Consider the following 138,442-nt stretch of genomic DNA (forward strand, 5'->3'; position numbering starts at 1 on the left):
ATTTTTGAACAATCCTATTCCTGTAACTAGCCAGACCGGGGCGGGGGGAACCAGTCAGGCCAGTAGTGAGCTGGCCAACTGGTAACCCTGCTTCCTCTCCATCCCAGAAAAATATACTTTCTATCCCCTCCACTCCTCCATGCTTGGGCTTTGCTTTCGTCTTGGACCTCCTCCGTAGGAAGCTTTTCTATTTTTACCTTCATTCCATCTGCTGTTCCTAGAAATGGAACTCTGGGTGGAAGTCATTAATTAGTTCAGCTAGCAACTAATGAAAGGGGGCCTGGGTTACAGAGCAAAGACTGCAGGGCCCTCTGACTGGAGAAAGAGGAGAGGGTCTATTCGGTTTAGGCTGGAGGAGCGGGCAAAACTCCAGACTTGTGGAGTAAAGAACCCTCTTTCACTCACCCAAACGCTTGTGCATTCTGCAACATCTTCCCTTTGCACCGAAAGGAATCAGCAAAATATTTATACTGACATCTCTTTCCTAATGAGCAATTTATACCTCTCGGTCTCAGGAAAGTCAGGAACCTGCTGACTTGGCTTCACCTGGGGAGTGCCGCTTAACCCTTAATGTGCTGTGACTGTCTGGTTTGTTATTTGTTTGGTTTACTTTGTTTAGACCCCTTTCCCCCCCCCCCCAACGGAGCTCCACAGTGGATAACATCACTCTCTCCTCCTCCATTTTATCAGTATTCAGTACTATACTATTGGAATTGAACTTTTATTTTGTACAATCCATAAGGGTCTTTATTGTGCTCGTCCTCACAACAACCCTGTGAGGTAGGCTGCTTTTATTGCCATTTCACAAATGGGAAACTGAGGCATAGGAACGTCAAGGCTATACAGCGTGATTTGAACTGACCCCTTTGAAATCCGATCTTCAACCCGCATTTCCAGGATCCAAATTCAACTTTGAAGCCACTGGGCCACAAAAGCTCCCCAAGAACTCAGTTCTATTTGTCCTCCTCCTTGATTTTAATACTAACAACATAGTACTAACAACATAGTACTAACAGCCCGTTTCTAAACAGGTGTTCTCAGATGTGAGTCCTGCCAAGGTCAATGGAACTTACTTCATTAACACAGCATAGCGAAGGACTTAGTGGGCTTGCTTGTAACTAAACCAGGACAGGTTACTAGTCTATCTAGCACTTTTCTCCACATAAGCAAAGTTTAGGGTTGCCCTCTTTATCACTGACCTGCTCCTGTGCCTTAAACAGCGGCCTGACACAAGCAGAAGAAGCCTTTCCTATCACTCATCTTGATGCAGAAAATGCAGCAGTGCAGTTAAGTGGTTTTAGACTCTGGGTAGGAGAAGAATACATACTTGGGGGGACCCCCTGCTGAGCCTTTGAACTGGGGCCTCAGACTCCTGTCTGGTGGCATAGAGCACCTGCACTTAGTAAGGAAATTGCTGAGGGCTGCAGGCCAGCGGATGGTCAGCTACTGACCAGAGACACTTGGCCCATCCTCAGGAAGTAGGAGATCCTTTCTGGGGCTCTTGTGACATCCCAGGGGCTTCTTGGACGATCTCCCATTTCCTGAGGAGAAGGGGAGCTTGGGGGAGGCAGTAAGACAGTCCTGCAACTCTGCAGACGCCTCTGGAGCGCTTTTTTATTTCCTGGTTGGAGAGTTGTGGGAGCAAGTGCCACAGTGACTCTGGAGGGCAACATAGAGGCCTCTGTGGAACAGCCAAGGTCTTGCCCAGGGACCACCCAAACTTGTTGCTGGCCCTGGAGTTGCCAAGAGCCGGAATAGACAAGATAGCGAGATGTATCAAGGATCTAGCAGTTCCACACGTGGTGGCCACTGAAGTCTGGTAGATAGATCTGCAGCTTTGAGGCAATGGTCTTCCCAGCTCTTCCTTCAGAAGAGACTACACCGGAATGAAGTGGCAGAGGATTTGCCATGGGTGGCTTCGGATCCATCCTCATCTTCCTTCCTCAAACACAAGTACCAGGGCAGGAGGTTTTGCAAAGCAGAACCCCCGTCAGTCCCCTGGGATCTTGCTGGTCCAGGATCCCCTCACTTGGCTCATGGTCCTGCTGCCGCCTCTCATTCCAACATGCATCAGCGACGAAAAGTAGAGCCGCTAGAAGGACGCCAGCCCCAAGTCCAAGCCGCAACATGTTGGCTTGGGTGAAATCAGTGCTCCGGGAATGGGAATCTTTCAAGAAACAGAGAGGGGAGAGGGAAATACTTTACAACAAAGCAAAAAGAACACAAAAGTTTTCAGAATACAAAGTAGTTTTTTAAAAATTATTTCACGTATAACTACACCCAACCCTTGCACAGGCAGCTCCAAAATAGAGCAAATAACATCCCCCAAGGTTCTGAGCTCTTTACAAAACTCAGAGAAGTGGGTTCTAGGGGTGTGTACCAAAACATTTTTCAGTATTTTTCGGATTCAGGTCTAAAACAGGGCAAATAACATCCCCCAAGGACCTGAGCTCTTTACAAAGCTCAGGGAAGTGGATTTTAGGGGTGTGCACCAAAACATTTTCCGGTATTTTTGGGATTCAGGTTTAATAGACCTGAAATTTTTTGGACAATCCAAAAAAAGCCAAATCCCCATACTGACACGGGTCCCCCACCCCCGGCTATTTTCAAATATCCGATAATTTTCGGGTCTATTAAATCCTGTGGGAAATCTTTTTGGGGCTCCGGGGAGGGCGGTTTTTTAAGATAGAGCCACCAAATTTGCAGCGTAGCTTCAGGTGACTCTCCTTAGAATAACCCCCAAGTTTGGGAACTATTGGGTCAGGGGTCCAATTTTACGGGCCCCCAAAGAGGGTGCCCTCATCCATTCTCCATTGTTTCCAATTGAGAAAAATGGGGCCCCATGAAACTGGACCCCCTGACTCAATCTTCACCAAACTTGGGGGTTCTTGTAAGGAGAGTCACCAGCAACTACACTGCACATTTTGTGCCTCTACCTCAAAAAACAAAAAAAAAAAAAAACCAACACCCCCCAAATTTTCCAATAGTTTCCTTATGCTGGGAAAAAATTCTCTCTGTGAGTCTCAGTTCTGCCACAGCTCAATGTAATGTCAATGGGGACCTTTGAGGGGCACCGGGGAACTGTTTTTCAAGATAGAGGTCCCAAATTTGCAGCCTTGCTGTTGCTGACTCTCCTTACACAAACCCCCAAGTTTGGTGAAGATTCGGTCAGGGGGTCCAATTTTATGGGCCCCCAAATGGAGAAAAAAATGCAGCCCCCTGACCCAATCTTTACCAAACCTGGGAAGGGAAGGTGGCATGGTATAGCCCGATCTAATCAGATCTTAAATGCTAAGCAGGGTGGGTTCTTGGAAGAGAGACCACCAAGGAAGGCTTTGCAGAAGAAGACAATGGCAAACCACCTCCGTTTTTCACTTGCCTCGTAAGCCCCTTGCTGGGGTCGCCATAAGTCAATTGTGACTGAATCATGTGACCGCATAATTATTGGAGAGGTCTATTTTGTGCCCGAGAAACTGTCTGTTTGATTATGGCTGCATATCATCCATTCCACTCGTTCATCCTGCAGTCCTCGCCTCCATCTCACCACCTCCATCTTTCCATACACATCATCCCACCAGTTTGTCCATCCACACAACTCTCTGCTTCCTTGCACCTTCTCAGTGTCTCCCTGGGCTCACCTTGTGTCCACATATCGGTGTCATTGAGCTGATATAAACCGTATCGACAGCTCAGCTCTCCCGTGATAGCACCGAGGACCTCTTCAGTGAGGCCGAAGCTTGCTGTCCTGCCATCTTGCCAAGCTCTGGTCTCGGCGAACAGCTGCCCATCCTGGTAAAGATAGAACCAGCCTCCACTCTCGGAAGCCGCTGAGCAATTCACGCGATATCTCCCTGCAGAGTCCACCCATACCTCCTGGTAAACAGGGGCCTCAGCTGCATCTGGAAGAGTAGACCTGAGAGGTGATAATACTGGCAGTGGAAATCTCAAGAGAACCTTAGTGATGCCGCAGGGTTGTTTTCCCCCCCTAGAAGCAAGTTTCTAGTCCTCATAATCATATAGCTGTACTGGTCAGGAAGAAATTTTCCTCTGGGCTAGGGATCCTGGAGGTTTTTTTCTTTCCTCTGGGCATAGAGCAGGGATCATTGAGGGAGTAGGGGGAAGGTAGCGGTGGATTTCCTGCATTGTGCAGGGGGTTGGACTAGATGACCCTGTGCCTTGATGGGCCACATCAAGAACCACTCTCCCCTGGTCCAATCTACTTTCCCCCTCCTCTCCACATCTTCTGATGCCTCCTGTATGAGCCAATCCCAGCCTACAGCCACCACCATCCCTAAGAATGTTAGTATTCCCCCCCTCCCCGGCAGGGATACTAAGCCTTCATCAGCAGCAGGCTGACAATGGCTATAATTAAGCGGTAGAGCATCTGCTTTGCATGCAAAAGATACCAGGTTCAATCCCCAACAGTAGGCAGGGTGAAAGCCCCAAGACCCTAGAGAGCTCCCGAAATAGGGATGGTCCTCCCCACCAGGTAGGGTTGTCAACCTCCAGGTACTAGAAGGAGCTCTCCTGCTATTACAACTGATCTCCAGCCGATAGAGATCAGTTCACCTGGAGAAAATAGGCACTTCGGCAATTGGACTTTATGGCATTGAAGTCCCTCCCCTCATCAAACCCCGCCCTCCGCAGGCTCCGTCCCAAAAACCTCCAATGGCAAAGAAGAACCTGGCACCCTATCCCCCCCACCCCCATGGCCACACAAGCCTCCCAGGTAGGGTTGTTGAGTTCCTCTTCACCACCGGCAGGAGGTTTTTGGGGCAGAGCTTGAGCAGGGGGGGGGGACTTCAATGCCATAGAGTCCAATTGCCAAAGCGGCCATTTTCTCCAGGTGAACTGATCTCTGTTGGCTGGAGATCAGTTGTAATTGCAGGAGATCTCCTGCTAGTACCTGGCGGTGGGCAACCCTACTCCCAGGCAATTCCTCACCTGTTACTCTTAGCTGTACTGGGTTGCTGGCGTTGGACCAGATGAAAGGTTCCGCGATGCTGTGGTAATAGCAGGTGTATCTGCCCGTGTCGGCCACGGTGACATTCTTCAAGAAGAATTCAGCAATGTAAGAGTCTCCCCGGGGGGTGGCCTCCATCCGGAAGTCCCTGCCTTGGTAGAGGACAAAGGCCACCCCTGGTATGGGAGCCCAGCAGCGGATTGTCCAGTCCTGCCCCACAGAGACCTCAGTGCCAGGACTCACTGCAATTGATGGCTTGGGGTAATGATCTGCAGGAGGCGGCGGGGGGTGAGGGAATAAAAATACTCAGCATCACGCCTTGTTCTCTCCTGGCATTCCTCTACACTCCTCCAGAGCTCCTTCTTTAGTAAAACCTTCCTGAAGAGGCCCAATCTTAATTTACATCGCAAAAAACAATAGTAGGAGCATACCTGCTCACCTTCGAATAGCCAAAGGAGGTCAAACTTAAGTCCCTCCTCTAGGGTTGCCAACCTCCAGTTGGTGGGTGGAGATATCCTGCTATTACAACTGATCTCCGGGCAACAGAGACCAGTTCCCCTGGAGAAAATGGCCTCTTTGGAAGGTGGACTCTCTGGCATTATACCTAGGGTTGCCATCCTCCAGGTACTACCGTAGCTGGAGATCTGCTATTACAACTGATCTCCAGCCGATAGAGATCAGTTCACCTGGAGAAAATGGCTGCATTGAAAATTGGACTCTATGGCATTGAAGTCCCTCCCCTCCCCAAACCTCGTCCTCTTCAGGCTCCACCCCCATAATGTTAGCCTAGCCTGAAATAAAATGACTCTTGGCCTGTCAGCATATTTGTCCCAATCCTTTCCTAATCATGAAAACGCCCAGGAGACCTACTGTGGTCCCATCAGCTGACACATCAAGCACCCTTCACTGTGTAACCTCTGGTCCTTTAACCTGGCAAGTGGCTCCTGGCTGAATGCTCACCTTCAGTGATATTTGCAGGGTCGCTGAACGGGGAATGAAATAACTTCCCGGCCTCCCAGACCTGATAGCTGCAGTGCAATTGCTCGCTAGAGCCGAAGCTGTGAACTATGAAAGTCACGTCGGACTGTGTTGGTAAGGCTTTCTTTTCAGCCACTGGTTCTTGGCTGCCTCCCTGGTACAGGGAGAACCAGCCGCCTGCATATTCCTCGGGAGATATGCATCGGAAGTGGTGCTTTCCTTCTGGAGCCCGGTGCCAGAAGATGGATGGTTTTGGAAGAGCTAGAAGAGAGAAAGTGAGATTGGCAAACCCCAGAAATCCTGGATTCAAGATCCCCAGCCTCTTGGTTCCTTCCAGGAGGGGACTGAGAAATTAAAACGGCCTTGGAGCGAGTCATAAGCACATAAGAAAAGCCCTGCTGGATCAACCAAAGGCCCATCAAGTCTAGCAGTCTGTTCACACAGTGGCCAACCAGGTGCCTCTAGGAAGCCCACAAACAAGACAAACTGAGGAGTCAAACTGTAAGTTAAATGGCCATTCCGCCCCTGGTTCCTGCCACCTCCTGGCACCAGAGGTTGACCTACACATTTGAGCCAGTCAGAAGGTTTGCCTCAAACATTTAACAATCACCATCTAAATGCCTAGGGTTGCCAGGTGGGTGGTTTCGGTAGGCAATTGCCTGCCAATCCATTCGGCAGCTCTGGAGTGGGGAATGCACGCCGCTTCCCCCAAAACCTCCCGCCAATGGAGAGGGTGGGGGGACCTGGCAACCCTGTAGATGCCCCTGGAAAGCTCACAGCCAGGACACAATACCCAAGCTCTGACATTCTCCTAACCCTCCCCCTCCAACACACACCACTTCTGATCCTGAAGGCTGTGGGTGAGTCTTATCCTCTGCAAGAACTGCCCTGAGAATTCGGCTTTTTTTTTCTTCTTTTGTCAGTTTTGTAACATTTGGCCTGATGGCCGATTCTGGTGACCTTGAAAGCTTGCGCACTCTTACATGGCGGCGGTGGCGGGGGTTCCACCAAGTCACAGGGCTTAGGTGTCATTAGATTGGTCCCAATACAATGGATTACGTTCTTAGATTTTGGGATTTTTCTTTTGGGCCAACACGGTTGAAACAATATCCTGCTGAGAGACCTGTCTCCCTTTTTTTTTTTTATCATCTTTTCAAATAATCTAAGCCGTCGTCTCCATATGTTGTGATAATGAATTCTGCAAGTTAATTATGCGGTGTGAAGACGAACTTCCTTTTCCTTTCTATCCTGAATCCACCCTAAATTGCTCAACAAAACTCTGAAGAAGCCTTTAGACTCCCCCCCTTTGTTCAGACTAAAAAGCCTGGAAAATGTGGATGTCTTTGCTCCCTAGCTCTAAAATCACTACCTTTCCTGTCTGTCATGAATCCCCCCAAGACTCCAAACTCCATACTGTTACCTAATTAACACATTCTTCTACAGAGACATTATTTCTGCATGTTTACAGAATATGCTCCGGCTTAAGATTTATCACCAAAGTTCCATGTCCCTCTAGCTTTCCTCAATGCCCAAGGACTATCCCCAGGGGAATCCAAAAAACCCCAAGAGACATCTTCCTAACTTCTGATGGATCTAGAGAGACAAATTGTACTCACAGATAGTCAGAAGTAATAGCGGGAGAGTAACAGGCATCTTCAGAACACACAAGGCGATTTCAAATGAGAACGGAGGCATCTGGAACTCCTGAAGCACAATGTTCAGGAAATGACCCATCAGTGACCACAGTGGAAAAAGAAAAAGGGGAAAAAGAGCACTTCTCTTATTGACAAAGGCAGGTATAAATAAGTGCTGATATAAGATCTTTCCCCCTCTAGTCTATCTGATCTTGGAAACAGAGATGCTCAGCATGAGTTCTGAAACTGGACACCAAAAAATTGATGGAGGATATTTCACAGTTAACTTTTATGCCTGTAATGTACTTTTGGAAGCTAGGAAGTACCCCCCCCCCCCGCAAATTTTGGCTTTTCTTCCCTCTCTTCTTTCGAGGAATCATGGGGGGTGCACAAACACAGGTGGGCTTGCCCCATTTTACAGATGATCAGAAAAAGCCTCATGGGGATCCTCTATGTTCAGAGGCAGTATACCTATGCATACAAGAAGCCGGGGATAAGAGCATGGCTATTACCATCATTCCTACTTACATGTTTCCACAAGTTGGTTACTACTACCAGCTGCTCATTATTGAAGATGAAACAGGCCTGGCTGGATCTCTGGGTGATCAAAAAAAGCAATTATTGTGTTCTTAGACATGTTTATATATTATGGGACTTTTGAGGAGCTGCTACATTTTTCAATGGTCTCCATATGGGAGCTATAACATTTTATATATCTGGAAACTGAGATGAGAGGCAGGGGTAGGTGACGAAGGAGAGTGATTTCCAAGAAGCTGAGATTTTCTCCATGGTTTAGAATCAAAATTTGATTCAGGGAGGTAGCCTCTTTGGCCATTTATGCAGGGCTGTTTCCCCGCAGTCACCCCCGCCGAATGCTTCGGGCCTTCCTTTTGATTATGCATGCCTTTCCCAACCATCAGAGGTGGCCTCGCTCTCCCTGCATGTTTCCATGCATTTTGCCCATGTTTTCCAGATGCTGTTTTTGCCAGAATCCGGAAAATGCGAGCAAAATGTGCGGGGAGCGCGAGGTGACCTCTGAGGGTCGGGAAACGAATGCATAACCGAAAGGAAGCCCCGAAGCAGTCGGCGGGGGTGGCTGCGGGGAAACTGCCCTGCATAAATGGCCTTTAAATCTTACCCCTTGTTCTGAACTCACAGCTGTCAAATCACAGCTGACTTATGGAGACCCCATAAGGTTTTAAAGGCAAGAGATGAACAGGGGTGTCTTGCCATTGGCTGCCTCCGCATAGCGACCGTGGACTTCCTTGGAGGTGTCCGATCCAAGAACTAACCAGGACCAGCCCTACTTAGCTTCCAAGATGTGATGAGATTGGGCCAGCCTGGACATTAGAACATTAAACTGGCAGTGGCAGCTAAAGACTTTTTTGGAGGTCTCCCATTCAAGCCAGCGTGGTGCAGTGGTTAAGAGCAGTGGTTTGGAGCGGTGGACTCTGATCTGTAGAACCGGGTTGGATTCCCCACTCCTCCACAGGAGCGGCAGACACAAATCTGGTGAACCGGGTTGGTTTCCCCACTCCTACGTATGAAGCCAGCTGGGTGACCTTGGGCTAGTCACAGCTCTCTCAGCCCCACCTACCTCACAGGGTGTCTGTTGTGGGGAGGGGAAGGTGATTGTAAGCCGGGTTGAGTCTCCCTTACGTGGTAGAGAAAGTCAGCATATAAAAACCAACTCTTCTTCTTCTCCTCCTCCCAGGGCTGACCCTGCTTCGCTCCCATGATCTGACAAGATTTGGCTAGCCTGGCTTCATTAGGTGGGCTTAAACAAGCTGCATCCTGTCAGCTTCAGCATTCAATCGACAAGATAACAATACTGGCCTTTCTAACAGGACTGTTGTGAGATTGCTGTGATAATATGTGTGAAGCCCTTTCAACACTAAAAGTGTTGTATGCATGCTAATTCATATTATTATTGTTGTTCTGAAGGCTGGGTTCAATCTGGAAATAGTAATATCCAAGGTGGGGTCCCTCGAGGTAACCTGGGCCATCCTTTACATGCCTGGCAACGGTGATGGGGCTCTTGAGGTGTTAGGGTTGCCAGGTCCCTCTTTGCCACCGATGGGAGGTTTTTGGGGCAAAGCCTGAGGAGGGCAGGGTTTGGGGAGGGGAGGGACTTCAATGCCATAGAGTCCAATTGCCAAAGTGGCCGTTTTCTCCAGGCAAACTGATCTCTATCGGCTGGAGATCAGTTGTAATAGCAGGAGGTCTCCAGCTAGTACCTGGAGGCTGGCAACCCTATGAGGTGGTCCGGGGAAGCGTGCAACTTCTGAGCAGGGACCCCAGTCCTTTCAGACATTAACCATCTCCAGATAGTGCTAAATTCTGAGCTTCATTCTACAGGGATATTCCAGAGCCAAATAGAATGGAATATTTTTATCCTACGGTCTGCTTGTTTTGAAGGGGATCTGAACATGATCTGTCCTCTTTATATCAAGACTGGACGACAGAAGCAGCTTCCTTCCCTTAAGAGCCAGAAAAAGTCCCTGGTGACTCAAAGGAAGCTGCTGCTAGACTGTGTGTCTGGGTGTGTGTGAGGGGATGAGTGTGTCCCCTTCAGGTGGGGGGGGGGGTACAGAAACGTGGTTCTTTGGAAAGACAATGGATCCTAAGAGGTAAAGTGCAGAAGAATTCAGTGGTTAATTCTTAAAAGTGGGGTTTTAAAAAAAAAAAACCTTCCGGAAAAAGACACAGCTCTGCTTTTCTGATCTCCCCAAAAATGTGAAAGGATTACTCAACGGGAAAAGAAGTGCATTCTGCACATGCTCTGGGGGTTACTTTTTCCCATTCCTATTTCCCAGTTTTTTCAAAGTGACTAAGACAACCACCAATCAAACATGCATTATTTCTTAGCTGGGGTCAGCTTTGTTTTGGGATAACAGACAATAAAGGGCTCATCGGCCATAGGGGAATTGGAAAGGAGGAAAGCCGTAATTTTTCTGCTGCTAATCGCTTCCTATCTGAAACGCGTCATTTATTTATGACACAACCTACTGATGTTAATTAGATAGCTAACATCTGGACTTGCTAGAGAGCTTAAAACCCCTCTCTTTCCCTTCCCCCGTAGAAAACTATTTCAGTCTGGAAATATTTTTAAAAAGCACTGCAAGGCAGAGAAGAAGGCACCTAGTAGTCCTTTAAAGCAATGGTTGGTTCTCAACTTTTTTCCGACCGTGGCCCCCTTCCAACCTTGTTTCCTTCTTGTGGCCCCCCTGTCCTACCGGTAGAAAGGTCACTATTGAAATGTTTTGTTTGCAAATAGCCGAGAAACAAAGAAGCATAAACAGCCACACAAAATGCACACACACAGTTCTTATTGGAAAACTGAAATTTGCAAAAAGAAGATACCCCACAAAAAGGGAATACAACACGCTAACAAACAACAATGTTCCCATACAAGGGAGAACAAAGCCTCTACCACCGTTGCACAAGATTAAAAAGGTAAAGGTCCCCTGTGCAAGCACCGGGTCATTCCTGACCCATGGGGTGACGTCATATCCCAACGTTTCCTAGGCAGACTTTGTTTACGGGGTGGTTTGCCAGTGGACCTCGGAAGGATGGAAGGCTGAGTCAACCTTGAGCCGGCTGCCTGAAACCAACTTCCGTCAGGATTGAACTCAGGTCGTGAGCAGAGCTTGGACTGCAGTACTGCCACTTACCACTCTGTGCCACGGGGCTCCTTTGCACAAGATTATGTGTGTAAAGTGGCATCAAATGGCAGCCAATTTATGGCAACCCCTTTTGGGGTTTTCATGGCAAGAGACAGAGGTGGTTTGCCAGTTGCACAACATTACAGCGATACAAAAATCCACAGTTGCAAATGACGCATAGAAGTGCAATGAAGAAAGCCATGTGTTAGGTTTTCATGTGTTTCTGTTTTCTTCACTTCTCACTTCCCTCTGTGGCCCCCTGGTCTCTCCCGTGGCCCCCCCATTTACGCAATTTTCACCTGTGGCCCCCTTGGAATATACTGGGGGGGCATATGGCCCCAGGTTGAGAACCACCGCTTTAAAGACTGTGTGTGTGTGTTAAGTGCCGTCAAGTCGCTTCCGAATCATGGCGACCCCATGAATGAAAGTCCTCCAAAATGTCCTATCTTTGACAGCCTTGCTCAGATCTTGCAAACTGAAGGCTGTGGCTTCCTTGATGGAGTCAATCCATCTCTTGTTGGGTCTTCCTCTTTTCCTGCTGCCCTCAACTTTTCCTAGCATGACTGTCTTTTCCAGTGACTCTTGTCGTCTCATGACGTGACCAAAATACGATAGCCTCAGTTTAGTCATTTTAGCTTCTAGGGTCAGTTCAGGCTTGATTTGATCTATAACCCACTGATTTGTTTTTGTTTTTTTTGGCAGTCCAGGGTATCAGTAACACTCTCCTCCGACACCACATTTCAAAGGAATCGATTCTCTTCCTATCAGCTTTCTTCACTGTCCAGCTTTCACAACCATGGCATGAATTAATCTAGTCTTGGTGGCCAGTGACACATCCTTACACTTCAAAATCTTTTCTAGCTCCTTCATGGCTTTAAAGACTACCAGCATTGACAGTGGGTAGCCATGTTAGTCTGTCTGCAGTAGTAGAAAAGGGCAAGAATCCAGTAGCACCTTAAAGACTAACAAAAATATTTTCTGGTAGGGTATTACAAAGGAATTTCAAAGGGATATTGTCAAAGGCTTTCATGGTCAGAGTTCATTGGTTCTTGTAGGTTATCCGGGCTGTGTGACCGTGGTCTTGGTATTTTCTTTCCTGACGTTTCACCAGCAGCTATGGCAGGCATCTTCAGAGGAGTAACACTGAAGGACAGTGTCTCTCTGTCCTTCAGTGTTACTCCTCTGAAGATGCCTGCCACAGCTGCTGGTGAAACGTCAGGAAAGAAAATACCAAGACCACAGTCACACAGCCCAGATAACCTATAAAAACCAATTTCAAAGGGAGATTGGAAAGAGAAACTGCTGAATTACAGTTGATATTCAAACTAAAGTCAATGCATTTACCTGGGCTGAATAAAGAGCTTGCATTCATGGCTCATTACCAATGCTGACTTCTCCACACCCATCTCTCCCCTGGACATCACAGACTCTTCTGCATACCACACCTCATCCCATCACGCCTGCTATTCACATTGACATACTGTTAACATTTACATACTAATGCTTGTCTGAATTCACTCTCCTCTACTTAAAGACAGATGGATTCACATTCTAGCTGTATCTGAAGAAGTGAGCTGTGGCTCACGAAAGCTCATACCCTACCGGAAAATATTTGTGTTAGTCTTGAAGGTGCTACTGGACTCTTGCCCTTTTCTACATTTAGATACATTTAGATACATTTAGATACATTCAGATACCTGAAGAAGTAAGCTGTGGCTCACGAAAGCTCACACCCTGCCAGAAAATATTTGTGTTAGTCTTTAAGGTGCTACTGGACTCTTGCCCTTTTCTACATTTAGATACATTCAGATACATTCAGATACCTGAAGAAGTGAGCTGTGGCTCACGAAAGCTCATACCCTGCCAGAAAATATTTGTGTTAGTCTAGAAGGTGCTACTGGACTCTTGCCCTTTTCTACATTTAGATACATTTAAATACATTTAGATACATTTAGATACATTCAGATACCTGAAGAAGTGAGCTGTGGCTCACGAAAGCTCACACCCTGCCAGAAAATATTTGTGTTAGTCTGGAAGGTGCTACTGGACTCTCGCCCTTTTCTGCTACCAGCATCTCATTCCAGCACGAGGCTTCGCTAGCCAGAGAGAGCCGCTGGAAAACTACAACTCCCAGAATGCCGCGCGCCTTCCCGGGTTAACGGCAAGATGGCAGCCTTCAGCAGTAAGTGGAGTGATCAGTTTCTGTGCGTGTTTGCTTGGGGAGAGGGACGTCAGTGGCTTTTGCTTGCAACAGGGCACGTAGTGGGATTTCCCCCCCCCCTCCTTTGCAAAAGGCATCAGGGGCGTAATGGCGACGCGTTTCTAGCAGGGGGTGGAAGAACCTCAAGGACGTCAAAAACGTTAGAGGATGACCTTTTGGTCGGTGGAGAAGGGATGTTGGATTGTGACTGTGTGAGAGCGGAGACACGTGTACGACTGTGGGGTTTTGCATGCAGGGAGCTTCCAGTCCCGATCGTCCAGCCCTCTAGATTCCTCCTCCTTGGCCCAAGAACGTCGGCCTTGTTTTTACTAGATCCCACGACACGTGGGTTTTGACCCTTGTGGTTTAGAAAGCCCTCCTGAGCAGGGTTGCCAGCCTCCAGGTATTTAGCACGGGAGAACAGGTACACAAAAGCACATAGACAGGATACAAGACAGCAATGGTATAATGAGTATAAAATGGATTTATACTTGCCATTGGAATCCTAAAGAAACTGGTTATTATTGAAATCCAGAAGAGGACTTTTGCCTCCTGCTTTGCACCATAAGAATTGTTCTACACTTACCTTGTATTTTTGTATATATTTAGCCACTTAGTGGTTAAGATTTGATGTTGTACACCTGTTTTTGTCTTTTTCATCATTGTCACTCATACCATTTCTATCTTGTATCCTGTCTATGTGCTTTTGTGAACCTATTCTCCCGTGCTAATTTCCAAACCTTGTGGTATAGGCATGGAGGTGCCCTTATTTTTTGACTTGCTAACCTCCAGATATTAGCTGGAGATCTCCTAGCTATTACAACTGATCTCCAGCCGATAGAGATCAGTTCCCCTGGAAAACGGCTGCTTTGGCCATTGGACACTATGGCATTGAAGACCCTCCCCAAACCCCACCCTTCTCAGGCTCCGCCCAAAAAAACCCTCCCGCTGGCAGCACAGAGGGACCTGGCAACCCTACTCCTGAGATGTGGATTGACTCTCCTGTTTTGTTCCTCCATCACCTCTCAGTGAGATTTCTGTCGCTCATACTATTGTGCCCATTTTGCAGGTATGAAAAGTGAGAGTGTGGGCAAACATTGATTTTGACTGAGGCGGTGTGTCTTGTGCATCTAGGGCAGGGGTGTCAAACATATGGTCCCGGGGGCTGGATCTGGCCCCTTGAGAGCTCTTATCCAGCCCGCGAGACAGCCACCCCCCCTCCAGTCCTAATATGGGCTGGAGAGGCATGGCCCGGCACCACCAAATGCCATTTATGTCATATCCGGCCCTAGTAACAAATGAGTTTGACAACCCTGACCTAGGGACTCTGGTTCCCAGCACCCCCTGTCAAGGCACACTAACCATAAAATGTGGTGACCCCCAATGGCCATCTAGTCAAACCTCTACAGATTGTCCTTCATAAAGCAACACTACAGTGTCTCACTGGAAGAGTGAAGGTACTTTCTGAGTAAGTTGGCCCAAATGATTCTGTGCCGTTTCTTATAAGGGAAGATCAAAGTGAAACCCACCTAACTATAGGGGCTGTGGCTCAGTGGTAGAGCATCTGCTTGACATGCAGAAGGTCCCAGGTTCAATCACCAGCATCTCCAGTTAAAGGGACTAGGCAAGGAGGTGATGTGAAAGACCTCTGCCTGAGACCCTGGAGAGCCGCCGGTCTGAGTAGACAATACTGACTTTGATGGACCAAGGGTCTGGTTCAGTATAAGGCAGCTTCATGTGTTCCCTTTCCTGGGTTTCTGCAGCTCCCCAGACCCCTGCTGCTCTTCCAATGTATAGACTCCAGTCCTTTGAAACAGAACCAGCTATTTAAAACCATTCTGTTAATTATGCATGTTTCTGGGTGCTTCTACAGAAGTTGGTGCGTATCTGAAAAATGCCTGGGCCAAGGAACCTGTTATTGTGGCCTCTTTTGCCATTGGCATCCTAGGTGAGTGTGTGTATGGCTTTTCCATTCATCACAGGAACCCTTACTGAACCCACCCCCTTAAGAACACTTTTTTTTTTTGCCATCAAGTTGCAAATGACTTATGGTGACCCCGTACTCCATGGTTACTAGACATGACTGCTAAACAAAACCTCCAAGTTGAGTGGCAGTGTGTCTTAGAATGTTAGTTGCTGGGGGACAGCTATTATTACAACAAAGTAACTTATGCTGAATAAACAATGTTTTCAACCAAAACAACAGCACTTAGGCTCAACTTAATCCAACAATTTTATTAGATTATTCTAAATTATCAAAGATGTCATGTACAATATTACTATTAGTGCCTGTGTGTGTGTGTAAAGTGCCATCAAGTCGCAGCCGACTTATGGCAACCCTTTTGGGGGGTTTTCATGGCAAGAGACTAACAGAGGTGGTTTGCCAGTGCCTTCCTCTATTATGCCTATACCTATCTTTATCGAAGGACGGTACACTCCGTCTATCTGGGATGGTCGTCCTCTTCCATCAAGCACACAGCTTCGGGAGGGACGCACATGGAGCAGTGAGGGAGGTAGGGGACACCCGCCTAGCCAGCCAGATCAGCCGAATCAACCCTGGCGATCAATGGGGTGACAGATGTCGCAGCCAGATCGCCCTCACATCCTACCTATCTGTATCTCCTAAATCCTAAATAAGTCTCCACTGTGCCTGTGCAGTACAAATTTATACATCGATAACACACTGATAAATGAAAGAAGAGTCTCTCAATATATTCACCACCAATTGTCAGCAAAAGTGGCGTTTTGGAGACTGGAAAGTTTGCTGGTAGTTAAGGTGAGTCAAGTCAAGGCTTGTATGGAGCTCATCACGTCTCCCGATGAGAGAAGTTGTTGTGACAAAAGCTGAGCCCAACCCGGACGTCACCTCTATTGCCTGGCCATGGGTTTTCTGGGAGGCATCTGATTGGCCATAGGAAGCTGATCTGGGTGGATCTTTGTTCTGATGCAGTGGGGCTCCTTTTATGTTCTGCTTAGTATGTGATGTGTTCTTTGTGTCTTGTTGATGCACATCCTATTCTCCTTTTCCTATTTCAGCTGTACTCGCACCTCTCGTTAGCCCCTACACTAAGTACACCACCATGATGAACAGAGCTGTGCCGTACACATATCCAGGTACAACTACCAATCTAAAATCCCCACTCTTTTCTGGGGCAGTTTCTAATTTGGGGGGGGGGGGAGAAAAGCTACGGGAGATGTTGACATTGGTCTTTGCTGTGGGAGAACTAGACCCATGCCTGAACCAGTTTTTGGGTGAGTAGGGCATTTGAAGAACAAAGTCAAATAGAGTTGACAAGATGAAGAAGAGTTGGTTTTTATAAGCTGACTTCCTCTACCCCTTAAGGGAGAATCAAACCAATTTACAATCACCTTCCCCACAACAGATACCCTGTGAAATAGGTGGGACTGAGAGAGCTGTGACTAGCCCAAGGTCACCCAGCTAGCCTTATGTGTAGAAGTGGGGAAACCAACCCAGTTCACCAGGTTAGCATCTGCTGCTCATGTGGATGAGTGGGGAATCAAACCCGGTTCTCCAGATTAGAGTCCACCACTCCAAACCACCACTCTTAACCACTACACCACGCTGGCTCCCCAGTGTGGTTCTAGGCTGAGAGATCAGTCACCCCAACAGTGATAACAACTTGGGTCAAAGGCTGTTGGCTTTGTGCCTTCCCATAGGCTTCCAGGAAGCATCTGGCTGGCCAGTCTAGGAAAAGGATGCAGAACTAGGTAGATTCTTGGTGTGATTATTTTATGTCACAATATATCACCACAGAGATGGTTCAAGGAATCTCCAAGAATTCTGTGGAATTACTGGATTAGATGCCCAGGTTTATTATTTTGCTAGGTTTAAAAAAAACCCAATGTGCTCTCTTGAAAACCCCTGCATATTTTGTAGATGGACTATAAATATTTTAAGCCGTTTACTTGTTTTGCCATCAATGAGGCAAACAGCTTTGAAGACAGGTGCCTGTGTTGAGTTTCCCAGCTGCCTGAGAAGGGGTGCACTTACGTCTTCATATTCCGTGAATGATTGCAGAGGATCACAGGAATGGTGAACCCACTGAGTATGCCACAAAAATATACCTTGCAGCTATTTTATTTATTGACTTAATTCCTCCCCACCAAGAACTCAGAGCTACTCAGTGTCTTACTAAAACCTGGTTTCAGAGACCTTAAAGAAAATAAGATGAAACAAGCTGAAGAGACAAAACCAAAACACTGTCAGTCTACCTGTTGTCTTGAAATATCCCCTCAAAACTATTCCACTTTACGTAGTTTCTAGAAAACTGCCAGAGCATGTGGGGGGATGGGACAGGATTTTCCTAACAATTTCCAGAAAGCCAGTCCATTTATTTATTTTATTACATTTCTACCCCGTTCTCCCCAACCCGAAAGTCGGGCTCAGAGCGGCTTACACAATCTAAAACATAATAAAAACAATAACACATTTCAAAATATAATTTAAAATACAATTTAAAATAGCCCAATAATGCCCCTCAGTGGCACTAAAACCCCCAAAATAGCAATCTGCAGGCAGCAGATGAATCTAACCACCCCCCAGGGTGGTATAGAAGGGGTGGTGCTCAGCAGCAGGGAATGGGGGGAAGGACTAGGGAGGCCGGTAATTATAATGAGAACCATCGCTGGCCTCGACCATAAGCCCGGTGGAATAATTCCGTCTTGCAGGCCCTGCCAAATTCCTGAAGGTCCCGCAGGACCCTGATCTCACTAGGGAGGCTATTCCACCAGGCAGGGGCCGGGCAGAAAAAGCCCTGTCCCTGGTCGAGGCCAACTGGATACTTCTTGGGCCGGGGATTACCAGCAAGTTGGTATTACATGAACATAGGTTTCTCTGGGGAACATACCAGGAGAGGTGGTCCTGTAGATACTACGGTCCCAGACTGTGTAAGGCTTTAAAGGTCATAACCAGCACCTCCCCATAGCGTGGGAGCCACCACAATGAAACCCGGGGCTGTGACCGATTTTACCTGCTTACATGAGGGGATTCTGACTGTTGTTACAAGCTGCCCCGTGGCGCAGAGTGGTAAACTGCAGTCCAAGCTCTGCTCACGACCTGAGTTTGATCCCGACGGAAGTTGGTTTCAGGTAGCCGGCTCAAGGTTGACTCAGCCTTCCGTCCTTCCGAGGTCGGTGAAATGAGCTTGCTGGGGGTAAAGGGAAGATGGCTGGGGAAGGCACTGGCAAACCACCCCGCAAACAAAGTCTGCCTAGTAAACTTCGGGATGTGATGTCACCCCATGGGTCAGGAATGACCCAGTGCTTCGCACAGGGGATTACCTTTACCAGCTGCGCACATTTAAGAACAAAGGCTGGGAAAGTGACTATGGGAAGCTGTTCATAGATGACCCCTGAGGCCTGTGGTCAAGTCTTTGCATGGGCTTTCTTACTGGAAATAGTTAGCAAAGTCCAAGGTGAAGCTTGGAGATCCATATGTACACATGTGCTTGATTCCCAACCCCCCCCTTTCTCCACAGTGCCAGTTCGGGATGATGGCAATATGCCCGACATTCCCTGCCACCCTTGTGACAAGGAAGGCCCAAGCCTCGAGTGGCTGAAGAACTTCTGAGAACTTCAGAAAGCTTCCTGAACTACGACTGAAGGGTCCACCAACCCAACTAACAACACATCGCTACCTGTCTTCTTGTAGAAGCGTAAAATTTCCAGATTGTAATAAAAATGCTGTTAACTTAAAGGACGGGGTTTTGTGGGGTTTGTCTTAGGAAGCTTCTCCAGGATGGGCGAAACAGACTCTTTGAACTCCCCAAAGCTTGACTGAAAGTTTGTTAATGTGGTTCAGGTTCCATGGTTTCCTCCCTCAAGAGATGCGTGGGAATTTTTGCTGAGAAGGAGTTCTGTGAGGACGGTAGGTATTACAGAACTGCGCTAGCTGAACTTCTTTGGGCAAATCAGTAGCAGTATGAAGAAGAGAAAGAGGAGTTGGTTTTTATACACTGTTTTTCTCTACCTTTTAAGGGAGTCTCAAAGCAGCTTACAATCCCCTTCCCTTCCACTCCTCACAACAGACACCTTGTGAGGCAGGTGGGGCTGAGAGAGTTTGGAGAGAACTGTGACTGGCCCAAGGTCACCCAGCAGGCTTCATTTGGAAGAGTGGGGAATCAAGCCCGGTTAATCAGATTGAAGTACACCCCTCTTAACCACTACGCCATGCTGTCTCTCTTTGAGGTAGCATGCAAGTCAAGGGAGCTTAGTAGGGATAAACTGGAAGAGGGAATGTTGTAGCATCTTGCAAAATGAGAAATATTTTCTATTCATTCTTGATGAAAAGAGCAACCAAAATGATTAGGGTACTAGAGCAACTGTCCTATGGGGAGCGGTTAAGACGTATAGAGCTGTTTAGCTTGGAAAGAAGGCGGCTAAGGGGTGACATGATAGAGGTCTATAAAATTATGCATAGTTTGGAGAGTGGACAGGGAGACGTTTTTCTCCCTCTCCCATAATACTAGAACGTGAGGCCATCTGTTGAAGCTGGAGGGTGACAGATTCAAAACAGATAAAAGGAAGTATTTTTTCACACAACGCATAGTTAAATTGTGGAACTCCCTGCCCCAGGAAGTGGTGATGGCTGCCAACTTGGAAGCCTTTAAGAGGGGAGTGAACATATTCATGGAGGAAAGGGGTATTCATGGCTATTAGTAAAAATGGATACTAGTCATGCTGCATACCTATTCTCTCCAGTATCAGAGGAGCATGCCTATTATATTAGGTGCCGTGGAACACAAGCAGGACGGTGGTGCTGCAGTCGTCTTGTTTGTGGGCTTCCTAGAGGCACCTGGTTGGCCACTGTGTGAACAGACTGCTGGACTTGATGGGCCTTGGTCTGATCCAGTAGGCCCTTTCTTATGTTCTTATGATGCTCGCAAGCGTCCCTCATTCAGGACTGCATTTTGCAGACTCTCTTTCAAAGAACAAATTTTTAAAAGCAAGTTTCTGGTCCTTAGGGTTACAACAGTAAGCTGGAAAATACACAGGCACTGCCAGGGTAGGGCTTTTAAGCGCCTTGCACAGCTGTAATAAATTCAGTATGTCTCTCAGATCCTAGAAAAGTAACAGTGTGAAGTTTAACACTTATTTCCCCACCAAGTTAAGACTCAAAAATGTTAACTCCTAACTAATCCATTCTCTCCGCATGCCCAATATTAAGCTGTACACCAGAAGCAGAATCCATTCACATTTTAATACGTACTGGTTTAAATAATTCATTATACATCGACTGTTGAGTTTTATCGTTTCATAAATGTAATGCAGTTCATTGTCTTCATCCAGACTTCCTCTAAGCAACTCTGTCTGTTCCGATAGGATAAAAGCTTCATGGCCCATTTGTTTCTTTCCCTTAAAAACGAACAGGTGCACCCTTAGACAATGTTCACTGGACAACCGAGTGGTCAGGAAAAGGCAACTGACGTGCAGGTATACAAAATCTCCCCTAGAGGTTTCATGAGTGGCCACTGAAAGGTCCAGCTTCAGTCAAAATCCGAACAGGCTCCAGGGCTAGAAAACTTGGGATAATGAAGTAACTTGTCCCGGGGACTAGACTGCTGCCAGGTAGATGCTAGCACATCTTCTTGCTCACAGTGGAAATCTTCTTCAGTTTTTATCTGCAGTTACAAAACCCAAAACATGGTTGTCTGAAACATTCTCTGGCTCTGTGCATCACCTAGCCTTATATTCTACAGCTAGATCACACACTTGTATGTGTTTCTTAGTTTATTGGAAAAAAATTGGAAACAGGCTTTTCCAGCCAGAAGACAGATGATGAAGAGCCATAAGGGTGTATCCATACTTTAAAAAAAAAATCAATCAGAAAGGCTACACCAAGGTTCTTCAACCTTCTTGAGCCTATGGGCACTTTTGGATTTTGATACATGTAGTGGTTATCACCGTAAAATCCACAAAACGGCTACCACAGTGGCTGATCACAAGAAGCCTCCAGGCCTCTCCCTTTCTCATGGGGACTCAAGGTGGATTATAAGTACAATGATAAAACATTTCAATCAGTAAGGAGATTGCAAGATAGAACATTTGAAACTATCAGAAAAGATTCCTGGCAGCACAAAAAACGCAGTTAGAGCTCCAAGAGAGCTGTGACTAGCCCAAGGTCACCCAGCTGGCTTCATGCATAGGAGTGGGGAAACAAATCCGGTTCACCAGATTAGTGTCCACCTCATGTTCAGGAGTGGGGAATAAAACCCAGTTCTCCAGATCAGAGTCCACCGCTCCAAACCACCACTCTTAACCACTACACCACGCTGGCTCTCAAGAGCCGTGGGTATTATGCTAAGAGCCATGTGGCCTCCAAGCCACTATCACAGGGCTAGACATTTGCTTTAAAGATTAAACCCAGGATCTGCCAGACAGCACGCTGTGTGTTGCTGATCTCTACGCTGCAGACAACCCAGACCCTGTGACTGGCTGCCATGGCCTCAGGAGACATTCCTGAAGCAACACCTGGGAAGCTAGGGTCATACGGCTATCTATCAAGACCATGAAAGTGGACATGTTCTCCAATACCTGAACTGGGAACTCTTCCATGGGAAGCAAGGCGGGTGCTGCTCGCCGCAACCTTGCTTCCTTTTCCTCTCTCACATGGCGCCGGCGCTTCTTATTGGTTGGCCCCTCAGTAGGCGAGGGGCTCTCAGCGTCTTGGGCAGTCAAAGGCCCTGGAAGGCGCCGGGGGGTCTCTTTCTCAGGAGGTTCATTTTCTGCGTTGCCCAGTGTTGGGACATCCATGCTGTGACTTCCTTCATCCTAAAAAGAGAACACTATTGAGCAGGAACTGTCCATTCTAACACAGTTTCACCTATAATAAGCCACAGTGAAAAGCTTGGGGTGGGAAGCAGTTATGGGGCATTACAGGGGATGCCATCTTAAGACCTGACCTCTTGCATCTCGAAGCAAATATTTCTTACCTCCAAGATTATATCAAGGTGACCCTGTCTATAGTCATCACCATAGGAGTCCAGCACCCTCATGAGAGACCTGAATGGAAGAAAAAGCATGTAACCAAGACATGCTCAGGAAATTACATCACCACCCATTTTCTTACTAGCAAAGAGGTCTACAAACAGCAAGTCCTGACCTATTTCCTCACCTCCGTTCTTGTTTCAGCCTCAATGTTATTCTCTGGACCTGATGCAGCCGATTTAGCATCCTCTCATTCACCTGCAATCATCAGTAGAGTTCACAGGGAAACATTAGAATTGTATTTATTTAAAACATCTATGAGACCCTTTTACTCCGAGATAACTGGGAGCTAAGGTGAGGAACAACAATAAAATCAGCACAATATAGCATAATTCTAAGAGTAATCAAATTAGAACTGCTGGTAGCAAATCTTAAAATGCAACCAGCAACTGCAGTCTTTCAAGGCACCCATGAAGCAATCACCTTAACAAAGTAAAGGCTCTTCTAAAAAACTCTGTTTTACAAGCCTATTCCAAGCCTATTCCACAGCACATGTGCGGCCTCAGATAAAGCCCACTCTGTTTCACTCTCTATTACCTTTTCTCTCTATCCACTTGATGGCCCCCATTCCCAGTCTCCACTTAATAAGCTCTACCATTTGGCTTTTCATTCAGCATAATTCGTCGCTTCTCTATTCATGTCCTGTAATCCTCCTCCTACTGAACATCATTCCCAGCAATGCAGTTTGTTCTAGCTTTCCTTTCTCCAAATTCTGATAAAAAACATTTAAAAAAAAAATCAATTTTAAAACCCCAACATTATACAACCAAAGTAAACACAGTAAATAAAGTAATTACATATAAGAACATATAGAGTAACGAAGAAAGCAAACCATCTAGCGCAGTATTGTCTACTCTGTTGGACGGTGGCTCTCCAAGATTTCAGGCAAGGAAAGATCTTTCTCCTCAGAACATCTACCAGAGGTGCTTCAAATGGAGATGCCAAGGATTGAAAATGTAAATAAGTACCTGCTCTAATTCCTTGCAGCGCCGAGCAAGAGCCTGGCATTTGCGTCGTGTCATTTCCTGCTGCCGCAACACTCCTTCCTCTTCCTCCTCCTCCTGCAGCCCCCCATCGGCAAACTCCACTTCTGTCTCTAGTTCACTCTCAAGAATATTGCCACCGAAAAGAGGAGGGAGGGCCAGCTCTGAGCCAGGAGGCACTGAAAATTCTTCAAACCCCACACCTGCCATACTCCTGAGCAAGAAAAGTAAGAAAGAAAGCGACATCCATTTATTCCACTGCCTTCCCCCCTCCTACATTGAATGGCTAATAGTGAGACAACAGCTTATTCAAAGAGGAACACAGTTCCCAATATCTCCCCAACATTGGACAATGCAAAAAAAAATAAAGGATTTGTAGTGCAGCAATCAATAAATAGGGCGGCCAGTGTAGCGTTTTGGCACTAGGGATTTTTTTTTAAAAAACCACCGCTACTGAAATATATGTCTACCTATATCCCTTCATGCTCTGACCTAGATAGCCCAGGCTAGCCTGATGTCATCAGATCTCAGAAGCTAAGCAGGGTCAACCCTGGTAAGTATTTGGATGGGAGACCTCCAAGGAATACCAGAGTCTTGACGTGGAGGCAATCAATGGCAAACCATCTCTGAACGTCTCTTGCCTTGAAAACCCCACCAGGGGTTGCCGTAAGTCAGATGTGACTTGACGGCAAAAAATAAAATCCCCCCACATATGTACATACTCATGTTTTACACATTTGTACAAGCAATGTCAAATACTCAAATCTTCCAAATTTTTGTGTACACTAGGAGAGTTTATTTCTTACCAAAAAATTTTTTTAACCTGGTAAAATTTTGAAATCCAGTTTCTAATTAAGAGGAAGTGAGTGATCTAACCCAAAGAAGTGCCATGGGGGGGGGAGATGTTACCTGAGGAGGAAGATATGTAATCTATCAGCAATCTGAACATAAAATGAGAACGTATACACTGCTGAAGCCTTGAGCTAATTCCTAATTTATTTGTTCTTTCAAACTTTTCGCTATCTCGATGAATACAATTATCATACAATACAATTTCGGAAGAAGAAGGAACTGAGCTGAGTGTCTCAGACCTGGTTAAATACTCAACGTTTGTGAAATATGAGCAGGTTCTTGTTCTGGCGAGTCACCAAGGGAAGAGCTGAACAAGCAACAAGGTCGCCTCTAAGCGGCCTTCAAGCATCAAACCCTCTTTTAATAGCACCCTTACCAATAGTAGAAAAGGGCAAGAGTCCAGTAGCACCTTAAAGACTAACAAAAATATTTTCTGGTAGGGTATGAGCTTTCGTGAGCCACAGATCAGTTGTAATAGAGGGAGATCTCCAGCTAGTACCTGGAGGATGGCAACCCTACCCCCTTCAACAAATCCCGCCCTCCCCAGGCTCCATCCCCAAATCTCCAGGAATTCCCCAACCCAGAGGGAACAGGGCTATCACTAGCACACAGTTTATTTGTAGAAAAGGGCAAGAGTCCAGTAGCACCTTAAAGACTAACAAAAATATTTTCTGGCAGGGGATGAGCTTTCGTGAGCCACAGCTCACTTCTTCAGATACAGCTGGAATGTGAATCCATCTGTCTTTAAGTAGAGGAGAGTGAATTCAGACAAGCATTAGTATGTAAATGTTAACAGTATGTACATGTGAATAGCAGGCGTGATGGGATTAGGTGTGGTATGCAGAAGAGTCTGTGATGTCCACCAATGCTGATTTCTCCACACCCATCTCTCCCCTGGACATCACAGACTCTTCTGCATACCACACCTAATCCCATCACGCCTGCTATTCACATTTACATACTGTTAACATTTACATACTAATGCTTGTCTGAATTCACTCTCCTCTATTTAAAGACAGATGGATTCACATTCTAGCTGTATCTGAAGAAGTGAGCTGTGGCTCACGAAAGCTCATCCCCTGCCAGAAAATATTTTTGTTAGACTTTAAGGTGCTACTGGACTCTTGCCCTTTTCTACTACTGCAGACCGACTAACACGGCTACCCACTGTGAATTACCCTTACCAATGTCCACGATTCCTCCAAGGATGCAAAAACAGACAGATCGTCCTGTGCTGATGACGTACGCACATCCACCGCAATGGCGCTAAACCCATCGAACACAGCCTAATGAGGGGAGAGGCCACGAAGAGGAAAATGTCGCGCTCCAGTGACGTAGGCGTCCAGCCTGGACATTCTACCGAGCTCTCCAATGACCCAAACACGGGGCGGGGGGGCTAGAGCAGAGGTGAGAGAAAGTTGGCGCATGCGCAGTAAAGCAACGCTGCGTCGCCTCAAGTTCTCCTTGTCTGTAAAAAAGAGGATTTTTTAATTTTATTTTTACTGCTTGAACTTCTGGTAAAAATTGAAATCCTATCTGGGCCACGGCTCCCTATGGGCGCATACTGGTGCCGCTCCAGGCCTCGGTTTTCTCTACGGTGAAACCCCTCTATACTTTCCGTTGAAAGAAGCCATTTCCGTTTCTAGACCGGATGCGTTGATTTAAGTCGGCTGTGGGGACTCGCTCGGGTCCGGGCCGCGGCTGGTTGTGAGGGAGCGAGCTGGTCGTCGAATAAAATCAAGCTGAAATGCAAACTTCCGTGAGGCGGAGCTGTGTGACTCTATGGGCGGGGCGAAGCCTGTGTATCTGCGGTTGAATATATAATAATAAAATTATTAAAAAGTAATATAAATCATGTCTCCAGGGGGAGGGAGTCGCCAGTCCAACGAATCTAACCTCAACGCTTCCTGTTCCTCATTGAACTTGCCTGCGCGCGGGGGCCACATCCAGTTCAAAAGATACCATTACGATACGTAAGGCTAGAGCGGTCTTCTCGATTCACGTGACGTGCAAACGAAAAACCGGAAGTGGTTCTGCGTTCCAATCTGTTTTGTTCCCCGCTGTCGCCTTGGCGGTACGGGAGGCGCTTTCTGATGACGACCTTGAGAGCGACGGAGCCGGGCGGTGTGTGGCGCATTTATTGAGAGGAGGAAAGAGAGGAAATTGGTTTGTCGGGAGAGCGGAGGGACCGCCGGCGGCTGCTTGCTGAAGGGGAGCCAAGTCAAGTTTATTAATAGTCAAGGCCCGGAAGGGGAGCAGCAGCCGAAGCAGGAATAGAAGCAGCTGGTAAGAAGGAGATTCTGACGTGCTGGAAGGCGGCGGTTCGTGTTTGGGTGGGGGGGTCCTTAAAATGCTTTTTGAAAAAAGGCGGTGAATGATGTGATAGGTTAGTAGATAGGGTTGCTAACCTCCAGGTACTAGCTGGAGATCTCCCTCTATTACAACTAATTTCCAGCCGATAGAAATCAGTTCTATTGGAGAAAATGGCCTCTTTGGCAATTGGTCTCTATGGCATTGAAGTCCCTCCCCTACCCAAACTCCACCCTCCTCAGGCTCCACCACAAAACTCTCCAGGTATTTCCCAACCCGGAGCTGGCAGCCCTGTTGGTAGATACAGAGTGCTCTTTTGGTGGAGGTGGAAACAGAAGTAATAATGGACGTTGGTTGGGCAAATGAGCTAGGTTGGGAAGGTAACTGACATGGATATTAAGGTTGGTGGATATCAGTAGAAGGAGATAGCACTGAGGGAAAGGGAGAGGTTCCTTCAGAGTTGAGTGCTGAGGGAGAGAAAGGGAAACTCTTCAAGAACTGCAGAAGAGCCAGGTGGGATCTAACAATTTGAGGGGTCCACTGAATCGGTGTCTAGTGTTAATAAATGTCTTACTTTCTGGGGATTTCTTGGATATTGCTGCTGTCTGCTAGAACATGCAACAGTTGGAAGTACCAGATCAACAAGATTGTGGATACCCAAGGAAGTTTTTCTGCTTTGTCATTCTTTCTCCTTTGCAGGTTGATCCACCATGTCTTTGGCAGATGAGCTTTTGGCTGACCTTGAGGAGGCAGCTGAGGAAGAGGATGGAAGCTTTGTGGATGAGGAGGATGAGCCTACCATTGAGGATGTCCAAGAAGAGATGCAAATGGATCTGGCGACGGATTCGGTCAAGAGTATTGCCAAGCTTTGGGACAGCAAGATGGTGAGAGAAACAAGCTTGAGTACAGGATGCCTTGTGGTGTAGCTCAGCACTGGCCAACTAGATAAATTTATTGGTGGGGGTGAATTTCTGTAGCTGAACTGCTAAATGTGGACATGGTGGTCTTGATCTGTACTATAGAACAATCCTCAACTTATCACTGAGGGTTACGTTGTTAAAAAAGAACCTGTAAAATCTATGTCTTCTCCGTGTAACTTCAAGGATTACAATAAGCCAAAAGCCTTTCAGACAGAGCCTACTTTACACATCTTCAGAGCAAAAATTCAGTGTCTTTATTATTTTTTGCTCTTACATTCTGCCCACCCCGGCAAAGCTGGGCTCAGAGCGGCTAACAGCACATCAACATCATAAATACAATAAAATATAATGAAAAATAATAAAATGACGTTCAAATTAATCACAATCAGTTGAAAACAAGCCTGGTAGAACAATTATGTTACAGAAATAATAATTCATAATTCAGATGGCGACAATTGCAGAAATATGCGCTACAGCAGGGCCTGCGAGCAGACAGGACCCCGCATACAGTAGTCCCACTTCTCAGTGCACAGAGGATAGTGTGCATGTAGCTTCGTGTGATTAGTGGGGGTGATCTGAAATAAGGAACTCTTCTAAAGATCTGCTTTGGTCAACTATTCCTGTAGTAGATGTTTTGAGGGGGACAAAGGAGGGCCTGACATCAGGTTAACGTTGCAGGTGGTCTCAGGGTGCGATAACCATCTTTTTGCATGTCTCCTGTGCAGTTTGCTGAAATCTTGGTAAAGATTGAGGAATACGTCAGCAAACAACCCAAAGCATCCGAAGGTAACTAACCACTCTGGTTCATCTCTTGAAAGAGATCTTTGCGCAGCCCCTCCTCCCTCCCCGTTTCCTCCGCGTGGCACCTGCTGCAGGTTCTGCTTTGCATTGCACTGCAGAGCATACATACACCTAACTTTACATCCCCTATATAGTTTTTGACTTTGTTTCTCTTCCCCCCCCTTTCTAGTTCTAGGCCCTGTTGAGGCTGCTCCTGAATACAGAGTCATTGTGGATGCCAATAATCTCACAGTGGAAATCGAGAATGAGCTGAGTGAGTGCAAGGTCAAATTGCCTGTTTTTTGTGTGGAGTGGGGGAGAACAGTGTAGTATTTGGAGGCATTATACCCGCCGCTGCTCAGTGATACAAGGTTAGCAGATTAAGAGAGAGGCTGGGTTCACTAGTGAGGGAGTGTAGTTGAGTAAGCAGGAGGATTTAAGATGGGGAAGGGTTTATTATTACTTATACCTCTGTTTTATCCCCAGCGGGTACTCAAAGAAGCTTACAAGATCATTCTCTCCGTTTTGTTCTTCCAATAACGATTCGCTGAGGAAGAGAAACTGACGTGCCAGTGAGATCACCTGTTCATGACAGAATAGGTGTTAAAGCCTCATTCTCCCAGATATCCTAGTCTGACATTCTAACCACTACATCACGAACACACATGAAGCTGCCTTATACTGAATCAGACCCTTGGTCCATCAAAGTCAGTACTTTCTACTCTGACCAGCAGTGGCTCTCCAGGGTCTCAGGCAGAGGTCTTTCACATTACCTTCTTGCCTAGCCCCTTTAACTGGAGATGCCGGGGATTGAACCTGGGACCTTCTGCATGCCAAGCAGAGGCTCTACCACTGAGCCACAGCTCTTCCCCTTCATGCTGTGTCATGTGCCGAGTGCATCAGGTCATTGGCTGTTTTGATGGAAGCTCTTGCTGTGCCAGAAAAAGTTGTCTATGCTGGCTGTTTACTTTCAATCAGTAGTTCCTGAAGAAGTTTACTTTCAATCAGTAGTAGAGAATGTATGGGCTGGGATTTTCCTTGTGGCTTGCTTTTGTTCTCTGGAATGTAAAGATACCCTGGGTTGCTTTCTGCCTTCATGGGTCTCTTTTTTGCTATTTCTCCCCAGACATTATTCACAAGTTTATCCGGGATAAATACTCCAAGCGATTCCCGGAACTGGAATCCCTTGTCCCTAATGCTTTGGACTACATCCGAACAGTCAAGGTATTGGCTGTTTTGAAGTATTTTAAGTCTGTCTAAACTACCTTGAAATACTTGAAGTCTTTTCAAAGCTTGCATACCTATCTGCTTCATTACAAAGGCACTAAGAGAGGTTAGAATGTTCCCCTCAGTGTCTTCTGCATTTTTGTCATTATTATTTAGTAAGAAGTGATAGATCTCAGTGCAATAGCTAAAGTGCTGGGTTTGGATATGGGTGCTAGGGGTTGAAGCTTGGACTTCATGCAGGCAAAGACGGTACCCCACTGCTGAGCTAATGCTCCTTCCTTCATGTTTCTCTACAAAGGCTCAGTCTGAATTTTTGGAACCAGAATTCTTCAGGGGGAGGCCCTAGAGCAGTGATTCCCAAACTTTTCGAGCTACTGCCCCCTGGGTTCCACAAATTCAACCCCAGCACCCCCTACCCTATCCTATAAAAAGCATTATTCAAAACAGGGGTTTTCAAGACACACTAAAGAAGATAAGAACAATTAAATTTCAAAACAGTAACAATTAATTGCACATCTATTAAAAATCAAATTAAAACTTTTTAGTTGAAATTTATTCAACAAAACTGATGAACTTGATCCAGTGATACCAGCTCTTCAAAGTCTGGAAAAAAAATTCTGATCGTTTCCACCAAATTTGCCAGCATGCTGTCATAGCTCGATCCATTGTAAATTAGTGAACAACACAGTTGAAGGGGCCCACCTCTAGCACCCCCCTGCTGCCCCCTTGCCTCTTAGTGCCCCCCTAGGTAATCCCACTGCCCCCCAGGGGGTGGTACTGCCCACTTTGGGAACCACTGCCCTTGAGTGAAGTTTCGGTTGCACAGGTTTGCAGTACTTCCTAACCTAATATGTTCACAGAGGGTGTTTTTTTTAAAAAAAAACAACCTCTTGTTTCAAGAAATCCCCTTATTTCTGTTTAAGATGTTTGTCACTTGCAGGAGCTGGGCAACAGCTTAGATAAATGCAAGAACAACGAAAACCTTCAACAGATCCTCACCAACGCCACTATTATGGTGGTCAGCGTCACAGCATCCACTACCCAGGGGTAAGATGGGAACTTGGGGGAATGAAATAAGTGGAGAATGACAGAATTGTATGGTGGGAGGAGTTCAGTGTTTGGGGCAGGAGGGCCCAAATGGTGGCCTTTTTCCAAAGTTAATTTGCGTAGTTTGTTAGTCTGTGCAAGGGAAGGAAAAGGAGTCTAAAATTATCAGATTGGTCTTCTATAGCATATTTTGGGGCAACTAATAATGTGAGCTACCTGTTATTTGGAAGTCTACGAATATTGCTGCTACTCCCCACGGGCACGGAGGTGTGTTCCTTTTCAAAAGGAAGACTTACAAGCCTTCAGGGGTATTTCAAATACAGACATCTCATTCTCCAAGTCCCTTTTTGATAACCTCCCCAGATGGGCTCCCCTGCTCCTCTGCTCATTCTCCTCCTGTTATGCGTTGACATTCTGATGACAGTTGCTCCCAATAATAGTTGTTGCTGATGTTTATGGCTTTTGGAGTTAGATGCTTATTCTTGACAAAGCACATACAAGATTTTGGGTGAGGCACAGCACGGGTGGAAGGTGAGAGATGGTTACGTGAGAGAAAAGCACAACTGAAAAAACCCAGAAGCTTACAGCTCTGCAGACCTTAAGAGGCAAAATCACAGTGTGCTTCAAGGGTATAGAACATATTGGTTGGATGCCAACTGGAGGGTGTTAGCCTGGAGTCCAGTTGGAGGTGAAGTGGGTGCATATTGGGCTAAGGCTGACTTCTGCTTCTCTAGAGGCTTCCAGTGTTAATGTTATAAACCCTGTGAGAAGCAGCTGCCAGGTTCTGTGACAGATGTATTGTGGGTTAGCCTGAAGGAGTGTCTTTGGGCAGGGGGGCTGTTCTTAAAGGTTGATAGGGCAAGAGACTGAAAAAATCACAGTGCATTGAATTCCACCGAGGGCTTTTAAAAAATCTCTCTGGTCTTCTACATGTGGACATGGTGAGCTGAAGCTCGAGGGCTGAATAGCTGGCCTTGAGTGTTGCCTTTCTTTCTCTGCAGGCAACAGTTAACAGAGGAAGAACTGGAGCGCATTGAGGAGGCCTGCGACATGGCGCTGGAGCTGAATCAGTCCAAGCACCGCATCTACGAGTACGTGGAGTCCCGCATGTCCTTCATTGCTCCCAACTTGTCCATCATTGTGGGAGCCTCCACTGCTGCAAAGATCATGGGTGAGACTCCAAAGGAGTTGGCTTTCATCAGATATGTGTGAATTTAGCATGGGTGGTGGTGGCAACACGGGCCTGGCGTCTTGTGTGAAACCATGGGTGCGTTCACACATGCTGATCAATGCACTTTTCAGTCCATTTTCAATGCACTTTAGTGATCATTTGCAAGTGGATTTTGCTATTTCATGCAGTAAAATCCAGTTGCAAAGTGCATTATTCAATGTATGCGAAAGCAACTTGACTGTTTTAGAAAAAGGCATTTGCGGTAGGGTTTTGTCTCTGCTGGAAGGAAATGCCAGGAGTGGTCTAAAAACTGGAAGCAACTTGGCCTCTTTGTCTTGACTTGTTCATCCTTTTTTTTCTTTGCTTCCTAAGGTATTGCCGGCGGCCTCACAAACCTCTCCAAGATGCCTGCCTGTAACATCATGCTTCTGGGAGCCCAGAGGAAGACCCTGTCTGGATTTTCCAGCACTTCTGTCCTGCCTCATACTGGCTACATCTACCACAGTGACATTGTACAGTCGTTGCCTCCGGTACGTGCCGTCCTGAAGTTCCCTTCCCTGCCCAGTTGGTTTGTTGGCTCGTAACCACCTTCACAGTGATTAACAAGCTGGTGTTCGATTTAATTTTCCCCTCGCAGGATCTGCGGAGGAAGGCTGCTCGCTTGGTGTCTGCAAAATGCACACTGGCGGCGCGTGTGGACAGTTTTCACGAAAGCCCGGAGGGGAAGGTAAGTGGTATTGTTTATTGTTATAGCCAATGGCCAGCATAAGGTAAGCGGTACAGCGTGAGGAAGTTGGTACATTGTGGGCAGGAGCAGAAGCCAGAGGGCAGCTGGGAAGTTGAAAAGTGTACAGGTATGGCTGGGGTGGGACTGTGTTTAACAGTGGGGAGGCTAGAAGGAAAATCCTAGGAACTAAAATTCACCCATTTTATAGGAAAGGTGAGCTAGGTTGGAATTGTCAGGGCCATGGGGAGAAGAATTTTTTTGGGGGGTGGAGGGTGTCTCCGGCAGGGGTGGGGATTGACTTGTTAAAGCTGGGTGGGGCCAAGGTGCTGCAGTTCCTGATCCCTTCAGAGGTGGAAGACTATGGGATGGGACAGACAAAGGAGAGAGGTGAGGCTTATTCCTGTAACCAAAACACACACCCCATTCCATTACTATCCAGGTTGGTTATGATCTCAAGGAAGAGATTGAAAGGAAATTTGACAAATGGCAGGAGCCTCCTCCCGTTAAGCAAGTGAAGCCTTTGCCAGCACCTTTGGATGGACAGAGAAAGAAACGTGGAGGCCGAAGGTATGGGGGATGCACAGGAAATGCCTTGAAGGGAAGAGCTGACTGATCTGGGACAGTTAAGGAAACGAGGCAGGACTGAGTGTTGGGCGTAAGAGCTTGGATAACCCCAGCACATGTGTGAGGAAGGGAGATGTACAGTTTTATTTGGCTCTCATAAATTCTAGCATTTGTTGCATTGGCTTTTATTTGTTCCTGGACCCTTTACCATTCATCATGCTGTTCTTCAGCACTTTGTTTTCTTCTTCAAAACTGAAATAATTACAGGGACTAATATCTAAATTAATATTCAAGCATCAAAATAGGAAGCCTTATTTCTCTCTTCATAGAACACTAGGGTCCCTGAGGGCCAGTATGGTATAGTGCTTAAAGTTTACAAACCAAAGAGGTTGAGCTGAAAAATCGTAAATTACAAATATATAAATGTTAATAAGGTGCACTTATAGATTAAAAGCATAAAACTCCTAGTACAAACAAAAACTTACATTCAATAAATACAAACATGAACAACTGCAATGTACATTCTTTCATTGACCAATATGAGATCCAAAAAGGTGCTTAAAGTGTCAGAGTAGGATCTAGGATACCCAGGTTCAAATCCCCACTCTGCCAGGTGACCTGGGGCCAGTCACACATACTCAGACTAACCTATCTCAAAGGGGTGTTGTGAGGATTGTGGAGGAGAGGAGAAAGTTGTAAACTACTTTGGGTCCTCATTGGGGGGTGGCGGAAAGGTGAAGCGTAAAAAAGCAAATTGTGGGTTCAAGCTGGTGGAAGACTCAGCTGTCTTCCACCGGCTTGAACTTGCATCCATTCCAAAGGTTACCTTGTTCGTCTCTGTTTTCTCTTAATAAAATGCCTGCTTTTATACCTTCAGGTATCGTAAGATGAAGGAGCGTCTCGGCTTGACAGAGATACGGAAGCAGGCAAACCGGATGAGTTTTGGAGAAGTAAGATATGTTGTGTATTGTATTTTTGTGGAGGACTTCTCTACTATCTTTGGGGAATGGATGGTGGCCTAACCTTTGGCAGAATAAGAAGTAGGAAGCAGGACTTCTGGGCTCCATTCCTGCATCCAGGACACATGCAGGAAGGCTGCCTCACATGTGGGAGGAAAGCTCTTCTGTCCTTCAAGTTGTAGGCGCATTTTGCTGTGTGCATGTCCATTGTGCCTCTGGCCAGTGCACATCTTTGTCCCGTTGGTGCACATAGCTGTACACAAGTAGGCTTTCCACTTCTCCGACGTGGAGGCCTGTATGGGAGAAGGAATATGTAAATGGTGTTTAGAGGGATGGTGCAATGAACAGGCAACTTGATTTTATTTGCAATATTAAGGTTGCCACTTCCTGTAGTTTTGTTTTGCTTGCACATCACCCAAACCAGGTGTAAGTAAGAGGGCCTTTTTAACTCATGATGTTTTCTGCAGTCCTTTCACTCAGGCCAGATTGCATTTTTAGTGATGGAATGTCTTATCGAACCGTAAAGTTGAATCCACAAGGAAATCTCCAAAAAATCTGTCCCCACTCAAGTTCTAATATACTTTGATATTGAGTTATACTGTCTCCCAAAGCCCTTAGTTAGAGCCTGTCACAATATATGAGTGTGTAGGGAGAGGTGTCTCCAGAAGAGGAGAAAAGATACTGGTTTGGCTTGTTTCCCCCCCCCCTTCTGAATTGCTATTTCTATCATTTGTCTGGCTAGTCCAATTCCTTAAAGGTAAAGGTCCCCTGTGCAAGCACTGGGTCATTCCTGAGCCTTGGGGTGACGTCACATCCCGACGTTTCCTAGGCAGACTTTGTTTATGGGGTGTTTTGCCAGTGCCTTCCCCAGTCATCTTCCCTTTACCCCCAGCAAGCTGGGTACTTATTTTACTGACCTTGGAAGGATGGAAGGCTGAGTCAACCTTGAGCCGGCTACCTGAAATCAACTTCTGTTGGGATCGAACTCAGGTTGTGAGCAGAGCTTGGACTGCAGTACTGCAGCTTACCACTCTGCACCACGGGGCTCCTTGTAGTCCAATTCCTTACATGCGTTTTTAAGACAAAGCTCTTGTCTTGTTGGTTTTTCTACCGTGTGCCAAAACATTTCAGTGTATACCCAACTCCTTTCTCTCCTGTCTCACCTTCTCCTCTTCCTCTGTTTTCCAGATTGAAGAGGATGCTTACCAGGAAGACCTTGGGTTTAGCCTGGGCCACCTGGGCAAATCAGGCAGCGGCCGTGTCCGCCAGACTCAAGTCAACGAGGCCACGAAGGCGCGCATCTCCAAGACTTTGCAGGTTAGCAAGCGGGGATTGGATGAAGGAGAGTGCCCGGCACTGCCAGTCCTATGTTCTGTGACATAGTAGTAGCACCAAGGCCTTGGTGAAGGTTGGCTATGCTTGCATGGGCATTGTTGATACTCGAGACAGCGTCACTCTTGCGCACACAGGGCTAGATTAACTTCCTGTACTAACTGCAGTATTGAGTAGGGCCCCAGTCTAACTGTGGCGTAACTATGTGGAGTATCTCTACCCTGCCTTTGCTTTAAGCTCCTCAGGGTCTCCCAGTGCCCGATACTCCACAGGAGGCCGACCTTGAACATTGCTCAGAAGCTTCAGTTGACATCATCTTAGACAACAGTCTCTACTTAGTTTGACAGTGGGTACGCAAATATGAATGTAACTAGACTGTTTGTGCAGAGTACAAGAAAAGTTCCTCTTAATGTTAAGATGAAAACGGCAACCCTAAGCCTGCCTGTGACCAGAGACTGAATATTCTGGAGTGACTAGGAACCCAAGGCAGAAGAGAGATGCTTGATGTCGGGAGTGGGTCAGAAATGGGGCTGTGAATCAGCCTCTAGTACTAGGGAAGGCAAGAAATCCTCCTAGAGCTATTTGAATTGCTTGTTCACCCTGGAATTGGCTTCACTTTTCTCTGTCTCTTCACTGCACCAGTTGCAAAGTCCCTGATGGCTCTCTTTTTTGTCCTCCCCCCCCCCAGCGCACACTCCAAAAGCAGAGCATGGTGTATGGAGGGAAGTCGACCATCCGGGACCGCTCCTCGGGTACTGCCTCCAGTGTGGCCTTCACTCCGCTGCAGGTAAGTGCTGTGGTTGGGTTCATGTGTGTCACTTTTTAAGGATCGGTAACAGAGACTGAGGTCTTCCAGGGGATAGCAAGCTCTAGCATGATGGGGGAGGGGGTTGTGGGTTGCAGCATGTTCCGCACTCATTAGCACAGGAGAAAAAATACTTTACAGAAGGCATTGGGAGGGGTGAGTCAGAAGGGTGGAACCCCCACAGTCTTACACCTCTGAATCACTATGATCTGCTTTGCACTTTTTGATGTCTGTAGAGGGGTTGGGCTGTGGCTCAGAGGTAAGAGCATCTGCTTAGCATGCAGAAGTTTCCAGGTTCGAACCCCGGCATTTCCATTTAGATGGATATGGCGCTAAGTGAAAAAATTCTCAGACTCTGGAGAGCCGCTGCCAGTCTGAGTAGACAATACTGACTGATAGACTAAGGGTTTGATTGAGAACACATGAAGCTGCCTTATACTGAATCAGACCCTCGGTCCATCAAAGTCAGTCTTGTCTACTCAAGACCAGCAGCGGCTCTCCAGGATCTCAGGCAGGGGTCTTTCATGTCACCTACCTACCTAGTCCCTTTAACTGGAGATGCCGGGGATTGAACCTGGGACCTTCTGCATATCAAGCAGATGCTCTGCCACTGAGCCATGGCCCCTCCCATAAGGTAGCTTCTTGTGTATGATGCAGGTCACTCTCAAAGAGATGACATCTGTGTGTTTGGTGTTTTGTCTTTACCCTCCTGCATTGCCAGGCAACATGGTGCAAGCAGTTGACTCCTGTCCAAGATATGCAAGCTATGGGCTACCTTAACTTGCCCTTGGATACTGATTTTCTCTTTCTGTCTGCCTCCCCCCACCCCAAGGGTTTGGAGATCGTGAATCCACAAGCGGCTGAGAAGAAAGTCGCCGAAGCCAACCAGAAGTATTTCTCCAGTATGGCTGAGTTCTTAAAAGTGAAGAGCGAGAAGAGCGGAATCATGTCCACATCCTAAAGTTCTCTTCCTCCTGGCATGGATGCTGCTTCTGTTCACTTGCAGTCGGAAATCATAAAACAGATGCAGGAGGAGGGGTCTGTATGCAGGGGGCGGGCCCTTCTTGTTGGACTGGCAAAGACTGGAGAGTTCCAAAGAAATGGTTGCCGTTTCAGGATATCTTGGGCAAAGTCCTCTTTTTCCTGTCCTTTTTTCAACCGAAAGGATCTCTGTGGAGAGCCTCCTGCTTTTTTTGCAGCTGTCTGTTGCATAATACAGAACATGCCCCTTTTCCCAGGTCTCATTCCCAATCAAGTTGCTACAGTGTGAGCTTTTTTTTAATGGCTTGGAAGGGCTAACTAAAGGTAGCAGCTGAGAAATAATTACATCTTCTGTCACTAGTGGGGCAACTTCTATAGAGAGAACTGAATGGCACGGAATTGTTCGAGATGTCTCGCACGCATGCACGCATATAAAAAAAAAGCAATAATGAAAAAAAAGCAGTAGTTCTCAGTGGTTTACCTTCAGGTAATTGGGATTGGGGACAGAAATTATATTTCTCAAGTGTGGTAGGTTCTGTGGATGACACTGTGCTGTATGGTATGTATTGTATGATATACATGGTGCAAACTGCAGTTACTTGGTTATCTACAAGTAGGATGTTCATCTTAGAAAAATTGCGCTGTATAGATTTTTAGTCTAAGTTCAGGAACTCCTGAGCGTTGGGCTGAAAGCAGCACCTGAGTTTGTAGGGGATGTATTTACATAGCTGTAACATCAAATGTTATTTGTCTCAATGTGAATATTTTGGAAGAAATAGATCTCCATTGGAACCTGTGTGTAATCCAGTTTATTTTTTTACTATGGGGTGGGCAAATTGATCCTGTGGCTTGGGTATACACCCAAGTTTTGTGACAAAAGCTTATTTGACACTATTCTCTAAACATACCCCACCTTTTGCCCAGAGCATTACCTTCCAGAATAGGATGTGTGTGTGTGTGTAAAGTGCCGTCAAGTCGCAGCTGACTTATGGCGACCCCTTTTGGGATTTTCGTGGCAAGAGACTAACAGAGGTGGTTTACCAGTGCCTTCCTCTGCACAGCAACCCTGGTATTCCTTGGTGGTCTCCCATCCAAATACTAACCAGGGCTGGCCCTGCTTAGCTTCTGAGATCTGACAAGATCAGGCTAGCCTTGGGCCATCCAGGTCAGGGCCCAGAATAGGATACAGAAATTGAAATTCTGAAAAGTTTAGCTTTGAATTCTAACCAATAGACCACAGTACTCATAATACATTTGCGTGACTGTGGCTCACTGCCATTGTAGCACAGTTCCATAATTAGTTCCTGGGTGTCTTGGTCATCTTTCTTTCTGTGCTTTTCCCCCTTCTCCCCAGTCATTTCCAAGTATTATTCCCTCCTGAAGCTGTGACAGCCGCTCCTTAGAGCCCAGTCTTACTACGATAAAATCGGCCATCGTGCTTACAGATGTAGAGTTTCCACAGGGTGGTGCAGTGGGCGAAGCCAGGGGCATGGGGAAGGGGGACGCTTACGTTCATTTTGCCATTTAGGTGACTAGAAGACATTAAACAAGGTGACCTTTAACTGCTAGCCCATTTACTGTAGCATAAGCTTTCATAGAATTGACGACTTATCTCTGACCTTTGTCTGCGGCCTCAACCTACCGGTTTGGGGGTGGGAGGGCAGGAGTAAGGCTGGTCTCAACAGAAGTTCTGAGTTCTGTGCACTTGTGGGGGGAGGGGAGAAGGGCATACAATGTTATTAAGCTACGGGGGGGAAGTGTGGCTGAACAGGGATCTTTTGTGATCCTTCCTTTATTTCTTTGCTCAAATGTGGACGTCAGGAGATGAATGTGCATTTGGTCACAGGACCACGTTTCCTGCATTTCTGTCACCTGTGGACAGTTGTTCCCGCAAGAGAAATTTCCCGTAGTACAAACACGAAGACCTCTAGAAACCTCACCTGCCTGCTACCTGTGTGTGCTGGAAGCTTATGCTTCTTGTTTCCTTCTTGGGGAAGGTGCTGTGGCCTGCAAATTATGGATGGGGATTGTAAGCCGGTTTGATTCTTCCTTAAGTGGTAGAGAAAGTTGGCATATAAAAACAACAACTCGACTCTTCTTGCACGGCAAAGCCGGTTCATGTTAAATGAATGTGAACTATTTCGATGGCGACCAACAATACAAAGTTATAATGATAAGGCTTGATAGGGATGAGCAGCAACCTAGACTGAGTGTATTGATGTTGGAGGCAGGTCGTTTCTTCCCCTTTCATTGGCTGTTGTCAACCTAAGTAGCAGTCTCCACGGGCCAATTAGATGCCTTAGCTGCCACCTCCTGTTTTCTCTTTTCCCCGCCCCCTTCTTCCATTGCACCTCGCCCCGAAGAATCCCAGCCAATAGAAGAGATGGATGTGTTTTTGAGGGGACAGCATGGTCATCCAATGGGAGCGAAACATGTGAAGGCTCGCTTTCTTACTCACAAAGGGGAGGCCGCAGCCGTTTCCGGAGCTGCCTCCACGCCCATTTCGCAGTAGCAGCCAATTATTTAAGCTATTCGGTTGAGTGATGGCATTGCAATCCAGTAACCCTTATCTTGCCCAGGAGGGCTCACGCAGGAGAAAAACAAGAGCCAATTATCGATGGGAATTATTTGACGGGCACTCCCGATGTCCATTCGCTGATCCTCTCTGCCACAAAGCCCGCCCTGTCAGCTTGTTTTTCGCGGACTGGTAGGCGTGGTTTATCCGAAATACATCCGCACCTCTCCAGCCAATCGATACACGGCGACGCTTTGACGGACATCTCCTTTTGACAAATAGGCCTCATCCATACCTATAAGTGACAACTGCGGCCGCGCAGCGTCGGCCCGCCCCTGTTTCCCTCCGCCGTCCCCCCCCTTCGCCAACATCCAATCGCAACCGAAGGTGTGTTGAGCGGCGGGTGACTAAACCTATCATTTCCGGGGAGAGGCGGGACTATCGGAAGGAGAGGGGGGGAGGCGGCCGCCATCTTGGATGCCGCGGAGCCCGAAAGAGGGGGGAGAGGGGGAAAGAGAGAGAGAGAGAGAGGGAAAGAGAGAGAGAGACCCGGAGACCCGGAGCCGCCGGTGAGAGAGCGAGAAGGGGCGGGGCCTAGCCTAGGGGGCGGGGTGTTAGGAGTACCTGCGGGGGCTCCGTAGGGGGTGTGGCCAAAGGGGGCTCCATAGGGGGTCCTATGGGGTGGGGGGCTCCATAGGGGAGGAGGTCTCCATAGGCGCCAGCGGGGGATCTATAGGCCCAAAGGGGCTGTACGAGGATCTGGGTGTCTTGTGGTGCAATGATACGAGTTTGGAATAAAAGGAGCCGTGTAAGCGATGCGACCCCCATAGGAGGAAGCTGGATCTATAGGGTGGAGGGCACCGCATGTATAGGGAGGACGGCGGGATCTGGGGGGTGATGGGAGGGTAGTGGCGTGTGTGGTAGAAGGGAAAGGGATTCGCGCGACGTTATATAGGGCCATGAGTTTTGGGGTGGGGGGGCTGTGAATGCTGAGATCCTGTAGGAAATGGGGCCACATACCTTGCTCTTCGTATGGCTTAGGGCCCATCGGGGGTCTGTGTGCTAATCAATTATACGGAAGTTACAGAGTGTGCAAGGAACTTCTCGTGTGAATGCCACCTGTGGGGTGTGCAGGACTTGGAGGTGGGTGCATGCTGGGAGTCCCTGTGCCAAGAGGGTTTTCAGTGGCTGGCAAGTATCGAGAGGCTGTTGGAAAAGGGGGGGGGGGCATCCTGTCTAACTAGGGTCCACACGGCAACTTCAGGGTGACACCGGTCTGTATAACTGGAAGCCTCTGTGGCTTATCTCTGCAACTTATCCTAACGCACAGTGAAACACAACTTATTGTTTACTTCCCCCTACTTGATTCTGCTTTTGCTAGTCAGGGCTACAGACAGAGAGACATGGCAGTGGAGACCCACTCTCCCTGTTTGCAAGAAATCTTCCTGGCTGTTGCGATTTCAGCAGACGGTTGCTCTCCCACCCCCAACACACACACTTTACAACCTGTGTTTGCAGTCATAACAGATAGAGGCTTGCTCTTTTTTCCTTTTCAAAACGAAAAGCTGAGATTGTCAGTATACTGAATTTTGCAACCGCTACCAATTTCTGCATTGAACACACACACACAATAACACAATGTTCTTTATTATCTTCATTTCGTTCATCTCAGCAATGCGGTAGAGTTAGGACTGGAAAAGTCTCAGCAGTCTGGTAATCCAGCTGCTGAAAAAACAATGTCTGAGTGTCTTTTCCGGAGTGGGGTCTAAAAACGGAGGCTTTATCCTAGGGATCTGCAATAAATTGCCGTCCTTGTAAGGTAGGTCATTTGGGTTGTGTCAGTAATGCCTAGGTCATGGTAGGCAGGGTCAATCCCAGCTTGATGCCTTTAGGTCACGGCCTTGCAGCAGGTTTAAGTCTTGTAGTGTGGAGTGCATGTTTCACATTTTTGGTCCCGGGTTCCTTCCCTACCACCTCAGTGGATTTCAGGCAGGAGGGCTATGGAAGACCTCTGTGTGAGTCATTGGAGAGCTGCAGAGGTTAGAATAGGCTGGGCTAGATGAGCAGGGGGTTAGGCTAGATGGCCTGTATGTCCCCTTCTAACTCTATGATTCTGTGGATGACAAGAAATTGGCTCTGTAGAAGGCAGTTTAGTAAGTCCTGTTATTTCCATTTTACAGAAAGGGGACGGAGGTTAAGAGAGAGATTCCCTGTGATCGTGCATTGAGGCAGCAACTAACATGCAATTTGAATTCCCAGGTTTCCCAGACCAGCATTACAATATTCTAATGCTGAGACAGTCTCTCAAGCGCATGACTCTTGAAAGTTGAACATTGCCAAAAGATAAAATCTTTTCAAGACATATGTTAATCCTCAAAGGTGTGGTGACCCCATTCCCTTTTATGTTGTGGTTTTTTTAAAAGCACAAAATCAAAATATCTTCAGTCAAAGCAGCGCTGCTGCTGCTGCAAAATTGCATTTTCCCAGCACTTGGAACTGTAGTGGGAAGTTGCTGGGGAAATGCAATTTTCCTGTAATAAGTACCAAGTCTATTGCTATTATGACCGCGGTGTGGAAGCTAGTTGTTTATACGCCAGGGGCCTACCTATGAGACAATATCTATGCCGTCATTTGAGATGAACAATGTAAATTCCTCCCTTCCGTGCTATCTTGTTAGAGGCCTGTTTAGCTGTAGATTATTATTTTTTAACCCAAATCTTTAAAGGCTGCGCAGTTCCTTGGTGTATCATTCATATATAGCAGCTCTCATTAAAAACACAAATACAAGACATTTAGAGGCAGTCAGCCTCCAACTCCCAGTGCTCGGAGGCAGCATCAGGGGAAGGCCTTGGCCTCCGTGCCCTGTTGTTGGCCCTCCAGGATAACTGGCCTGATCCAGCAGGGTGCTTCTTATGTTGGAGAGCAATTAATGTCTCCCATTTTATACCACCCGAATCCTAGGGGAGATTGGTAAACTGAAGTTCAACTCTGTGACTTACTATCCTGTTCTTCCGTGTATCCTAACCGTGTAGTAGAGGAACTCATTGTGAATTTCCTAGTTTCATAGTTGTGAATTACCTAATTTCATAGTTGTGAATTTCCTGCATTGTGCAGGGGGTTGGGCTAGATGACCCTGGGAGTCCCTTCCAACTCTATGATTCTAAGAGAGGCTAATAAAGGCAAGGCTATTCCTCTCCGTACAGGAAAGCATCCTGTCCCCCCCCCCTCCCTATAGACTTCTTCCTAGCTTGCCTTACTTTTACTATGGTTTTTTTAAGGCTGCTTGTTCTGCTGTTGTGCAGTGACCCTGCCTGCAATACTGAAAGCAGGAACCCTGCTAATTTCATCCCACTGATATTATTTGTATGATATTATTTATCAGACGTGGCCCCCGGTTGACAGAAGATGCCTTGAGAGTCTGTTGCCTCGAGCCAAGCTGTCTCCTCCAAAGGGTCACACGTCAATGGGGCTCCAGCGCGATAGCCTGGTCACACGCGGAAAGCTGTCAAGGGTAACCAGTGCGGCTGTAGCAAATAGGCTTGAGCTGCATTACCTAACCTGTGGGTCCTGAAACTGAAGTGGGTCATGAAGCCTGTGAAAGCGGATCCTGGGCTTTTGCAGGTTCACTTCGGGGTCTGGAGACCAAGTCCTATGAGGAAAAGTTGAAGGAGCTGGGTATGTTTAGCCTGGAGAGGAGAAGACTGAGAGGGGATATGATAACCATGTTCAAGTCCTTGAAGGGCTGTCATATAGAGGAGGGTGCTGAGTTGTTTTCTGTTGCCCCAGAAGGTCGGACCAGAACCAACAGGTTGAAATTAAATCAAAAGAGTTTCCGTCTAGACATTAGGAAGAACTTTCTAACAGTTTGAGCGGCTCCTCAGTGGAACAGGCTTCCTTGGGAGGTGGTGAGTTCTCCTTCTCTGGAGGTTTTTAAGAAGAGGCTAGATGGCCATCTGTCAGCAATGCTGATTCTATGACCGTAGGCAGATCATGAGAGGGAGGGCATCTTGGCCATCTTCTGGGCATGGAGTAGGGGTTAGGAGAGGCTGTGGCTCAGTGGTAGAGCCTCTGCTTTGCATGCAGGAGGTCCTAGGTTCAATCTCTGGCATCTCCACTTAAAGAAACTAGGCAAGTAGGTGATATGAAAGACCCCTGCCTGAGATCCTGGAGAGCTGCTGCCGGTCTGAGTAGAAAATATTGGCTTTGATGGACCAAGAGTCTGATTCAGTACAAGGCAGCTTCATGTGTTCTTGTGTCACTGGGGATGTGGGGGGAAGATAGTTGTGAATTTCCTGCATTGTGCAGGGGGTTGGACTAGATGACCCTGGTGGTCCCTTCCAACTTGATGATTCTATGATTTGTGCATGCGTATTTGGTTGTTTTTTAATGTGGGTCACCATGCCAAAAAAGCTGGGGCACCACTGGGATAGCGCACTATAGAAATGTGGGGCAGGTAAGACGGGCAAGAGCTGTTTTCCCCGCTCCTGTTGTTGTTTAGCCCTAACGTGGGTTGCCCAGACAAGTGCAATCTTATCAGATCTGTTAGCCCTGGTTAGTATTTGGATGGGAGACCACCGAGGAAGTACAGGGTTGCTACGCAGAGGCAGGCGATGGCAAACCACCTCTGCTCGCCTCTTGCCTTGAAAGCCCCACAAGGGGTCGTCGTAAGTTGGCTGCGACTGGACGGCAAACACGAAACAAAAAAAAATTGTTTCTTGAGTTTGCATGTGGCAGCTTTCAGCTGAGTACCCTAAGATCAGGACGGCTTGCCCTCATGGGCTTCTTGTAGCTTGTCTACAGCAAGTCCCATTCCATGCATATCCTATGTTTTGGGGATGGCCCGGTGCTACAAGGGAGGATTGTACAAAAGAATCGCCCAGAGTTTGCTTTGCCAGGATAAAATAGATGAGCTCTGGGATGACTGGTTGGGGCCGTAGATCATCTCATAATTGTGGGTCTGTGAATTGTCAGCAAAAATGGTATTGAAGGCATCATTACCTATGAAGCTACTGGGCTGTGTTTTCAGGGCAATGCAATAGCCCCAATTGTGCCGGACCAGAAGCCAGCCCCATTGAACAAAGCTGGGCATGCTTTTGAGTGAACAAGCATTGGATTTTCTGCCCTGCGTATGCCTCTCTTCCCCTAGCTGTCTGGTGACCTCCCCCCTCTAGCAAACCCCAGATATTTCCAAACACCCGTTTTAGAGCAAGACTCGCGGCCAGGATTCTCTTGTTCTGGTTTTGGTAGGCTTAGCTGGAGAGCGAGAATAGAGAGTGGGTATTATTCCTTCTCAAAGCTTGGCTGCTCCTATGAAACCCAGTGGCTCAAGACAGACAAAACAAAATGTTTCTAGTTAACAGCACATTATTAGCTTGTAGGGTTTTATTATCACAAAATGCGGGGATGGCAACTAGGTGAGAAGATTTTTTTTAAAAAAAAAATCAGACTAACAGGGCAATCCTATGTAGAATTATTCCAGTCTAAGCCCATTGAAATAAATGGACTTAGAATGGAGCAACTCTTTTTAGGATTGTACTGTAAGTTGTGGAAGGTAATTGTATCATACCCATCTAATACTTCTTCATTGCAGCCATTTGTTTCAATATTTGAACCTGAGGATTCTTAGCATTTCTTTCTCTTTCTTTCTTTCTTTCTTTCTTTCTTTCTTTCTTTCTTTCTTTCTTTCTTTCTTTCTTTCTTTCTTTCTTTCTTTCTTTCTTTCTTTCTTTGAATTTATCTAAGATGTGGCTTCTACTTGGAGTATTACTTTCCCTTTCAATTCCTTTTTACAAGTTCTCTGTGTTGGATCAGGCCCTGATGTCCAGACATTCTTGCACACACACCCCTTCAATCAGTGGTTGGATGCTATGCGTTTACAGGCCACTTCCCACCACTCTGCCTTGATTCCTCTCTGTGATTGTAGACAGTCACGCTTCTCAAGGTGTTTTTTCCACTGTTTACTAAGAAATGCCATAATCCAGGCTGCTCATACTAAGTCCTCTCCCTCCCCTTCCAAAATAATGCAGTAAAATACGAAATTCTGCATCAGAATGTCAGGAACCGGGCTCTAAAGAAGGTGGATAAAAATAAATGATACATTTAAAATCCAGTTTTTAATTCATGGGGTTGGATCTCCTAGAGCAGGGCTGTCAAACATAAGGCCGGGGGCCGGATCCGGCCCTCGTAACAATTGAGTTCGACACCCCTGTCCTAGAGAGTTTCCACAGATGGGGGCAGTTTTCACTGCTTCTCCCCTCTTACTGCCCTCTGACTCTCCCTCTGACCCCCCCAATGCTGTTCCTGATGGTCCCCAGTCCTCCAGGAGCAGTATTGGTGGGGTATTTTGCGTTGCAGCGGAGAGGGGAGACACTGAAGTTGTGCTCTTCTGCTGGAAAACTGGTTACACTGATTGAATGCCATACAAACCTTTGTACACCTATACTTCCAACCTCTCAAAATGGAGCCAGTGGCCCATGCTGACGTTGGGCCAATTCCGTTTCCTTGGTTCTCCGTTTAAGAATTTGGTTTTGGCATCCGTTCCAGAGCCACGGCTGGATGGTTCAGATAATTGACAAAGCCTGTCTTATGCACCTGTGTAGTACAAAGAGATGTTTTAATTGCTATAGCAACCCATTAGTACGCCAGCTCCTTCCAGCAGCGGAAAGGTGGAGACCAGATTTAAATCAGCCCTTTTGGTTAGGTGGTTTTAATCGTGGCCACTCATAAGGCAGGCCCAGTTAGCAAAGACGCCGTGTTCCTATCGGTGGCTTCCAGTCTGTGTTCAGAGGAATCCCATGACTTCCCAAAAGCGTATCAGACAGTTCCTTAAGGAGAAGCAGCGCACACGCATCTCTGAAAAGCAGGAGTGTGCTGGGTTTGTTCTTGGTCACGCTCTCCAGACAGTGCAGGGCAACAGCAGCGTCTTCCTGGGCCCGGCCAGAGCAACATGTGAACTGACTGGGCGCCCAAAAAAATCCTCTGGGATTCCCAACAAGCATAGCATTGAACTAATCTAGAAAAGGTTCCTGGAAGGTAGAAACTCTGAAATCCAGTGAGCCAGATTGTCAGCATTTTGAACTGATGCTTGTAAACAGTAGTTCGGCTAGAGCCGGAGAAGCAGAACTAAAGACCCCCAACAAACCCCTTGGAAGGAATCCTGTGGTTTACAGTAGTCTCGTAAAAACCCCAATTCAGCATGGAATTCAATAATTCCTCTAGCCAAGCTATAGACATCGGTGGGGGTGGGGAGCAATTCACACTCTCGTTTGCTTAGCAACGAGGAAAAGGCCTTACTAAGAGATGGTGGTGATAGTTTTGGGTGCTCTGGTCTAGTCTAGAGTTGGGACCAGAAGAAAGCGGACAAGGCCAGCTCCCGTGCCGTTAACAAGCAGCTTGATGGGCAGAAATCAGTAGTGTCGCCTTCTTAGTGTCTACAGAGAAAGCCACTGTTAAAGATACTGAAACAGAGGCTGCTTTTGAAAAGAGAGAGCGGGCACTGAAGTCTTGTCCTCTTTCTCCAGGCAGGTAACTTTTCCTGTCCACCTTCCTCTCTAGCTTCCTGCAGCGAACAGGGTTTTAATCTTGCTCCATAGCAGATGGAGGAAAAACGGTATACCTAAAAGGTTTGAGTGGGACATTTTCAGGTGAGACAATGATGTGCTTGCTTGCTTACTTTAGAGGAAGTCCCTCTGATCTCAGTGGAACTTATTTGCGACTAAACAAGCATCAGATCGGGCTGCTTGTGTTCAAAGGCAGCTCTTAGACCCAAGTCTTTTGCTTGTTAAAACGGGCCTTAGGAGCTCATATTCCAGTCTGGAGTTGTCTTTTTGGGTCCTTCCTTAAGAGAGGGTTGTTTGTACAGCTCAGGGCAAGCTCGGAGGCCCCGACTACCTTGGGAGGGACAAACGGCTGCGTAGGGCCTGCCTGTGGGTAGCAGAGACGTTGGAACGCCAGGCTGCCCAAGGCTTCTCCCGAAGGAGAGCGGAGATCAGGCAGCTGGCAAAGGATCGGGTGCAGAGCAGGAGATGGGATCTTTGGGAAGGGAACAGAGTCCTAGCAGTTTGGTTTGCGCTCACAACAGAATGGGCTGGTGGAGTCCCAAAGCAGGAGACAGTACTGGGATACTTCAGACAAGGAATCCACTAAATGTATGTTAATGTAAAACAACCCCCTGTACCCCGAAGGTAGAAAACTAGCAAAGCAAAGAACAGGCTGAAGTGGGACTTTTCTCCATGGAGATGTATTTTCTGTTTTTTACAGCAGCAGACTGGTTTGCAGGTTTTGTTTGGTTTTTTTAAACTTGGAGGAGCAGCCATAAATGATGAATGATCATAACGGAATTATGTGTGTGTTCCCTGCCCCCAATGATAGGGAGTCCCTCAAGAGGAGGGGTTATAAACCCAGTGGTATAGTAGTTGCTGTTTAGGCAGAGGTGCCAGCTTTAAAAATGTACCTCTCCCACGGATCTCTCTGAGACAGCGAGGTCAATTGAGATCTGCTGCACCAGCAATAGCTGGGTTAGATAGACCAGTTATCTTCATGCATTGTAAGGCAACTTGAGGTGTTCACTGTATGGTCCCATCTTCCACCTCATTCTGCTTCCTGGTTAAAAACAACACCACACCAAAGACTAGCTCTGTTTTTCCAGAAATCCCCGAGACTCCTGGGTTTTCTTAGAAGGAAACAGAAACTGCAGAGATAGCCAAAACTCTGGGCCGCTAGACTGAGCTGGTGAAAGTACTTACTCGCTCATCTGCCCAGGAACACCAGTGTAAATAGTTTGTGGCATCTCCCCAGCCTAAGCAAGCAAACTTCTTTTTTTCTCCCATCCAGTTTACAAACATGCTCACCTGGAGATTTATTTATTTTTATCTCCCAGAAGTGAGACTGGCCAGATTGCCACCTTGTTTATGGCAAGCCCCCTGTACCTTTAAGCAGCTGCAGGACATTCAGTGAGACACACTCTTGACATGAATGTAGCAGTGAGGAAAGCTTTACCCGTTGGATATCTGCTTCGTAGGAATCCGTTATGGGGGGATGATATGACTAAAACGGGCAATCAGACTGGGAAACAGGCGGCTGTTTTGCCTGGACAAGCACCCTTTGGTGTCGGGCATGATTCTCTTAGGTTTGTAGCGTTAGGCACCGGGGTACCTTTCTGGATGTCTCTCTGGCTTCCCAGCATGCCTTCTGCTAGGGCTGGCAGCTGGGTGTGGGAGGGGGAAGGTGGGGCTCTTTCCCCTACTAGTCATGTGCTTTCTTCACCTACACAGGAACCTGGCTGGAGAGAAGCAGAGAGCAAGCACCCAGGGGCCGCTAGGTAAGTGTGAGCCTCATGCTGCCTTCCCAGGAAGGCTTTCAGCTCCACCTATTAAAGCGACACAGCTAAATAACATAGTCAGGAAGGACAGGTGCCTCCTTCCCCCGCCCTGAAGTTTGTCCTCCTCCCTCTCCAGGTTGTAAATGGTACCTGGGAGATGCTTCCCAATAAAGGTCCATGGAGGACTCCTTTCATTCCAGTCTTGGCAACTAGTTTTCACTCCCCACCACATGAACACATGAAGCTGCCTTCTACTGAATCAGACCCTTGGTCCATCAAAGTCAGTATTGTCTACTCAGACTGGCAGTGGCTCTCCAGGGTCTCAGGCAGGGGTCTTCCACATCACCTCCTTGCCTGGTCCCTTTAACTGGAGATGCCGGGGGTTGAACCTGGGACCTTCTGCCTGCCAAGCAGATGCTCTACCACTGAGCCACAGCCCCACCCCCAAGTCAGCAGCAAAACAAATCAATAATAACCTACACCCCAAGCTGTTTGAGCTGTGAGCAGTCTGACCTTGGCCCATGCAAGCAGATCACAAGACAGGCAGGTCAAATTTAAATGAGATGCAGGCTTGCGAGGACCCTTCGGAAGGAGCCATTTCTTGGGGGCACCAGCCCCAGATTAAGTCCACTCCCTGAAACATTGAAAAAGGGAGCTAAGATTGGGCAGAGTCAGCAAATCAGATTCACTCATTGTTTGGGGTATTAAAATGGAAGCCCCTTGCAAGTCTTGGGCCAAGTGAAGTTGTAACGGAACAAAAGTCCTCTGTAGCTGCATGACAAAAAAATTCAGTGGCTGCAATTGCCTATCTTGGCATATTCAATAAAGGGTTGCTTTACCTCCTGTCTCACGACTGAGCGAAGTGATACCAGGAACAAACATCGCCATCTGTTAATTGTGCCTGTCCCGACTCCTGTCTCTGTGTAGCTGAGACCCAGTGTGTCATAGCAGTTAGAGTTCTGGGCTAGGAAGTCCTGGGTTCGAATCCCCACTTGGGCATTTGGAGCTCATGGGGCTGGCGTGACACTCCCAGCTTCACCAGTTTCACAAGGCGGCTAGGGGAAAGCGGGAGGGAGAACCGTTTGTGCTTCCTTGAGGAAGGGTGGGATAGAAACGGAGATAGGTTGGAATATCGACTCAAAACTTCCCCATTTCAATCCCCTCCTCCTCCAATCCTGAATCTCTTCCATAACTCAGGGATGCCACCTCTACCTTTACATGAACAGAAGGTCAGTGTGTATGTAATAGGGAGAATTTCGCCAGGAATGTTTTTCCCCTCGATGCACGAGTGTGGTGGTAGAAGAAGCTAACAGCAGTGAGCCTCAGTCTGCCTGTTTGCTTTTTAAAAAAACGCCCCTCCTTCTGCCCTCAGCCCAACGTCCATTTCTTCCCTCCCACTGGGGGGCGCCGTCTCACCTGACCTCACTTCCTAACCTGTATCTCTTGCTTGCTCTCCTTGAAAGCATCAACGCTCTATAAAGTATGAAGAGAGCCCCTCTATAGTGAAGGAAACATGGCAGACAAGAGGAAGCTACAAGGTAAGAGCATCTCTGGGGGGTGGGGCCCTTCGGCGTTCCCGCCTTATCTGGGTGCTCGGGCTCTCCCTGGCTGAGAGGGTGGGGCCGTTGCCTAGAGAGGCAGGCCCTTCAGGTTCTCTTAGGGGGTGAGCTTCACTGGCTAGAGTGGGATGGAAGCAGGGGAGCTGAACGAAAGAGGAACCAGGTCTCGTACCTATTCTGGGAAATTGCTCAGAAGGGTGGAAAGATGAATCTGTGTGAAATGATGGAAGGGGAAGTGGGAGGAGCTTTGGATTCTCTGAATGCAGGGTGTGTGTTTTAGTGGACCAAAAGGTCGAGGGAGGGGAGAAGAAAAGATCCAGGGCTTCAAGATCAGTGTGTAGCTGGGGGTGGGGGAGGGAGGAAGAGGACAGGCATTAAGCTGAGCTTAATGAGCTGGGGGTGGTAAGTAGTTGCTGTGATTGCTCTGAGCAAGCCCTCCTCTCCTTCCACTCCCAGGTGAGATTGATCGATGTTTGAAAAAGGTGTCAGAAGGAGTGGAGCAGTTTGAAGACATCTGGCAGAAGGTGAGAAGGGTTGACTCTCTCTCCTCTAGTCCTTTCCTGCTCTGATTTTTGCCCCATGCCAGCCACCCCAATCAATGTGTATCATCCTATTTTTTTTTCTTTTTCATTTTGTTGTCCTGGCAAATGTTTCTGTTCCTCTTTTGCCTTTTGAACAATTATCGCTTTGGCTTTCCCCCCTTTACTGCTCCAGTGTAATCTTCGCCCCTCCCCTGAGACCTGGGTCCCTGAACCTTTATGGTGTGCTCTTTTTCCCCCTTTCTCATTCTCTTTACATTGCAGCTCCACAATGCAGCTAACGCCAACCAGAAGGAGAAATATGAAGCCGATCTGAAAAAGGAGATTAAAAAACTCCAGGTAAGCTTCTTCTAATGCTGGAGACTCTTTGATGCCATACTCCGGCAGAGAAGAATGAATTACCCTGCTTTGTTGGGGAGGGAGACATCTTGAGAGCCAGAACTCCAGGGGTCTCCGGGAGAGTTGGCAGAGCCAAGGAGGATGGGGACTTCTGTTCCCTTAGAGTGGGTAAAACAGTGGGGCTACAGGCCAAGTCTCCTTGTTTCTGCTGCTGGTTCTTTGGTGCAGTTGATGATTAACTCTTTCTTGCCTTTTGGCTTTTACTCTGACCATTAGTCTCCATCACCGAAATCTGAGTGTGGGTATGTCAGGGGGAGAGAGTCTCTTCTGTCCCACAAACCTCTCCCCCATTTGACTTCTCTTCTTCTGCAGAGATTGAGGGACCAGATCAAGACGTGGGTTGCGTCCAACGAGATTAAGGACAAAAGGCAGCTAATAGAAAACCGGAAACTCATTGAGACGGTAAGAGGAGAGAAAGCTTCTGTTTTCTTAACTCTGAGTTTTCTGAATTCAGAGTTCATAGAATCATAGAGCTGGAAGAGACCACCAGGGTCATCTAGCCCAACCCCCTGCACAATGCAGGAAATTCCAAACTCCCCCCCTCACTCCCCCAGTGACTCCTACTCCATGCCCAGAAGATGGCCAAGATGCCCTCCCTCCCATGATCTGCCTAAGGTCATAGAATCAGCATTGCTGACAGATGGCCATCTAGCCTCTGCTTAAAAACCTCCAGGGAAGGATAGCTTACCACCTCCCGAGGAAGCCTGTTCCACTGAAGAACCACTCTCAGTGTTAGAAAGTTCTTCCTAATGTCTCGACGGAAACTCTTTTGATTTAATTTCCACCCGTTGGTTCTGGTCTGACCTTCTGGAGCAACAGAAAACAACTCGGCACCCTCCTCTGTATGACAGCCCTTCAAGTACTTGAAGATGGTTATCATATCACCTCTCAGTTGCTGTTTTCTGAATTTAGAGTTTTGACACGAACTTACATGGTCCCTTGGAGGCATGTGACACACACAATCAGCCATTTTCCCCCCGTGTCATGCTGCTTTCCTGTTCTTACAGTCTGAGCTGGACTTGGTTCTTCACACCTGTCAGTGTGTGGGTTTAATGTTAGCTCCTCCCCCACATGTTTGCAATTGGCCAGCTGGCTCGCCTTTGTGAGGTCACACTGCCTGCTAAGCTGTCACAGTCCAGATGTAGGCTGGGTGAGCTGCTGTGGGGTTCTGTGGGGAGCCCAGGATCCCCTTGGGCGCAGGGCTTCTGCATGCAGCAGCATGGGATAGAGGGTAAGGAGAAGGGCAACCGGATGCCTTAAGTCTGGAAGATGGCTTTGAAGGGCACCCATGGGAACTAGGCCCTTGTGTTGTGAGCCAAGTCTCTCCTGGGTTTTCTGGGGGCAGGAGTGTGGTTCAACATCTGCTTTTACCTAGGGCAGGTTGGCTTTGTCTTTCCTATACTTGTGTGAGGTCCTGCCCTGACTGGCACAACGCAGATGCATGTTTTGCATCCATGCTTTCTAGTGCTGGGCTAGAGAGGCCAAGTACTGTGTCTTCCTCTTGACAGAAAAAAATAAAAATTGGTGGTCGCTGACCAGTACTGTGCATCTTTAATGACTGTTGGCAAGCAGAAGTGTGCAAGTCAGATCATTCAAATTAGGGGCTGTTCTGTGCATTAAATGGCAGCAGGAACATTTACCAGCATGCGTACGTGTGGCTACTGCACACCCCAGCTCCTTGACATGTGCCACATATGCTTATAAATTCTTTTTGCTTTACTGTCTTTTCCAGTGATTCTTGTCGTCTCATGACGTGACCAAAATACGACAGCCTCAGTTTAGTCATTTTAGCTTCTTGGGTCAGCTCAGGCTTGATTTGATCTATAACCCACTGATTTGTTTTTTTGGCAGTCCACGGAATCCGTAACACTCTCCTCCAACACCACATTTCAAAGGAATCTATTTTCTTCCGATCAGCTTTCTTCACTGTCGTTTTCACACCCATACATAGTAATAGGGAATACTATTACCCCCCCATACATTTTAATTGTATTGTATAACCAGTTATATTTGTTTTATTTAAAAATCCTTGCTCCACGGGTATGCATTGAATGGAAAACCGAGGGCTTTTACGGCTCTCCTGTCACTACAGGTGAGGACGCAAATGTGTGTGTGTGAGAGAGAGGAATCGGCATCAGTCAGCCGCTAGCACAGGGGTCGCCAACCTTTTCAAGCCTGTGGGCACCTTTAGAATTCTGACGCAGGACGGAAGGCGCAACCATGAAATGGCTGCTACAGGAAGTGGAGCCATCTACAGAACGTCATGGAGTGAGATTAGGCATAGCTCTAAGTAATGTTTGAACATTTCAGGTGGAAACTCTATTTAGCGTGATGCCTCTTTTAAAATGAACCTACTTTTAAAAACTATTTGGTTGCCACACACAACAGAGTGAAGATCCTTGTGCTGTCGCAACAGCGGTTGCTGAAGCTTTTAAAGTTGCTCCACCAAACAGCCAGCTCCGCACGGCCAATCAGATCTCCAGCGGCCCTGTTGGGCAAAAGCCCCACCCATTTTGTAAAAACACTTAATGGGTGTCATGGGGCGCACGGGCATCACATTGGGAATCCCCCAGCTCTGGTGTGCTGTTGTTTACCTCCCTGTCCTTCCCCTTCCCAAAGGTTCACAGAGATATATGTGTAGAATGGTTTGGTTGCTCCGTCCTTTGAAGTGTTCCTTCCCCCCCGCCCACCCGCAAAGCTTCCTGAGCCTCCCGTTTCTGTCCTTTCCAGCAAATGGAGCGGTTCAAGGTAGTGGAACGCGAGACCAAGACGAAAGCCTACTCCAAGGAGGGGCTGGGCCTGGCACAGAAAGTGGACCCAGCCCAGAAGGAGAAGGAAGAAGTCGGGCAGTGGCTGACGGTGAGGCCAGGCGGGCGTGGGGTGGGTGGAGCGGTGGTGGAGAACTAGAAGGAGGGCTGGAGAGGGCGCATCAAGTAGATGCCAGCATGGTGTAGTGAGCCATCGTGGTGTAGTGGTTAAGAGCAGCCGTTTGGAGCGGTGGACTCTGATCTGGAGAACCGGGGCTTGATCCCCCGCTCCTCCACGTGAGCGGCAGAGGAGGCTAATCTGGTGAACCGGGTTGGTTTCCCCTCTCCTCCACACGAAGCCAGCCGGGTGACCTTGGGCTAGTCACAGCTCTCTTAGAGCTCTCTCAGCCCCACCTATCTCACAAAGTGTCTGTTGTGAGGAGGGGAAAGGGAAGGTGATTGTAAGCCAATTTGATTCTGCCTTAAGTGGTAGAGAAAGTCGGCATGTAAAAACCAACTCATCTTCTTCTAGAAGATGCTGAGGCAGAAGGAAGGGGTGGAGAACTCTGTTTTTTATTTATTTTGTCGAGAGGCCCAGACTGAACTTGACACTTTTTATGCGAGTGGGAATTTGGCCGTGGGGAGTGACGCTGGGCCAAGTCAGGCTCAGTGGCACTTGTAGCATAGTAGTATCGAAGTGTGGCTGAGGGAGGCTTTCTAAGGTCTTGGGGAGAGAAAAGTCTCTTCCCGATCCTGCCAGCTGAAAAGCGTGGGGCTCAGCCTGGGCACCTCAACTTGCCGAGCATTGGCGCTCTGTCACAGAACTGTGGGGAGGTTTTGTTTTGGTTGCCTCTTTGGCTCCTGTCTGCCGAGGGCTGTAGGACTTGGGGCGAAGGGGAGCTCATGTTTTGAAGGGCAATCGGAATAGGGGGAGGGGGCGTGGCTCAGTGGCAGAGCCTCTGCTTGGCATGCAGTAGGTCCCAGGTTCAGCCCCCAGCAGTTAAGGAGGCCAGGCAAGTTGGTGATGTGAAAGAGCCCTGCCTGAGACCCTGGAGAGCCGCTGCCGGTCTGAGTAGCCGCATGAGTGAGAGAGCTCGAGTTAAAAGATCACCTAGTCCTTTCACCTGCTACGAGGCAGGGACATCTCCATTCCAACTGTTCAGCCTGCCTTATTATGTTGGCAAGCACCATGAGCAGAGAGCAGGTACGATGTGGAAAAGTGGCTGCAGAGCAAATGGTTTCAGATGGCTTGGGTTGAGGTGGAGGGAAGTCTTGAAGCTCTGAACTGTTGGGCTGTGGAATTTTCTTAATTAATTACGGAGGCGTAGCTAGGAAAACATGGTAACTATGTTGGACGGAGTGGAGACTCCACTGTTCATTGAGAATGCAGAATCAGAATGCTGGACCCAGAATGCTGGCTCATGCCTGGGACCATCTTGCCTGGTATTCTTTTCCCAAGAGAACCTAGCCAGAGCAGGAAGGTCTGTCCCTAGCAGGTTTGTCTTTAGCATCTGGTATGCTGCCTTTGCACATGGAGGTTCATTTGGCTGACGATTAGCGTCATGGCTTGTTTGTGGTTGGTGGTTGAATTGGATGTGATCTGTGTGCCTCCTATCTCTCTCTTCCTTCCCCAGAATACCATAGACACCTTGAACATGCAGGTGGATCAGTTTGAGAGTGAAGTGGAGTCACTCTCGGTCCAGACGCGTAAGAAGAAAGGAGACAAGGATGTGAGTTGATGAGCGTCCTCCTGAGAGGCTGTGTGCCTGGAGCATGTGGGCCCATGTACGGGAGGTAGCATGACTTGCCAATTAAAATCAGAGGGGAAGCTGGAACCTCTGGGTTCTTATGGACAGGATTGGGAAACTAATAGCCCAGATGGGGTGGAAGGAGGTCACGGAAGCCAAGTAACAAGTTATACATGTATGCAAATTGGCAGCCATTGATATATTTGGGAGTGGGGGGCAGACAGTGCTGGGTTCTGTTCAGTGCAAAAGACATAAAATGATTTCCCTTCTGGGTTGGAGTTGGAAGGAGAGCGCGAGTTCTGGAAAAAGACTGGAAGTTGTTATTGATTTTCTTAACCCTGTCTCAAAGGCCTGGGGTGGATAATAACATTAGGGAATCACATTTGGCTCAAGGCAAGTCTCCAAGAGATGGAGGGAGGAGGGTCAGTGCAGGGGGTGAGACTGTCTGGTCATGCTTGTCCAAGCACAGCACTTCTCCTGCGATGGCTTTTGGTCCATCTAGGATACAGACATCTGGAAGCCCTAAGTGTCCAAGGTTTCAGAGGCTTAAATCCACCCCTTGAATTACTTCTAGACCAGGTACGGCCAGGGAGGAGCTTAGGAGCCAGGGTCCTTTGTTCCTCAACTTTGTCCCCATGCTCCTGCTTCTTCTCTCCCCTCATCTGCAGAAGCAAGACCGGATTGAGGGCTTGAAGCGGCACATTGAGAAGCATCGGTACCACATCCGGATGCTGGAGACCATCCTGCGTATGCTGGACAATGACTCCATCATGGTGGACTCCATCCGCAAGATCAAGGACGACGTGGAGTACTATGTGGATTCCTCGCAGGACCCTGATTTTGAGGAGAACGAGTTCCTCTACGATGACCTCGACTTAGAAGACATTCGTAAGTGCCTCTCTTGGGCAGACTGCTTTGGGTTTTAGGGCCTCTGCGTGTCTTTATTGGGGAGAGGCCATGGCTCAGTGCTAGAGCTTCTGCTTGGCAGGCAGAAGGTCCCAGGCTCAATCCCCGGCATCTCCTGTTGATGTGAAAGACCTCCGCCTGAGACCCTGGAGAGCCACTGCCAGTCTGAGTAGACGATACTGACTTCGATCAACCAAGGGTCTGAGTCAGTAGAAGGCAGCTTTGCATATTCATGGGATTAAACTAGATTTGGGTCCCAACAGGCCCATCACTTGATGTATCACAGTGCTTGATATGGCAGCTGTAAGGGGCATAAACCCAAACCATGTAGGTCAACTAGGTCTCTGCCTCCCCTCTTACAATCCATGCCTCCAGGGGCTACTGTCAGTTTGAGGACATTTTCTCCACCACCACCCCACACACAACAATTGCTGCCTTCCCTTTGCAGCCACTGATGCTGCAATTGTTGAGGGTCTGCTGTAGTTCTTTCAACGTATTATTGCTAAAGATGTATGCTAACTCATCTGCTGATTGAACCAGTGCTGATCAGCTGGCTGCTTGGCATGAATTCTTGCTTCCATGGTCAGAGGAGGCGGGGATGATAAAGATTGTGTGTGCCAAAATATTTCACATTGTGCAAGCTTCTGTGATTTTCCCCCCTCTGAGGTACAGAAGCAAGAGCAGTTGTGGCATTTGGTAAAAAGAATAGTTTTCTTCTTTTAAAAAATGTTTGCAGTATCCCACTGCTGCCACCATGTAAAGGTAATTTTATGCCCCAGCCTTCTGGCAGTGCTGCCATTCATCAAGAGGAGCTCGCTTGGGGGTGGGGAGAAAACCTTCTTGCTAGCCGTCAAGCTCAGCCTGCTACTGGCAAGCTCGCACTGTGCTGGTTATAGATTATTCCCGGCCTTGTTTGGTTCAGTGAGCTTCTCCTTGGCCCTGCAGCACAGGCCCTGGTAGCCACTTCCCCACCCAGCCACAGCCACATGGAGGACGAGATGTTCAACCAGTCCAGCAGCACGCCCACGTCCACCACGTCCAGCTCCCCGATCCCTCCCAGCCCCGCAAACTGCACAACGGTAAGCAGGCGCTGTTTATATCCCGCTTCTCTCCCCATCAACTGGACCGAAAGCGACTCTCCTGGTACAAATGATTGGGCAAATGATAATTGGGGGCGGGGGGCGGACACTTAGTCCTTGAGGAAGGCAGATGGTAGCCCTGCTTGCTTGGGTTCTGGCTAACCATTCCTCTTAGAGCAACAATGAATTTAACCTCTCCTTCCCTCCCCTTAGGAAAACTCTGAAGATGACAAGAAACGGGGACGGTCAACAGACAGTGAAGTGAGTCAAGTGAGTGTGGGGGCCTCAGGGTCCATCTCCTTGTGGGTTGGAGGGCAAGGCCAGGAGGTGTCGTAGTTTGGCTAAGTGGGCAAAGGGAGGGAGGGGGTGGGGACCCAGCTGTATTGCCTTGAACATGGTATGGTCCTCTTGCAGAGACTGGGCCACCTCCCAGAATGCACATAGTGTTTGCAAACGCTCCTTGCTTATGGAAGCTTTGCCTGTCAGGGGCAAGGTTTCTGCTTCTGCTTTTATAGCTTTTATACAACAAGGAGATGCTTGCTGTGGTGGGGAATGTTTGCAACTGAGCTATCACCCAGATGTATTCTGAGGTGGTACGATCTCAGCAGAGAACTGTACCAGATCAGAAAAGGTGGTGTTTATCCTCAAAGACTTAATGACAGTCCTCAAAGACTTAAAGGGGAGGGGCTGTAGCTCAGTGGTAGAGCATCTACTTGGCATGCAGAAGGTCCCAGGTTCAGTCCCCTGCATCTGCAGTTAAAGGGACTAGGCGAGGTGATATGAAAGACCTCTGCCTGAGACCCTGAAGAGCCGCTGCCGGTCTGAGTAGACAATACTGACTTTGATGGACCTTGATGGTCTGATTCAGTATAAGGCAGCTTCATGTGTTTGTGTGTTCCAATCACAAGTCTTCAGAAGACAGGGCAGTGATTGCCACTGGACCCCCTACCAGTCACAGAATTGGAGGGGGGGGGGGAGGCTGAGTTAACTGCAGCAGAGGAGGGAAGTGGAAAGTTCAACTCCACAAAGTCCACAGGTAATTAGATACCCGCCAGTTGTGTTTGGAGGGCCAAGTAAACTAGGACTGCATAGTTCCTGCAGTTTTTGACAGAGAGTGGTGGATAACAGTCAGCAATGCTAATTCTATGACCTTAGGCAGATCATGAGAGGGAGGGCATCTTGGCCATCTTCTGGGTATGGAGTAGGGGTCACTGGGAGTGTGGGAGGGAGGTAGTTGTGAATTTCCTGCATTGTGCAGGGGGTTGGACTAGATGACCCTGGTCGTCCCTTCCAACTCTATGATTCTATTCTATGGTTATGAGCCCTAAATCTCCTCTGTATCTTCTCTCTCTTCCCAACCCCCAGTCGCCAGCAAAGAACGGTTCAAAAAGCCTCCACAACAACCACCATCAGCCGCCACCTGCCATCCCCCCCAGCTACCCGATGGGTGGCAGCTCCAGCACTTCATCCTCGTTGGGGAACGGACCCGGCTCCAATAGCAACGGGACTGTGGCCGGCAGCGGGAATGCAAGTGGCAAAGCAAACCCGCCGGCGGGGCATGCGCCCACCACCCCGACTCCTTACGCCCAGGCCGTGGCACCTCCACCCACCAGCACCAATGCCTCTCAGCCCAGGCCACCCAGCACCCAGCAGAATGCCAGCAAGCAGAACGGGGCAACCAGTGAGTCTATGCAAGGGTCGGGACTGGGGCCGGGGGGGTCGGCTCCTGCTCCAGGTTCTCCGTCAGTGCAGAAGTCGCCACTTTTTTGCTGGTCGCAACTTCTCAAAGAGGAGACTTGTAGTTGTTGAGATTAATAACCTTCAGCCCCTTCCAACCTGGGATCCCTTGTCAATTCCATCCTACAACTAGAGCCTTAGTTCTAGATCAGGGGTGATCTAGAACTTTTTTCCGCCAAGGGCCATTTTGGATATTTATAACATCATTCATGGGCCATACAAAATTATCAACTTAAAAATTAGTCGACCAAGCCCCAAGCAGGCAGCTGCCCCAGATGACCGCCTGGTGTGGGCGAGCAGGCAGGCATCCAACTGGTGGTGCACTCACCCACCTGGTGGCACAAGATGGTCTGTTGCACCAGCCAGGCATAGCTGTCCAGCCACACACCAGAGTTGTTCCTGCTCCGCATGGTTGGGGCAGGATTCTACAGCCAACTGATGCTACCTCTGCCTGCAGGAGTGAAATGAGGACAAACTGGCTAAGAACTCCCCCCCACACACACACACTGCACATTCTGGCCCTGTCCCCTTTAACCACTCCATTGTCGCCACTTCCGTCCCCAGCCCTCTTGTAGTACAGAGGGAATACGTTTCTCCATGGCCCGGCTGGGAAAGGGTTAACACAGTTTGTTGGGAGGGCCTAGCAGCTCCATAGCTAATGACTCTTCTTCAAGGGGAGAAAAAAGGTTCCGTTTCTCAGCAAGACAAACTCACATCCGCCTTGAATAGAGGCTATTCCTCTCCGTGGGAGAGGGCGGATCGCCAGTCTTAGATCCCTCTGAGTTAGAGATCTGCCAGGACCCATGAAGGGCCAGACCAAATGATTTCGTGGGCCTTAAATGGCCCCTGGGCCTGACGTTCCCCACCCCTGTTCCAGATTCTAAAAAGCATATATGTACCTCTCTTTCTTGGGGATTATTCAAACTCCATTGTTACGAGGACAGGCCTCACCAGCCCAGATAAAGAGTGTGCGGGGGGGGGGGGGGGCTCGCAGGCTGGATAAGAGCTCTCAAGGGGCTGGATCCAGCTCCACAGGCCTTATGTTTGGCACCCCTGACTGCAGATAGTCATGTGTAGGGAGCCCTGGGAACCGGGGGCTCAAACTTTCTTCCAGCGTGGGTTGGGTGGACAGGTTCTCTCTTAACGGAAATCTTAGCAGCAGCTGCACTACACAGCAGTTCCCAGGAGAAGAAACCGTGACAGTTCAGCTTGTCCAGAACCGGGATAAACAGCTGTCGTTTAGACATACCCTCCTCCCCCCGCCAACTTGCGATGCTGGCACAATCCGTTCGGTGGGACCTGCCCCACTGGTTGGAGACCAGCAATGGAGGGAGGCCTGTGTTTCTTCTTCTTCGTCTGTACAGTGCCATACTATGAATGTATTGCATCATGGCGTAAATGAAAAGACTAGCAGGACCTGGTCCCTGAAGTCTTTGTAGTTGTACAGGTAATTTTTTTCGGCAGGGAAAGTCGTGTGGTACACAAAGCAACAGATGTGCGAAAGCAAAAACATTTGTGCATATGTGCAGCTAAGGTTGCCAACCTCCAGGCTGGGGCTGGAGATCTCCAGACTATGTAAATAACATTTATTCATTGTTTAAAACATTTATTCCACTTCTGGATAAAATGGCTGCTTTGGAAGGTGGAGTGTGTGTTGTTATACCCTATCAAGGTCCCTCCCCTCCCTAAATCTCTCACAGGCTCGGCCCCCAAATCTCCCGTTTTTTCTGAGCCCAGAATTGCCAAGCCTACTTGCAGTGTAACCCTAGGCACATCTACTCCGAAATAATTTCCACTGTGCAGGGAGGCTTACTCCCAGGTAAACGTACACAAAAGATTTGTAGCCTTAGGGTTTGTTGCCCTTGAGGATTAAGGTTGACAGGTGTAATGGTCGCTGACCTGACCTGGAGGAAGAAACTGTCCTGTCCGTTTAATAGAATGTGGATGTGTGGAAATGGGCAGGTTGAAGCTTTTCCCTGCAGGGAGGTAAAAGAACATCCCATTCAGCCCCTACTAAAAGGGGCAGGCCAGTTGACAGCCCAAGGATTTTGGACATAAGTTGGGGGGGGAGAGAGAGAGGTGCGGTGGAGGATTTTCCAGGCCTGAAGAGCAGTTCGGGAGAAGTTGATCCGTCTGTGAAAAAGTTAACTTTGCAACTACATTTTTTAAACAGCTGTGAAGGAAAGTGAAAACGGAAGCTGGGTACCCAAGGTTGGGTGGGATAAACAAAATGTACAGATAATGAAAATATAATTTATGTAAGGCGCTATGTCAAGATAAAAATTAAGAAATTGTTAAAACAGCACAATGGCATTTCCTAAGGTTGCTATACTATAACCACACGCCGGGTGTAAGTTTCAGATGTAAGTTGAGGGTGGGGAGGGAGGTGTGGTGGAGGATTTTTTAGGCCTGAGGAGCAGTTTGGGAGAAGTTGAGCCATTTGTGAAAAAGTTAGCTTTGCGACTACATTTTTCTTTTAAACAACTGTGAAGGAAAGTGAAACACGCAGGATGCTTTTGTTTGTTTTTGGGATTGGTTTTCCAAAATGCTTAACGGCTTGGGTCTGACAAGACTCTCAGGGGGTTTCAAGGCAGCCCTGGCCTGCCTGCCTTCCGAGAGCCCCAAGTGGGGATTTCCACAGGTGTGGCCGCAAAGAGGCACCTGCTGGCTGCCGGGCGGAACCGATTTGCCCTTGGTGACAGCGGCTCTCGCCGGGGCCAATCCCCGAGTCTGCCAGCCCGATTCAGCATTTAACCTCCGTAGACTTATTTGCCCAGCCCTCTCTGCCTCGGTCCACTTTTGATCTTTCTACACGGCTGCTGGAAAGCAGGTTCGAGGCCTCTGTTGTCGTACAGTTTCCATCTTGACTGCTGGCAACACCGCCAAGCGGCGCCGGCTTTGGAAGCTGTCGTCGTTACCGCTGAGGGGGTACAGAGCAGGCAGAAGTGCTGCGACACTCTCCGCCTGCGGCCTTCTGCACATCGCAGTGCTGCTAGAGGCTGAAGGGCAGGTTTAACCGGGCCTTTTCCTGGTCAGTTGGTGACCCGAGCGGCAAGGCCGTGAGGGAGACTGCTCCAGAGTGGGAGTGGGCCAAGGCAAGCGGAGCCTGTTGTGTGTGTCTCTCTCACACACACACACACTTCTCAGCCAGCGTGGTGTAGTGGTTAAGAGCGGTGGTTTGGAGCGGTTGACTCTAATCTGGAGAACCAGGGTTGGTTCCCCGCTCCTCCACACGAGCGGCGGACTCAATAATAATAATTTATTAATATGGTCACTGACCAGCCAAAACAACCAACCAAACAACAACAGCAGCCACAATAGATAATAAGAAAACCACCACAACAGCGACTACAAATAATCTGAGCCTAAAAATTACATATTACGTGGATGAATAAAATTTATATAAACATCGTATAACTTGGCGTGACCCCCCCCTTAATACTTTGAGTAATAAAGTATTTCTGTTACTCTTACCCTGTCAGGGTAAGAGTGGCAGACTCTAATCCGGTGAACCAGGTTGGTTCCTTCACTCCTCCCCGTGAAGCTAGCTGGGTGATCTTGGGCTAGTCACAGCTCTCTTAGAGCTCTCCCAGCCCCACCTACCTCACAGGGGGTCTGTTGTGGGGAAGGGAAGGTGATTGTAAGCTGGTTTGAGTCTCCCTTAAGTGGTAAAGAAAGGTGGGCATATAAAAACCCACTCTTCTTCATGGCTGAGCAAAGAATTTAACCTTGGTTATGAAGGTGTTCTTTCCTCTGTTCAGTGTCAGCTTTATAGGTGGCTTAGCCCCAAATGGAAGCCATGGGCTTATCCTTTGTGTCTCCTGACCCAGGTTACAGCTCTGTGGTAGCCGACAGCAACTCAGATTCGACATTAAGCAGCGGAAGCCAATCCTTGCCTAACCAGACGGCATCGCACAACCCGCCCAGTGCTTCCACGTGAGTTTCCCCTTTCAACATGTGTGTCTGCAATCTTTCTCTTCCTCCCTTCCCTACCTTGGGAGCCATTTTGGGAGCTTGGTAAGTATAATAGTTACCTATCAGCCTATGAAAAAAACAAACTTATCCGACTCTTCACTGTTCTTTGGATTTGCTTCAGATGTCCCTTTCTGTAAAAAACCTCTGTGACAGTTCTGGTTGTGACAAATAACTGTTTAGATCATTCCTATTCCATTGTTCCGTTCCTCAAGGCACCCAGGGACCGCATGCCATCACAGGGTAAAATATAAAGCCGCATAATCAAGTGCCACATTTTAGCCTGTGAATTTTACAGTTTCAGTAAAACTGGCATCACCTTAAATACGAAGGGCACTTTCACACAGCCCAAATAATACACTTTCAATCCACTTTCAATGCACTTGGAGGGTGGATTTTACTGTGTGAACTGGCAAAATCCACTTGCAAACGATGGTTAAGGTGTACTGAAAGTGGATTTAAAGTGCATTATTTGGGCTGTGTGAAAGTGCCCAAACAGTTTCTTCCAGCATAAGCTTCTGTGAGAGGCACCTGAGGAAATGAGCCCTGGCTCTCAAACCTCCCCTGTGGGGAGGGGCCGTGGCTCAGAGGTAGAGCATCCAGATGCTTGGCATGCAGAAGGTCCCAGGTTCAATCCCCGGCATCTCCAGTTGAATGGACCAGGAAGTAGGTGACATGAAGGACGTCTGCCTGAGACCCTGGAGAACTGCTGCCTGTCAGAGTAGACAATACCGACCCTGATGGACCGAGGGTCTGATTCAGTATAAGGCACCTTCATGTGTTCAATAAATGTTAGTCTTTAAGGTGCCACTGGACTCGTGTTTAATTTTTAGCTGCTACAAACGTAACACTATGACCCATCTGGAATTAAAAGTGGGCCAGAAGCTGTAAAGATAAATAAGGAGATTACTTTCTGGAGTAAATCTCAACCAGCACCAGTCTGGCCAGTTTAAATAGCAAGCCTCCCAGTGCCAAAAGCCTTCTGGAACAAAACTGGAGGCCAGGAGAGAGGGGGCCAAGCAAACCTCAGTGGCCAGAGGGGTTCTGCGTTATAGAGGCATTGGCTGAGAGGTTGCAGTCTTGATTGCCTGCAGACCTAAAATAGAGGATGCTTGTAACAGGTGTCGCCCTTAGGCAATCCTAAAATCTGTGTCCGGAGAAGAGATCTGTGTGGCATTTTGTTTTGGGTCGTGCTAGTCAAAAGTCAAATTTATTGTATAAGGCCATAGGCCATTACAATCTAAAACAATATGACAGCAGATCTAAAACAATTTAACAGCAAATTAACGTATACAATATCATTAAAAGGAACACAAAATTTAAAAAATTGAAGTACGCCCATTCAGATGTATCCAGTTTTCCCACTTTTTGAGATTTGCTTCGCTCTGATTTTCTTGGCTGCCCGGCCATACAGTGCCATTTTTTGAGATATAAGGCTCTATATCTGATAACAAATAAATTAGTCTGTCAGCATCAGATGGTAATTGAAAGACAGAAAGAATATTTGCCAAAAACTTGTATAAAGGACAGGCCAGAACATAACGCGGGAGGTCTTCTACTGAACCACCACATAAGCAAATGCGTTGAGCCAGGGGTGGTTGTTTTTTAAACGGCCTGCTAGTCTGTAGAAGCCCTGACCTGGATGGCTCAGGCTAGCCCAATCTTGTGACATCTCAAAAGCTAGGCTGGGTTGGCCCTGGACAGGATTTGGATAGGAGATCACCAAGGAAGTCCAGGGTTACTACACAGAGTCAGGCAATGGCAAACTATCTCTTGCCTTGAAAACCCCTACAGGGTTGCCATAAAGTCAGCTGTGACTCGAGCGGCACTTTCCACTACCACCAGTTCGCAGAAAGTCACAGAATTATGGAGGCGACTGGAGCTTGCTCCCACCCTGCAAAGCTCACTCTTCCTCATCATGAGGGCTATAAACTTGGGTCTTAAGTAAAAGAGACTACAGTCTGTGGTTTTATTTCCCCCATGCTCAAACTTACTCAGTGTAAGCAAACTTGTAGAGTTTGGGTTATGTTGGTCCAGAATTCTCATTCTGACCCTGTTTATAGTACTGTGCTCCCTGAAATTATAGAGTTGGAAAGGACCACCAGGGTCATCTAGTCCAAACCCCTGTACAATGCAGGAATTTCACCACTACCTCCTCCACACACACCCAGTGACCCCTACTCCATGCCCAGACGATGGCCAAGATGATCTCCCAAGTTCATAGAATCAGCATTGCTGACAGATGGCCCTCTAGCCTCTGCTTAAAAAGCTCCAGGGAAGGAGCACTTACCACCTCCCAAGGAAGCCTGTTCCACTGAGGAACTGCTTGAACTGTTAGATCACAAGGCCTGAACTTGCCACACCGGTGTCACCCCCTTCCTGAGAGGGCAGGAGGGTGTTGTTTTGATTTGATGTCCAATTTGTCTCGACCTTGACATTTCCTTGCCCCTTTCTCCAGGAAAGAGCCGAGTGCCGCCCCCCAGCCGCCCAGTGGGGGCAACAGCACTGGATCCAGCCTCTTGGTGCCTCTGACCGCCAACCCCCCTGCCTCGCCCACCCCCAGCTTCTCCGACAGCAAGCCTGCCCAGACACTGCTCAACGGGCCGCCCCAGTTCAGCTCCACGCCTGAGATCAAGGTGAGGGGCCTGCTCTGCTCCCCACTAGATAGTGAACAGTAATCTGATAGTTGCCCATGGGGGACCTATGCCCTTATCGTCCTTATCGCCAGGGTGGTGTAGTGGTTAAAAGCGGTGGTTTGAAGTGGTGGAGTCTGATCTGGAGAACTGGGTTCGATTCCCCACTCCTCCACGTGAGCGGCGGAGGCTAATATGGTGAACCGGGTTGGTTTCCCCACCTCCTACACATGAAGCCAGCTGGGTGACCTTGGGCTAGTCACAGCTCTCTTAGAGCTCTCTCAGCCTCACCTACCTCACAGGGGGACTGTTGTGGGGAGGGGAAGGGAAGGTGATTGTAAGCCTGTTTGATTCCTCCTTAAGCGGTAGAGAAAGTTGGCATATAAAAACCAACTCCTTCTTCATCAACCTAGGTTTAGGTTGAGAATTGGATCAAGGTAACCCAAAGATCTTTGGGGTGATAGTGATTTGGATTCCAGTCCCCAACACTGTAGGTGCGACGCTGTGACCGCCCTCCATGGTGTTCTGAAAAAAAAAAACAGGCTGCCTTCTCTTTCCACCAGCCTGCTTTTGAATTTCTGCCCTCTGCTTTGCAGGCACCCGAGCCTCTAAGTACGCTGAAGTCGATGGCCGAGAGGGCAGCTATTGGCTCTAGCATAGAGGACCCTGTGCCGTCTCTCCATCTCGCCGAAAGGGGTAAGTGAGGAGGTGCTTTTGCTCAGTGGTAGAGCATCTGCTTGGCATGCAGAAGGTCCCATCCCCGGCATCTCTGGTTGAAGGGACCAGGCAAGTAGGTGATGTGAAAGACCTCAGCCTGAGATTCTGGAGAGCCATGAAAGAGGGGCCATGGCTCAGTGGTAGAGCATTTGTTTGGCTTGCAGAAGGTCCCAGGTTCAATCCCTGGCATCTCCAGTTAAAAGGACCAGGCAAGTAGGTGATGTGAAAGACCTCTGCCTGAGACAGTATAAGGCAGGTTCATGTGTTCAAGAGGGCACCTCCTGTGTGGACATTTGAGGCGAGGAGGGTTATATGTGTAAAGCTGTTCCTTCATCAATGTAGTCCAGATGCACATTGGAGTCATTCAAATATCAGTGTTACGAAGCAAGATCCTTTGTCAGAAGCTGATATTCCTGGAGGTCCACTTTAAGGGATGGTGGACTTAATACGACAGGAATGAGGCTCAGTGGGAGAATGTCTGCTTGGCCTTCAGAAGGCCATGAGCTCAGCCCCCAGTGAAAAAGGGATCCTGCAGTAGGTGAAAGACCCCCGCCTGAGACCCTGGAGAGCCAGCATCTGGCAGAGTGGGCAGCACACAGACCTTGAGAGACTGGTGGGCTGCCTCAGTTTGAGGCGGCTTTGTGAGCTGCTGTGGTATGAGGCCTGCAGCCTCCCTCTTCTTCTCTTGCCCGTCCCAAACTTGGCAAGTCCTCTTGGAGCAAACTACACTCTCCCTGTTGTATCTTAAAGAACTGGAGCAGCCAGGTGCCCCTTTCCCTCAAGGGTGGATTCAGCCCAGGTGTTTCCAGTTGCTTAGCTTAGATTCTAAGGAACAAAAGGTAGAGAGAGGGCCAAACACCTCAGACTGGGGGAGGTCAGCCTTCCTGTGAACAGTAAGATGAAGCTGGCCTGGTAGAAGACAGCTGAGGGATCTGGGACCAAGGAAGAGGTTGTCTGGGGTCCAGGAACTCATCAGGAGAGTGGGGAAAACTTCTTTAAAAGGGGAACAATGGAGGAATAGCTTTCAAAAGAAAGTTATGTCTGGAGAGCGCGAGAATGCAAAGATGGTGAGGGATTTGGAGACCAAGTCCTTTGAGGAAAGGTTGAAGGAGTTGGGTGTGTTTAGCCTGAAGAGGAGAAGACTGAGAGGGGATATGATAACCATCTTCAAGTACTTGAAGGGCTGTCCTATAGAGGAGGGTGCCGAGTTGTTTTCTGTTGCCCCAGAAGGTCGGACCAGAACCAGCGGGTTGAAATTAAATCAAAAGAGTTTCCGTCTGGACATTAGGAAGAATTTTCCAACAGTTAGAGCAGTTCATCAGTTCCTCAGGAGGTGGTAAGCTCTCCTTCCCTGGAGGTTTTTAAGCAGAGGTTAGATGGCCATCTGTCAGCAATGCTGATTCTATGACTTTAGTCAGATGATGAGAGGGAGGGCATCTTGGCCATCTTCTGGGCACGTAGGGGTCACTGGGGGTGTGTGGGGGGGAGGTAGTTGTGAAATTCCTGCATTGTGCAGGTGGTTGGACTAGATGACCCTGGTGGTCCCTTCCAACTCTGATTCTACGAATGGTTCTACTGAGGCATGTCTGTTTATCTCCCTTCTGAGTGGCTTGTTCTCTCCCTTCTCTCCATTTCCCCCCTCAGCTGACATCTTAATTACTAGCACGACCTCCCAGCCAGCCTCCAACCAGCCCCCCATCCAGCTATCTGAGGTGAACATCCCCCTTTCGCTGGGGGTGTGCCCCTTGGGGCCCGTGCCTCTCACCAAGGAGCAGCGTTACCAACAGGCCATGGAGGAGGCGGCCTGGCACCACATGCCTCACCCCTCTGATTCAGAAAGGATCCGGTAAGGAGCTCGGTGTCCCGCCCTGCCCTCCTCTGCCATTGCCTTCCCACGTGTGGGCCGAGAGAGTTCTGAGAGAACTGTGACTTGCCCAGGGTCACCCAGCAGGCTTCATGTGGAGGAGTGGGGAATCAAACCCGGATCTCCATATTGGAGTCCCATCGCTATTCACTGCCACACCGTGCTGGTTCTTATAAGCCCCAAATTTTATTTTATTCCATTTATACCCTGCCCTTTCCCAACCAAGTCAAGCTCAGGGTGGCTTCCAGCAGTTAGTATATATAATACAACACAATATATTTAAAACATAAGTTAAAATAATTACAAAAATGCTAAGTCTTGTTGGTCTGTAAGATGCTACTGAATGCGAATCTTGCTCCTCTGTCTTTCCCCTTGCATGGATCTGGAAGCCAAGGGCCTTTTTCCTGCTCATTCTTACTTACTTCTCTCCCTGTTTTGTCCCCCCCCTTTAGGCAATACCTGCCTAGGAACCCCTGCCCAACCCCTCCATACCACCACCAGATGCCTCCCCCACACTCCGACACGGTGGAGTTCTACCAGCGCCTCTCCACAGAGACCCTTTTCTTCATCTTCTATTATCTGGAGGTGAGTAGCTGACTCCCCCTATGGTAGAAACAAGGCACCTCTTTTTCTCTTTGGGGTTATTCTGTTTATGGGAGGGGCTGTGGCTCAGTGGTAGAGCATCTGCTCTGCATGCAGAAGGTCCCAGGTTCAATCTCCGGCATCTCCAGTTACACGGACTAGGCAGGTAGGTGATGTGAAAGACCCCTGCCTGAGACCCTGGAGAGCCGCTGCCGGTCTGAGTAGACAATACTGACTTTGATGGACCAAGGGTCTGAGTCAGTAGAAGGTAGCTTCATATGTTCATGTGAGGCACAACTCCCAGCGTCTTGGATTGTCCCTGATGGATCTCACAGCCCCGCTTCCTCTTTCTCTCCCGCCCCCTCCACTTTGAAGGGTACAAAGGCACAATATCTGGCAGCGAAGGCACTGAAGAAACAGTCGTGGCGCTTCCACACCAAGTACATGATGTGGTTCCAGCGGCATGAAGAACCCAAGACCATCACTGACGAGTTTGAGCAGGTGAGGCAGGGGAGAAGGCGGCTACAGAACAGCAAGTGCGTGGGCGTAGTGCATCACCCGTCCCATGCTGGAGTCGACAGATTCCACATCACCTCTTCCGTCTCCCTGCACCTCCCTTCCCCATTAATAGGACATAAGCTACAGAGAGGGGTGTGTATGTTGGGGAGGACATCATAGGGGTAAGTCGAACAAAAGACACAATCACTGTCCCTGCGAAATCCAAAGCGTTCTGCAGGTAACAGCCTGCAAACTTACCGCTGTAGCCCCCCGGGGCCAGGAAATCTCCCTCCCCAATCAGAACGCCTTCAAAGTGAAATGAGAACTTTGTGACCTTCCACCATGACCCTCTGGCGACTTTCTGAATGTTCCCTTGATTCTTGTTTGCTCGTTGCTAATGCAGGGCAGGGGCTAGTTGGGCTTGTGTCAGACTTCGAACACACTGTAACACCCCCCATCTTTCCCCCTATGAACCCCCTCCCGATTCAGAGGGAGACATTAGAAGGGGAAAACCTGAATCCTATCCAAGTTGGAAATCTGAAAGGGTGTGTGCTCTTCCCTCACCCACCAGTGTCTGTGTTCACCTGCGAGGGAGATGGGTGTGGGCAGCCAAGCTGAGTTATTGGTGGCAGAACGGCAGGATATCAATTTTGTAAAATAAAAGTATATCTAATTCCCATTTACTTAAGAGCTTTCTGCACCTAGTAAACTCCAAAGCTAAAGTTTGGGGTGGGGTGGGGAATGGTTATGCCACTTCATACTAGAAAGCCCAGAAATCTGATCAATAAACAAAAGGGTGGGGGAGAAGACCCAACCGGAAAAACCAAAAACCAAGCACAATAGCAATTATTAAGGTTGATAAACTTCAACCACACAATTTTCAAATTTGAAAGCTCACTCAGGTGGAATACCTGCAAGTTGTTCTACTCTGGGCTGTATTAGTGGGCTTTCAAATTTTAAAATTGATATATATATCCCTACACACATACCTGGGCTTTTATAATTGTTTGTATATTGTGATACATTTGTATATTGTTTGTGTGTGCATTATATGGGATTGTATCTGACCACTGATGAAGGCCAGTTGGCCGAAACGCGTATGGTGTGTGGTTTAAGTTTGTCAACCTTAACAGTTGCTATTGGCTTTGTTTTATCAATTTTGATGTTTTTAACCCTGATATAGGTGCCCTCAAATTGATATATTTCTATATAACATTATTTTACTTTTTTCCACTAACCTTTGGGTACCAAGTCCAGAAATCTGACCAGAGCTCCCCAACAGTGAAGAGAGGTTTGATTTGTGTGTGTGTGCAAATGCTTCTGTTCTGCTCCTCTCTAGGGCACTTACATCTACTTTGACTATGAGAAATGGGGCCAGCGCAAAAAGGAGGGTTTCACCTTTGAATACCGCTACCTGGAAGACCGGGACCTGCAGTGATGCCCTGGGGCCAGCAGGGGGTGCCAAGCCTTCCTTCCAGAAACAACTGCAGCGCGCCATGAGCAGCGGCTGAGGGAGAGAGACCGACCAGTCCCCCCCATCTCACCCCACTTCCCCCCACCCCATCCCAAATCACAACCCGGGGGGGGCATGGGGGCGAGCCGCACGTTTAAAAAAAATGCATGCAAGTTTTAAAGTGACCGCAGGACGGAGGAGGAGGGGCGGCGGCAGTGGCAGGATTCTCTTCTGCCTTTCCCTTATCCTCTTCAGCCCACAACACATACAAAGAGGTCAGAATAATTGGGGGGGGGGGTTGCCCTGTACACACCAGCTGGGGTGGAGAGAATGGAGATTAAAAAACAAAAATTCCCCCCATCTCCAATATTTTTTTTCCTGGGGTGCGTGTCCCAAATTAGACCATCTGTGCCCCTCTCCATTGTAGGAAATATGGAACATCCCCCACCCCGTCTCTCTGTGCCAATTTGATCCCATATGTGCACGATATGGAGGGTGCAGGGCCCCAGTAAGTGTAACTTAAAAGTTGGAAGGGTTTGGAGCTGCGTAGGAAAAGTTCCCTTCCAGCCATGCCGACTTGGTCATGGCTGAAAATCGGAAAGAGGTAAAGGATAAAATCGTACTCAGCACCAAACGTTCTTGAGGACTGGCACCTTCGGGGAACAACCTCCTGCAACTTTGCCTCCTTTAAGTAGTGATTTGGGGGGGTGCTGGGGTTGTATTGTCCATCTGCCCCATATCCTACACTGGTTTGGAAGACCTCCGTACATTTCTGGGTTTCAGAAATCCTCTAAATTCATTCCCCTTACTGCCTCTCTGTCTTAAGGAGTCCCCCCCCCACCCCAGTGCTGCTTCTCCCCCAAATTTTCAAAACTATGACCCCTCCCCCCAAATTTGGTATCTGAGCTCATAAACTCATCCACCTCTCCTCCTAAAGATGCACCCTCCCTCCTTGATTACTTGCAATTTATTCCTGATTGGAGGGGGAAAGATTTGGGGGGGGGAGAGAAGGGAAGGAAGAGCGGGGGGAGGGGGAAGACAGTTGCGTTCACTCCCATCTCTCATCTGGCCCCTCTGAACTGGAGCACCCCGCCCATGCCGCTGTTTAAGATATTTTTTCGTAAGCCTATTTTCGTTTTGGAAAATATTTATGAATAAATAGTTTTATATGAGTGTTCTTCTCTTGCAGAGAAACGGGAGACCAAAAAAAAGTGCTCTGTGTGTGTGTGTGTGTATGGGGTGGGGGGAGACGGCAAAATAATTCCAACTATGCTCAATAACCTTTCTTCTCCTGCACCCCTTGCATATCAGAGGTAAGAGCTGTGGTTGACTGACGGACACTAGAATAACGCCTGGCCTGAATTTGCAGGGAAAACTGAAAGCTGCCATTGGCGTTGCTGTAGGCCTCAGCATCACGGTAGTGAGAAAGGTTATATGCCTTTATATACGGAGACCAAGTCCTATGAGGAAAGATTTAAGGAGCTGGGTATGTTTAGCCCGGAGAGGAGAAGACTGAGAGGTGATACAATAACCATCTTCAAGTACTTGAAGGGCTGTCCTATATAGGATGGTGCTGAGTTGTTTTCTGTGCCCCAGGTCGGACCAGAACCAACAGGTTGAAATTAAATCAAGAGTTTCCGTCTAGACATTAGAAAGAATCTTCTAACAGAGCGGTTCCTCAGTGGAACAGGCTTCCTTGGGAGGTGGTAAGCACTCCTTCCCTGGAGGTTTTTAAGGAGAGGCTAGATGGCCATCTGTCAGCAATGCTGATTCTATGATCTTAGGCAGTTCAGAGGGAGGGCACCTTGGCCATTTTCTGGGCATGGAGTAGGGGTTGCTGGGAGTGTGTGGGGAAATTAGTTGTGAAATTCCTGCATTGTGCAGGGGGTTGGACTTTATGACCCTGGTGGTCCCAACACTATGATTCTATGCTTTGCATTGGAAGCTAAGTGGGAAACCAGTTTTACATCGGATGTGCTGGTACTGTCCAAATGGCTTTCCCTTAATGATGCCAGTTGGCCTGGCCTAGGTCCTCTTACCCTTCATCACCCAGCTAAAAGTCTCCATGTCAGAGTTTGCGCCTGCCAGGTCGCATCAGGAAAAGCTGGATGCTGTGAACTGTTTGAATAAGTCACAAGTATCTGAAGAAGCGAGCTGTGACTCACGGAAGCTCATACCCTGCCAGAAATGTTAGCTTTTAAGGTGCTGCGGGACTCTTGCTCTTTTTACAAGTGTGTGTTCTTAGAACTGTTATCTCATCACTTCTTCCCTCAGGTTTGCAACACCGGAATAAGCCCCACCCCAAAGTCTCATTCCTAGCTGCTTGAGCTATTTAACCATCCGCCTCCCTCCTGAGGTTTCACTTGCGTTCATTCTTCGGAGGACTAGAAATTTTAAAAGCAACTAAATGTTCCTTTTCTCTGTGCGCGCACAGGTTTTCTTCAGATGAAAGTAGGCAAGGCTTAGCGGGGTAAGAGGCACGCAGGCTCCTAGCCAACTGTCACTTTCTAGATGATCAACACTCCAGGATACCTAAGAGAAGGGATCTAGCAGTCTGTAGTGACGGGGGAGGAGGATACTTGGTGGAAGGACGTGCAAGTGCCTGGGGTGGGAACGCCTGCTAACCGGCTAGCCCTTTCAGTTTGTGGCAGTGCCAGAGGGGGAACAGCGTATCGTACAACTTTATAAATTAAAGCCTGTACTAAAGACTGAAGTGGTACAGCTCCGAGATAGGATAACCATCTTCAAGTACTTGAAGGGCTTATATATAGAGGATGGTGCCATGTTGTTTTCTGTTGCCCCAGAAGGTCAGACCAGAACCAACGGGTTGAAATTAAATCAAAAGAGTTTCCGTCTAGACATTTGGAAGAATTTTCCAACAGTTAGAGCAGTTCCTCAGTGGAACAGGCTTTCTACGGAGGTGGTGAGCTCTCCTTCCCTGGAGGTCTTTAAGCAGAGGCTAGATGGCCGCCTATCAGCAATGCTGATTCTATGAACTTGGGCAGTTCATGGGAAGGGGGGCATCTTGGCCATCTTCTGGGCATGGAGTAAAGGTCACTGGGTGTGTGGGGGGGGGAGGTAGTTGTGAATTTCTTGCATTGTGCAGGGGGTTGGACTAGATGACCCTGGTGGTTCCTTCCAACTCTATGAGATTAGATGTGAGATTGCATGTCTGAAGGAAGCTTTTATTGCAGGAGCACTGTCATTTTTAATTTGCTGAACATGAATGCCACCCGCTTCCCTTCAGCACAGATGATGTAGTGGGTACCAATCTGCCTGTGAGTAAGGAGGGCAAGCAGAGAATGGATCAGGCCTATTCTCTCCTGTTATCAATTGATAGGGTCAAGCGGCTTAAAACAAGGATGGCAATGAAGAGACCTCCCCCATTAAGACCTACCACTAAATTATGCACACTGCAAAGCTACCTTTGGGTTCTTCATCTCTGTTCTGGCAATGGTGGAACTACGTGAGGTTTGCCAGATTTGCTTTTGCTTAAATTCCTTCCTTTCTGTCTCCTGCCTAACAGCTGAGTATCAGCTGGGACTAGCTGTAGGCACAGGCAGCTCCATCTTCAGTGCTTGCCTCCATATTTTATGAGCCAGCAATGCTACCACTTAATTCTGAGATCTTATAGAGATTGAGATCTTTTGCAGAAGGAAGTCTATTTCTTACAGCAAGTGGTACTGCTGTATTTGTATAATTATGCTTTATATACTCGCACAGTTACATCTGCTTCCTGAAAATTAGTGTTTGTTTTAGGTCATTTTACAGTCAGGGCTCTGGGTATATGGTAAAAACTTGAAGCCCACCCAACAGCACGCCGTGTACCGTAACCCGCTAGGGATCCGACAACCTCATTGTTCTTGCAGCGGCATGCTGGCACCAAAACCAGGTTAGTGGTAGTTGCAGCAGTCTGTGGTATGAAACTCGTCGTCAAAGGTTTTGACAGCTGTCTGTTGCAAAGGGGTAAACAGATGTGAGCTTATTGCCCCACCTCAGGAAATCTTGGATGATGGGGAGAAAAGCTGCCTCCTTCAGCCTCATAGGGTCTAACATGCAAGATCAGAAGATGGCACTGACTAGTCTTTCAGGGCTGCTTCTCCTTGGCGAATACAGATACTGGTCCACCAGCAGGGCTTCTCTCACTGTGGCTCCCAGACCCTCTTCCGTGCCAGCTGCGGGTGGAACTGGGAGTTGTAGCCGCGTTTCCTTTCGTCCACTTCCTCCTCTGCCTCCCCAGGAAGGGGCTTTCCTGCTCTCTGGGCCAGAAGAGCCTCTGCCCGGGTTCGTTCTGCCTGCTCACGCCGCAGCCGTTCCTGCCGCAGCTTTTCTAGAGAGGATGATGATGGCCTGTAAGAGAAGGGGTGGGTTAGAAGTCAAAGCCCACATGAGATGTAGGGAAGTGATACAAAAATCCACAGTTGCAAACGATGCACAGAAGTGCAATGAAGAAAGTAATGGGTTAGGTTTTCATGTGTTTCTGTTTTCTTCACTTCTCACTTCCTTCTGTGGCCCCCTAGTCTCGTGCCGTGGCCCCCCAATTACACAATTTTCACCTGTGGCCCCTTTGGAATATCTTGGCCCCCCCCGGGGGGGGGCATACAACCCCCGGTTGAGAACCACTGCTCTAAACAGCCAAATGCAAAAGTTGCCATTACTCCTGTGCACATACCCTACTGCCAAGTTCCCTCTGCTTTCCTTTTGCGTCTGCTCCCCTTTCCCTTTCTTTCCTTCCTTCTGGGAGCTCTTCTTTTTTCGCAGATGCTTTTCCATCTCGAGCAGGGGATCCAGCTTCCCTTTCAGTTTCATGTCCTTGGCAAGAGCCTCGCTGCGTTCCAGGGGCTCCTGGTACCAAGGCTGACTAGTTTGGGCCTCCGCTGAGCTTTGCCCCAAGTACGTGAGGATCCCCAAAGCCTTTTCCCGCCGCTCCTGCAGAGAAAGTAAGAACCCAACTGTGCCACCAAACACATGACGAAGTGTTACCCATGAACTGTTCGTATACTTCAGTTTACTTTTATCTCACTCTGCCCTTTACTGACCTCAAGGCTCCAGTGGACTCATCCAGGCATTTATCAGATCTACCACCTGCTAAGTTACGATTTTCCGGGACCATTCATGGGACCTTAAGCAGCCTTTCTCCTTCCAGTTCCTTATGTGCTCAGACGAACTCCAATTAAAACCTTCCTGCTTAACCAATCAGCCTCCACTGAAAGGGGGTGGGAGGGAAATTATGGCTTCCACCAGGCAATCGTATGAAAAGCTGGTTAAAAGGTACTGAATTTGCATTGTAATGCCAACAGCTCGCCCTATGAAATGAAGGAATGTAGGCTAGTCTGGAAAAGCCCCATGGCGCAGAGTGGTAAGCTGCAGGCCTGCAGTCAAAAGCTCTGCTCATGACCTGAGTTTGATCCCGACTGAAGTCATTTGACTCAGCCTTCCATCCTTCCGAGGCTGGTAAAATGAGTACCCAGCTTGCTGGGGGTAAAGTGTAGATGACTGGGGAAGGCCATGGCAAACCACCCCATAAACATAGTCTGCCTAGTAAATGTTGGCATGCCACGTCCTCTCATGGGTCAGTAATGACCCTGTGCTTGCACAGGAGACTACCTTTACCTTTTTAAACTAGTCTGCCAGGCCACCCCACCTCAACTCCAAGCAACTTCCAGGGTATTACTGCCTGGCTAGGTCCAAGAGCTCTCAGCTACTGAGCTGGTGGCTACAAGGAAGAAAGACTAGATGAACCCGCTTCTCTCATACCCCCTCTTTACCTTCTCTTGCCTCTTCTCTTCCTCATGTTCTTTGTTTCCGCCCTCTTGCAACTCATGGAAAAGGTTGATGTGTCGCGAAGGCCCTTCTGAGTCATAAGGCAGGAGGTCCGAGGTACTGCTGTTGCTTCCTGGGGCTGACAGACGTGCTTTCTTACGCAAGTATTCAGTCCGGGCCTAGGAGGAAGAGAAGGAAAAGTGGCTCTAAAAGAGCATAGTTTTGCTTGTAGTGCCTCTTCTCTACTTTCCCCTTGGGAGGGGCAGTGGGTCAGTGGTAGAGCCTCTGCTCGGCATGCAGAAAGTCCCCAGCATCTCCAGTTAAAAGGACCAGGCAAGTAGGTGATGTGAAAGACTCTGCCTGAGACCCTGGAGAGCCGCTGCCGGTCTGAGTAGACAATACTGACTTTGATGGACCAAGGGTCTAATTCAGTATAAGGCAGCTTCATGTGTTCCACAGTTGCCTCTGCTATGCTAGCCTTCTCCTTCCCCATCTCTTACAAGGAGGGGGAAAAAAGGAAGGACCCAGACTCCTTCCCACCTTGGTACCTGGCTCCACCTCAGAATCCCTTTATTTGAAATACCAGCTTCCCTCAGCAAAGCCAGCAGGAGAAGCTGCAGCAGCATACCTGGAACCACACCCCCACTCAGAACCCCTCCCTCTTCAAGCTCCTTTTAAAAAATTATACTTTCATTGGTATCTGATATTGGTTTAAAATTGGGCCGGAAAGCAAAGTTAAAAGAATACGATAAATATAAGGCTGTGGCTCACTGAAAGAGAACCAACTCAGAACAGAAGTCTGTCAATATCCTGGGCGCCCGGGATGCTAAGAAAACCAGAAAAATAGTGTTAAATGGAGAAACAGTCCCCAAGGGACTCAGACTTGGCACCTTTCAATCCAGTCAGTTCAATATATTGTCTTAAGAGCTGGGTTCAGAGAGAAATAGCATATCTCTAACAGCCTTAGGGAAGCTGAGGCCCCACAACTTTCCTCCAATCGCCTAAAAATTCAAATGAAAGCAGCAAATGGAAATATGGGGCTTATGGGCGCAGACAGAAACAACAGCTTTTAGACGTGACTCGTGGTATCTTGGTGACTTCCTGTAACAAAAGCGCTCACGGACTAAAAGCTCATTTCACCCGATGCTTTCTCTGTGCATTAAATGCATGTGTGGCAAAACAACTAAATGACCCTGAAATGGAAATGTTAAGAGCCATTTTCCATTTAGAAAAAAAGTCCAAATGTCTATCAGAGAAACACTCATCAATTAGAGGAGCTGGAGAGGTTAGCATAACAAAGGTGAGTGTGTTTTAACACCTGTAACAGAAATACTACAAGCTCAAAGGAGCCCTATATAAATAGAATCAAGCTTCCTCGTAAACTTCAGTTCAGCAGTTCTACATCAGGAACGTTCGAGGGGAAAGGACTGGAGGAAATGTCTCTGGATGCCGTTTTAGGCCCTGCCAGTTTGTTTTTCACAGTGGGACTAGTTTGGTTCCACTGAGGAATAATTATCCTGATTCTGTGACCTTACGCAAATTGTGAGAGGGAGCACAGGAAGGGCTGTGTCAGTGTTTGGCTCTCGTGGCCCTTTCTACCATGCCCAGGGTAATGCTGATTGCCACTTTGAGGTCAGGAAGCAATTTTCAGGCCAGATTGGCCAGGGATCCTGGAGGGTCATCCCCCCCCCCCATGTTCTGGGCATGGAGTAGGGGTCACTGGGGTGTGTGGGGGAGGTAGTTGTGAATTTCCTGCAATGTGCAAGGGGTTGGACTAGATGACCCTGACAGTCCCTTCCAACTCTATTATTCCTTTCTCCCTACCAGCAACCCACTGAAGTACAATACAGTTATTTAAGAATGAGGATAGGCAATATGGTGATGTAGTGGTTCAAATGGTGGCCTGGGAAACCTGGGTTTAAGGGGGATGGACTGCGGCCCCTGCTTTTCATGCAGAGGTGTCCAGGTTCAATCCTTGGCATCTCCAGCTAACAAATCTCATGTAGCAGGTGCCAGGAACATTCCTTCTCTGCAGTACCTCAGACAAATGTTAAGATTTATCCGAGGAAGTGTGCATAAGTCCACAACAGCTGATATTGGAATAATTTTTTTTAAAGGTTCCCCAAGATTCCTGTTGACTTTTGCTGAAAATAAGCTATCCCAGCTACTCTTAAACTAGCTGCCCAACGTCTCGGTCTCATCTGCCCAAATCGCCACTCAGCCATGAAATTCACAGAGCTAGTCACTTGCAGCATATCCTACCTCACAGGGCTATTGTGAAGGGGGGAAACTAAGTCACCCCACCTATATAATTATTTTACTTCACTTATACTGCACTTTTCTCCCCAATGGGGGACCCAAAGTGGCTGACATAGCTCTCCACTCCTCCCAAATGCACCACTTTGGGCTCCATGGAGGAATATAGGGATTTAAATATAGGGAATTAACGACAGAATAATGGCAGCCTTCACACCCCCGTTATGACGATGGTTCAGTCCAGACAGTGTCTTCCTCCCTTTAGCTGTCGGGAGCAAACGCATGCGCAATAGTTACCTTCTGCTGCCGTACACAAATACTAGACAGACGGCGCATGCGCACCCATCCAACGGTTTTCGCGCATGGGGCATCAAGGTACTCGCCTCCTGTTCCGCAAGCAGGACTCGGGCTTCCCGGCTTTGCCGCTCGGCTTCGGCCTCCGCTTCGTCCCGCCGCACCCGGGCTACGTTGTCCTTGTTTCTGACGTGCCACGATTTCTTCGGAAGGATATTCATAGCTGCTTTTGTTCCGGAGCTTTACTCCGCTTCCCTTTCGCTTCCGCTTCCGCAATCGCCTTCGATTCTCCGATTGGCTGCAACTTGTCTCCGCCCTTCCGTTTTGAGCGTGGGGGTGGGACAAAGACGCCCGTGCGCCAAACTCATGGAGTATTCTGATTGGTGGTGGTTTCACCGCTTGGTATGGATTGGTCCAGACGCAGCGGTCTCCGTACTGATTCATAACAGGGTCAAATTTGGGGGATTTTTTTTTTGTGCGTGGCGGTGAACTTCAATTTTACCCCTCTGTGGTACTTGGTTCTTACATCACATTTTTACTAATAGAACAGATAATTTTAGAAATCATAATTCCACTTTATAATATTTTTTAAATCCCACCATGAAGTTTTTCCCTAAATGGAGACGGCTCATTCTGCAACTTGAGAATCAGGGACATTTTGATCAGCGCACTGATGCTAGAAGTGACACCTGGTGACATTCTGTGCAGGTCTGACAGGGAAGTGTGTATGTGCCTCAGAATCAGGCTCTTGCAATTTTAATGTAAAGATTGCAAAATGTCCCACCGCTTCAAACAATAATTAGTATTGCTGGCAATGTATAAATAATATTTTATTTTTCTGCAATGGTTCAAAGTGCAGTACATTCAGTGTGCCTTATAACAACCCTCCCAGTTAGACTGGTAATGTTATCCCCATATTACATACTGGGGCTGAGCCCGCTGATAGCTTGCAGTGGCTTTGAACAGAGATTAAACTTTAAAGGCATGCATTCCAGACCCAAGCTTAATTTGGACACACACACCATTTCATCATAACAGCCCAACCCTAGGCATGCTTTCTTTCAATTTATCAGTGATTTTTTATCCCACCATTCCTTCAAAGCGCTCAAGGCAGTATTCTCCATTTTATCCTCCCAACCACTCTCCTGGGTAGGTTAGTCTGAGAGCAAATGACTGCCCCAAGGTCACCCAACCTGTTTCATGACGGGGATTTGAAGCTGGGTTTACACCACTCAGCTTGCTGTGGGTGAAGTGTAGACAACTGAGGAAGACAGTGGCAAACCACCCCATTGTGCCTAGTAAATGTCATGATGTGATGTCATCCCATGGATCAGTAATGACTTGGTGCTTGCACAGGGGGACTACCTTTGCCTACACCAGACTGGCTTTCTCTCAACTTTGAAATAAACCCCAGAGAATTATACTTGAAATTTTTACACAATACAGAGTCACCGTTTAACAAATGTTCTTCATTCACAGTTAATGGAGCAATATTTGCATAATATGGTTTTATTTTGAAAACACTAACTTATTCAAGTTTACCTATTAATGCCAAGATTTGACTTTTTACACACCAGGTCTTATATTCCTTTATGAAAATTCAATTTCCCCTTAAAATCCTGACATTTCATAATATTTAAAATCAGAATTTCAAAATATTGTCGAAGGCTTTCACGGTCAGAGTTCATTGGTTCTTGTAGGTTATTCGGGCTGTGTAACCGTGGTCTTGGAATTTTCTTTCCTGACGTTTCGCCAGCAACTGTGGCAGGCATCTTCAGAGTAGTAACACTGAAGGACAGTGTCTCTCAGTGTCAAGGGTGTAGAAAGAGTAATATATAGTCAGAAAGGGGTTGGGTTTGAGCTGAGTATTGTCCTGCAAAAGTATTGTCCTGTAAGTATCAAGATAATGTGCTAATGAGGGTATGGTATGTTAATATGGAACCATTGTATCCTGAAGTGATCTGTTAATGTGTGTAATCCAAAACTAATCTGTATGGCTATTGTTGAATGTTGTCTTTGTCTGGAGGTGTTTCAGGGCAGGAAGCCAAGCCTTATTCATTCTTAAACTCTCCTCTTTTCTGTTAAAGTTGTGCTGATGTTTGTGAATTTCAATGGCTTCTCTGTGCAATCTGACAAAATAGTTGGTAGAATTGTCCAGTCTTTCAGTGTCTTGGAATAAGACCCTGTGTCCTGTTTGTGTCAGTCCATGTTCAGCCACTGCTGATTTCTCAGGTTGGCCAAGTCTGCAGTATCTTTCATGTTCTTTTATCCTTGTTTGTATGCTGCGTTTTGTGGTCCCGATGTAAACTTCTCCACAGCTGCAAGGTATACGATATACTCCTGCAGAGGTGAGGGGGTCTCTTTTGTCTTTTGCTGATCGTAGCATTTGTTGTATTTTCTTGGTGGGTTTAAACCCACCAACTGCAGACTTGGCCAACCTGAGAAATCAGCAGTGGCTGAACATGGACTGACACAAACAGGACACAGGGTCTTATTCCAAGACACTGAAAGACTGGACAATTCTACCAACTATTTTGTCAGATTGCACAGAGAAGCCATTGAAATTCACAAACATCAGCACAACTTTAACAGAAAAGAGGAGAGTTTAAGAATGAATAAGGCTTGGCTTCCTGCCCTGAAACACCTCCAGACAAAGACAACATTCAACAATAGCCATACAGATTAGTTTTGGATTACACACATTAACAGATCACTTCAGGATACAATGGTTCCATATTAACATACCATACCCTCATTAGCACATTATCTTGATACTTACAGGACAATACTTTTGCAGGACAATACTCAGCTCAAACCCAACCCCTTTCTGACTATATATTACTCTTTCTACACCCTTGACACTGAGAGACACTGTCCTTCAGTGTTACTACTCTGAAGATGCCTGCCACAGTTGCTGGCGAAACGTCAGGAAAGAAAATTCCAAGACCACGGTTACACAGCCCGAATAACCTACAAGAACCAAAGAATTTCAAAAGTTTGCATTGCAGTTCAGTTTAGACTCCTTGAAAGCTTAGTGGAGATGCTGCTCAGAACTGCAGTTCAGTTCTAAATCAAAGAATTAGTGAGAAGGCATTAAAATACATTGTCGTGGAGCAGTTTAAACTGGATGGAGAACTGTCTTGAAAGAACTGAAGATGAACTAGAGGCTGCATCATCCATAAGCAGAAGTGAAGGGCATGAATAGGCAGAATCGATACAGTAAAAATCAATAGTATCCAACAGTTCCTCCTGGTAAGCGGGATATTATCTTGTCATACGTTCTTCCGCTTCATTGGCTCAACTCTGAGATCTGCTTCACTAAGAAAAGCTTGTCCTGACCCTCCTGAGTATGAGGAAGAGAGAAAAGCTGTAAAGAAAGGAACTGTATATTTCATCTTCCCCACTAACTCCATATTAGGCTAGTGGGACCAAATGTTACCAAGCATTTCTTTTCAGTATTCGTTCCTTTCTACTGAAAGTTCTCTCGTTTTGCAGTTTCCAGAGAGAAAGGTCCAGTGTTGTTTGGGGAAATGGCAGCCGCCATTCTCTCAACCTCAGAACTGATGGCCGGGGGGGGAGGGGGCTTCCCCTTCGTCTTTGGGGAAGTCCAGTCAAGAAACCAGCTTGGGAAGCGGCTTTAAAACGGCAAAAGGAAGTGATGGATAGAAGAAATTTTCCTTGCATCATGTGGGATCATTGCTCCATCTAAGCTTAACTCTGTTCAGTCTGACTGGCAAGAATGTCTAAAGCAGAAGTCCAACCTGGCCCTCCTATTTGGGAAGGCAAGGATTAAACCAGCACATGCCTAAACTGCGACCTCGCTCATTTTGGTGCCTACCCATGACAAACACCTCCTATTTGGCTGTTTCCGATCATGAACCAGCCAATGAAAGAGGCTGGTTTCTACCTCCTGGCCACTCTCCCATGATTAGGGTTGCCAACCTCCAGGTAATAGCAGAAGAACTCCTGCTATTATAACTGATCTCCTGCCGAGAGAGATCAGTTCACCTGGAGAAAATGGCCGCTTTGGCCATTGGACTCTATGGCATTGAAGTCCCTCCCCTCCCCAAACCCTCCTCAGGCTCCGCCCCAAAAAATCTCCCAGCTGATGGCGAAGAGGGAACTGGCAACCCTACCCATGATGCCTCCTGGTAACCACTCACCAGCTGGAGCTGCCCTTTCAGTCCTTTGACCATGGAGCTGTAGGTGCCAGCGAGAGCCACAAGGTAGAACATGAGGATGCTTGAATATGAAATAAAAGGCAGAAGACAGGGGATGGGGAGAACAACACGGCACCAATGTATGTGCTTTTGTCCCTAGGATGCAGAAACCAAGGCACAGCATCCTCCTCTCTTCTCCCTCCCTGTCCTCATTCCCAAAACCCGAATGTCCACCTCAGCAACCTTCTCACCTCAGCAACAGGAACAAGGGCACCGCAAAGGCCAGAGAGCCTACAAACCCCAGGAATTCCTGGGTAGTAGGGGGCAGCTCAGAAATGGCATTGGAGATTGTGTTCCACATGGTGGGCTCGCCTCGAAATGGGCCACAGGCTTTTGAAGGGGACAGACTGTAGGAGAGAGACAGAAGGGACTTAACCGAAGCATTAGAGAAGAAGAAGAGTTAGTTTTTATATGCCTACTTTCTCTACCACTTAAGGGAGAATCAAACTAGCTTACAATCACCTTCCTTTCCCCTCCCCACAACAGACACCCTGTGAGGTAGGTGGAGCTGAGAGAGCTCTAAGAGAGCTGTGACTAGCCCAAGGTCCCCCAGCTGGCTTCATATGGATCTTGAATCTCACCTAGTTTTGCTTTTTTGCCACTGAACCACGGCCTGCCTTTTCCTCCCTCCACCCCATTCCTGTGTGGAATTCTCAGCTGAGAGACTGAGCAAGGGTCTTATACTTACACAAACATGCTGTATAGGGCAGGGACACAAGAAATAGTCAGACCCAAGAGCAAAACCAACAGGAAAAAGAAATTGGAACTGGAGGCCCGAAATGTCCGTTCGGCCGGCCGACAGTTGGCATAGAGGGTTAGCTAGACAGGAGGAGGAAGAAAAATATCCAATGGGGTAAAAGCTTGAGAGACCTTGTTCATGTCCCATTGCCAAGAGAAGCTAGGAATCCTTTAACAAAGTAAGCCCTAGAATAAGGTGCAATAGAATCTACCCAAACACTCAAGTCATCTTCTAAGGCCCTACTCCAGGTAAAAGTATGGTGAGTAGCAACAAGAGATAAAAAGAAGAAGAGTTGGTTTTTATATGCCGACTTTCTCTACCACTTAAGGGAGAATCAAACCGGCTTACAACCGCCTTCCCTTCCCCTCCCCACAACAGACACCCTGTGAGGTAGGTGGGGCTGAGAGAGCTCTAAGAGAGCTGTGAGTAGCCCAAGGTCCTAGCCCAAGAGTTTCCTGAAGGCAGGAGGTTTTAAAACAGCGCACGAGACCCCAGATCCCTTCTCCTTAAGTGTCCCGTTTCCAGCCTCTCCCCACCAGGGCACATGTTCCCTTTCTAGGGAACCCAGAAGTCTTTGCTCCCAAGCCCCTCTCCACCCAGGAGTCACCTTTTTCAGGTAGAAGACGACAATGTATTTGAGAGTGTTGAGCACAGGGAGCAGGGGGCAGAAGAGAGCGCCCGTCCAGCACAAGGTCTGTCCATACACCAGGTCAAGGACATTGGCGGGCACCACAAACTCTTGCTCCCCCCATAATTTCAGCAATGGGCGGGAGGGCAAATACGTCACCAACATCCTGGAAGGCAGAGAAAGAAAACGAGCAGATGCGGATCGTGCAAAGCAGAGACCCCGGAGAGCGACTGCAGGGCAGAGCCGACAACATTAAACTGGAGGGATCAGTGCTGTGAGACGGCTTCATATGTTCAGGGGCCTTTTGACCTTTATTGAAATCTGGCTTGTGTGATTCCAGAATCCACGTGCCTTAGACCCAGCTAAGGCTGCCACTAGGAAAACTGATGTTTCATGAACAATACTGAAAGCACACATGAGCATCCCTTGAGCCTTTTTGTGAATGCTGCCCCGTGGGATAAACTAGGGAACAGACTTGCTTCTAAACCAAATATTTATTTTAATAAAGTGCACGTTTCCCTGTAACATCACTGATATGGGGGAAAAGCACAACAAAGGCTCTTGAGCCTTAATGATATGAAACAACAAGCTCTATTGATTTTCCACCCTTGTGCACAAACTAAAATTAATTTCCACTCAGCATTGTCAATACAAGGACTACCACGTTCTCCCACTGTTCTCGGCCTTTTAAGGGATCCATGTGTTCTGTCTGTTGTCAGGGCCAATCTACAAGTTCAATTTTGAGTTGTTTTTTATATGCCGACTTTCTGAACCACTTAAGGAAGAATCAAACTGGCTTACAATCACCTTCCCTTCCCCACAACAGACACCCTGTGGGGTAGGTGGGGCTGAGAGAGTGTGACTAGCCCAAGGTCACCCAGCTGGCTTCGTGTGTAGGAGTGGGGAAACAAATCCAGTTCACCAGATTAGCCTCCATCGCTCATGTGGCGGAGTGGGGAATCAAACCTGGTTCTCCACTGCTCTAAAGCACTGCTCTTGACCACTACACCACGCAGGCTCTCTGTTGGTCGTGTTCCTTGCAACCACACAGCAGCTATTGGGAAAGGCTTTTAATAAATGAAGGGGAGACCAAAGGGCTCAGAATGCTAACCTTACGCCCAGATCCTACAACGCAGAGGTAGCAAAACTTACTTTCTTGGAAATTCCACGAACAACATGACAAGCAGCATGATGAGCAGGTCAAAGATCAACAGTTTGTACATTTCCTGCCCCACCGAAGTCTCCCAGCACTGGAAAGGCAAAAGGAACCATCTCAGACCTTACCCGGCACCATTACTGATAAAGCGTTCTAACCTTCACTCTCCTCTTCCCTGCAGCTCTCCCATCTCTCAAAGTTTGCCAACCTCCAGGTACTATTTGGAGATCTCCTGCTATGATCTCCAGCCGATAGAGATCAGTTCACCTGGAGAAAATGGCCACTTTGACAATTGGCATTGAAGTCCCTCCCCTTTCCAAATCTTGCCCTCCTCAGACTCCGCCTCAAAAACCTCCCCCTGGTGGCGAAGAGGGACCTGGCAAACCTAGGAATCTGGTTGGAGCCCTCAAGGAGTGGCACCAGAAGAAGTAACCAGTATACCTTACTTGGAGCAAAAAAACAACCCTCAATCTGGTCCTACCATTAGGTCTCACTCCCCACTCAAGAATCTAAGCTCCAACCTCCTGGTTCTCCTCACCAGGAATAGGTGGCTGTATCCACAGTCCTTGCAGTCTGAATGTTGCGGGTCCCCGTCACAAGTGATCTGAGACCAAAGTGAGATAAGAAGAACCACCAGGCTTGCGAGACGGAGGAAGACATTCCTACCAGACAGGAAGACAGCACAAAAACCGAGTGAAAAACAACAATCCGGGCATGTTTGTTTAAGAGCAGCTTTGCCAAGTACGGTTGTCAACCTGCAGGTGGGATCTGCAGTTCTCTCAGAATTACTACTAATCTCCAAACTACAGCGATTGGTTTCCCTGGAGAAAATGCCAGCTTCAGAGGGTAGACTCTTAAGCTACACCATAGATTCTAGGTAAAATCCCACTCCATCTCCCACACACACACAGAGTCAAAGCTCCAGGAATTTCTCAGGCTGAAGTTGGCAACCCTGTAAGAACAGCAGGTGAAGCTTTCTAGATAGGGTTGCCAAACTCCAGGTGGGGTTGGAGATCTCCTGGGATTACAACTGATCTCCAGGAGATAGGAGGTCAGTTCCCCTGGGGAACATGGCTGCTTTTGGACTCTATGGCATTATACTAGGGTTGCCAACCTCCAGGTACTAGCTGGAGATCTCCTGCTATTACAACTGATCTCCAGCCGACAGACATTAGTTCCCCTGGAGAAAATGACTCTATGGCATTTAAGTCCCTCCCCCAGCTGAAATTATCACTATTGCCTGGAGATCAGTTGTAATAGCAGGAGATCTCCAGCCAACACCTGGAGGTTGGCAACCCTTCCCATGCCTCATTTTGCGCATCATTCTCCTTTGTTACATATTCTCCATTGTTTTCCATTTCCTCATTCAATCCTGTTCAAGTGACTGCTTTTAGTTACTCTTTGGTCCGCTCACCTTTTTGTCCTTTGCTCCATTAACCCTTTCCTCTCGGCTAAACCAAGGGCAATTTCGATTTCCTTCCCCTTTCCTTCCTCTCCTGCTTCCCCCTTGTGTCTCGAACTCACCAACATCTGGGGCTTCTCCCTCCTTGTAACTGTTCAAAGCATCTGGAAAGACACCTCTTCCCTACTCCTTAAGATCTGCCTCCCTTCAATCTTCTGCCGTTTCCTTTTCCTTATGGTCTTTTCAAAAAACTGTTAGCTTGTGGGCTGGGCAGGATTGTTAATTTTATCTCATTTCTTGTACTGCGGCTACCTTTTAAGGCATGTGGTTATTATTAGTAGTAAATTTATAATTATAGTTACAGCTAACTACCTGTACCTGTGGTGTACACCAAGCCCCACAGAGTATCCAGCGCTTCCTGTACCTGAGAAGAGTGATTTTGATTTCAAAGCTGAGTGGGTATTTCTCTAGTTGCACAATGACCCCAAAAATCATAGGGAGAAGGAGGTTAGCAACTGTGATGACAATGGATGGGAGATAAGCCGCCAGCAGCTCCAAGATCGTTTGACCTTTGATTGGAGAGTTCACCTACAGAAAGAGAGAGAATTCTGGAAAAGATAATCGTAGCAAAGAGATAGATCACGAATTAGTGAGCTGTGACTCACGAAAGCTCATACCCTGCCAGAAATTTTGTTAATCTTTAAGGTGCTACTGGACTCTTGCTTAGAGAGAGAGAGAGAGAGAGAGAGAGAGAGAGAGAGAGAGAGAAACAGAATGGGATTTGCCATCTCCTTTCTTGAGATACTCTAGCAGAGATACAACTGGGGCAACAATGGGGAGACCCATGCCTGTTGAATTTCTGCTTGTCACGCAGCTCTGCAGAGTTTCTACCCATAGACTTTTCCCACTGGCTGGTCCAGACAGAGTAAGAGCCGGTTTTCCTTTACGGTCCAGGTTCCCAGCCTTCTCCCAAGGGCAGTGCAGTTACTGAACACATCATCTGCTAAGTCAGAGGGCAGGAGTTTGGGGGGGGGGTGTCCCCCTCCCCAACAGCAATAGCAAAGGTACTGGAGAATAGGAGGTTTAGTCTGGAGAAGAGGAGGTTGGTGGGGGGCCATGATTGCTCGCTTTAAGTATTTGAAGGGCTGGGAGCTGTTCCTGTTGGCAGAGGATAGGACTGGCAACAATGGGTTTAAATTACGGGAGAAAAGGTACCAACTGGATATTAGGAAAAAATTCTTTATAGTAAGAGCTGTTCGACAGTGGAATCAGCTACCTAGGGAGGTGGTGAGCTCCACCTCACTGGCAGTCTTTAAGCAGAGGCTGGACAAACACTTGTCAGGGATGCCCTAGGCTGATCCTGCATTAAGCAGGGGGTTGGACTAGATGGCCTCTATGGCCCCTTCCAACTCTATGATTCTACTGATGGGAAGACTGAAAGCGATTTCTTACCGATCCTAGAAGCCACTGGGAATATTCCGTCGCCAGGTAGATGCAGAAAAAGCCTGCACCCAACAGGCCTAAAACCAGAACGTTGAGCAGGCCCCGGAGGATGTAGAGAACGGCCCGTTGTTTTGTGGTCCGTTCTGCCAGGTGCCTGCGGAGCGCCTCCTCCTCCAGATCCATCTACAAGGGGAAAGAGACGCCTTAGCATCCCCAAATGCAGGCTTCAGTGATAATAATTGCAGGGGTGGTTGTGGTGGGGAAAACCCATATTAGTTTGATACGGCAAAAATAAAGGTGCCGCAAGACTCCTGTTTACCAAAGGGGGGGGACATTGAGCACATACCCTTGTCAACAGGGCTCACCCGCAGTTCGTAGCAAATACTCTTGTGCTTTAACTGCACCGCACTGGGCTGCATCAGGCCAAAATCCCAGCCAGCAAAAACTTTGTTACTGTAGGATCCAAGAGACACGTCTTCACTAACCAAACTGTGTTTGAGACAGTAGACTGACCTGAGGAAGGAAGACCAGAGAGAAAAGATATTGAAATAGATTCCTCCGCCAGCTGGGAGATTTCTTTACATTACTTCTTTACGTTATTTATCGTCCACCTTTCTCATGATCCCTCTGGGGTGGAGGACGGCTGTTTGTATAGTGCGGAGCTGCTCTCGCATCTGTATAGGGTTGCCAACCTCTAGGTACTACCAAAACAAAATTACTCCTAGTTGTGCTGAAATAGTTCAGTACAAATTACAACAATAGGCTCAATATTAAGCAAATAGTATCAAGTGTATTCAAAGTGCAAAGCAACAATACGCAAACAAGGACTGTACACATAAACAATGGTGCTGAACAACAAAAGTGTACTATATACAGTGTTTACAACAAATAGTCACCACCAGATTCATTCATCAAGCTATTCAGCTTACTGATACTAATAATGTCCGTAGAGTCAAAGTAAAGTGCCCGGCTACATCTGTTTCTTGAACTTCCCTTAAGAGAGTAATGCCAAATGGGGACCACAACTGAATCCAAATTGTTCAGAACCGGATCAGAGAGAGGAACGCAGATCCATGGTATTCATTGCGTTTCACCTAAGGCTTCATCAGCCTCAATTAGTTTCTCAAGTCGCCTAGTTCACATCAGTCAGTTTTCAAAACATGCTCAGAGGAGCTCCTCTGAGCATGTTTTGAAAACTGACTGATGTGAACTAGGCGACTTGAGAAACTAATTGAGGCTGATGAAGCCTTAGGTGAAACACAATGAATACGATGGATCTGCGTTCCTCTCTCTGATCCGGTTCTGAACAATTTGGATTCAGTTGTGGTCCCCACCGGACATTTGGCATTACCCTCTTAAGGGAAGTTCAAGAAACAGATGAAGCCGGGCGCTTTACTTTGAGTCTACGGACATTATTAGTATCAGTAAGCTGAATAGCTTGATGAATGAATCTGGTGGTGACTATTTGTTGTAAATACTGTATATAGTACACTTTTGTTGTTCAGCACCATGGTTTATGTGTACAGTCCTTGTTTGCGTATTGTTGCTTTGCACTTTGAATACACTTGATACTGTTTGCTTAATATTGAGCCTACGGTTGTAATTTGTATTGAACCTCTAGGTATTAGCTGGAGATCTCCTGCTATTACAACTGATCTCCAGCCGATAGATATCAGTTCCCCTGGAGAAAATGGCTGCTTTGGCAACTGGACTCTACGGCATTGAAGTCCCTCCCCTCCCCAAACCCCACCCTCCTCAGGCTCCGCCCCAAAACCTCCCACCGGTGGTGAAGAGGGACCTGGCAACCCTACCTGTGTACAATCCATATGAGACAGAAGAGGAGGTAGAAGAATGCTGTGAGCAGATACGCAAGGGGGACGTTGTAGGAGAAGCTGGCAAAATCGACAGCCGAATTTGGGTAGTAGCCATAGAACAGGTAGGTGAGTTCCATGAAACCCTGTAGGGAGATACGCACACACATAAACTGACCACCGCTGAAAATGGGTCAGGGCAGCCCTTTCTGGGGATATTCTTGGGATACAGTCCCTCACCTTGCCTGACAGAAGATCCATGATATAGGAAAAATAGCTGGTCAAGCCATGGCTGGTGGGGTCATAACGCAGACAAGAGACATTCACTGAAATGAAAGGGGAAAGAAGGAATTCATTTCCCCATCCCCACAGAATCCAGGGGCTAACAGAAACTGTGGTAGACTCTGCTATCTAATCCAGAAGTCCCGGAAAAATCAATTTAGTGTAACATACTCTGATCTGTCCTATTTTTCAAAGGTTTGCCACAAAAGAAGAAAAGTTGGCTTTTATATGCCAATTTTCTCTACCACTTAAGGAAGAATCAATCCGGTTTACGATCATCTTCCCTCCCCCTCCCCACAACAGACACCCTGTAAGGCAGGTGGGGCTGAGAGAGCTCTAAGAAAGCTGTGACTAGCCCAAGGTCACCCAGTTGGCTTCATGTGGGGGAGCCGGGAATCAAACCCAGTTCTCCAGATTAGAGTCCACCACTCCTAACCACTGCTCTTAACCATTACAACATGCTGGTTCGCAGAATCCAGAAGTGCAGAATCCAGCAATGCAATGAAGGGAAAGCTACCCCTGCAGAATTTCTACCTCTTACACTGCTACTCAAAGCACAGGAGATAGGCTATTGGTTTGGGTGCCAACCTGCAGCAGTTTTTCTCTGATCTTCCTTGTGTCCTTGCATTCTCAAACCACATTTGATCCAATTTAAGAGAGAACAGGGGAACAACAAATGGAAAACAAGAATGTGAGAAAGCTGAAAGAAAAACTTCTGCAGGTTGACACCCAAACCGTGGGAAAACTTCTGGGTGAAAAGACCCAAATATGACAGTAAATGTGTGTGTGTGTGTGTGTGTAAAATGTTGTCAAGTCGCAGCCAATGTATGGAAACCCCACAGGGTTTTCAAGGCAAGAGACTAACAGAGGTGGTTTGCCATTGCTTTCCGCAGCATAACGACCCCGGTATTTCTTGGTGGTCTCCCATCCAAGTACCGACCAGGGCTGACCCTGCTTAGCTTATGAGACCTGATGAGATCAGGCTAGCCTGGGCCATCCAGATCAGGGGACAATATGCAAACATTTTTAGGTGTTTCCGTTCACACCGACAGCTGCAATCGTTTCTTCTTCAAGGAACTTGAGATTCCTTGGCTCATAGACCTACCTGAGGTGTTGCTTGTTCGACTTGTCCAGTTGAGGTGGAGGGCCTCAAAGGCAGCATTGGGAGCGACCACGAATCCCACCACCAGCAAGGAGGCCACGAAGTTCATCAGGACCAGGAACCGCAGGAAACTGAAGTACGCCTGGATCCCTGTTCCAAAGTGGCCTTTGGGGAGCAAAAGGCGAGAGCATACAAGGTTAGGCTAGCCAGCACAGCATGTCTGGGCCCCTAACCCGATACTGTGGAGATAATTGAGCACCACAGGGTTGCCAACCTCCAGGTGGTGGCTGGAGATCTCTCGCTATTACAACTGATGTCCAGGCAGTAGAAATCAGTTCCTTTGGAGAAAATGGCTGCGTTGGCAACTGGACTCTATGTAGGGTTACCAACCTCCAGGTGGTGGCTGGAGATCTCCTGCTATTACAACCGACCTTCAGCCGATAGAGATTAGTTCCCCTGGAGAAAATGGCCGCTTTGGCAATTGGTCTCTATGGCATTGAAGTCCCTCCCCTCCCCAAACCCCACCCTCCTCAGGCTCCGCCCCCAAAATCTCCAGGTATTTCCCAATCCATACCCAGCAATCCTAACTCTGTGGCACTGAAGTCCCTCCCCTCTCCAGACCCCACTCTCCTCAGCCTCCACCCCCCAAAGTCTCCAGGTATTTCCCAGCCCAGAGCTGGCAATCCTAAGCACCACCCATACCTTCAATGTGACGCAGTGTGCTCTTCCACATCATAGCATGTGACATTACTGTGCTTGCCTGGCTCCTGAGTTGGCGTAGGGTCCGTCGTTTTCCTGCGCGCCAGAGCTGCCAACCGCTCAGCCTGCTGGCTGCCTGCTCCTCCAGTAACCTGAGGGGAACACAAAAGTCTTGCGGGAAGCCAAGTGCACACTTCGAGCTCTGCTTCTCAAAGGTTTTGAAACAGAGCCCCGTACCTTTTCTAAACTTACAAAATCTCCCACAGAAATGCGATGGCGGAAAGTGCTGTCCAGTTGCAGCCGACTTATGGTGACCTCCACGGGGTTTTCAAGGCAAGAGACATTCGGAGGGGGTTTGCCGTTGCCTGCCTCTGCATAGCAACCCTGGACTTCCTTGGGGGTCTCCCATCCAAGTACTAACCAGGGCTGAACCTGCTTAGCTTCCAAGACATGATGAGCCTGGGATATCCAGGCCACAGCCTACAGGAACATACCACATGGATTATGAGCTGGGGGCAGTTGAGGATGGTGTTTTGCTGCCCAACTTGACTAAACAGAGGAGGGGGAGAAGACCCAACCTACAAATACAAAGTTGGATACCCAAAAGGTTGTGTGAAACAAGACCTAAACAAAACAATAAAATATAGTTATTACAAAGTGCTTATGCACATATTAAAAACAAACCCATATGGCAACAGATACAGCGTTGATAATCTAAAAATGCGTTTGATGTAGGGTCGCCAACCTCCAGGTACTAGCTGGAGATCTCCTGCTATTATAACTGATCTCCAGCCGATAGAGATCAGTTCACCAGGAGAAAATGGCCGCTTTGGCAATTGGACTCTATGGCATTGAAGTCCCTCCCCTCCCCAAACCCCTCCCTCCTCAGGCTCCGCCCCAAAAACCTTCTGCCGGTGGTGAAGAGGGACCTGGCAACCCTAGGCATGTGGTTGTAGATTATCAACCCTGTCTCTGTTGCCATATGGGCTTGTTTTTAATATGTGCATAAGCGCTTTATAATAAATGTATTTCATTGTTTTATTTAAATCTCGTTTCACCCTACCTTTGGACACCCAGTTTTGCTTCCCAGTCCACCAATTCAGAGAGAGGTTGCACCTCCCTTAGCAACTCCGTGCCAGCCCAGAGAGACCAACTCACCTTTCAGAACCACTTGAACACACATGAAGCTGCCTTCTATTGAATCAGACCCTTGGTCCATCGCAGTCAGTATTGTCTACTCGGACCGGCAGCGGCTCTCCAGGGTCTCAGGCAGGGGTCTTTCCCATCACCTCCTTGCCTGGTCCCTTTAACTGGAGATGCCGGGGATTGAACCTGGGACCCTCTGCATGCCGAGCGGATGCTCTACCACTAAGCCATGGCCCCTCTTTCTGGCTCTCCAGGGTCTCAGGCAGGGGTCTTTCCCATCACCTCCTTGCCTAGTCCCTTTAACTGGAGATGCCGGGGATTGAAACCCGTTCACTTCACGAAACCCGTCTTCTTCCCAGATGTTCTTGTTTCCCAGAATCCTCTGCCACAAGGAAACTCAAGAACCTCTGGAGGAAGCTTCAATCTCTCAACTCATCTGGGTATCTATTCCTCTTACCCTCTCCTTGAGACCCCAGGCATCCTGCGCTCTTTTAACCCTCTCCAAAAGAAACCAGCCGCTACCTGAGCCTCCGTTTGTCCTCAAGACAGAGGGGCATCTCTCGCAGAGGTTGCCTGTCTTCCTCCTCCTCCGCCACCACAGCGGGTGGCACTTGATCCAGGGGGTCCTCTGGGAGCTCCCCTGCCCCCTCCAGAGCTGCTCCCCAGGCCTCTGCCTTGTTGCCACGGAAACGCAGTGTCTGGTTGCTCGGCAGCTGGAGAAAGAGAGATGGGCTACGGTGACCCAGGCCGGACCCTGGAGAAAGGATGCAGAATGGGGTTTGGTGCACAGGTGGGTCAGAGAGAAGAGGCCCAAGACACCCCCCCCCATGAAAGGTCGGTCCATAAGCCAGATTTCTTCACAGTCAGAGGGGTTGTCTCCATAGGAGTTTCAGAGACAGTGTGATATAGTGGTTAGTGTGCTGAACTGTGATGTAGGGTTGCCAGCCTCCAGGTGAGGTCTGGAGATCTCTTGGAACGACAACCAGTCCCTTAGGCTGAGAAAGATCACTGCCCTAAATTCACCCAGTAAGTTTCCATGGCCCAGTGGGGATTGGAACCTGGGTTGTCCAGATCCTAATCCATAGGGGTGCCAACCTCCAGGTACTAGCTGGAGATCTCCTGCTATTACAACTGATCTCCAGCCGATAGAGATCAGTTCACCTGGAGAAAATGGCTGCTTTGGCAATTGGAATCTGTGGCATTGAAGTCCCTCCCCTCCCCAAACCTCACCCCCTCAGGCTCCACCCCAAAAACCTCCCACTGGTATCGAAGAGGGACCTGGCAACCCTACTACTAATCCAAGACCATGTTGAAACCCACTATCCTGTGTGCATGCTGCAAGCTCATAGCTGGTGCTGAGAAAACAATCTTGCTGGCAGCCAAAGGGTTACAACTGGCACAGTGGAATAAAGATGCTAGAAATCCTTCAATCCAGCCAGTACCCCTAGAAGGGGAAGCTTGCCCCCATACCTGCTCCATCGCTCCTGGTCCCCAAACCCCTTTCCTGGCTGCCTTCCATGGCTGCAGGCTCGCCTGTTGCCGCTCTGTGTACTTCACCCCTTGTCGACAGGAAGAGGTGAAACAAGGAACAAGGAAGTGAGAGGGCACAGGCTGGCATGGATTAATTATTTCTTCGGATGGTTTGCCCCATAGACAAAGGCAGTGACTTGGCAAACAGTTGCTGGGAACCCAGGCTGAGACGCAGCAGCAGTGGATTTCATTTGCTAACTCTCCAAGGCAGAGCTGCCCACCTGGGACCTTCAAGACTTGAAATAAAGCCATTTCCTTCATTAAACAGCATCCAACCAGGGCTTGCCACACATGCGAACGCAACAGAGAGTTACAAGTAATCCATCTCCTTGGCAAGAGCGCCTGTAGGACCACAGGTCTGCAAATATCTCTTTGTTGCGTTTCATACTTAGAAACATAGTCGGAAGGGACCACCAGGGTAATCTAGTCCAACCCCCTGCACAACGCAGGAAATTCACACCTACCTCCCCCCTACACCCCCAGTGACCCCTACTCCATGCCCAGAAGATGGCCAAGATGCCCTCCCTCTCATCATCTGCTTAAGGTCAAGGAATCAACATTGCTGACAGATGGCCATCTAGCCTCTTCTTAAAAACTAAAGTAAGTAAAGGTCCCCTGTGCAAGCACCAGGTCATTCCTGATCCATGGGGTGACGTCACATCCCAACGTTTACTAGGCAGACTTTTGTTTACAGGGTGGTTTGCCAGTGCCTTCCCCAGTCATCTTCCCTTTACCCCCAGCAAGCTGGGTACTCATTTTACCGACCTCGGAAGAATGGAAGGCTGAGTCAACCTTGAGCCGGCTACCTGAAACCATCTTCCATCAGGATCGAACTCAGGTCGTGAGCAGAGCTTGGACTGCAGTACTGCAGCTTACCACTCTGCGCCACTCTACATACACTTTAAACATCGTAGGGGGTTACCTCAAAACTATGATGTGGGAAGCAGCCCATAGTCCTCAGCAGTAAAGACATGGATGCTTTAAATCAGGGGTCCCCAGCATGGTGCTTTTGGGTGCCATGGCAACCCACCATGGGCACCATGACACCTTTCCTGGCACCTGCTAAGTGTTTTTAGGAACTGGGTGGAGCCAGGTGGGGCTTCTGAGTGACCATTAGAGAATTGATTGGCTGTGCCGTTAAAAAAACACATAGTTTTGGCAGCAGCTGCCAGCAACAAGACAAGAACCTTCACTGTGTGAGTGAACCAGTGATCTTGGCCCAAAGCTCATAGCTGGTTGCTCTGAGTGAGCCACGCCAGTGGATCCAGGATCAGCCCAGCATCTTGGAGTACTCTATCGTTTTGTGGCTGTCTAAATTGCATTTGTTTCTTTTTAACTGCTTTGAACCCCCAGCGGGGAGAAAAACCTCAATGATGCTCTCAGCCTCCAACTCACCAGGCCTCCTTAGGTAGAACACTCCCACTGGAACTCCCTGCCCCAGGATGTGGTGATGGCTGCCACCTTGGAAGGCTTTAAGAGGGGAGTGGACATGTTCATGGAGGAGAGGGCTATCCATGGCTACTAGTCAAAACGAATATTAGTTATGATGCATGCGTATTCTCTCCAGGATCATAGAAGCATGCCTATTGTATTAGGTGCTTTGGAAACCAGGCAGGACAATGCTGCTGCAGATATCTTGTTTGTGGGCTTCATGGTCAGCCACCGTGTGAACACACTGCTGGACCTTGGTCTGATCCAGCAGGGCTTTTCTTACGTTCTTACTTTCAACAGCAAGTATGAGAGCTGAAAGGGTAGATCAGGGATGTCAAACTCAATTGTTACGAGGGCCGGATATGTCATAAATGTCCCTTGGCCGGGCCAGGCCAGGCCTTGCCGGCCCAGATCGAGAGTGTGGGGTGGTGGCTACCTTGCGGGCTGGATAAGAGCTCTCAAGGAGCCGGAGCTGTCCCGCGAGCCTTATGTTTGACACCCCTGGAGTAGATGAAAGGGTTGGGTTGTGCTTTCCAGTGAAGGGTTCTGGGATTACTGTCAAGGCCAGAGATTTAGCCTTTAGTGCCCTCTAGAAGGCATACAGGGAACTGAACTAAAAAAAAAAAACCAGTTTTGCCAAAAACGTTTATTTCTCATTCAAGTTTCCAACCAAGCTACAGTAGCCTTGGCCACAAAGTACAGTTACCATAAAGCCTGCGATATTTGTTTTAGCCTCCTCAAGCCTCCCGCCCAAGAGGGAGGCAAAATCACAGTGACAACGACGAAGCTTGGTTTCTGTAACATAAAACCCCCCTTTCAACGTCCACAAACCTTCAACGTTTCAAGCCTCCCTCCCCCCAAACCAGCAACCGCGCTTCTTTAAAACGGAATCCCGCGGTCTAAAACCCAAACCACCGTGGCTGAGCCTTTATATTTGCTGCACTGGAAGTTCGCGAAACTCCATTTGCAAAATTTCCAAGTCTTTGGAAGTTCACAAAACTCCCATTTCAGTACTACAGTGGTTTCTTTTTTTCGCCACGTTAACGAAAGGCAAGCCTGCTACCCTTTTGCTGGGTTAGGTGCCAGGGCCAGAATTGCCTCTCGGCTCCCAGAACCTCACTCCCGCTTGGTGGTTGGGGGCGGGGGGGTCATTGACTCAGGACACGCAAAGGCTCATGGGCTTTTGTACAGCTCATTATACTGGTCCGCTAGCACTGCTCGAGCTGGGATGTCCCCCCCCCCCATTTAACCCATTAGGATACTCAACTTTATTGTTCACTCATGACTACTCTCTCTCCAAATACAGGCCATCACAGCACAGCTGTAGTACCTGTACATAAGTGTGTGTGTGTGTATATATATATATTTAAAAAGTATGTACATTAAAAAAAATGACAGCCAGGAGCTGTTAGAAAGCAGGCAAGAAGTAGAGCCCAGCTCATTCCCGCACTGTCCTGTCTTGCTCCTGTGTAAAATGGCTTGAGGTCTGAGAGAGGAAAGAAAACCCGACGTTTTAGAGTAGACAGCTATTAGGAGCCAGGACTCCTGGGTGCACAGAGGCCGGAAAGAAAAATCTAACAGGCCAAAAGGGTAGAAGGGAGAATTTTCCTGGGGAAATACTAGGGTTGCCAGGTGCCTGGTGGTGACGGGCAAACCCCCACCAATCCATCCCCCCCGCCCGCCGACCAGCTGAGGGCGCCTAGGCACATCACTTCCGGTTTTACAACCGGAAGTGCCACATCGTGATGGGCCTTATACCACTCTAACTGGGAGTTTGAGTGGTAAAAGGCCCCTCGCGATGCATCACTTCCGGGTGTGAACTGGAAGTGACATGCGTGCCGGAGCAGCCACACGATCCCTTGGCTGTGCCCCAAAACCCTCCTGCTGGAGGAAAGGGAGGCCCTGGCAACCCTAGGAAAGACGGATGCCTAATGAGTTATTGCAGGTGGCTATAGGGGGCTATAGGGGGTGGTGGTCGGGATTCTAGTGGGGGAGCAGGCGGAAAGCAGGAGTTGGCAGCCGGGAGGGCTGGTTCCCGTTCTTGGACCTCCAACGCTGGTGTTCAACTGCGGGGCAAACCGGCAACAAAAGATTATCTTCGTGTCACTTCCTCGTCCTTCTGGATCCCAGGGAGTGCCTCATCTTGTGGGCCTTATGCCGACCTCTAGCGGCTGCCCCTTGCCTCAGCCCCATCACTCCTGCCGCTGGGGGTTCTGCGCAGCTCCATCTTTGCTCCTCGGAGAGCTGCCCTGGTCCCTCCGGCTTCCCAGCAGCTTCCCCAGCAGGAAGAAGGCCACCGCCCCTACATGGATGGAGTAATAGATGGCGCTCCAGTAGCGGACTGTGTCCTCGAAGGTGAGCAGCACGAAGCCCATGCACATGTAGTCATAGGCCCGCATCTTCAGGAACCACTGCACCCAGTCGCCGTAGAGACGCCCCGCAGGGGTGAGGTGCTTCAGGAAGCCGCTCTCCATCGCCCCTTCTGCCGCCAGGCAGAGTGGGATGGTCAGGAAGCTGAGATAGTAACCGGGGTGAATCCCGTGCCAGTATGCGGAGATCAGCATTGTCCAGGCGCTCCTGGGTAGGAAAAGAGATATCAGCCCTAGAATCCTCCCATCCTGCCAACCCACGGACCCCCCAGAAACCTTCACTAGGTCCCTTGCACTTTTCCGTTATCAATCCCCGACTCTTTCCCTGTTGCCTTTACTGATCAGGACCGTAATCCTTCTTCTGGAAAGCCAGCGTGGTGTAGTGGTTAAGAACGGTGGTTTTCCACTTCTTTGCATAATTCTCAGCTACACTCCTGCCAGCCTTTATTGCTCCAAGAATTATCTGTTCGCCAGCTTTCAAATCAGTCTCTATCCCACAATCCATTCTGATCGCTCCAATAAGAAGGTTCTTCCTACTCTTGAATTGATAAGGAAGCAACCTGCTGTAGAACTTTACAATTCACCTGCGCTCAAAGCTCACCCCCAACCTGCCCTTAAGAGACTTTCTTCTCCCTTTCTTAAATTTCCTCGTTGCTTTTACCTTCCCAGTTTAGTTCATCCCCTCCCCATAAAATTCTTGTTCTTACCTCATGACATAGGAACGGACAGGCGCACTCTTGTAGATGTACTGTGCCAGCCACCACTGTACAGTCATGTTCCAATAGCGCATGCCATCCTTCACCTTGACACAGAAGTCTGTACCGTGTGGGTCAATGTTCTTAATCGTCTCATAATCATAAGTCATGCTCGACGCCTCCCCATCAGGTGATCTACTTGTAAAAAAAGGGAGGGGGGGAAATCTTCATGTTTGTATATCCTTCTTGATTGACTACCGCAATGATACACACACATAACTGCCCTTGATGACCGTTCAGAAACTTTAACTACTTCAAACATATGCCCGCCGACCTCTTTGACCAAGGTGAACCATCAAAAATTGAAAATGCCTTCCGTTGCAGCAGCTACAGTCACTACCCCATGGTTTTCCAGATGTTGCACTTGGCCTATAAAATCCTCCAGCTCCACCAAGAACTGCCAGACCTGAAGTATACAGGAAGAGCTCAGAAGGGTTTCTATTTACCTAGCTGTTCAATTGATTTTATAGCTAGCGAGATCGATGACTCTCTCAAGAAACAGCGCAGGTATTGCTTTCTCTAGTTGGTACTGCATTATGGACTGCTTCTTTACTCTCTCCTAAGCCACTGTGAGCTCACGGAGAATGGACTGGATTACATTTGCTCCCTGCCTTCGCCTGGAGTGTGTGGTGTGTGGCTTGCTATGGGGTTCAGTCCTGTGCCATTTGTGTTCGGCTCTCCGAATGTTGTTATGCAAGTTAAATCAGTGGGTGTGTCACAACAGGCTTCCTCGGGAGGTGGTAACTGCTCCTTCCCTGGAGGTTTTTAAGCAGAGGCTAAAGGCCCATCTGTCAGCAATGCTGGTTCTATGACTTTAGGCAGATGAGAGGGAGGGCATCTTGGCCATCTTCTGGGCATGGAGTAGGGGTCACTGGGGGTGTGTGGGGTAGTTGTGAATTTCCTGCAACCCCCTGGACTAGATGACCCTGGTGGTCTCTTCCAACTCTATGATTCTAACTCTGACTGTTGCACTTTTCACCGCTGTCCTAAAAGAGGTGGCCAAGGGTCACCGCCCACATCGCAACTTTAGCCAGATCTGTAAAACGCAAGGGACGCATACTCCTCTTTTGAAAAGAACATGCAGCAATGTAAGGCTTCGCCAGACAGCTGGTGCCTGGTAGGAGATCCTGCCGGGCAAACACATTTTTTTGCAACATACATTTTTGACAGCAGACAAGAGTGTCAGGCTAGGATCGGGGAGGCCCAAGTTAAAATCCTCACTCGGCCATGAAAGCTCACTGGGTAACCTTGGGCCAGTCGCCTTCTCTCAGCCTAGCCTACTTTGCATGGTTGTTGTGAAGGTCATCTGGGGGACGGGAGACGCATGTATGCCACCACCAAGAGCTCCTTAGAGGAAGGGTGGGATAAAAATATGATATAGGCTAACAGGAAGATTGGGAGGAGCTGTGGCTCAGTGGTAGAGCATCTGCTTGGCATGTAAAAGGTCCCAGGTTCAATCCCCGGCATCTCCAGTTAAAAGGACCAGGCAAGTAGGTGATGTTTAAGACCTCTGCCTGAGACCCTGGAGAGCCGCTGCTGGTCTGAGTAGACAATACTGACTTTGTTGGACCAAGGGTCTGATTCAGTATAAGGCAGCTTCATGTGTTCATGATAAAGCAGGAGTAAGGAAAGCAACTCCACGAATCCTTTTTGAATAAGGAAGAAAAGGGAGAAGATACGCAACCAGGGGAGTTGCGCAAGGATTTCACAGACAGGATTGTTTGAGTAGACAATACCGACTTTGATGGACCAGCTTCATGTGAACAAGTATAGGATCAATTAATTGATTTTGCACATCTGAAGGACAGACTTTGGCCACACCTAGGTGCTTGCATTTCATTACCCACAATCCTGTGATACAGCAAGGGATTATGGTCTGGTATCAGTAGAGCGGAAAGGCTGCATATTCTGTTTCCACAATGGTTTTCTAAAGCTAAACAGCTTCATGCTGGCTACAGGGCCTCACTCCAGAAACGGAACATCTCTGCGACTCACCTGCTGAGAGGCTCATATTCCACAGTGGGTCCCCCGCCCGATCGGGATTTGGCGGTAGCCGGATAAGCCCCAAAGGCAGCGGCGACACAGGCGCATTCGGCACACAGCCAGGCCACGTAGAAGCGCATGCGGAAGACGAAAAAGATGGGCATCATGTAGAAGAGGCGGAAAGGGAGCCCTCGTTCGTAGAAGGCGTCGCTTCGGACGTAGTCGAGGGGAAAGAAATGAGAGGCTACCAGGAAAGAGGCCCCAAAGATGGGGATCATTTTAGATCTGGAAAGCAGCGGTTGCCAGCTGGGGATAGCTGAGGAGTCCGGCTGGTTCAGCCAGTCGTAGTGAGTCCGGTAGCGATAAAACGGGCCTGGGTAGAACAATAAACACAGATTCAGTCTAGTGAGCAGAATCACAACTGGAGGGGGAGAAAACCTATGCAGTCCATGTTATTTGGGGGCAGAGGGATGGTTCCAAATGCCCTGTAGCCCAGTCCTAGGTCTTTTGGAAACAATCTGGCAACCCAAGAAAAACCTCTCAAGATCTATCTGCCTGTCTATAGGGCAAAAGCACATGGTTGCTTTAGCCTCCTTTATTCCGTTTCAGCCAGGATTCAGCCAGGATAGCATGCGTTTTCACCGAACTGTGTTCGATCCTGGCTGAATCCTGGCTGAAACAGGGAATAAAGGAGGTTAAAGCGACCATGCGTTTGCAACCATGAGTTTTCGCCCTGTCTATCTAGTACTGCTTATACAGCTACAGCCTTGAGCAGAAAATAAAAGAACAGAAATGCCTTTCTTAGAGTTATTGGTTTGGTATTTAATTATTGCCCCTATAAATTGTGCCACAGACAGAGTAATAGAATCATTTGTATCTGATAGTAGCCACGTCACCTGCGCCCTCGTACTGCCAGATGCCTCATTGGACCTTTCCATATTTTTAAATAAAGGATTGATTAAACTCCATGATCGTATGTTCCAAAAGTCTGTGGCAGAAATAACTGAAAATGCACGGGTTTTGCTGTTTTCAGGATACAACGATTAAAAGCAACTACACAAACTGGAGAATACACAGGCAACAAACCAGGAATAACGACAGGTGGTAAAGAAACAGACATGTACTCTTACACACACGCAGAGAAAATACAACCCAAGCAAAAGCAGACAGTGAAAATCACAGCAGAGGGCACACATGAAATCCTAATTCCTCTCTTCTTTTGATCTGCCATCTTCCAAAAGAAGCCAAAACAGAAAACCACAACGCCAGGGATGTTTTCTCCTGCCACAAGTTTGTTTGTACCACTGGAAGAGGTTCCAGGACATGAACATTCAATTGACCAAAGAGGTCACAACCACGATTCAAACAGCCGAACAAGCCAACACGGCTGTCAAAGGCAAAGTACACTATGGATGTTTGAACACCGCCACTCCTGGTATACCCCCCGAAGATCGTACCGATCGTCTGATAATAATTTACTGGTGGTCCCTGGCCCCAAGAATGTGCGGCTGTCCTCGACGAGAGTCAAGGGCCTTTTTAGCCCTGGCGTCGGCCTGGTGGAATGCTCTGTCTGGTGACATCAGGGCCCTGTGGGCCCTTAAAGAGTTCCGCAGGGCCTGCAAGACAGAGCTCTTCCACCAGGCCTATGGTCGAGGACAGCCGCAAATGTCATCTTGCTCGCCTCCCTATTCCCCCCCTTTTAGCCAGCGTGGTGTAGTGGTTAAGAGCAGTGGTTTGGAGCGGTAGAGTCTGATCTGGAGAAACAGGTTTGATTCCCCACTCCTCCACATGAGCGGCGGAGGCTAATCTAGTGAACTGGATTGGTTTCCCCACTCCTACAGACGAAGCCAGCTAGAGGACCTTGGGCAAGTTACACTCTCTCAGCCCCACCTACCTCACAGGGTGTCTGTTGTGGGGAGGGGAAGGGAAGGAGATTGTAAGCTGGTTTGTCTCCCTTAAGTGGTAGAGAAAGCATATAAAAACCAACTCTTCTTCTTCTATACTATTTTATGTTAATTGAGGGGTAACCTGCCACCTCTCTCCGGCAATATGAGAGATACTTGGGCATCAACTATAGATCTGTAGTTTTTAAGTTTAATCGGGACGTTATTGTTTCAAATTTAGATTTTTGGTGATTTTTATTATTGATTATATTAAGGCATTTTATATGATGATACCCGCTCTAAGCCTGACTTTGGCCTGGGAGGGCAGGTTATAAATCGCAAAAATAAACACCTACACACATTCCACCATACCCTGCTAGGTAACTCAAGTACCTGTCATGAGTCCCACATAGCAATAACTGTAGCACAGTATCTCCACCAGTCCTGGCATTTTGGGGATCACGCCAATCACAGAAGACTTGGTAAACGATGCCACCTCCTGCTTCTTTGCCTGGGTGAATTCTTGCACTTCGTTGGCCAAGCTCACCATCTGGGAGATACAGAGATTACCATGGAAAACGAACTTCCTAGAGAGGCCCTCCCCCCCGCCCCTTCCACAGTACGACCAGCTACCTTGAGAGTGAGCAAGAGTTGTACGGCATTGGTGAATGGTGTTGGGTCTGGGAAACCGAAGTACGCAACGGTGCGGAAAAACAGCAGGTAAGAAAAGGTCCATCCAAGCGTCAAGTAGTGGCAAGACCTAGTGTGGAAAGAGAGAAGAAGAAGAAGAGTTGGTTTTTATATGCCAACTTTCTCTACCACTTAAAGAAGACTCAAACCAGCTTACAGTCACCTTCTCTTCCCCACAACAGTCACCCTGTGAGGTAGGTGGGGCTGAGAGAGCTTGAAGAGAGCTGTGACTAGCCCAGGGTCACCCAGCTGGCTTCATGTGTAGGAATGGGGGAAACAAATCCAGTCCGCCAGATTAGCCTCCGTCGTTCATGTGGAGGAGTGGGGAATCCAACCCGGTTCTCCAGATCAGAGTCCATTACACCAAACCACCAGAACTACTACACCGCACTGGCTCTCCATAAGGAGCCATAAATAGTAATTATTAAGGTTTTCCATTCTCCACCCTCATGCAAAAAAAGTGTCCCCTTCTCACTAACAATTATCTCCATTTGCAAGATAGCCCAATTCCAGTTTTCAGATTAGTCCAGACTCTTGCCCCTGTGTGCCAGCTCACGGGAACCTGCTCCATTCTCTGAAGACCATGCCCTATTTCTCTTTTGTTTGACCTCAGGAGATCTCACAATTAGACCAAGGAGTCCCAATTCCCTGAATCCAATTTTTGTTTTCTGGGCCCAAGGATTTCAGAACACTTGGTGCTTTTCATAATCCCTTGTGGTAGCACAAACTATGTTCCCTGTGGAGAGCTAGTGTGGTGCAGTGGCTAAGAGCGGTGGTTTGGGGCAGTGGAGAACTGGGTTTGATTCCCCTCTCCTCCACATGAGCGGCAGAGGCTAATCTGGTGAACCAGGTTGGTTTCCCCACTCCTGCACATGAAGCCAGCTGGGTGACCTTGGGCTAGTCACAGCTCTCTTAGAGCTCTCTCAGCCCCACCTCCCTCACAGGGTGTCTGTTGTGGGGAGGGGAAGGGAAGGTGATTGTAAGCGGGTTTGAGTCTCCCTTAAGTGGTGGAGAAAGTTGGCATATAAAAACTAACCCTCCTTCTTCTGTCCAGAAGGCCAAGATGTTAAGAACATAAGAAAAGCCATGCTGGATCAGACCAAAGCCAGCAATCTGTTCACACAGTGGCCAATCAGGTGCCTCTAGGAAGCCCACAAACAAGACGACTGCAGCAGCACCATCCTGCCTGTGTTCCACCACACCCAATATAATAAGCATACTCCTCTGATACTAGAGAGAATAGGTATGCAGCATGACTAGTATCCATTCTAACTAATAGCCATGAATAGCCCTCTCCTCCATGAATATGTCCACTCCCCTCTTAAAGCCCTCCAAGTTCTGGTTCCCCCCACCCCCACCCAATCTCCACTTCAACTTCCAAGGCTTCCCAGCCTACCGAAACCAGAACGCCCATAACCCCCCGCTGTCATCCACTGCCTGGAGTACAACATGCTCTCTTACCTGGGAGAGATGATGATGATAAACCACGTCCCAACGATGGTGATTAGTGAGTGGAGGGTGTGGACATGGCAGGTGGCCAGAACCAGCACCAGTCCTGCAGCTGCCCCTCCAAACTTCTTGGTCCTCAGTCCTGCGGGGAAGGAAATGAACAAAAACTGATGCAGCTGGGCGCATCCAAGCATGTGCATGAGTGCACACAAACACGTACACAAAACAACAAGCCCCTCCTGTCTCTGGAGGAAGACAGATGTGCATCACTGACCATTACGGATTCAAGCTCACCCCTTCTGGGACAGAGACGCAAGCTTCCAAACTGAACAGTGGGAGCAACAGACAGCCCTTATGAAAGTCACAACCACCCCCACCCCAGCAACGCATCATTAAAATACAAAAAAGGATTGTTGTTTTTTTATTTAAAAAAGGCATTGATAAATGTTTAACTAGCCAGTGTGGTGTAGTGGTTAAGAGCGATGGGGTCTGATCTGGAGAACCGGATTTGATTCCCCACTCCTCCACAGGAGTGGCGGAGGCTAATCTGTTGAACTGGATTTGTTTCCCCACTCGTTCACCTGAAGCCAGCTGGGTGACCTTGGGCTAGTCACAGCTTTCTTAGAGCTCTCTCAGCCCCACCTGTTGTGGGGAAGGGAAGGTGATTGTAAGCCAATTTGAGTCTCCCTTAAGTGGTAGAGAAAGTCGGCACATAAAAACCAACTCCTCTTCTTCTAGTTAAACATGTGGGAACCTAAGTCTGTCCAAACCAATGAGGGAAACAAAGAGATCCACCAAACAAGGTGTGGGGCTGTAGAGGAGTGACTGAGCACAGGGAGAAGTACGGCTTATCCCACAGCAGAAAAACATGCACCAGCTCTTAGAGTGGGGGAAGATATGCAGGTCTTCAAGCTATCAAGTTCCAACCATTGTCAACCGATCAATACAACAGTCTTGATAGGAATTATGCCATGGATCTGAACATCTGGCGGACTAAGCACAGCTCCCAATGTGACCTTCTTTACACCCCACCCTCCAGCCAACCAGAATCCTCCTCCGTCCCTTAGGATTCTTGTACCTTCTTCCATCTTTGTAATGGAACTGAGACTTAACCATGGTCTCAGTTCCCTGCAAGTCCCTCTCCTGGTCAGGACCAGGCAACCCTGGCTCTGCAAGAATTCCCTCCTGTGGCGCAGCAAGGTTTTCCTCCTCCCCAAGTAGACACCCCCATTGCAGGTCAAGTGCTCACCCCCTTTCTTGAAGAGAAAACCAATGGGGATGGAGACGAGAAGCACCGCCAAGTAGGTCATTTCTTCGGGCGACATAGTGGCTGGTGATTCTTCCCAAAGAGTCAGAACAAGCCGAAACCCCAAATCCTGGAAAGAAGCGGGGACTGGCCCTGCAGCTGATAGGGGAGTGAAGAGAGAGAAGGAATGGGTGAGTACCTGAAGAAGGTGTGAGCCAGTAGGTTAAAAGCAGTAAATCCAGGACTACTAGGTTCTGAGACCGCCACAGTCAACCTAAAGGATGCTGAAATATCACGTGTTATGGCTAGGGAGGCCCGGATTCCTGAAAGTAGTCCGGTCAGTTATGGCAAGAGGCAGGCTAGTATGTTGTGGTACCCGAACAGGCCCTAAGCAATCCTGGGACATTGGCATAACAAGTACACCAGCATCCCCGAATTTCTGAAAGGGGTGGGATCCAGAAGGTCAAAGTTGGGGCTAGCAGCATACATAGAGTTTTTCACCTTTTATTTAACTGTAACTTCAAATTAGGCTCACCAGTTCCTCCCCACCCCGGAAAAAGGCTCCTATGTCTTAAACGGCTGCCTGACCTGTAGGAACATCAGGGGAGATTTCACCTTCGTCATTTCAACTCCGGGACAGGAAAAGGCGTTCCTGTTGGAATCTCTGCCTGCCCGGAAGTGACTTGGGAATCGGCGCTCCGACAGACAAAGAAGCTGGCAACCGTACTCTGGATTGGAATCTGCACACTAAGCGTGATACTCTAAAGGCAGAAGAGTCTACCCTTTAACACGGCTAAGGAGGAAAAGGACGGTGCTAGGGTGCCGAGAAGGGATGAGTGTGGGCTGCCCTGAGGGTTCTTAGGGGTTCTTCCAAGAGTGGAAAGGGGACTAACAGGATGGGGAGGGGCTGTGGCTCAGTGGTAGAGCATCTGCTTGGCGTGCAGAAGGTCCCAGGTTCAATCCCCGGCATCTCCAGTTAAAGGGACTACAACATAAGAACATAAGAACAACCCTGCTTGATCAGACCAAGGCCCATCAAGTCCAGCGGTCTGTTCACACAGAGGCCAACCAGCTGCCTCTAGAGAATAGGAGAGAATCCTGGGAGAATAGGTATGCATCATGACTAGTGTCCATTTTAACTAGTAGCCATGAATACCCCTCTCCTCCATGAACATGTCCACTCCCCTCTTAAAGCCTTCCAAGTTGGTAACCATCACCACATCCTGGGGCAGGGAGTTCCACAATTTAACTACACGTTGCATGAAGAAATACTTCCTTTTATCAGTTTTGAATCTCTCTCCCTCCAGCTTCAGCAGATGAGCCCGCGTTCTAGTATTATGACAGAGGAAGAAAAGCTAGGCAGGTAGGTGATGTGAAAGACCTCTGCCTGAGACCCTGGAGAGCCGCTGCCGGTCTGAGTAGACAATACTGACTTCGATGGACCAAAAGTCTGATTCAGTATAAGGCAGCTTCATGTGTTCACGATAAAGCATGAGTAAGGAAAGCAACTCCATGAATCCTTCTTTAATAAGGAAGAAAAGGGAGAAGATATGCAACCGGGGGAGTTGCGCAAGGATTTCACAGACAGGATTGCCAAATGCTGTACTGCGAAGAGAAGACGTTTACACACCCGAGAAGCCACAACGGGTAAAAATTCTTCCTCAAGGTACGGCTGTCCACACCTCCTATTTCCCCATTTCGATCGAGTCTGGGTAAACAGATCACCATTTAACCCCCCATGCACACTTTTGCCACCAGAGAGTCCTGTCGCCGATCACGCCCAGTTCCAATTCCACCCTCTTGCACAAGCCGCCCTGCCTCCACACAGCTTTCTCCCAGGGGCCGGGGTTGATGTCCTTGTCTCCTTAATCCCTCGCAGTCTCACTCCCCAGGCTTTCTATATTTAAACAGGAATCCTTGGGCCTGATTAAGGGACAGCGGAGCAGCTACTTTTCCAGCGTTAATGCGCCGGAGATCTGCAGGCCGTACATCTGTTGCTCTGCCATGCCGGCGCCGCACATGTAGCTGCTTTGCATGGCCAGCGGCCCAGTTTGAACAAGACGCCAGGCACATGCAAAACTGCAAAGGTAGCTTCCCCTTACCTACCACAGTTGCATTTAAATCAGGTCTTGGTGAGTCCTGGGTAGATACAACCGTTGATAAACCCAGCAGGGCAGAATAAAGCCAAGGAAACAAAGCTACTAAACCAGAGACTGGAGGGAGGAAAAAAGGAGGTAGCGGGGACAGGTAGGAGGCAGAGAGACAGGTGGACACAGACTCTTGATCTGTCACGGTCAGCCTTGTCTACACTAACAGGCAGTTCTCCAGGGTCTCAGGTCGAAGTGTTTCACGTCATCCACTACATGATCCTTTAAACTGGAGATGCCGGGGATTGAACCTGCAACCTTCTGCCTGCATACAAAGCAGATGCTCTAAAACGGAGCCCTGCACGATGGGAAAAGTGGAACAGAAGGGGCTAGATGGGAACATAGAGGAAGAGAGAGCTCCGAAGGGTGCAGAGAGAGACCTGTGGGGTTAAGGGAGAAGGAATAGTTAAGAGATAGGATTGCAGAGGTCAGTGGGATGGGAAAAGAAAACAGAACAACTAAAATTGACCAAGACAGGCAGAAGATGATGGGGTAGATCTAACCACCCTATAAGTAGTCTTCTTATACTAGAGAGTACTCTTCTTATACTGGAGAGCCAGCATGGTATAGTGGTTAAGAGCAGTGGTTAGGAGCGGTGGACTCTAATCTGGAGAACCAGGTTTGATTCCCTACTCCTCCACATGAGCAGTGGACTATAATCTGGTGAACCAGGTTGGTTTCCTCACTCCTACAAATGAAGCCAGCTGGGTGACCTTGGACTAGTCACAGCTCTCTTAGAGCTCTCTCAGCCCCACCTACCTCACAGGGTGTCTGTTGTGGGTAAGGGATGGTGATTGTAAGCCGGTTTAATCTTTCCTTAAGTGGTAGAGAAAGTCGACATAAAAATACTGTAATTAGCAAAGACATTTCTACACAGCATAATGACAACACTGTATTAACCACTGCAGGAATTTGCCTCAATCTCTTTCCAGTCCATTTTTAGCTTGGCTTTAAGGTTTAAGGGATAATGAAGGTGTCCCAGAATAAGAGCTGGGGAATAAGAAAAAGAGTTATCAAGCCCAGATAAGTTTCTGAGCACACGCAGAGTGCATTTCTCCCAGTAGACTGCAGCAGCACCAGCAAATCAAAGATTAGGGGCAAAGTCTAATCATCCACATCTCTGGAAGCAAAGTAACATTAAACATTAAAACATAATTCAAATCCCAAAGAATTTTTATAGTGGGGCAGGATTTTCTGGGGGATCTCTTCATCTGTTGAAGAAAGAAAAAAGAACTAAGAGCGAGATTCGCAGGGTGGGTTCTAGGCAAGCCTACATGACAGTGGAAATTGCAACGAAAATATTTATCTTCTAGAGATGAGGCCCTCTGAGTGCTTGAGTCATACACTCCTGGTTCTAAGTGGCAGCACACCAACTATTGATCTTTCCAAAAAACCCGGCTGGAGAGTAGAATTCCTGTATAAATCAGATCTACAGAGAGATCCCCCACTCCCCCGAAAATGATAGGCACATCGATGCAGAGCTCTGGTGCTATCCAAAAACGTGCACTAATTTGCTACATTTGGGCTGGTCCTAGCAATTATTATTGTGCGTGTTGTGCGCTTGGGCAATGCATAATTTCCCCTTTCTCCTCCTTGGTCTCATCTCTAACCATAAACCATGTAGGTTGAGATCCTGGACCGTGACCTGACACCTAATCCTAGGCCATGAACAAATGAAGCTGCCTTATACTGAAGCAGACCCTTGGTCCATCGAAGTCAGTATTGTCTACTCAGACTGGCAGTGGCTCTCCAGGATCTCGGGCAGGGGTCTTTCACTTCACCTACCTGCCTGGTCCTTTTAGCTGGAGACGCCGGGGATTGAACCTGGGACCTTCTCCATGCCAAGCAGAGGCTCTACTGCTGAGCCACGGCCCCTCCCTAAAGATACTGTGTGACACTTGAACACACATGAAGCTGCCGTATACTGAATCAGACCATCAAGGTCCATCAAAGTCAGTATTGTCTACTCCGACCGGCAGTGGCTCTCCAGGGTCTCAGGCGGGGGTCTTTCACATCACCTACTTGCCTAGTCCCTTAAACTGGAGATGCCGGGGATTGAACCTGGGACCCTCTGCATGCCGAGCAGATGCTCTACCACTAAGCCATGGCCCCTCTTTCTGGCTCTCCAGGGTCTCAGGCAGGGGTCTTTTGCATCACCAACCTGCCTAGTCCCTTAAACTGGAGATGCCGGGGATTGAACCTGGGACCTTCTGCATGCCGAGCAGATGCTCTACCACTGAGCCATGGCCCCTCCATCACCTACCTGCCTGGTCCCTTTAACTGGAGATGCAGGGGATTGAACCTGGGACTCTCTGCATGCCGAGCAGATGCTCTACCTCTAAGCCATGGTCCCTCTTCCTGGCTCTCCAGGGTCTCAGGCAGAGGTCTTTCACATCACCTGCTTGCCTGGTCCCTTTAACTGGAGATGCCAGGGATTGAACCTGGGACCTTCTGCATGCCGAGCAGAGGCTCCACCACTGAGCCACGGCGCCGCCCCTTGCTTCGAAGCCACCCGACCCCCTCTTCTCTCGCACGCAGAACCCAGGAGTCCTGGCACGCGGCACCCCCCCCCCCTTGATCGACAGCCACCGGGCACCTCCCCTCTTTCCAAGCCGCCCTGCGCGCGCTCACCTCTGCGCTGCGATCCTTTCGCACGTGCAAAAGGGCTTGCGAGGAGGGGGCGCCGGCCGCTCAGGCACTCACCCCGAGACGATCGGCGCCTCCCCGAGCCCACAGACGGGCAAGTCCGCCCACGCTCGCCCGCCTCCTTGCAAAACCACCTTCCTTCGCCGACTTCCTGCCTCTCCCTCGCACCGTCTCCTTCCCTCCTTTGCAAGATCGAGCCGCGGGTGGGTCTCCTTCTCCTTCTCCCCGACCTCCTCCTTTGCACCACCCCCGACGCCCGGAGCGGCCATTGGCCCTTCTTGCATGAGCTATTGGCCGAGGGATCCATCACTCAGGGGCGATCGGAAGGGGGGGGCATTGAGAACAAGGGGGCGGGGACTGGCAAATGGGATCCCCGGGTTTGCACGCCAGAAGCAGCCTTGTGGATCGCAGCGCAGGTTTGCAAGCCGAGGTGAGCGTGCGAGGAGGGGAAGGGGGTTTGGGGACCGGGTGACTCGGCGTAAAGGCAATAGACGCTTCAATCAACCAATTCATTTATTGCACTCAATAGACCAAAACCAATTTAAAATTCAGGGCTTCTGTTTTCTTGGGGGGGGGGGGCGAGACTCCCGTTCTCTTAGGCCATTTATGCATAGGAGGTTTTGCCTTGGATGTGCACCTTTTCCCCTCCCAAATTCTCAAAACTCTGCATGGGGGCTTATTGTTGAGTTTTGAGAATTTGGAAGGGGAAAAGGTGCACATCCAAGGCAAAACCTCCTATGCATAAATGGCCTTACAGTCCTATCAGCTCGGCTTTAAGGGAGTAAGCCTAGAGCCGGATTTAGGTTTGATGAGGCTCTAAGCTATTGAAGGTAAGGGGGCCCTTTATATGTCCAGCTGTCCTTTGTCAACAACAAATTCTTGCTGTTTTTTGTGTTGAACATATGCTATAGGGTAATTTATGGACCTAATAGGTATCTAAAGCCATTTGCACATAACAACATATGTATTTTATCAAAGTAATTTTATCAAAGTAATTGTGTTGAATATATGCTAAATTTTTTGGGGGGCCCCAAGAGAGTGGGGCCCTAAGCTATAGCTTGTTTAGCTTATACGTAAATCCAGCACTGAGTAAGCCCCATGTAGGCCTGTGAGTCTTACTGCAAAGTAGAATCACAGCCTAAGGTGGATGTGTGTGTGGGGGGGAGAAACTGTGGGGTGGAGGCTGTTTGTGCATGGAAGGTTTTGGCTTGGATTTGCTGCTGTCAATAGACTTACGTTTCCCCCATCCGAATTCACAAAACTCTGCGTTATTTAGCTTATTTTTGAGTTTTAAGAATTTGGATTGGGGAAAACGTGCGTCTAGAGAGCCGCAAAGCCAAGGGAAACCCCCCCCCCCATGCATAAATGGCAGGAATTAGGGAGGGGCTATGGTTCAGTGGTAGATCATCTGCGTGGCATGCAGAAGGTCCCAGGTTCAATCCCCGGCATCTCCAGTTGAAGGGACTAGGCACGTAGGTGATGTGAAAGACCCCTGCCTGAGACCCTGGAGAGCCGCTGCTGGTCTGAGTAGACAATACTGACTTGGATGGACTGAGGGTCTGGTTCAGGATAAGGCAGCTTTGTGTGTATCAGCGCGGCAGACTAACTCGGGAGTAAGCCCCACGTAGGCCTGTGAGTCTTACTGCAAAGTAGAATAGCAGCCTGAGGTCGTGAATGGGTGGGGGCTTGGGCGGAACTGTGGGGTAGAGGCTGTTTGTGCATGGAAGGTTTTGCCTTGGATTTGCTGCTCTCTATAGATGCACGTTTTCCCCATCCGAATTCACAAAACTCTACATTATTTAGCTTATTTTTGAGTTTTAAGAATTTGGATTGGGGGAAACTTGCATCTAAGAGAGCAGCAAATCCGAGGCAAAAACCCGAAGCATAAATGGCAGGAATGTGCTCTTGCAAAAACTTAAATTAGCTCCTACCTTTTCACGTAGCAGTAGAAGCTGGTAGGATTCTGTATCTGTACGTGTACCCATAGCGTTTTAACAGTTAGATTCCAGTCCAGTAGCAGTCCAGTAGCACTTTATAGACCAACAACAGTTTCGGGATGAGTGTTTTAATGAAGGGAATCATAGAATTGGGACCACCAGGGTCATCTAGTCCAACCCCCTACACAATGCAGGAAATTCACAACTACCTCCCCCCCACACCCCCAGTGACCCCTACTCCATGCCCAGAAGATGGCCAAGATGCCCTCCCTCTCATCATCTGCCTAAGGTCATAGAATCAGCATTGCTGACAGATGGCCATCTAGCCTCCGCTTAAAAACCTCCAGGGAAGGAGAGCTCACCACCTCCCGAGAAAGCCTGTTCCACTGAGGAACCGCTCATAACTGTTACAAAATTCTTCCTAATGTCTAGACGGGAACACTTTTGATTTAATTTCAAACCGTTGGTTCTGGTCTGGCCTTCGGGGGCAACAGAAAACAACTTGGCACCAATGATTTGTGCACTTCTTGAAGAGCCTAGTCCGCACAGGCCCTTGCTAAGTAAGGGGCATTTTATTGTTTTAAATTTCCCCAGATTTCTTCTGGAAAGACAGAGGGAGAACATTTGGACTAGTAACTATCGGGCACCAGCAGCCACCTCTCAATTCGGGTAAGGGATCATTTGCATGTAATGCAACCTGTCCACACCTCAGCATCAGGTGCGTTCGGAGGCTGCTGGGAAACACCTGTAAACATCTGGCCTCACCTCTCAGGCCTTTGCATAGCACAAGCATTTTCCCTTGGTGTAGTGATTAAGAGAGGTGGTTTGGAGCGGTGGACTCTGATCTGGAGAACCGGGTTTGATTCTCCACTCCTCCACATGAGCAGGGGACGCTAATCTGGTGAACTGGATTTGTTTCCCCACTTCTTCACGTGAAGCCAGCTGGATGACCTTGGGCCAGTCACAGCTCTTAGAGCTCTCTCAGCCCCACCTACCTCTCAGGGTGTCTGTTGTGGGGAAGGGAAGGTGATTGTAAGTTGGTTTGATTCTTCCTCAAGCGGTAGAGAAAGTCGGCATATAAAAACCAACTCTTCTTCTTTCTAGGGAAAGACACGAACGGGCCCTGCTATGATCCGAATCCACATCTTGGAGGGAAAGGCTTTTGTGTGGAATTCCGCTGACGCGCGGCGTATCCGAGAGGAACATCGCATCATTGGCACGCTGGTCGGGGCCTTGGCTCGAAAGCCGCGACAGAACGTGCGGCTGGGGCTTCCCCTCCAGCTGCTCCCAGAAGAGGCCCGGCTGTTGGCAGAGAAGGGTGTGGCAACCTTCCTTAAAAATCTGACTTCCCAGCCCCTCGCAGATGATGCAGGCCAGGTAATAGTCAGTCTGATCTTTGGCAGTCCCCTACAGAGGAAAAGCCCCATATTCTTGGCAGATCTGGTATTGGCTAGGGTGAACATGAAGGATAGGCCACGTAGATGCCATTATTTGTGTAGAGTGGTAGATCATGTTGGGTAGCTGTGTCAGTCTGTCTGTAGCGGTTGAAAAGAGCAGGAGTCCAGTAGCACCTTAAAGACGAACAATATTTCTGGCAGGTCATGAGCTTTTGTGAGTCACAGCTCACTTCTGAAGAATTTTGTTAGTCTTTTAAGGTGCTACTGTACTCTTGCTCTTTTCTACTGTGTAGAGTGGATCAGTATTAAGAACATAAGAAAGGCCATGCTGGATCAGACCAGGGTCCATCAAGTCCAGCAGTCTGTTCACACAGTGGCCAACCAGGAGCCTCTAGGAAGCTGACTTGCTTTGTGTCCTAGAATCATAGAGTTGGAAGGGACCACCAGGGTCATCTAGTCCAACCCTCTGCACAATGTAGGAATTTCACAGCTACCTCACCCACACACCCCAGTGACCCCTACTCCATGCCCAGAAGATGGCCAAAATGCCCTCCCTCTCATGAACTGCCTATGGTAATAGAATCAGCATTGCTGACAGATGGCCATCTAGCCTCTGTTTAAAAACCTCTGGTGAAAGAGCGCTCACCACCTCCTGAGGAAGCCTGTTCCACTGAGGAACCGCTCTAACTATTAGAAAGTTCTTCCTAATGTCTAGATGGAAACTCTTTTGATTTAATTTCAACCCGTTGGTTCTGGTCAGACCTTCTGGGGCAACAGAAAACAATTCGGCACCTTGAGTCCCTATGAGAAAGGCGGACTATCAATAACATAAATAAATAAATGTGGAGGTGGAGAAAGAGTGGCGCTGAGCTGGCTGGCCTATGTTTGCAGGAACCCTTGGAGGCGGTGGATGCCTACCAAAAGGAGCAAGAGGAGAGCTATCGGGAACAGCTCAGGCTTGCTGGCGAACAGAGGAAGGCCCTGATGGGCACCCTGGCTGAACGCATAGCACAGGGTCAAGCGAAGAAACACCAGCGGAAAGGGGAAGAAGCAGGTGAGTGAAGCTTTTTCTGCTATCCAGTGCTTTTACGATGGGGAAAGAAGAAGAGTTGGTTTTTATATGCTGACTTTCTCCGCCACGTAAGGAAGAATCAAACCAGCTCACAATCGCCTTCCCTTCCCCTCCACACAACAGACACCCTGAGAGGTAGGTGGGGCTGAGAGGTGTGTGACTAGCCCAAGGTTACCCAGCTGGCTTCGTGTGGAGGAGTGGGGAAACCAACCCAGTTCACCAGATTAGCCTCCATCGCTCATGTAGAGTGGGGAACCAAACCCGGTTCTCCAGATCAGAGTCCACCGCTCCAAACCACCACTCTTAACTACTACACCACACTGGTTCTCAGATGGGGGAAGTCCCAAACGATATGAGAACAGGTAGACGGGCCTGGACCAGTCCCATATCCTTTCTCAATCCGTGGCAAGAGATGGATGATCCAGGAAGCAGAGGTTGCTGGAAGCACCCACTAGAAGATACTATAAATATTCTTTAATTCCATTTCTGCTTTTGAAGGTGTTATGATTGCATACATTAGCACTCTGTACTGAAGCTGTGAAGGCTATAAACAGAAACACGTTTTCCCCTTTCTTTTCTCACCTTAGAATCACCTAATAAAATGAATAGCTGATGGTGAGAAAACTATCCTTTGCGTAACGAATAATTGTGTTAAGAGTCACTGCCACTAGCTTAAAGGGGGGATTTGGGTGTTCATGGAGAAGAACTGTCAATGGCTATGGACCTCCAACTGACAGATGCCACAAGCAGGAGTGTTGCCATCGTAACTTGCCTTGTGGACTTCCTAGATATATTTGGCTGGCCACTGTTGGAAATGAGATGCAGGAGGCCTTCGGACCAATCAAGCAGGACTTTAGATCTTTAGTGCTAACAATATACACACTAAATGCCCTGTGGAGCATCCTACATTAGGGGCATTTTGATTTTTTTTATATATATATATAAAAATTTAGATTTTGTTTAGATTTTGTTACTGTAAATAGCCATAATCACTTCCAGTGATATTCCCTACTCACAAACCGTGGGTAATAGGTGTAAGGGTTATTTTCAGATGGGGTTCTTGGCCTCTAATCTGCATCTCCAATAACTGTTTCTGACGTTATGCCCACTTAAACAATTTCTATAAAACCATGATGATGTATCAAATAATTTTTGAGAGCCAGCGTGGTGTAGTGGTTAAGAGTGGTGGACTCTAATCTGGAGAACCGGGTTTGATTCCCCACTCGTACATATCAAGCCAGCTGGGTGACCTTGGGCCAGTCACAGCTCTCTCCGAACTCTCAGCCCCACCTACCTCACAAGGTATCTGTTGTGGGGAGGGGGATTGTAAGCCGCTTTGAGACTCCTCAAAGGTAGAGAAAAGCAGGTTATAGAAACCAACTCTTCTTGTAGAAATATATCTTGAGCATAGGCAATATCTACGGATGTCTTAAATAGATGGGATGGAAGCTGCTGGAAATGTTTCTCTGTGAAGGGAGCATAAAATTTGATGCAACATTTTGTGTCTTATCAGCCACCGGAAGGATCCAGGAGGGGGCAAGATCAGCCAGTTTTTCAGTGCTGGGTGCAGGAATATTCACCGTTGCTTTTATTTCCAGAGCCTCTGTCGAAGTCCGTAGACCAGGAGCCGAGTTTAGTGTTTCCCCGCGAAGCTATGATGGTCCAGCTCCCAACGGAGCGGACCCAACGGCTTAAAGAAGAGGTAGACTGGCGTTTGCCCTCTGAAGATTGGCCGTATGGTGGACAAGCAGAACACGAGATGCGTTACCGTGTTTTCCAGGACCTTTGGGAACAAGGCTACTACATCACCAGTGGGAGCAAATTTGGGGGCGACTTCCTAGTTTATCCAGGTAGAGGAAATGTCTGGGGCTGGCAGGGAGTCGGTGGGTCTGTGGACACTATTTTAGTGAGCCCATTCAAGGGGAGAGTGAAACTGATTAATGTGTTCTAGTCCCACCGCAGGTCTATCTAGCTCAGAATAGGCGGTCGCTCTCCAGGCTCTTGAGTAGAGAAAGCTCTTTCCCTACACCTTATCTCGTACACCATTTAAGCTCCCCTTGTGTAGCTAAGGCAAATTAAAAACAGCTGGATAGCCATCCTTCATTTTATGTTTTTGGAGAAATAACACTTGACTGATGGAGCCACCTGCCCTACATCTAGACGCCTTTCAGGGCATTAATTGAGGAGAAACAGCGATGTGCTGTCTTCAGAAACATCTGCCTGCCTCCGGTACTGTTCTTACAATCTTTGCATTCAGGCATTTACAGAGTTCTGTTGAAGTTAGCTTTCTAATTAATACTTTTAAGGTTTCCAAAGCAAGAGACAAACAAAGGTGGTTTGCCATTGTTTGGCTCTGCATAGCAACCCCATCCAAGTAGTAACCGGGGCCAACCTTGCTTTGCTTAGCTTCCAAGATCAGGCTGCTGTGGACCATCTTGATTGGGGCAAGAGATGAGTAGGGGTGGATTGTCATCACCTGCATAGCAACCCTGGTCTTCCTTGGTGGTGTCCCATCCAAGTACTAACCAGGGCATACCCAGCTTAGTTCCCAAGATCTGATAAAATCTGGCTAGCCTGGGCTATGATCCTGCTCTAGTAAAACTTATTTTTTTAAAAAAATCTGAACCAAGGGCTTATCTGCAAGAACCTTCCTTGGATGTTATTAAGCTTCCCATCAGTTTTCCTGTCCTATAGCTACAGCTTTTAGAGCCCCGTGGCACAGAGTGGTAAGCTGCAGTACTGCAGTCAAAAGCTCTGCTCATGCTCTGAGTTTGATCCTGACGGAAGTTGGTTGCAGATAGCCGGCTCAAGGTTGACTCAGCCTTCCATCCTTCCAAGGTGGGTAAAAAGTACCCAGCTTGCTGGGGGGTAAAGTGTAGACGACTGGGGAAGGCAATAGCAAACCACCCCATAAACATAGTCTGCCTAGTAAACGTCATGATGTGACGTCACCCCATGGGTCAGGAATGACCTGGTGCTTACACAGGGGACTGCCTTGACCTTTATACCCACGGCAGCAGACTTCAGATCTTGCATATGTCCCCATAGTCTCTTGGGAATGGCAGTTCGCTGAGAATCCTTCAGAGCCTCACTTGCAGAACTGCCACCCCCAGGGTTCTTACAGGGTTTGTTAGCCTTAGATAAGTGCACGTTGCTTGTTTCTGGACCTGAGGATATGGACTGCGCAAACCCCATTCGTTCTAGAATAAAAGGCTGTTGCAGTTGAGGATGAGATATTTCGTGAGACTGGGCACTCTTCCTCTGGTAACCTTTCTGCCTTCCACCCGACAGGTGACCCAATGAGGTTCCACGCCCATTACATCGCCCTCTGTGTGCCTCGGGATGCACCTCTCTCCTTGTGTGACATCATCAGCGTAGGACGGCTTGGCACAAATGTCAAAAAGACTGTTCTTCTCTGCTCGGTGGATGAGGAGGGGACTGTAGCATACACATCCTTGCAATGGAGTGGGATGCAGTGAGAACGGACTGATGGTTGTTAATGCACTGAGCTCTCAGTGCGCCATTCCAACAACAGCAAGGGGTTGGTACTCTTCAGCGAAGGCTGTCCTCGGCCACCTTGCTTGCAATTGGCCTTCGTTGCCCTTTCTATTGCATGAACAGCTGCAGTAATTCCTAGAAGGGTACTGCAATAGCCAGCCCCTTGTAAGAGCAGCTGCAGGGAGTTGGGTGGGGGAGCACCATGTCTAGAAAGAGGTCGACTGCCTATTTCTTACCCAGCTGCCATTTATAGCCTTGGCAGTGGCGTTAAAGTTAGCCTCTCTTTCCAGCCCTGCTTTGTATCTCCCCTGCTCAGAAATAAGAAGGGACCAAAGCTGAGAAAATAGGGTTGGGAATATTTATGAGGGGCAAAGGGAGCTCTCTTCCTTTTCTTTGTGATATAAAGGTGGACTTATCAGACAAGCTCTTCTGCGAGCAGTCCTGAGTGGCCAGCAAGACAGATGCTTATTGATCCCCCCCCCCGGTGGGCCAGGCACGAAGTCAGCTAAACAGCTCAGAAGATGCGCAGAGCTGCACCAACAAGCGTCCAGCAGAGGGAAGGACTGAGCCCAGGGGGTTAACTTTCTTTCCCAATAATTTATTTGATTAAATGCAAATACACTGTTCCCTTCCTGTTCTGCCTTGTTCTTTGTAAAGGGACTTTGGAGGGATTCTGCCAAGTGCTGCTTCCCTGCAGTTAAGGAGGCTCTGGGTGTATTCTGAGCTTGGCCCCTCTTCCACCACACCAGAACGGTTGATTTGTTAGACTTAGGGGGTTACTGCATTATGTATTCCCAGCGATGTGTTAAGGGTTTGAAACTGTTATAAAAAATACTGTTCGCACTTCGTTTGGCCCCTTTAGCTGTGAAGACATTTTTTAGCCGTGGCATCCAAAAACCCTTTTAAAGTGATGTATTAAGAGTTTGAAAATGTTATTAAAAACATCACTTTAAAAGGGTTTTTGGATGCCACGCTAAAAAATGGTTGGAAGACGTCTTCACAGCTAAAGGGGCCAAACGAAGTGCGAACAGTATTTTTTATAACAGTTTCAAACTCTTAATACATTGCTGGGAATACATAATACGGTAACCCCCTTAGTTATGGAGGGTTCCCCCCCAGCCCAGGCAAACAGGTTTTCATTCCTGGCACAGAATATAGAACTGTTAAAGTGGCACACAGATAATTCTATCATTGGAAGACAGAAAAGCGGAGGGTCTCATTAGACTAGGGTAGCTGTGGAGACTTCCTTTCCTAAATGAATTAATTCAGACCACAAAAAAAAGCCATTTTGAAAGGTTTCCAGTCCATGGGCTGATGCCCCATTGTGAAACAGGCACCGCTGAAGCAGAGGCGAAGGACCCCCGAAAGAAAGCTAGTCTGAAGTTCTTGGGGGACAAGCAGCCACCCTTTTGACAGCCTCTCTTCTCAGATGCTGATGGTTCGAAAGATGTTGAAGCCGGATAGCGCAGTGGTGACGAGGACGCCGGGGCACTGTGGATGCCAGTGCAGCTCCTTAATGTCACTCTCCCCTTGGTGAACAAACAGCAGTTGGGGCGGGATGGAGGCCAGAGCGGGGTCCTCCCCCTCCCCTGGGTCGTCTCGCTCCACGGCCAAGTCCCACTGAGTCACCTGGTCGTCGGCACCAGCCGCTGCAAACACGCCACTGTCCATGGGGTGCCATTCGACAGAGGTGATGGGGGCCGTGTGCTGCTTGAAGGTGGCGACGGGCGAACCTTTCTGCAGGGAGAGGAAAGACCAAAAGGATGGTTTGGGTGGAGGGTTGGCAGTAGCGTCCAGAAACTGGGACGGGAAAAGAGGACAAGCAACACAGAGCAATCGAAGCAACTAACCTGGAACTGCCGCAGGTCCCATATTTTTAGGGCCCCATCGTCACCGCCGCTTACAATAAAGGGCTCGTTTCGGTTCCAGCTGATTACGTTGACATCTGCGTCGTGTGCCCGGCTGATGGTCAGCATGCAGGCTTGCCCAGGGGCCGCCCTTGTATCCCAGATTCTGATGGAAGCATCTGCAGAGCACGATGCAAAAACCTGCCCCGAGAACAAGGTGAAGGGATTGGTACACAAGGTAAGCCCGTCCAGTGACAAGGCTCTCATGGGTCCGTATAGCTTTACATCAGGAACGCAATGCCTTGCTGATCTGGAGCAGATAAGTGACCTAGATACTAGTGCTCTTTACTTCACACTGCTCCGAATGCAGTGCTCAAAATAAGTTATGCAAAGCAAGGTTTATACAGACGTACTCCTTTCATATATAAAGATGCTCGCTTCGTGAGCCTGCAGAATTCAGGATTTTGAAAACGGAATGATGGGGTGGAAGGAGACGGGTGTAGAGGTAAAGGGAAAGACGGGCACAGCCAAAACTGAGCCCTCCTAAACCCACTGCTTTAGGCATATCTAATGCTGCATGGACACAGTGTGGTCGATTAAAAACAGTATAGAAGTTCTTTGATGCTACAAGTCTTTCCACCATTTACAGCACATCTTAATGAGGTCTAGGAATTTAGGAAAAGTAAAGCAGGGTAAGCTTGATCTAAAGCAGGGGGGCAGGGCAGGGAGTGAATTTTTCCCAGAATATTCAGATTCTCACTGTGTATGTACAATGCAGCAAAAATTATTACCCCGGGGCACATACAGAATTTATATGCAACTACAACTCACCGTGGCTTCATTAGGAGACCACTGCAAGTCTTCCACCGATGAAGTGTGGGCTGTGAAAGGCCGCTGATCTACAAACCACGAGCCATCCTCTTTGGGTGTCCACAAATGGATATTTTTGTTGCAGTCGCCAGTTAGAAGAGTACCTGGAATGGATGGCACAGAGTATCTTGAACTGCAGCCCAGCTGCCAAGGTCTTCCCACTTCCTCGGTGGGGCCAATGACATCCCGCACAGCTAGCATTCCCCTTTCCAATTACCCGGTTTCTTGGGGGACCAGTCCATAGCAAACCCTTCTGTCATATGCCCGGCAAAGGAGAAAATTGGTTTGATTTTAGCCTGCTCTTCTCGCAGGAAAGCAGCCATGGCCTGCGCATCTGACACAGCAACTAGTGCGCGCCGTAGGTCATATAGCTCCACCTGTCCTTTCTCAGACCAAACAGCCGCTATCTGTGAACCACCAAACTCGGTCACCTATGAAAAAAAGACAGGGAGATCCATTAAAGTGAAGAGTTGGGCTACAGAGAGAAGAAAAGGAACAACCGGACAGGGAATACGGGTCATACCCGGATTCTGTTAATGCCCCCATAATGGGGGACCATAGCCAATTCCAGCTGGGGTTTCTTCTCTTCATCGTCATCATCATCTTCTTCACTGTCACTGCTGCTCTCTGACCCCAAAGCTTCCTTGCTGGCTTGTTTAGTCCCATGGAGGTTGTGCATTTTCATTACCATCAATCTAACGGGGTTGGGGGGGGGGAAGGGAAGAAAGCGGTATTTATAAAGGGCATATAAACAGATTTATGCCCGTGCTTGCTCAAACAGTGCGATTGCTGGTTTGCGAGATGAGAGGCCCATCCTATATTTTATTAGAGTATCTTTAACCACCTCTGAAAACAGACTTGAGGCACTCTCACCTGTTGGCATTGGCAGTTTCAGCCTGGGTTCCGGCACAAAGGAGAAGACTCAGCGGATAGCTGGTTCGATACTCACCAAGGGAGTCTCGCAAGATGTCAAAACTCAAGCAAGGAGCACCTGGGTTTGGGTGGATAAAAAGAAAGGAGACTCTGACTTCACTTTTATCACAATGCTCTTTTAGTCTCGTAGTTAGGTCTTGCCACTAATTCAATCCTCTTTTAAACACTCTGAATGCAAGGATCAAGTTGTTACACTGCTTAGCAGTGAGCAAAAGTTGTTAGGTAAGATTAAGAGGACCTGGCGCATACACAGGGGATCACTTGAAACAGGTAAATGGCCACTTAATGTCCTTTGACCACTTTCCTAACCTTACCGAATAACTCAGGGGTCTGCAAACTGCGGCAAACTCCCCTCTAGCCGCGCGATTGCTGGGCAGGCGGCTCGGCGGTTCCTGCCCCCCCCCCCGCCTATCAGCTGTTGGGCGGAATGGGCTTCCTTTGGTGGACCTGGCCTCCGGCTGAGTCCCATTGGGAGGCCATGTCTACCCACTGGCTTTCTTGGCGGTTGACCTGAACTCCGAGGAGGGGAAAAAGTCCCCCTTCAGAGGCCAGGTCTACCAATTGGCTTCTATGGGCCTCCGGAGGCCAGGTCTACTGCCAAGAATGCCAATGGGTAGACCTGGCCTCCCAATGGGACTCAGCTGGAGGCCAGGTCTACCAATAGGCTTTTATGGCAGTAGACCAGGCCTCCAGACGAGGACTCCGGACGGGGAGGGGGAAATGGCAGGCACTTATAATTTAATTTTTATCAATAAATAAGGTCACTATTAAGTATATCATGTTTTATTCAGTGTACCTATAGTTTAATTAAGACTTAAAACTTTAATTAAAGTTTATTAAGTTAATAAACAGTGTTCCTACCTATACAGTTTAAGTTTAAGAAATTTGGCTCTCAAAAGAAATCTCAATCGTTGTACTGTTGATATTTGGCTCTTTTGACTAATGAGTTTGCCGACCCCTGGAATAACTTACTCTCTGCTAAGTACTGTAACAACTTGGTCATCGACCCTGCCTCTCCATATGCTTGTGGCAGGCGTATCTTCCAACCTAACCCCCTGCCTATTTCAGTACAAAGATCACTTACACATCTAAGGCGAATGCACAGGACTCCAGCGCCAGAGTCCTATAATCCAAATGCATGCAGCCCAGGAGGAGCCCACCTCCAGCACCCCATATCTGATTTACACATCGTAAATAGACCCACCCTTCCTAGCAGCTGTCCCTTTCAGCTCCCCAATGTAGAGACCAGATCCACAGAGCTTGCTCACCTGTGCCTGCACGGTGGTAAAGCCGATAAGCTCCTTCATCCATCACCAATTCTTCTCCAGGCGCTGGAGGAGGACCTTGCCCAGGTACATAAACCCTTCTTTCTTGAGCCTGCCCGCTCTCTTCCTTTTCCCTGTGCATCTTCTCCCCCATTTCCATATCTTCCTCCCCATCGCTCCCGCTTTCCCCGTCCCATGTGTTACCGTCCTCCATCTTGGATGAGGGCAACAGCTCCGCCTACCTGTATTCTGTCGCGATTCAGCGTCCCTGACTTCCGTCGGCGTTTGTGCGCATGCTCACACTGTGTTCCCAATAGGGGAGCGCCATTTTGGAAAAGGGAAAGACAGCGCGTCACCGTTTGGGAAAGTGACCAGATCTCTCTCTCTCTCTCTCAATTCAAAGAGTTGATTCTCCTTCCCATAATTTTTGTTCTTAACGTTCAAATTACCTCCCCCCACTCCGGGAATCAAAATTTAGGTAAGGCAGTAGAGGAGACGTATGAAGAGGTGCGGGAAGAAGCCTAGGAGTCGCAAGAGCCGCCATCTTTATTAAGGGTACCCGGTCTCTATTCGTAGAGGCAGGCAGAAAGCGAGAGAGGACTAAAACTTTTTTTGTTTTTGTCAAGGCAGTGGAATATTTTTTTTCTTTTTTAAAAAATATTTTTTTTATTTTTATAACATTAAACAAAACAAATACAATAATAAAAAATAAAGTAAAAAGAAAATACAAAAAGAGTATTAATTATATGCTCTTATTAGTACATTCATAGTTACAAAATTATAAAGTTCATAAAAACAATAATTTTTTTTCTGAGCGGTAGGCGGTAACTCGTTATAGAAACAAAGTAAGTGGCCCTAATAGGAAACGGTAATCGGGGGCACCATTTTGAGTACGGGTACAAAAATGCCCGCAGCCATTTTGAGCGGCTTTAGCCCGATCGCCGCCATCTTTGAAAAGGGCATTTCCCCCCCCTCCACCCCCCCCCGAAGTCTCGGAAAAGGTCGCCCTCTTCGAAACGTCTCCATTTATTTCCTAGGAAGGCCATTTTAAGTACGGGCAAACGCGCCAAGGACATTTGGGCAAAGGGCAAGGGCTGCCCTGCCTCCATCTTGGATGAGGGCGGTATCCTGAGGCGCCATATCTGAAAAGGGCAGGGGGCGGGGCTTTGTCACCGTGGCGACCGAGCATCCTCTGCAGCCCTGTTGATTCCATCAGGCGTTTGGTTGCGCCTCTCGGCCACTGGAGGCCCTTTCTCTCTCCTTCCACGGCTGACCTCCTTCCTCCCTGCTAAACAGCTAACTCTGATCGCTTCCAGACTCATCCGCCAGCTCGCTCACGCTAATTAATTCACTCGCTGGGTAAAACCGATAAAAGCATCTAATTAAGGGTGTCATGTCGGCTTCTGAGATGGCCAAATGTTGCAGAAAGCCAACCTCGTCCCATCCTGACAGCACGTTCAAATAAACTATGTGCTAGTGATAGGGCTGTCTGCTCTGGGTTGGAGATTTGGGGATGGAGCCTGGGGAGGGTGGGGTTTGTTGAAGGGAGTAGGGTTGCCATCCTCCAGGTACTGGGGGAGAAACAGGCACCTTTATACTAATACCAAAGGTTAGGAGAACAGTGTAGGAGCTGAAAACATTTACAAACGTGGTGCAATTTTTATATAAGCTACTGAGATTCCTATAAACGTGTGTGTTAAGTGCCGTCAAGTCGCTTCCGACTCATGGCGACCCTTGTTTGTAAATGTTTTTTGCTCCTGGCAATTGGACTCTATGGCATTGAAGTCCCTCCCCTCCCCAAACCCCGCCCTCCTCAGGCTCCACCCCAAAAACCTCCTGCCAGTGGCAAAGAGGGACCTGGCAACCCTAATAACTGTTGATAAACTTTATTGGAATTGAGACATGGGCTTCCATGTCTAAGGGTGGGGGGCTTTTCCGCAAGCTGAACCCCCAGTGTATGACCAATAGGGTTGCCAGGTCCCTCTTTGCCACCAGCAGAAGGTTTTGGGGGCGAAGCCTGGGGAGGGCGGGGTTTGGGAAAGGGGGGGGACTTCAGTGCCATAGACTCCAATTGCCAAAGTGGCCATTTTCTCCAGGGGAACTGATCTCTATCAGCTGGAGATCAGCTGTAATAGCGGGAGATCGCCAGCTAGTATCTGGAGGTTGGCAACCCTAATGACCCAGGTTGTTGCAACTAAGCAGCATGCTCAGGTAAAGACATATCATTTACAGGAAGTTATCAAAGCTTTTTTAAAAAAGCAAAAAAGCCAAAGCCCAATAAAATAGTCATGAAATGCTGTATAGAATCATAGAGATGGGACCACCAGGGACATCTAGTCCAACCCCCTGCCCAGTGCAGGAAATTAACTACCTCCCCCACACATCCCCTGTGACCCCAACCCTCCCCCCACCATGCAGGATCCCACAATCAAAGCACTCCTGACAGATGGCCATCCAGCCTCTGCTTAAAGACCTCCAAAGACGGGGACTCCACCACCCTCCGAGGCAGTGCATTCCACAGTCGAACAGCCCTCACCATCAGGAAATTCTTCCTAATGTTTCGGTATAGTTGTCTGACTTGTAGCCTCTTTTGGTTCAAAGGTGCCTTGGTGAAGTCCAGCAGGATGAGGTGACTTGCTTGCTAGAGATAGAGAGGTGGTGCATTTCCTTGGTGAGTTACACTTAAGTAATTTCTGCCTTTCTGTGAGTAGTGAATTTGGAGGCTGGAGTTGCCAACTTCAGGTTGGGAAATTCCTGGAGATTTTGGGGTGGATTCTGGGGGAGGAATTGCAGTGTGGTATGCTGTAGAGTCCACCCCCTGCCATTTTCTGTAGGGAACTGATTTTTCTAATGTAGAGGCCAGTTGTAATTCCGGGAGATTTTCAGGTCCTGCCTGCAGGTTGGCAACTCAATTTGAGGATATTGATGACAAAGTTTTCCCCCCCTTGTTTGTGTGTGTATGATAAAACCTTACCTCTGACCAAACTCCAATGAAACTGAAGATGAGGGAACAATACTTATTAAATAATTTATAGAAAAGAGATTTCTTGAGGTGGTTATGAATTGGAAAATATCTTGGAGATCGATTAACTAACCCACTTCAGGAAGCAAACCCCGGAAAACTAGGGCTGCCAACTGAAAATCAAATATTTTGGAGCCTGAACCCAGACCAGATCCAGTGGCAGGCCAGTGGATCTGAGCAGTTTTTGGCAGCTGGGGGCAAGTGGGTGAAATGGAGTGCGAAAGCAGCTTCATTTAATGTATACAGCTGTAAAAAAAAAATCAGTTGATTGCATAGTCTTAAAATAACGAATCCTCAATGTTAATAGCGCAAAATACGATCAGTGTCTATCTTTTGAAATGGCAGTGCAGTGGTTGCCTTCTCCAGCTTGGGAAATCCCTGGAGATTTGAGGAGGGGAGGGACCTCAGCAAGGATGTGACGCCACGGAGTCCACCCTCGAAAGCAGCCATTTTCTCTGAGGGACATGATCTCTGTAGCCTGGAGATCAGGTTTAATTTTGGGAGATCTCCAGATCCCAGGCTGGGGCTTGGCAACTCTGATAAGGGAAGTTTCCCCTGTTTAATTTCTACTTGTCATGTAGCTGGTAAGCATGTGGAATCCCTGCCAAGGGAAACAAAAGATGTTGAGGTTTCTGTTCTGAAATCCTACTTGTCCCATTTAATGCCCTGGAGCAGCGAGGTTGGCCAGCGTTGCCCAATGACGAGGAAAACAAATCGGTTAAGGGCTGGTTCATACTTTGAAAGTCCGTCTGAGGGGCACATGGACTGCTAATCAGTGTGTGCCTGGAGTCCTGTGCTGGAAACTCGGTTCTAGGGCGCATGGAGGCCCAGCTCGAATTGGGACTGTGGCGCCTGTGGCCTGTGTATTTGCCCCACTGGCTTTCTTTATAGTCTTCCTTTCTCACTAGGATAGGACTCAAGGCGGATTACAAATAGGAACAGGAACTATTCCGTCAATCAGCCAGCGAATTAGAAAGAAGAATGATAAAGGACATTTGAATCTGACAGCCAAGATTCCTGGTAAATCAGAATAATGTAGTGGGGCTGGGTGGATTATAGGTATGAAACTAGGAAACTGTCCACCATCCAAGGCGCAGAGATGAGACTTCAAAAATTCAAAAAATTCTCAGCATCTCCTTGGTTTTGCACAAAGGTCCCTTCTTGGTCAAATAATAATAATTTTCAAAATTGAACGTGGCAGAACTTTTGGCTGTCTGGACCTTTTTAGTACAGCGCTCTTGCCTTCCCACTCCATTCTCTTGTGTCTGGGACGGACCGCAGTCCTCCCGGCTCCGGCTCCTTCCGATTCTCAGTCCTGCAGGCTGCCATCCATCCTCAGCAGGATCATAAATTGCTAACAAGCGTGTCCAGAAGCCTGCCGGCTGCCACGGCTCAGCCAGAAAGTTGCTGTGTGCAGTCAAGCGGGAGGGTCGCATCCCATAATGTGACAAGGCAGGAAGCGCATATGCAGGCTGGGGGGGGGGGGAACCAAAGCTAGCTGGCGGCACTGACAACAGGAGAGGGCAAAGCCAAGCCTTGATTTCCAAGATGTGTGTGTGGAAGGGAAGAGACTAGAAACGACAGTCGGGCAGGAAGGAAGGGCTTCTGTAGCGGGCCAGGCGGAGCAACACGGCTTCCAGCAAGCAGAGATGTGGCAAAAGCCCCGGGTCCTTGGAAGAGGAGCGCAATTTGTCATAGGGGCTTCAAGGAAGAAGAAGAGTTGGTTTTTATAGGCCGACTTTCTCTACCACTTAAGGGAGACTCAAACCGGCTTACAATCACCTTCCCTTCCCCTCCCCACAGCAGACACCCTGTGAGGTAGGTGAGGCTGAGAGAGAGTGACTAGCCCAAGGTCACCCAGCTGGCTTCGTGTGCAGGAGCGGGGAAACAAATCCAGTTCACCAAATTACCCTCCACCGCTCAGGTGGAGGAGTGGGGAATCGAACCGGGTTCTCCAGATCAGAGTCCGCCGCTCCAAACCACCGCTCTTAACCACTGCACCACGCTGGCCCTCCCATTAGGCAGGGGGAAGTGGCCTGCCTCTGGTGGAAAGATTTTGGGGTGCGGTTAGAGCACAGCAAGTCATCAATTATTTTGTTTGATTCATGTTTGTATTGCTGAGAGGGACCGTCTCCTTTTCAACTTTCCGTCTCAGTCTGTCAGAGCAGAACGGAGAAGCCTTTTTGTGGCACCGGGGAGACGCTGCCCAAGGTTGATAGCAAAAATTTGGAAGCCCTGCTGCCTTTCGAAACCATTCCTTCTGGCTCTTTAAGTAGCTGTGTGATTGATTGGTTGCAATGACGGGAATAGTTTACTTGTGGGATGCTTGCCTCTCACGCAACCACTGAGGTCACAGGCATCCCACCTGTATAAGAGCCCCTTAAACTTGGACCTCAATAGCAGAGCTGCGAAAGACATTTCTGCCTGAGGTTCTGGAAGAACCAGCAGAGTAGTCAACACTGACTTGGGCCCACCCTGTGTAGTTTCCAAGTTTTAACAAGAAGAAGAAGAGCTGGTTTTTATATGCTGATTTTCTCTACCACTTAAAGAAGAATCAAACTGGCTTACAATCACCTTCCCCTCCCCACAACAAACACCCTGTGAGGTAGGTGGGGTTGAGAGAGTGTGACTAGCCCAAGGTCACCCAACTGGCTTCATGTGTGGGAGTAGGGAAACGAATCCAGTTCACCAGATTAGCCTCCACCGTTCATGTGGAGGAGTGGGGAATCAAACCCGGTTCTCCAGATCAGAGTCCACCGCTCCAAACCGCCACTCTTAACCACTACACCATGCTGGATCTGTCCACTGGACTGATTCAGAAGTCTTTTATATATGCTAATAAACTGCCTGGGGAGGATAAGAAGTATTATTAGCCGGGCACACAACTGATAATCTTTATTAAATAGCCCCTTAGAGACTTGTGCAAATCAATTTTTTGGGAAGGGGATTGGTTTTTGGTTTGCTTTCCACTTGTGTTTCCCTCTCAGCTCCCATCAGCTTTACCTTATTTGTACCATCCAAAACACTTTGTAGCTCAGAAGAAGAATTGTGGATGTTTGTCTCCTAACAACAACCCTGTGAAGCAAGTTGTTAGGCTGTGAGACAGTAACTTGCCCAAGGTCACACATGTAGCAAGCTTCATGTCGGAGCAGGTAGCTGGAAGAGCGATTCACACCCGAGGCCGTGCACAGACTACGCTGGCATGAGCCCAGCTCCTTTATTAGTTGCTTGATAACTCTAGAAGCCTAACAAACTCCTCTACTGGCCAGGATTAGGCCTCCTTCTCCCCCGAAGCCAGCGTGGTGTAGTGGTTAAGAGTGGTGGTTTGGAACGGCGGAGTGTAATCTGGAGAACCGGGTTTGATTCCCCACTCCGCCACAGGAGCGTCCGGGATGGTTTCCCCACTCCTCCACGTGAAGCCAGCTGGGTGACCTTGGGCTAGTCACAGCTCTCTTCGAGCTGTCTCAGCCCCACCTACCTCAAAGGGTGTCTGCTGTGTGGAGGGGGAAGGAAGGTGATTGTAAACTGGTTTGATTCTTTTTTAAGTAGCAGGGAAAGTTGGCATGGAAAAACCAACTCTTCTTCAAACCATCCCAAATGAGCTTTTACCTGTGGGCACCCAGGCATTGGCCTGTGACATAATAATAGTCCAAGCTGCAAGCAAACTTCTCTCAGCATTTGACCAGCCTTGCCTTTGTTTGCGGGGGGAGGCTTGCTTAGAAGCCAGAGCCTTTCTGGAGCTAGGTGAACCCTGTTACCTCCTGATACAACCAGCCTGTGTGCATGAATCCTGTGTTTTTTTACAATAAGGTGTCTGCCAAAGAATCAGTTCTCCAGGTGAGTGTTCTCTAACTCTTGTGCTGGTCCCTAAAACGGATAAGAAGAAGAAGAGTTGGCTTTTATATGCTGACTTTCTCTACCACTTAAGGGAGACTCAAACCGGCTTACAATCACCTTCCCTTCTCCTCCCCACAACAGACTCCCTGTGAGGTAGGTGGGGCTGAGAGAGCTCTAACAGAGCTGCAAGTTGCCCAAGGTCACCCAGCTGGCTTCGTGTGTAGGAGTGGGGAAACAAATCCAGTTCACCAGATTAGCCTCCGGTGCTCATGTGGAGGAGAGGGGAATCGAACCCGGTCCTCCAGGAGAGTCCACTGCTCCAATCCTTCTCCCCCTTTGGCACTGGCTCTGTTCTCGCCTTTTGTCCCTTGGAAATTCCCTTTGCCAAATGCTTTCCCAAACCTGTTTGATTCTGCACCCCCCCATCTTCTTCTGCCAGAGCCGAACGCCCGCCACGACCCCCTTTCTCAGGGGTGTGGGCCAGGTGATAACGTCACCCGCGCCTTTGACATGCAGGCTCCTTGCCCACCAAGGTTGGCAGGGAAGCGTCAATTAAGGAGAAAGGCTGTCTCCATCTAGGCACCTGGGAGCTGGGATGGATCCCTGCCCAGCCAGGAACTTGGGGCGATAGGAAGGCGTCACGGGCAGGGGAGAACTCCAGGGGATCGCTGGCATAGAAGGACTCAAACGGTTCTCGGGTAATTTTCCATAGGTTCAAGCGCTTGCTACTACGCCGATGAGCTCTCCACAGGGTCCTGCCCCCCATGCCATTGCAGAGGTAGCGGCTCTTTCATCACGGGAGAGGACAGGAATGTAAATCGGAGGCTCTGTTCATCATCTGTAGCCACTAGGTGGCACTCTGATTTCACAGCACCCGGGCTGCCCAACTTGCTCCTCTGCCTGCCGCCGCAGTGGTAGCTGCCCCATTGGAACCTCTGCAGAGCCAGTGCCCGGGACAGGACAGTCCCGTCGGCCCGTCATGTGGGCTGGCTCTAACCTTAGCTAGTCCCCCACTCATGGGTACAATGCAGTTGTCCCAACCCCGAGTTATTCCTCCGCCCAGTTCTTTCCAGTCCTCCCCAATTCCCTTGGCCCAGGATGTTTCTGGAAACCAGCCTGGTAAAGCCCTTGCACTGGGTTGGTTCAGTGGGCTCCCTTTGGGACTGCGGGCCTGTTGATGCCGTCTCTTTTTCCGCCGATTTCCCAATTTGCCACGAAGGCTAAATTAAGCCTTGGCTTCGCTTGTGGGTCCTGCCCGCCGCATACCAGGGAAGCGCTGGCACCTCGTGGGTCTGCGGCAGGCCTCCCTGGGGACTTGCCACCTGTCAGGGCTGCAGCCTGCATGAAAATTAACGCCACTTACTGAACAGCTTCGGAAACTGGGGAGGGGAGGATGGGGGGGGGGAAGGGATGAAGAACAGCCTTCCAGCCAGCTCACGGCGGAATGGAAATGGAGGCGAGGGGCTACAGAGTCGGTGGCCTTGAAGGCAGCGGAATACTTAAACAGATCTGGAATTGCAAAAGAGGCACAGATTCACGGCTCAGCCGAATGAGCCAGCAAATGCAGACGGGGGGATCACCCCACAGGGATTTTCTGGATGATTTGTGAAGGGGAGGCAGGCGAGGCGACTGGAGCTGGATTGCCGGCATGGCACATCTGCTTGCCTGGCTGCCACTGTGCTCGCTGGTGACAGATGCTGCTTTCAGATGTTCTGTTGTAGCGGGTCAAAGCCTTTGTGTGGCAACAGGGTGCCTGAGAGGGTGCATGGCCTGGGCGCAATTGGTGGGGGGGGAGAGGTGGTTTCTCTAGCTGCCATCTGTAGAAAGCCTGCCCTAATCTGGCAGATCCTTGCCAGCAGTGGGGACTTGTGTACTCATCCACAGGCCTCACACTGAGAGGGGACGTCTCCATCACCCTGGTTCTTCACGCCTCTCCCGACCCTGCTCCTTTCATTAGGATTGCCAGGTTGTGGGGAGGGGCTGTGCTCAGTGGTAGAGCCTCTGCTCGGCATGCAGAAGGCTCCAGGTTCAATCCCCGGCATCTCCAGTTAAAGGGGCTAGGCAAGTAGGTGATGTGAAAGACCTCTCTGCCTGAGACCCTGGAGAGCCGCTGGCTGTCAGAGTAGACAATACTGACATTGATCGACCAAGGGTCTGATTCACTATGAGGCAGGTTCCTGTGTTCAATGTGTCCTTCTTTGCCACCAGCGGGAGGTTTTTGGGGCGGAGACTGAGGAGGGCTGGGTTTGGGGAGGGGAGGGACTTCAATGCCATAGAGTCCAAATGCCAGTCCCCTGGCATTTTCTCCGGGGGAACTGATCTCAATTGGCTGAAGATCAGTTGTAATAGCAGGAGATCTCCAGCTAGTACCTGGAGGTTGGCAACCCTACCTTTCATCTTCAGCAGTAAGAGCCAGTGTGTCTTGTCTGAACTATTTCCCTTTGCCTGATGAAGGGCCTGGTTTGACCTGGGACCGGCCACATTGGAGGCTCCACCCCACGGGATGGGAGCAAGTCTGGTGGGAAGTGGTTGCTGCCCCCACATCCCAGCTGGACCAAGGCCCATCAAGTCCAGCAGTCTGTTCTCACAGTGGCCAACCAGGTGCCTCTAGGAAGCCCACAAGCAAGATGACTGCAGCAGCATTATCCAGCCTGTGTTCCAAAGCACCGAATGCAATAGGCATGCTCCTCTGATCCTGGAGAGAAGAGGTCTGCATCATGACTAGTATCCATTTTGACTAGTAGCCATGGATAGCCCTATCCTCCATGAACATGTCCACTCCCCTCTGAAAGCCAAGTCGGCAGCCATCACCACATCCTGGGGCAGGGAGTTTCCCCAGCCCTGGCTCAAGGGCCAGTCCTGATCAAGCGGTGGAGCAGCAGGCTTTGCCTTAAGTCCCCCCCCCCTCACCCCCACACCCGTCTTGCTGCTTTGGCTCAAGGACACCAAGGGTGGGTCCCTGGCAACCTGCATAGTTGGAGATCCTGAGGGTTGCTCAGGTCCCCAGCACCATTCTTATAGGTTGTCGGCCACTCCGAGCTGGCTCCGTTTGCACAACTCCATGCATCTGATATAGAGCGGCCATTGGTTATAACCAGGTTTCTTCATTCTCAAATGAAAGGTGCTGAGGCTCAGCGTGCCTTAAAACAACATGCTAAGCACGGTCCCGTCTGTCCCGCAACCAGTGTCTTGAATCTCCCCCCAGAGGCTCTCTGGTGAAATGGATACCACCCTTCTAACATACAGGCTGTACTTCGACCAGATCTGTGTGTGTGTAAGAGAGTGATGGTTTGAGTATGCTGCATAACTGGCGTGTAGGGTTGCCAACCTCCAGGTACTAGCAGGAGATCTCCTGCTATTACAACTGATCTCCAGCCGACAGAGATCAGTTCACCTGGAGAAAATGGCTGCTTTGGCAATTGGACTCTATGGCATTGAAGTCCCTCCCCTCCCCAAACCCCACCCTTCTCAGGTGCCACACCCAAAACCTCTCGCCAATGGCTTAGAGGGACCTGGCAGCCCTACTGCCGTGCCAGGGCTGTTCAGACGCCGTCGTGGCTCTTTGGCTTGCTTGGCTGTGTTGAGTTTGTGGCCTATCGCTTGTCTAGATGCCTGCTTGTGCTGAGATTTGCAGGCCTTTGAAAAGATTGCAGCGGGACCGGGTCGCGAGTGCGGGGGTGTGTGTTTCTGCTTCCGAGGTGTTTGGTGTGCTTGCACGGCGTGCTTTTTCAATGGACGAGTCCTTTAACGTGTCTTGCGTGTTCTGTGGTTGTGGTTGCGCGTGCGGCATAAAACATAGTCGAAATGAAATGTAGCATGCATGGGTTTTGATTATATTTATAGGTGTTTTATCCGCATGAAATGCATGCGTAGGGGGGGTGGGCTGAGGAGGGGGGCTGCTGTGTATTGTTGGTGGCATTTCTGTGCATTGTGGCAGACACAACGGGGTGCTGTAGGCACGCTTTTCAGGGAGAACCCCATGCAGTAGATCTGTGTGATTTGTGCATGATTATCTGACGGGATCAAGGAACAATTATGCCCCAACGCGCCCCACGGCTCCAGCAACATCATGCAGTGGCGTGCATAAAGTTGCATCTCTCGGTGCGCTCTCATTTGCACCTGGGCGCTTCCAGGAAGCTGCGATGCGGCTGGCTCTGGGGAGAGGGCAGCAGCGATTTGTGTGGGAATCCCATCCCTCATCGCCAGGCTCTCCATGAAATAACTGCAATGTTCAGCCGCATCAGCAGGGAGAGAACAACGGAGGGAATCATTTTCTGTCTCTGAGCTGATAATAACTTGATGTCTTGCGGCTGAGAAGTGCGGAGATAGTGAAGATTAAACTAGAGGAAAAGGGAGAAAGGAAAGGGGCCGAGGGAAAGGGGTTTGAGGAAAAACCAGGGAACCAGTTTAGTGGGGGGAATGGGGGGTCTGTTCTTTAAGGATTGACAATTGCTTGGGAACCTGTGCTAAATGGACAGATAGGCAGAAAGAAGGAAGGGTGAACACATGAAACTGCCTTCTACTGAATCAGACCATCAAGGTCCATCAGAGTCAGTATCGTCTGCTCAGACCGGCAGCGGCTCTCCAGGGTCTCAGGCAGGGGTCTTTCACATCACCTACTTGCCCAGTCCCTTTAACTGGAGATGCCGGGGATTGAACCTGGGACCTTCTGCCTGCCAAGCAGCGGCTCCACCACTGAGCCACGGCCCCTCCCCTGAGGGTGTGTGACAGAGATGGCAGAAGGCCACCCAGACGTTTCTCGAGGCCTGGGCCGAAGCGAACTTGGCTTCGATAGAGCTATAAACAGAAAAAAACATCAGTAATGTAATACCTTTTATTGGGACCAACTACAGTGTCACAGATCAGCGAGCAAGTCTTTGAGGTCCCTAGAACTCTTGATCATTAAACAGAAAATTGGCTGGGGGGAGGGTAGAAAAATATGCCGGTGGGCATGATGGAAAAGCAAATTGCAACCGTCTTCAGAGGGAGCAAATGCTACGCAGGCTTAATTCAGTGTAGCCAAACAGGTGCAAAAAAACAAGATTTTGGGTTCCACCCCAGGCGGCTGAGACAAAGGAGCGATGGCTGGCCTTCCTTTGAAAACAAAAAGCCAGTTGTAATATAGATTCTTTCTCTGTCTCTCTCTCTTGTGTTAATTGGCTCTTAATACAGGGTACCTCATAAAATAGGAAGTGGAAGTAAAGAAACACTTAATAGCCTTTACATTTAGCAAACAATCACTCTGCAGCCTTTACAATAGCAAGGAGGAAATTAGTTTCAGATGGTCAATATACGCTAAATTGGATGGTGTTACCTAATGGTTGGAGACAACGTAATTCCCATAGGCAAAGTCCTTTTGTTAGGCTGTCGAAGGCCATCCTCTCTAGCTATAGAATCCCACTCCTGGATGAGTTTGCCCAAACCAGCCAAAAATTGTAGGTGCCACGTTGGTCCATAAGAACACATCCAAAAAACATTATCATGTATGTATGTTCCATGGCTTTTGTGGGGCAACATGAACACAACTTTCAGACTGTACTCAGGGAACCCTTGGTTGTCCTTTAGAAGTTCACCGGGAAGTCCTAAATGAGAAGATCAGTAGCAGGCCAGCTTCTGCAACTGCTGGAGACATTGGGTGTGTGTTGGGTCGCACCCTTTGTCCAAGCAGACCGTCAGGGTGGACCAACAGGCCTAGTCACCGCCCTGTCTGAACTGTTTGCCCTAGCACATGACCCCGAATCCTTTGCAACCCCCAGGGTTCCCCAGCAAACAAACGAGGGAAGGATTCTTTGCAGAAGAAGAGATTTGGCCAGTATGGTAACTTCACCAAGCAAGGTGAAGGTGTGGTGTAAATTGATGGTGTGACCATATTTGAAATTAAGGTAAGGTGTGGTGTAAATTGATGGTGTGACCATATTTGAAATACAGTGTACAGTTCCAGTCACTACGTTTCAGAAAGGGCACCATAGAGCCGGAAAGGGTACCGAAAATGGGAACTGACATTATACAGGAGTTGGAATCCCTTCCGTATAAGAAGCAGAAGAAGAAAAAAACAACGCTCACAGGTCTTTTTAGTACAGAAGAAAGCACAGCCGAGGAGGGACATTAGAGGGTTATAAAATTGTGAACAAAGTGGGAAGAAAACGTTTCCTCGTTCTCCCTTAACACAGGGTGTGATGATGGCCAATTGGCTCATATGGCTTTCAAAAGGGATTCTACACATTTCATGGTGGAGAAGTCTATTAACCACTATTAGCTGTGATAAGTAAATGGAGCTTCTGTATTCGGAGGTAGGGCACCACTACAAGTTTGGGATTTGCGAA

General features: G+C 48.5%; 9 protein-coding genes across 10 annotated transcripts; 4 read left to right on the forward strand and 5 right to left on the reverse strand.

Moving 5' to 3' along the window:
- Positions 1-13,406: 13,406 nt before the first annotated feature.
- Positions 13,407-19,074, forward strand: NDUFA3 (NADH:ubiquinone oxidoreductase subunit A3). The gene is made up of 4 exons (XM_056863073.1): positions 13,407-13,422; positions 15,314-15,388; positions 16,477-16,554; positions 18,939-19,074. Exons 1-4 carry the CDS (start codon positions 13,407-13,409, stop codon positions 19,028-19,030), a joined length of 261 nt encoding a protein of 86 aa, XP_056719051.1. The 3' UTR covers positions 19,031-19,074.
- Positions 19,075-20,887: 1,813 nt separating this feature from the next.
- Positions 20,888-25,548, reverse strand: TFPT (TCF3 fusion partner). The gene is made up of 6 exons (XM_056863600.1): positions 25,466-25,548; positions 23,415-23,643; positions 22,574-22,644; positions 22,392-22,461; positions 21,994-22,230; positions 20,888-21,080 (listed from the first exon to the last, which is right to left on the reverse strand). The coding sequence occupies exons 1-6, from the start codon at positions 25,531-25,533 to the stop codon at positions 20,946-20,948; spliced, it is 810 nt and encodes a 269-aa protein (XP_056719578.1). The 5' UTR covers positions 25,534-25,548; the 3' UTR covers positions 20,888-20,945.
- Positions 25,549-27,293: 1,745 nt separating this feature from the next.
- Positions 27,294-37,104, forward strand: PRPF31 (pre-mRNA processing factor 31). Its single transcript, XM_056863214.1, has 13 exons — positions 27,294-27,475; positions 28,237-28,297; positions 28,482-28,565; positions 29,418-29,515; positions 30,459-30,565; positions 31,567-31,736; positions 32,109-32,266; positions 32,374-32,463; positions 32,903-33,030; positions 33,905-33,977; positions 35,175-35,303; positions 36,007-36,105; positions 36,956-37,104. The coding sequence occupies exons 1-13, from the start codon at positions 27,302-27,304 to the stop codon at positions 37,082-37,084; spliced, it is 1,500 nt and encodes a 499-aa protein (XP_056719192.1). The 5' UTR covers positions 27,294-27,301; the 3' UTR covers positions 37,085-37,104.
- Positions 37,105-40,090: 2,986 nt separating this feature from the next.
- On the forward strand, positions 40,091-71,407 carry CNOT3 (CCR4-NOT transcription complex subunit 3). Of its 2 annotated transcripts, none has more exons than XM_056863707.1 (19): positions 40,091-40,188; positions 48,892-48,938; positions 50,402-50,476; positions 50,954-51,021; positions 51,301-51,375; positions 51,748-51,837; positions 54,166-54,294; positions 55,817-55,912; positions 56,599-56,818; positions 57,782-57,915; positions 58,129-58,185; positions 59,281-59,596; positions 63,483-63,588; positions 66,083-66,260; positions 66,854-66,953; positions 68,619-68,820; positions 69,291-69,423; positions 69,796-69,921; positions 71,258-71,407. In XM_056863707.1, the coding sequence occupies exons 3-19, from the start codon at positions 50,452-50,454 to the stop codon at positions 71,354-71,356; spliced, it is 2,154 nt and encodes a 717-aa protein (XP_056719685.1). In that variant the 5' UTR covers positions 40,091-40,188; positions 48,892-48,938; positions 50,402-50,451; the 3' UTR covers positions 71,357-71,407. The 2 variants fall into 2 exon arrangements, with proteins under 2 accessions (XP_056719685.1, XP_056719686.1); XM_056863708.1 differs by having other exon boundaries at positions 58,129-58,176.
- A 4,106-nt stretch (positions 71,408-75,513) lies between these two features.
- LENG1 (leukocyte receptor cluster member 1) lies at positions 75,514-79,951 on the reverse strand. The gene is made up of 4 exons (XM_056863814.1): positions 79,774-79,951; positions 77,140-77,313; positions 76,044-76,300; positions 75,514-75,721 (listed from the first exon to the last, which is right to left on the reverse strand). The coding sequence occupies exons 1-4, from the start codon at positions 79,903-79,905 to the stop codon at positions 75,514-75,516; spliced, it is 771 nt and encodes a 256-aa protein (XP_056719792.1). The 5' UTR covers positions 79,906-79,951.
- A 3,012-nt stretch (positions 79,952-82,963) lies between these two features.
- TMC4 (transmembrane channel like 4) lies at positions 82,964-95,831 on the reverse strand. Its single transcript, XM_056863491.1, has 16 exons — positions 95,783-95,831; positions 94,835-95,066; positions 93,170-93,318; positions 92,471-92,632; positions 91,324-91,409; positions 91,084-91,229; positions 89,638-89,785; positions 89,282-89,455; positions 88,254-88,417; positions 86,966-87,089; positions 86,424-86,521; positions 85,251-85,437; positions 84,593-84,723; positions 84,096-84,251; positions 83,848-83,926; positions 82,964-83,027 (listed from the first exon to the last, which is right to left on the reverse strand). The coding sequence occupies exons 1-16, from the start codon at positions 95,829-95,831 to the stop codon at positions 82,974-82,976; spliced, it is 2,139 nt and encodes a 712-aa protein (XP_056719469.1). The 3' UTR covers positions 82,964-82,973.
- A 3,621-nt stretch (positions 95,832-99,452) lies between these two features.
- Positions 99,453-107,739, reverse strand: MBOAT7 (membrane bound O-acyltransferase domain containing 7). Its single transcript, XM_056863428.1, has 7 exons — positions 107,652-107,739; positions 106,415-106,544; positions 104,897-105,023; positions 104,657-104,813; positions 102,393-102,753; positions 100,350-100,532; positions 99,453-99,850 (listed from the first exon to the last, which is right to left on the reverse strand). Exons 1-7 carry the CDS (start codon positions 107,725-107,727, stop codon positions 99,466-99,468), a joined length of 1,419 nt encoding a protein of 472 aa, XP_056719406.1. The 5' UTR covers positions 107,728-107,739; the 3' UTR covers positions 99,453-99,465.
- A 7,764-nt stretch (positions 107,740-115,503) lies between these two features.
- On the forward strand, positions 115,504-120,326 carry TSEN34 (tRNA splicing endonuclease subunit 34). Its single transcript, XM_056863078.1, has 4 exons — positions 115,504-115,755; positions 116,679-116,829; positions 118,446-118,697; positions 120,139-120,326. The coding sequence occupies exons 1-4, from the start codon at positions 115,507-115,509 to the stop codon at positions 120,324-120,326; spliced, it is 840 nt and encodes a 279-aa protein (XP_056719056.1). The 5' UTR covers positions 115,504-115,506.
- Positions 120,327-121,752: 1,426 nt separating this feature from the next.
- Positions 121,753-125,474, reverse strand: GRWD1 (glutamate rich WD repeat containing 1). Its single transcript, XM_056864250.1, has 7 exons — positions 125,264-125,474; positions 123,936-124,053; positions 123,586-123,757; positions 123,280-123,493; positions 123,024-123,166; positions 122,196-122,393; positions 121,753-122,082 (listed from the first exon to the last, which is right to left on the reverse strand). Exons 1-7 carry the CDS (start codon positions 125,472-125,474, stop codon positions 121,771-121,773), a joined length of 1,368 nt encoding a protein of 455 aa, XP_056720228.1. The 3' UTR covers positions 121,753-121,770.
- Positions 125,475-138,442: the final 12,968 nt, after the last annotated feature.

Source organism: Euleptes europaea, chromosome 18, assembly GCF_029931775.1.
Source record: "Euleptes europaea isolate rEulEur1 chromosome 18, rEulEur1.hap1, whole genome shotgun sequence".
NCBI lineage: Eukaryota > Metazoa > Chordata > Lepidosauria > Squamata > Sphaerodactylidae > Euleptes > Euleptes europaea.

Bases quoted from the DNA above. Each gene is read 5' to 3' on its own strand.
- NDUFA3 (XM_056863073.1), top strand. The intron at 15,389-16,476 runs GTGAGTGTGTGT...TTCCTATTTCAG, and splicing joins TTTTGCCATTGGCATCCTAG to CTGTACTCGCACCTCTCGTT. The intron at 16,555-18,938 runs GTACAACTACCA...CTTTCTCCACAG, and splicing joins TGTGCCGTACACATATCCAG to TGCCAGTTCGGGATGATGGC.
- TFPT (XM_056863600.1), bottom strand. From the start codon at position 25,533: ATGTGCGTACGTCATCAGCACAGGACGATCTGTCTGTTTTTGCATCCT. The intron at 23,644-25,465 runs GTAAGGGTAATT...TTTCTTGCTCAG, and splicing joins TGGAGGAATCGTGGACATTG to GAGTATGGCAGGTGTGGGGT. The intron at 22,231-22,391 runs GTAAGAAATATT...TTCTCTTTTTAG, and splicing joins ACCTTGATATAATCTTGGAG to GATGAAGGAAGTCACAGCAT.
- PRPF31 (XM_056863214.1), top strand. From the start codon at position 27,302: ATGTCTTTGGCAGATGAGCTTTTGGCTGACCTTGAGGAGGCAGCTGAG. The intron at 33,031-33,904 runs GTATGGGGGATG...TTATACCTTCAG, and splicing joins AAGAAACGTGGAGGCCGAAG to GTATCGTAAGATGAAGGAGC. The intron at 35,304-36,006 runs GTTAGCAAGCGG...CCCCCCCCCCAG, and splicing joins GCATCTCCAAGACTTTGCAG to CGCACACTCCAAAAGCAGAG.
- CNOT3 (XM_056863707.1), top strand. From the start codon at position 50,452: ATGGCAGACAAGAGGAAGCTACAAG. The intron at 58,186-59,280 runs GTGAGTGTGGGG...CCCAACCCCCAG, and splicing joins CAGACAGTGAAGTGAGTCAA to TCGCCAGCAAAGAACGGTTC. The intron at 59,597-63,482 runs GTGAGTCTATGC...CTCCTGACCCAG, and splicing joins CAAGCAGAACGGGGCAACCA to GTTACAGCTCTGTGGTAGCC.
- LENG1 (XM_056863814.1), bottom strand. From the start codon at position 79,905: ATGAATATCCTTCCGAAGAAATCGTGGCACGTCAGAAACAAGGACAAC. The intron at 77,314-79,773 runs GCGAGTACCTTG...TCTTCCTCCTAG, and splicing joins TCCTGCTTGCGGAACAGGAG to GCCCGGACTGAATACTTGCG. The intron at 76,301-77,139 runs GTAAAGAGGGGG...CTTTCTCTGCAG, and splicing joins AAGAGAAGAGGCAAGAGAAG to GAGCGGCGGGAAAAGGCTTT.
- TMC4 (XM_056863491.1), bottom strand. From the start codon at position 95,831: ATGGAAGGCAGCCAGGAAAGGGGTTTGGGGACCAGGAGCGATGGAGCA. The intron at 91,410-92,470 runs GTAGGTCTATGA...CTTTCATTTCAG, and splicing joins TCGAACAAGCAACACCTCAG to TGAATGTCTCTTGTCTGCGT. The intron at 83,028-83,847 runs GTGAGTGGTTAC...CCTCATACTCAG, and splicing joins TGAAAGGGCAGCTCCAGCTG to GAGGGTCAGGACAAGCTTTT.
- MBOAT7 (XM_056863428.1), bottom strand. From the start codon at position 107,727: ATGTCGCCCGAAGAAATGACCTACTTGGCGGTGCTTCTCGTCTCCATC. The intron at 105,024-106,414 runs GTAAGAGAGCAT...TTTCCACACTAG, and splicing joins ATCATCATCATCTCTCCCAG to GTCTTGCCACTACTTGACGC. The intron at 102,754-104,656 runs GTACTTGAGTTA...TGTTCTACCCAG, and splicing joins CTATGTGGGACTCATGACAG to GCCCGTTTTATCGCTACCGG.
- TSEN34 (XM_056863078.1), top strand. From the start codon at position 115,507: ATGATCCGAATCCACATCTTGGAGGGAAAGGCTTTTGTGTGGAATTCC. The intron at 116,830-118,445 runs GTGAGTGAAGCT...TTTTATTTCCAG, and splicing joins GCGGAAAGGGGAAGAAGCAG to AGCCTCTGTCGAAGTCCGTA. The intron at 118,698-120,138 runs GTAGAGGAAATG...TCCACCCGACAG, and splicing joins CGACTTCCTAGTTTATCCAG to GTGACCCAATGAGGTTCCAC.
- GRWD1 (XM_056864250.1), bottom strand. From the start codon at position 125,474: ATGGAGGACGGTAACACATGGGACGGGGAAAGCGGGAGCGATGGGGAG. The intron at 123,758-123,935 runs GTGAGAGTGCCT...CAACCCCGTTAG, and splicing joins GAAACTGCCAATGCCAACAG to ATTGATGGTAATGAAAATGC. The intron at 122,394-123,023 runs GTGAGTTGTAGT...TTCTCGGGGCAG, and splicing joins GGTCTCCTAATGAAGCCACG to GTTTTTGCATCGTGCTCTGC.